At 50.3% G+C, this 144,179-nt stretch overlaps 1 protein-coding gene across 3 annotated transcripts; it reads right to left on the bottom strand.

Annotated features, from left to right (window-relative positions):
- Positions 1 to 27,789: 27,789 nt before the first annotated feature.
- On the bottom strand, positions 27,790 to 84,270 carry LOC149350542 (protein TMEPAI-like). 3 transcript variants are annotated; one of them, XM_089579595.1, is made up of 3 exons: positions 84,035 to 84,270; positions 30,085 to 30,257; positions 27,790 to 29,777 (listed from the first exon to the last, which is right to left on the bottom strand). In XM_089579595.1, exons 1-3 carry the CDS (start codon positions 84,045 to 84,047, stop codon positions 29,415 to 29,417), a joined length of 549 nt encoding a protein of 182 aa, XP_089435721.1. In that variant the 5' UTR covers positions 84,048 to 84,270; the 3' UTR covers positions 27,790 to 29,414. The 3 variants fall into 3 exon arrangements, with proteins under 3 accessions (XP_089435721.1, XP_089435720.1, XP_089435719.1); XM_089579594.1 differs by having other exon boundaries at positions 30,085 to 30,260; positions 84,035 to 84,269; XM_089579593.1 differs by lacking the exon at positions 84,035 to 84,270 and adding an exon at positions 43,213 to 43,506.
- Positions 84,271 to 144,179: the final 59,909 nt, after the last annotated feature.

Raw genomic sequence — 144,179 nt, 5'->3', positions numbered from 1 at the left:
CCGTCCGAAAATTTCCCGATCGTCTGCGGAGCGCGACCACGTGAAGCAAAGGTTTTGTCAGTGTTTAGTGACAGCTCACTGCAGCGGCTGTGGGTACTGCCGCTGACGAGTTTTCAAGCGAAAGCTTTACTGGGCTAACAGAAGCCAATGTCACACCGATTCAATTCAACACCGAAATTCAACGAAGTTGTATACCGTTGAGATAACCCGCCACCTTGGTTTAGTGGTTCTGGTGTTCGGCTGATGTGCCCATGGTCGCGGGGTCGAACCCTGGACGCTGCGACCGCATTTAAATATAGGTGAACTGTAAAAACAGTGGTGATTAGTCGAGTAATGATCAGAACTGCAGTTCTCTTCACGTGTTCGTCGTCATGCAGGCAAGTTACATGAGTAAATACAGCTCTGCGAAGGCCGGATATTTTACATCTTAATGTAAAAAAAAAAAGACAAGCCTAATTTGCCAGTGGCCATCCCTTATAGTCCTTTCTTCACAATGACAACGATTCTGGATGTGGTTTACGTGTACAGATTAAAAATTTCACAATGACGGCGTCCAGAGATGGTTACGCGCCGCTACAGCGTCTTCGAGGCGTCTCATTTAATTATGCGCTCAAGGTGCAGCCTAAACGGGCTGTCAGAGAAATTATACAAACTGCGCTATATACTGCTCATAGTATGCCTGCGTTTGGTCTTTGCATGTGGGCAGCTGTTCGCATACCACTGTTGCTGCGTCATCATATACATATCCAGGAGCTTCACCTAAATAAAATCCTACACAAGGTTTTTTCCAACGTTTTTTTTTTTTGTTCTGGCAACACTGCGATTTAGCCCCAGAACACTTTCTGTTTGAAGAGGGCGTGTTTTTCGAGCTAGCAATAACCCCTGAGAAAAAAAGAAGCATGGAATAAAGCTGGCCCGTCACCTGCACCGGCGCCTTATCAAACACTGCGCGGAATGCTTCGCATGCCGCGCTGCCTTATCAAGACCGGTGCGACACGCGTCGTGTGCACCAGAGCAACCCTTTCAAACGCCGCGCAATTGCTACCGGGAGCGCTTTGGGGCTAGTATCATCATCAGCACCCATGTTTTTTTGTGAACGACAAAACAAAACTGCGTATACGGATCAGAGTGCGCAAGATCGCTGCTTTCGTTGTGTCATGCGGGGTTTTGTAAATGAGCAGCATAACTGGTCTGAATGGGGCGTTTGCCATGTTGGAAAGACACCAGAAACTAGATTTCAGCGCAGCCAACGCATGCATGTGTGCGCAACGCCATCGAGGAACAAACTATGTATAGTCGTTTTCAACGCAATCAGAGCACCCAAGATCACTGCCTCCGTAATGTGTTGCAGAGTTTTTTACGGGTAGCTTAAATGATTTACGCCGTGCATTGCTGCAACGCTCGACTGTTGCAAATAAGAAACAACATGAATACTGGTTGCGCGAGAAACTGCAGGGCGTCCACCAGGTGCTCTGCCTGTAAGGTTCTTTTTTATCTTCGTCCCCGGTACTAGCAACCGCACTGCTAATCGTGCAGAGGGAGTAATTACGCCTGACTGGTTATTAACCGCATTTCGTTCAATCAGAAACATCGTGGTCATCTGATTCAGCGGCGACGCTGTATTAACCTGAAGACAGGATAGTAAAAGGACCCCCCTTGTGCCCAGGGGCAAATAAAAAAGCACTTACGTTGGTGGCGGCCCGCCAGCACAGCAAAACATATTTTCGCCTTCTGCTCCAGGTGAGATGTGAACGATAAGGTCAACGCCCGTATGGTGGCGCCAACGCCTACAAACGCCCCGCGGATCAGCACTTCGCCGACGCGTCAACCGCCTGTCATGGCGCTCGGCTGCTGACATAAAAGACGCGAGTTCGATCCCGGTCGCGGCGGTCGCATTTTGATGGAGGCGAAATGTAGCTAGACACCCGTTTACTGTTCGATGTCGGTGCACGTTAAAAAACCCCACGTGGTCAAATTATGCGAAGCCGTCCACTATGGCGTCCCTTCAGAGCATGAATCGCTTTGGGACGTTAAACCCCATAAAAAAGAAATCTTCCCCGACGCATTTGCACAGATCACAACGTGCTTCGGACGGTCCTATTCTGAAAGCACGGCTGTTCAGTGCAGTTCGTACTGAAAACAGCGTCTGTTGCGCCGATTAGTATAGCCAGGTTACGGCGCTGAAACGGAGGCTTAGCACTCAAATGCGCTTGTTCATTCGCGCAGGGTGGCTCAGAGAACAGTTAACGAGACTATCCTCGTAATGAAGTGCGTGCATCCTTCACAGCCGATAAAGAGCCCTTTTAGTTAGCGGTGTGCGAGAATTCAATATTTGCGAAAAAGTAATGGACTATCGAGACACTCGATAGCGCAATATTACGCGAATACACAATGTTTGGAGTTTCCGTGTGCATGCCCAATTATACAGCCTAAGAAATCTCAGTGCTACTGCGTGCTCTGAGCTCCAAGGCCGCCCGTTATGCCCCAACATAGGCATATGCGTGTATAGCGGATTATACAATCGCAGTCATATGGCAGAGTACAATTCGATGCGGCCGCGGACCGTAATCCATGGACACAGCTTGAAAGAGTTTTCTTTCAACTGTGTCGTACTAGAAAAATAGGAGTTGCTTCTGGTCATCATGCTGACTCGAGGTACAGATTTTTAGGCTTATCGTGATGGCAGTGGTATTTATACTGTGGGGGACTAGCCATACAGTGCGGCATTTGCTCCGCCTGAGACACTGAATGGAATGAACGTAACTCTACGTCAGTATAAGACACCCTTTTTCGCTATATCCTACAGTTAAGTATCCTGTGCATGTGTGAATCAAAGTAAGCTTCTTTCACTAAGGTATTTGTTTGGGCTAGTCGGTACATTGTTAAAACTGAAGGCACAGCGCACGAAAGACAGGACAGGTAGGGACAAACACAGCGCTGACTTTCGACTGAAATGCTTTATTGCTCGCACACAATAAATAGGCGAAAAAGGAGCACAATCAACAGATACAGCCGCATCAGTGATGATTGTCAAAAAACACAACAAACAAAAGCACACAATCGCATCCTACACTAGCGTACTTAACTGCTAAGATAGTCAATTTCTTTTTGTGTTAGCGTGACGGAAGGCTTGCTGGTTAGGCTCGGGCCTCGCTCCGTTCCTCAGTGACTGTCTACTAGCTACCTTGGACCAAAAGTTACACCAAGCCTTACTGGGATCTTCAGTGGTACGTGTGTTCCGATACGCTGATGACTTTCTGGTGATTTTCCGATTAAGAAGTGGCCACAGCGTTGCAAAGCAAGCCAGTGATATACTCATTTTATTCAGGTCTAATCTAAGACCATTTCAACTAACGATGGAAGTTCCGGATCATGACGGCATTCGCTTTCTAGACCTACAGATAATGATGTGCGACGATGGGGTATGCTGGCGCTACGCACCCCGAGCACAAAAAGTGATTTTATCATACTGCCGCCAGGTGTCCCCGGGCGGCGCCGAAAGGACGAAGAAGTGTGGAACTCGCGTGCTCTCGGAGCTGAGACTCTGTTTCTCTCTTTGCGGCCTGTGCCTAGCCTGTGTGATTAAGGACCCATCTGTGACATTTGTGGTGGAGTGCGCTGGGTACATCGCCCTGGAATATGTCGCACACCCCTCCTAACACCGAGGACCCCAGACCTCTCCCTATCGACACGCCAGTGCATCGGGTCAGTCGCGGCAATCTAGGACTGCCCCCTGAGCATGGGCTGTTGGAGACTACCTCGACACCTGGCCGGCTGCCTCCTGAGCTCAGGCCATTTGACACTACCTCGGCGCCTGCCCCTCAACCAGTCATGCAAGGCGCCGCGTACTACACCCTCCACAACCCACGGCTACCAAAATCTTTTCATGGGACTCAGCTGGAGGACGTGGAAGATTGGCTCCTCCAGTTTTAACGTGTCGCCACATTTAACCAGTGGGATGACGCCGCCAAACTGAGGAACGTTTTCTTCAGCTTGGAGGACGGTGCTCGGACGTGGTACGAAAACCGTGAGGACGCTCTTTTGTCATGGCATGAGTTCCGACGTCAATTGCTCGCCGCGTATGTCAGCGCTGATCGTCGGGAGCGAGCTGAACGCGCCCTGCAGTCCCGCATGCAGATGCCCAATGAAACGGTTACCATGTACGTCGAAGACATGACGCGTCTCTTCCGACGGGCTGACCCAGCCATGTCGGAAGCCAAAAAGCTGCGCCACCTAATGCGTGGTGTGAAAGAACAGCTTTTCGCCGGCCTCGTGCGCAGCCCCCCAAGCACTGTTGCCGAGTTTCTAGCAGAGGCTATCACGATGGAGCAGGTTCTCCGGCAGCGTTCCACCGCGTACGACCGGCCAGTCCTTGCTGCTTCTGTTACGGAGCCTCCCCCGGCGTTCAACACCAATACCGACTTCCTCCGTGACATGATCCGCACTGTCGTCCGCGAGGAGCTGCAGAAGATCTCTGGTACGTCGCAGACCACGGCCAGCTCCTTTATGGGCGTTATCCGCGACGAGGTGCAGCAGGCTATCAGGCCACAGTTGCTACGCGGCGAACCACAGCCAGTACAGCCAGATTACTACCGCCCGACGTACGCTGAAGCTCTGCGACGCCCTGCCCCGAATCCAGCGGCATTTACACAGCCTATCGAGACGGACTACTGCCGCCCGACGTATGCTGACGCTTTACGACGCCCTGCACCAAATGCAACGGCGTTTGTTCAAGCCAATCACGACGTCCCGCTACCCTCGGTGCAGCCAGTGCAGCACATCCCGAGTGACCGACGATCACTGCGCAGAGCGGACGTCTGGCGTGGCCCAGACCGACGACGTTTGTGTTTCCATTGTGGGGAGCCCAGACACCTGTTCCGGCGGTGCCCATATCGTGAACCTGGCCTGCAGGGTTTTTCCCCCGATGCGCCAAGACCCCGATTTGGTCAACGGCCCCCTGCGATTGAAGCGTACGTGACGCAGCAACCTATGTGGTCCATGGCGCGCCGTCAGTCCCGATCACCGTCCCCTCGCCGGTCATCATTTTCACCGAATCCGCAGAACTTTTCGCAAGCGACAGCGGACCGCTCGCCCAGTCCTCGCCGGGAAAACTGAAGACAGCGACCTCCGCGGGCGTGGTCGCTGGATATCGATGCTGTAAGGACCCCCTGACGACGCCGACATCCGATGATAGAGCTTTGTCGACGTCGACGACAGCAGGTGATCTAAAGGAGCGATTCTCACTCGACATACCCGTGCTTCTCGACGGTCACAGCATTAGCGCGTTGGTGGACACAGGAGCAGAGTTTTCAATTATTAGTGTCAAATTGGCAGCGCTTCTCAAGAAAGTCACGACTCCCTGCTCTGGCCTGCAGATCCGGACGGCGGGGGGCCATATCATTACTCCGCTTGGACAGTGCACGGCTAGGGTCCAGATCATCGATTCGACGTTCGTAGTGAGCTGCCTGGTGCTCCGCGACTGTTCTCGGGACCTGATTTTGGGCGTAGATTTTCTCCGTGAGAATGGGGCCGTTATCGACCTGCGGAACAGAACCGTTACGTTTTCTACACCGAAAGCCGACGACACCTCCGCTGTTCGTCAACGCAGCTCCGCCCTTCGTATTTCCACTGAGAGTGTTTTGATCCCGCCGCGCGCCAGCGTTTTTGCAAGAGTTGAATGCGATGATAGGCTACGTGATGGACCTGCAGTCGCCGAGGGTAACCTTTCCTTGCTACTGACACACGGCATTTGCTCGGCCCGAAGCCTTGTCCACCTCCATAACGGTCGGTCGGAGCTCCTGATTACTAATTTTACCAACGAACCTCGTCGCCTTTTCCGAGCTACTGCCATTGCGTGGGCCGACCAATTGGCAGATGTTACTGAGTGTTTTGCGTCCGAGGGCATGGTACAACCGGACACGTCCCTGGATCGCATCGATATTAGCTCCGGGCTATCAGCGACTCAACAGTGCGACCTACGCGCCCTACTGCTTCAATACCAAACCTGCTTCGCATCCTCCTCGAAAGTGCGGCAAACGGCGGTCACAAAGCATCGAATCATCACTTCCGATGATGCTCGCCCCATACGACAGCAGCCGTACCGCATTTCCCCGAAGGAACGCGACGCCATCCAAACGCAGGTGAAGGAGATGCTTACAGACGGCATAATTCAGCCTTCTAAGAGCCCGTGGTCGTCGCCTGTTGTTCTGGTAAAGAAGAAGGATGGGACTTTGCGCTTTTGCGTTGATTACCGTAAGCTGAACGCCATAACGAAAAAGGACGTCTACCCGCTGCCTCGCATCGACGACTCACTCGACAGACTTCGCCGCGCCAAGTATTTTTCATCGATCGACCTCAAGAGAGGATATTGGCAGATTGAGGTTGATGAACGTGACCGCGAAAAAACTGCCTTCATCACACCCGACGGCCTATATGAATTTAAGGTGTTGCCCTTCGGCCTTTGTTCAGCGCCTGCGACGTTTCAGCGCATGATGGACACTGTCCTGGCTGGCCTCAAATGGCAAACCTGTTTAGTTTATCTAGATGACATGGTGGTGTTCTCAGAAACCTTCGACCAACACCTTGAACGCCTGCGGACCGTGCTGGATGCCCTGCGATTGGCCGACTTAACACTTAAACCCGAGAAGTGCCACTTTGGCTACAAAGAGCTCAAGTTTCTTGGACATGTTGTGAGTGCCGACGGTGTAAAACCCGACCCCGAGAAAACAGCCGCCGTAGCCGAGTTTCCCCGTCCTACTACAAAGAAAGCGCTCAAGCGCTTCTTGGGTTTGTGCGCCTACTACCGCCGTTTTATCGCAGACTTCTCCAGCATTGCTGAACCCTTAAACCGCTTAACGCGTGAAGATACACCGTTCGTCTGGACTGCCGCGCAAGAGGCTGCTTTCACAGAGCTGCGACGACGGCTGCACACTACCCCTGTGCTTGCTCACTTTGATGAGGAGGCTGCTACCGAGATACACACCGACGCTAGCAATATTGGGCTTGGTGCCGTCCTCGTTCAGCATCAAGAAGGCGTGGAACGTGTGATCGCGTATGCGAGTCGCACACTCTCGCGCACCGAAATCAACTATTCCACCTCAGAAAAGGAGTGCCTCGCCGTCATCTGGGCCACGATGAAATTTCGGCCTTATATCTACGGTCGCCCTTTCAAAGTCGTCACAGACCACCATTCCTTGTGCTGGCTGACCAATCTCCGGGACCCATCAGGCCGCCTGGCACGCTGGAGCCTTCGCCTTCAGGAATTTGATTATACAATTGTCTATAAGTCCGGACGTAAACACGAAGATGCCGAAACGCTCTCGCGCGCACCCGTCGAGCAAGCTGATGACAGCACAGAGGACGACAATCGTTTCCTAGGTGTGGTCAGCAGTTCGGACTTGGTGGCAAGGCAGCGTGCTGACGCTGACCTGCGGTCTGTCATGGATCACCTAGAGGGCCATGCTCCCAACGTACCTCGACCCTTTTCCCGCCACCTGTCCTCTTTTTCTATTCGCAATGGCGTACTCTACAAGAAAAACTCACGTAACGGTGACCGGACCTACCTCCTAGTCGTGCCATCAGACCTCCGCGACGACATCCTTTCAGCGTGTCATGATGAGCCCACATCTGGCCACTTGGGATTTGCCCGCACGCTCGCCCGAGTGCGTCAGGCCTATTATTGGCCTAAACTTGCAGCGACCATCCATCGCTACGTCAGAGGTTGCCGTGAGTGCCAGCGTCGTAAGTCGCCACCGCTAAAGCCTGCAGGTTTGCTCCATCCAATTGAACCACCTCGCACACCTTTTGACCAAGTCGGCATTGATCTTCTGGGCCCATTTCCTGTATCAGCATCAGTTGCGACTGATTATTTGACGCGCTATGCGGAAACCAAGGCGGTGCCGCGCAGTACATCCTCGGAAATCGCGCATTTCTTCATACACCACATCGTTTTACGACACGGCGCCCCGTCTTCCGTAATCACCGACAGGGGCACTGCGTTTACTGCACAGCTCATGCACGAGGTGTTCCAGCTGAGTCACACGACCCACCGCAAGACTACTGCATACCACCCGCAGTCAAACGGGCTCACGGAGCGCCTCAACAAAACCTTAGCGGGACATGCTCGCCATGTACGTCGATGTACAGCACAAGACCTGGGACGAGATCCTCCCATACGTGACGTTTGCCTATAACACGGCGCTTCAGGAAACGACTCGCTTTACGCCGTTTCGCCTCGTCTACGGGCGTGACGTACAGACAATGCTCGACGTCATGCTTCCGTGCGCCCCTGACGACCAGGAGCTCACGTCGGACGCCGAGGAGTTTACCCGGCACGCAGAGGAAGCCCGGCAACTGGCCCGTATGCACATCCGACGGCAGCAGGTCACGGATGCACAACGCTACAACCAACGACATCGACACGTAGAGTACCACCCCGACGACAAAGTGTGGGTATGGACCCCAGTACGTCGCCCAGGCCTGTCGGAGAAGCTCCTGAGCCGCTACTTTGGACCGTACACAGTGTTGCGCCGTATCACGGATGTGACGTATGAAGTCCTCCCTGATGGCACTCTACCGAGTTCGCGCCGTCGACCTCAGCCTGAGGTCGTGCACGTACTGCGCATGAAGCCTTACTGTACGCAGTAAGGGGCGTAGCCTCTTCCGCGTGTTCTTTTTATTTGTACCTGCAGCCGTTGAGCGGCATGTGACCGTTCACTTGCTTACTTCCTCCCGTTCACTCAATGTGCGCCCACGTTTTTGCTTTCTTTTTTGGGGGAGGGGGAATAATGCCGCCAGGTGTCCCCGGGCGGCGCCGAAAGGACGAAGAAGTGTGGAACTCGCGTGCTCTCGGAGCTGAGACTCTGCTTCTCTGTTTGCGGCCTGTGCCTAGCCTGTGTGATTAAGGACCCATATGTGACAATACTCATCCTCTCATTCAAAAATAGTAAAACGAGGCGTCGTGACAGCCGCCCTAAAAAATGCCATTTCCAGGTCATGTTCTCATCAAATGTAATCCAGCTTCAGATGCCAGATCATGAGGCTGAAGAAGGCCGGCTTTCCAGACCACATCCTGCGCGCTGTAGCGGAGTTGATTCTTGCCGAATTCAGGACGAAAACAACGAGTTCCCTTGTTGCAGAAAACCGAAACTTCGCGCTGATACCTTATGTGCACAACGTGTCACATAGCCTGAAAAGAATTGCCGGAAAAGCCGGGGTCAGAGTCCTCTTTTCTGCCCCTAACAAGCTGCAGCGCTTGTGTAAGACCGTCAACCGCGAAGGACCTCCACCTGCCGAATGTGAAAAAAATCACGAATCACCATATGTGCAGTGCCGTAAAAATGTTGTGTATAAGATTGAGCTATCCTGTGGGCGGTGTTATATTGGCCAGACAGGGCGCTGCCTAAATGATCGTTTAAGTGAGCATAAACGCTCCCTAAAACCACCCCCCCAAAAGCAATTTGGCTCTACATTGGCTTTCTTGTAAATGCACCCCTTTTTTCAAACGTACTACAATAGTGTATAAACATAAGGACCAACGTACGCGGGAAATAGTTGAAGCTCTTTTAATTCACCGGGGTCTTGACAATTGCGGCAGCAAGCCTTCCGTCACGCTAACACAAAAAGAAATTGACTATCTTAGCAGGTGTAGGATGCGATTGTGTGCTTTTGTTTGTTGTGTTTCTTGACAATCATCACTGATGCTCTATCTGTTGATTGTGCTCCTTTTTCGCCTACCGTATTTTCCGGTGTATAAGACGCACCCTTGTATAAGACGCACCTGCCATATATGCAAGCTGTCACTGAAAAAGTTCCTATATAAGACGCACCCGTGTATAAGACGCACCCCAGTTTACACAGTTAGGCTAGTGAGGCTTAATTAAACACGCTTGCGCGACTATCGCGAAATGCACCGTACCTGTGAGCAATTCTTAAGCAACGCTAAGTGATCGAAAAAGGCAACACTCACGCCATACCCGTCCACGTTTTAGCAAAAAAGAAAGAAAAAACGATACAGCTCCCCATATGTCCATAAAAACATTTTATTTCTACTTGAAACCTTCGAAGTCTTCATCTTCAGATGCGCTATCAAAAGGTTCACCCATTTCTGGAAGCAACTCGGCTGAAACATGCACTACGTACACGGAGCAAAAAAAGTTGCAAAGGGTGACTAAAAAAGAACGCCGGCTTGTCTTGACAATGGCGAGAAGCGCGATTGTCACCATCTTTTGGGGCTTCTCATTACTTTTGCTTGGGGCCTCCGAAACAGCCACGCGTTTGCGATCCCGGAAGTTGTCATCCCCGCCGTTTCATGATAAAGATCACCTAGAATGTCGCGCACGGCGGTCCCGGTATTGAAGTATTAACCGTGTTACAACGGCGTTATTGGTAGTGATATTTTTTAGGTGAAAAAAGCTTGAGCATGAACCGGAGTAATCGATGAACTCGCAAAAAAAAGATGAAAAATTCGCATATAAGACGCACCCGTGTATAGGACGCACCAGCAAGATTTTCGAAAAAAAGCCGCGTGTTATACACCGGAAAATACGATATTTATTGCGTGCGAGCAATAAAGCATTTCAGTCGCAATTCAGCGCTGTGTTTGTCCCTACCTTAGTCCTGTCTTTCGTGCGCTGTGCCTTCAGTAAGCTTCTTTGTTTTGAAAAAAAAAAAAAAAAAGGAACTCGGGTTGAAGCGCTTTCAGCAATTATGTCGTCTGCTTCGGACAGCCAGTGCAACTAAAATAAAATCTCTAAAATTGACGAGTTGAGTGCAATGTGCTGATTAACTTTTCTATTCACTTAGAGAATTCGTGGCGTTGGTGTACATTGAAATAGAAATGCGGCCTACCCATATACCTGCCGCTTCACGGGCGTGTCATGTGATGCAGAAGGGCAAGATGGTATAGCATCTTATGGAATACACAGCCTGAAAAACAAATACTCTCCCTGTTCTATGCAGGAAGCGACAGGAAAAGCACCGACTCACAAATAACCTTTATTTGCACTGGAACAGGTCATATACCTTTTCCAAGCACTAACAAAACAAAACAAAACTCAACCGCAAAGGAAAGAAAAACACGCAAGTTGCCCGTGCTGACACTTCTGCCAACCACAAGGATGCATAAGATATCTAACCTCACCATAAGTCAAGGCGATATAAGTCTGGCTGACCCCTCCGCGGTGGCTCAGTGGTTACGGCGCTCGGCTGCTGACCCGAAAGACGCGGGTTCGATCCCGGCCGCGGCGGCCGAATTTCGATGGAGGCGAAATTCTAGAGGCCCGTGTACTGTGCGATGTCAGTGCACGTTAAAGAACCCCAGGTGGTCGAAATTTCCGGAGCCCTTCTCTACGGCGTCCCTCATAGCCTGAGTCGCTTTGGGATGTTAAACCTTAATAAACCAAACCAGAAGTCTGGCTGAAGCATTTTCCCGCATGACGTATAACGATACTAATCGTGCGCCACAGTAACCAACCCTTATACCTCAATCGCTTCTACTTTTGCATGCAAAATGTTTAACTCGTCAATGTGCGGCACCAGGACGTTTAGGTACAGTCTTTGCCGAAAGTAACCAGGCTGCACGGTTTTGCTTCTCAGTCATATATTAAAGCTATTATGCCAGCCCTCAAGCTCTAAATCTCTGTATCGTAAGAAGAACCCCTGCTGCCCTCACCTTCAAAGAACTTTCCGATCTTAAGGAAAGCCGAAAAGGCTCTACTACACTAATGAGAAGCAAACCATGCAGCCTGGTTACTTTTGGCAAAGACTGTACTTACGGATGGATGTTGGCGTGGTGAGGGCCCGCAGTCATGAATTACTGATGGGCCAAATCGGTCCCAAGAACCTCCGGTATGTTTTGGGGGGGTCAGGTTTTTTTTTTTAAAGAAAAGTCAGAAAGTTAGACATCTTGAAGCATGTGGCAGTAATGGGAGTTTATATAAATAATAAAGTGTTGCCGCTGCAATTCAACTCTGTGCTACGAACGCACATCATAAAGTTCATGTAAGAATTAAGACTTACTATGTCATTTGAGCCAATCAATAGTCAAATTCGACACATATCTGATTGAATCCCGCCTGTGTGCTGTGCGATTTCAGCGCAGGTTAAAGAACCCCTTGTGGCGATCTAAATTAATCCGCAGCCCTCCAATGCATGGCGTCCCTCATAGCCCCATGTGAAACTTCGGGACATTAACCCCCACAAACCACCGTGAGAAGCGCATAAACAAACTAGCATATTTCTTTTTTTTTCGTAATGAGCCTAATTCAGGAACAGACACTAAGTCATATTTTGCTGTAATGGATAGCCCATCCATATATCTTACTTTTGCGAAAGCTCTGAGCACGAAAGGTGCAAATCCTATGTCGAATAAAAAATGAACAACATCCTGGTGATGTAAGTACAGGTCAAAATGGGCCAGATTCACTCGTGAGAGCCTTCTTAGCTTCAGCCTCATAGGTTGGACTGTTTCTAGAGCGGTCTCATTTATTCATTTCCCAGCGTTACCTTCTCATCGACTGCGACGGATAATACCGCAAAGCTTTGTAATGTTGATTTGTTCATGCTCAGTGCCGCCGGCACACGGCTTTATCACTTTGTGACGCAAGATGCGACCAGATTCGTCTCGAGTGGTCGCAGAGGCGGAACAGATTCTACGTTATTCGAGACTGCTGTGGCTACTTTGCACGCCTTATACCGGAAGTCCCTTGTCAGCTTTAGATTGAGTGACGGCCGAGAGAGGCAGGCATTCTGTTCGACAACCGCCGAGCCCACTTGTTGGTATACGCCGTCGCCAAGTCATTGGGTACGTTGTGGGCGCGAGTCAAAGCCTTTACGCTCTCTTCTTGCTCGCCGGACTGTCGTCATCACTACGTGACAATATGAAGAGATCGGCGAGAGATCTGAATTCAGAAGACGAGGATAACGATGGGGTCATTTGCCCCGTCGCCGATGATGCAAGATTTCACCTCTGGTACAGTGAACGTTGAAGCGCTCAGAGATGGCAGCGGCTTTCTCAATCCATTGTTACAAGCGAATTAACAGAAGACAAGAAACGACGATATCAGCCGTTGTCGTGTCGCACGCGTCTATGACGTCGCTATACTCATGAATGTAGAATGCTACGGTGAAGTAAAGTATACTCTAGTTCCCATACATCCTAGATAGTTTACTTTTTTTGCCGCCGAACGGTGGACAACAGATAAGAAAGTTGTCACGCCAGTCCTTGCGACAGACGCCTGCTATTCGCATTTACTTGCTCGTGTTGAAGCACAGCAGTGCCCCTGATTGCACGCAATGAATTTTCTAATTGTTTCGCTACTGTATTAACAGCATAATAATTTTAAAGTACTATTAAATACAGCTTGAAAACAACTATACAAAATGAAGTTTACTGAACAAATCTAGGTCAGATCCGGAGTTTCACATCGAAAAGAGCCAAATTCAAAGTTTACATACTGATATTCACTAAATTATTTGCATAATTTCTCACTGAATCGTGCTGTGGACTGTTTTAACTAACATGCACAGCTGATGATATAACAGTTATGGATAGCGCTTAACCAACTTTCGCGTTTTTCTCATTTTGCGTTTTGGTAGATTCGGATCACTTCGAAAAAAAAAAAAAACTCTTCAAATACTTCAGTCTAGAAATGTACGTTCTTGCTCCATTTTTTTGTAAAGCCAACTATCCCCACAACGGTAAGGTTAAGGTGCTCTCCATGCGAGAGACAGTGGCTGCGTCTTTTCTTGTTTCCCCTTGGAGCCCCTTTATTCATACTTATGCCTTTGTTCTTCTAAAATCATTTTGGCTCACACTATTATACGAAAAGCGGTAGAGGGAAAATAGTGACTTTTTTTTTCTTTCCGTTTCAGGGTAGTACGGTACGATGCAGTATGGTGGTATGGTATGGTACGGTACGGTACGGTATGGTACGGTATGGTATGGTGTGGTATGGTGTGGTGTGGTGTGGTATGGTATGGTATGGTATGGTGTGGTGTAGTATGGTGTGGTATGGTATGGTATGGTATGGTATGGTATGGTATGGTATGGTATGGTATGGTATGGTATGGTATGGTATGGTATGGTATGGTATAGATGAGGGCTTATACGTCCCAAAGCTGCATTTTTGTATTTCGCCTCCATCGAAATGCGGCCTCCGCGGTCGGAATCGATCTCGCGCTAGGCTCAGCAGCCGAACGCAGTAGCCACTGGGCCACCGCGGCGGGTAGTTCGAGGGTGGGGTTCGTTTTATTTCAAACACATCCCATAAGTAATACAGCCGATACTCGAATGCTATTCGAAAATTATTCTTAAAATACTCCGTTTGCAGTCGGATTTGAAAATTTCTATTCTCATATATCCCTACCTTCAAAGCGAAAAAAATGTAATTTATAAACAGGTATGAGTCAGCCCGAGTCACTTGCATGCCTTGATGTTATGCTTGCGTTTTACACGTTCACGTCTTTTTAATTAACATCAGTCGGTACACTGTGTTTCATGACGCACTTCTGCGACGGCAACATTCTTATACGATATACTCGAAGTGAAATTTGTGAGTTCGTATTTTATTTGCCTTTCGAACTACACAACAGTTTTTCAAGAGTTACCGATCGACAAAAAGCGGAGGAAGAGGAAAGGCAGGGAGGTTAACCGGAAGAATAAACCGGTTCGCTACCCTGCACTCGGGGACAAGGGGATGTAAAGATGAAGGAGAAAAGAGAGTAGCAGGAAAACTAAGATAGAATCTAAAGTCAGCAAGCGTTCGTTAAAGTCACGGCCTATCGTGCAGGCCAGCGCAAAAAGCGCAAGCTGTATAAAAATATCTGCACGCGTGAATACGGTAAAAATAAAACGGCTCGGCTTCAAGAATAGGCAGGCTCACAGTTTAAAATTGTATTACGTCCACATCTAGCCTATCATTTTCATTCATAATCTGATCCGTTGTGTGACGCAATTCAATACGTTCCAGCCTGAAAAAAAAAGAATGTGTCTTGGTTCTTTTGTGGGAACGCACGCGGTCAATATTTCGGTCCGCTGTGGCGGAGGCATTGTTCGCTGAAAAGCGTTCATCTATTGTTATGCCGCGCACAGGCCTTTTTGTGCAGTGGCGAGTTTTAACAATTTAAGCAACACCTACATTTTCACCCGGGCCGATCGTACTATTAGACTTCCGTCTTCCATACATGAAATGAAAACAATCAAGGTGTGCAAGCTTCAGAATGACTTTTTTTTTATAAAGAGCTATTAACGCTTTAGGCTGTTGAAGCGCCTGCACAGAAAATCGATTCATAACGACGTTAACCCTTTCCTCGGCAGCTTTTTCTTTTAGTTTAAATTAGAGCCATTGTCTCCAAAGCGTGTTGAAGGCACTTCATTCAATTAAGTCAGGCGTATCTCGGTTCCCAAGGGAGACCAAAACCATGATATTGTGTATTCTTCAGAATGTGGTATTGACACGCTTATTTATACATACATACATACATACATACATACATACATACATACATACATACATGCATACATACATGCATACATACATACATACATACATACATACATACATACATACATACATACATACATACATACATACATACATACATACATACATACATACATACATACATACATACATACATATACATACATGCATTCATACATGCATGCATACATCCATACATGCATACATACATACTGCAACTCTTGCTGTGGCTATTGCACAAATGCGGTTAAAAGTTCATTCATGCATTCACGCTTTTTCTGGCAGGAATCAATACGAGCGCCTCTTACCGGCGTTACATGCAAGATTTCGCGCATGCACACGCTTGCGTGCCTCGTGTGCATGCGCGTCAGTGCGCGACAAGCGGCACCCGTCCACGCTGGGGCATAAGTACAGCTACCAGAATGCTTAGCGTTGCCACGCGACTTATAGGAGTGGCTCGTTGGCCATACAAATACCTTGTGATTTACTGAGAATGCATCTGGGTGATTTTATTCGCTGGTCAGCCGCTCGTACTGCTGTCACGCGTCGCCCGCTCCCCGAGATGGCGCTAACGGCAACGATGACGTAGAGTCACTACGATGACGAGCCCAATGGAGGGACGAGCAGCGGCGGCGCATTCCTTAGCGCGCTGCATGCATAAGTACCTCGCCGGCGCTTAAGCCGGTTTGCGTCCTTGATCAGGCTGGACGTGGGGACCTGAAGCACGAATTACACGACGCACAGCTCCCGTGAAAGTAATTAACGAAAATACACAACACTACGAGTGAATCTTGGCGTAGCATGCGTCGCTGCCGCAGCGAAAACTGCCATACGATGCTCGGGACTAGACGGAGTGGCTGAGGTGCACAGATCCCGGTAACTTGGTGGTTGTGACGGCGTGCAGGTGTCTACACGATTCTGCACCTTGCATAACTGCGCAAACTCGCCCGTGCGGTTGCAAGCAGCATTCCGTTGATGCAACATTCTAAAGGGAAACCTGGCGCTGCGGTGTGCAGGAGATTACATACATAGGTTTTCAGCGACCGCGGGATTCATGGGAAGTATATGCCATGGCTCTTAATTAAGTAGCCTTCGAAGGTCCGTGCGGATTCCTGTATTGAGCTTCTGAATGCCGATTAGTGTGCGCAACGTGTACTATCGGGGACACAAGTGACCAGGACGCGAGACCGGGAGCCAAAGACAATCGCTCCGTTATTAGGCGGTGAGCCAAACTTGTGGAATAAGGTAGCTGGACTCACGCCCTCGAACGTGAAGCAGCGAAACAAGATGTTCGTTAGCAGGCATGACTCTTGTGTCGCGTTTCCCGCGTCCTGGAGACTTCTGTCCCCGACAAAGCATTTGGCAATAATTCACTTATTTTCTCCGCAGTGCACTACATCATTTCTTGCCTTGAAAGCTTGAGGGAGGAGGAGGAGAACGTTATGAAGGAAAAGCGCAGTAACTGTCTCACTCTGGGTGGACACCTGAACCACGCCATGAAGGGGAGAGAGAGAGAGAAAGAAGAACAGGTCCACACCACGCACGATGGGTCCATCCAGAGCCTGGTCCAACCCACTCGCGTCCGCGAACGCAGAGCCGACCGCGCGGACCGTATACGTCTGCGTACTGCAGACGTCCCTGCCAAGCTTGAAGGAGGGCTCATAGCTCAAAGAATGGATAGTGGCACTGTCAAAGCAATGCATAAACACAGCTCCATACGGAGATTAGCAGTTGGCTGGCATACGGTTATAGCGCAGTAAAGTGGTGTGTACAAGAGGATCGGGCTGGACCCCTGCATCTCCTGGAGAGTCCATCGCCCATCACAGCGTACCAGTCTGGGCCCCCGAAGAGGAATACAAAAATCCCGGACATATCGAACTCGAACAAAGATTCTTGTCTGGGCTAGTTGGTTCATTGCTTAAAAATGTTGACCCTGCGCTACGAGACGAGGAGACAAAGATTTGTTGTAATGCCACTCGAGGTTTTCAACGAGAAGGCACTGAGCGCCGTAGAAAAGAACTTCAAAACTGTGAAGTCACGACAGACAAGGAAGGAGTCGGCAGCGCTTCGCTTATTGAAGGAATGCAATCTGGCAGCCTTAATAAAAAAGGTGGACAAATCTAAGTCAAGGTCAGCGCACGTCCTGTGGACTGTAGTATGTGTTTTCTTTGTGTCTTCGTCTCGTAGCACTGGGTCAACATTTCTAAATGAACTCGAATAGGATCTCAAAATAGTTAGATATATCGATAATTCGATATACAAAATATGGCAGTAGATAAATTTATCTATCTGCAGCGACCTGCCGCCCGCCGGCGTACTGGTAGCGCGCCGCTCGCTGGGTGTCACTAGGCCTGGCGCCCTCCCCCCTGAAGTCGCAGTGGACGGTGCTGTGTAACCAGACACTGCCTATGGTGACAGATCTGATCCTATTACCGCTGCACAATAAACAAAATAATCTCGCTTAAAATTTAAGGTGCAGTTGATTTCCGCAGCGCCTTCAGTAGCTTAGAGAGCGAAGAAGCAACGAAAGAGATGCCGCAAGCTTTCGGTCGACTAGGTTGGCTTCACCGCATGACAACTAGTGCACCAAACACCGGCTTCCCTGCATGGCAGCGGTGTTGCATTGAAAATAAGTACCCCACACCGAAGGCTATCGCCGCCGCGGTGGCTCAGTGGCTATGGTGCTCGGCTGCTGTCCCAAAAGACGCGGGTTCGATCCCGGCCGCGGCGGCTGGAATTTCTTTGGAGGAGAAATTCTAGAGGCCCGTGTGCTGTGCGATGTCAGTGCACGTTAAAGAACCCCAGGTGGTCGAAATTTCCGGAGCCCTTCACTACGGCGTCTCTCATAGTCTCAGTCGCTTTGGGACGTTAAACCACATAAACCAAACCAAACCGAAGGCTATCCCCAACCGGGGAGCAAGAGCCATACTTTTTCCTGTAAATAAAGTTTGTGTCTCCTCCTCCATAACCACACCAGACGTTCCCTGAATAGGAGTTCGATAAGCGCAGGCAATAATGCTGTACTTTGGCATGGAATTTCAGATGGCATGTTTTGGCTGTTCGATTAAGCAATCATTTGATATATCCGTTCGAGGTTCAAGAATTATTTTGAAAGACCGAACCACATTGGGAATGCACAAGGCGAGTATTCATGGATTTCAAGTCCGAGCTCTCCCTGTACATACGAGTGTGCCAAGGCCAGTGGCATGGATTCCATAAGAGATCGGCGCTGGTATGCTGAATATATGAAACTGGTATCACAGTACACAGAGTTCCTATAGCACAGATTATAAGGATGACGCCTCCAAGTGATCATACTTGAAGGCGACAGCTTGACGGAATTGCAAGCTATTCCATACAGAAGGCGCCTCGACATCAGCTACTAGGTATTTTCGGACGGGGCTGACTGAGCCGGCGCGAAAATGAAGACCTCGCTGTGAGAGGCTGAGTTGACTGCTTATCTCGGAACGTGAGCGCGCGTGCTGAAATGAAACATACCATCCAGAAAGTAGTCAAGAGCCTAGAAAGACAATGGGCTGACTCTGTTGCAGGATAAAAAGGTTTGGAGACATAGGGCAGGGAATCTTCGGGGGCAAAGCCTGAGCTGCTACTGAAAAAAAAAAAATGAAAAGAATAAGTCGACAAATTTTGTTCCAAAGACATAAGAACAAGCATGTGAAAAACATAAGGAAATCGGTAGAAAAGGCAAGAGAGGATATCTTGGACGGCTTTTTTTTTTTCTCCTAAGACACATAAACCTTCATGCCCTCTAAAAACTATCGTATCTGAGAAGCACACCTGGGAAAGTCATGTAGCTGGTTAATCGCAACGTCGTATCAGCTGGTTGGCCAGAGACGATCCTTTCGCTGTCAGAAGTTCGAATGTGCTCACGGCCGTGGTGGAATAGAGAAGGCAACCATGGCATTCTCCATTGACGTACAAGTTCTATTATATGTCTCTCGTGGAGAAGCTGAAGCTAAGCGGATGCAGCTTTAGGCGAGTCCCCACACACTGAGCTTTGCCTGTAATCGACAGCAATCAACTTCGTTGACCGCGTATCTGTATGGAATTCTCCGTCGCCAGGTGTTCGAAGATCTCTTAGCGATGGATACACGGATTCAAAATAACCCAAATGGCCTATAAGTAGCGAAGGTCCATCGGTACGTGGACGATCACCAGATCATCAAGAGGACATGCAGCTTGAAAATATACGATTGCCAGCGAAATCATATTCATCTACAGCACATTGTCAGGTAGACTGAAGTGTGCGTGCCAGTTTCCCTTTGCTATAAAGATAGTTTTTACATCTTGTCCTTTTGTTTTCTTCAGCCGCAAGCGCGCTGGATGCAACGCTCTTGGTCCAATGAAAGATTCGCACCTTTTTACAGAGCGAACATTGTTTGTCAAGCGGAAGTAGTCAGCACTAATCTTCAGTGCGCACTCACAAAATATGGCTCATATTTTTTTTTAGTTACGGCTTCGAAGACGAAGTGGGTCGCTAATAAGAGCTGGTTTATCCTCGATACTTGATCTCCAGCGTTTACGAGTGTGCTAAGAGGTAAAAAAAGTACTGCAAGAAAAATTAACGCTGTAAGGCACCTTTCCAAATCTTACCGTATTTTCCTGAGGCGTCAGAAAACGTCAAGGAGGTGGTCAATAGATATAAAAGTTGTTTTCTATGTTCTGCGCAAGCTCGGTAAATTGAGCGCGATGCCTGGCGAACGAAATCGGAAACCTTCCACAGAGAAGCAAGCCGTCCAACGTACAGAATGCAGAAGGCGCGACCACGACTGGAAACTACGTGAAATAAAATGCCGTACTAACGTGTTCAAACGCTCTTTCTTTTCGCACGCCATAAATGAATGGAATAAGCTGCCTCATAGTATTGTTCAATGCCAGTCCGAAGAAAAGTTCCGAGCACTGTTGTCGGAACTGTGATGTAAACCCATGTTCATCTGCTGTTTTCCTGCTTTTCCTCTTCCTGTCCTTTCCCGACCAATTGACTGATGTGAACGCTCTGTTTAAACCTCTTTTTCATCCTCTGCCTGCCATCCATTCTTTCCTATCCTGTACAAAAAGTTGGCACATGCTGTACGAATGAATGTTTGTATGTATTCCCCCCTGCAATTATGCCTTCATGGCGCTGCAGAAATGTAAATAAAAATAAAAATAAAGTAGACTTCTCTACGAGATCTCCCTCACTTGCAATAATCTTTATATAGGACAAACAGCCGTCGTTTTAATGGTCGAGCAAAATAACACAACTTCAGCAGGAACAAATCTGGCAGTCTGGCGAACCGGTCTAAGAGAAAACAAGGTGCCTAGCGTGTACCAACGATAAAATTGAGAGGCCACTGAAGCACTTCGTTCCGATAAAGCAGAGGATAGACCCTCGGCCTCTTGATCCTTGAAGAGCTACGGCATCTCGACGGACACATGAAAGAAGGACCTGTTCATTGATAGATCTCATTTTAGATGGTTCTCGCTTCCTTTTTGGCTTTCGACTCTGCCTTTGCTATGAATGTTGACTTTGCTACTATTTGTTTCCAATGGTATAAAGAGGTTTCAATTTTTGTATTCTTGACTTTTACCGTGGTTTCCTTGTAGTACGCGGTAAACTGTTCTTGCACACGCGGTGATGGCTTTAGCTATGCGCTCTCCGGACCTGAATAAACAGAATTGGTTTAATCAACACCCATATTTTGGTTTGTCCTGCATTTTCACACTATTTCAGCAGCACCTGAGATAGACGGACGCTGTGACGTTAAAGGCAACGAAATTGATCAGAAGTAAATAAAATCCACAGGTACGTACCAAGCCGAGTCACGCCAGATCCATCTATTTCCCACCAGTCCCCCGGTTACAGTGAACTAGAATCGACAGTGCAGCAGGCGGGGTTCTCCGCGTGACCCCAGCGGCGACGCCAGTAGTGGCCCGCCTGCTTTCAAGAGTTTTCGACCGCAGCGTCGCCAATACCGCCACGGCGTTCGTGTGCCCAATTCGAGAGCGGACGCATTTTCCCGCATAAATCACTGTCGGCCCATTCGCTGTTTGCGTAACCAAGAAGAGATATTTTGTCTTTTATTAACCAGGCACGCGGTTCAAGGGCCGTAACCAATTCTTAATTAGTTTCGGCCACTCCAGCGCCGCCGCTTCGTTCGCTAGTGGCGGTGACAGACCCCAATGCTAAGCATCTGCCACGCGCATAACTGTCTCTTGTAGTACACTGTCACCTGGTGCTGAACGATTTTAGCGCCGGATTCCCCTCTGGCGTAGTGTATGAGCAAGAGACGATGCCTGGCGTGCATCGATAGCCACGCGTGAGCCTGGATCCTCAGCGCCGCGTTCATAGTGGTTACAATGCCGCCATTTTCTTGCGCAAAAGTCACTACTACACTTACTGACTGAAAAATGCGGCGTCTTTGACACGTGGCAACAAGCTTGTCCCTCACACTCACACTTTTTGTTTCAGGTGGGAAACTTCGAAACTTATTTGCAACACAGGTCCATGCAGCCAACGTTTGAACTCGCATCGAGCACTCTTAATTACCGTGTTACAACTAACGTCGGAAGGAAAACGGATACAATGAAGGTTCTCCATGACTGCTACGTAGTGAGGATACAGACAACTGTTATTTTGGCCGCCAGGAGTTCTGCAATTAACTGTTAATACCTCGTATGAAGCTGAACCGATTCGTACGTTACTCCAGCAACGGCTTTTTTGCTGTAGTGGTGACAGTCCATTCACTGGTCTTTTATTGATCTGTAATGAAACCATGCACGAACATACGCTGCCTTGTGTTCATTGTCTTGGCCTAAATGCCATGTGTCAACGCACCAGGCTATTCCACTTCTCAGTGAACGTTAAGCGTGTAGCCTTCGACAACTCCTCAGAAATTAGTTAATGATGACGGTGTTTTGCAGAGTCCGCAGTTCAGGCTCGCGTAGCTCTTGCCACGGGCACCGCGCTTGGCATTATACTGCTGCGTGTTGATACGGCAATGGATATTTGCGCAACACAACGCGCCCGTTCAGCAGCAAAACGGTCAGCGTATACCTGCATACGATTCCCAGCGTGCACCGGCAGCTCCAGGAGAAACATGGAAGGATGCCAAGAATATCCCGCTCTGGACACGAAGATTTACAGCTCGGTATCCTGTGTAGAGCGCTTTGTATACGAAGCCTTCCGTGTTTCATGTGCACAGCTGCAAAACAAACACACGCGCAAGCACGCACCCGCCTACACGATGCCTTAGATTCCTTATGTATTCCCTTTTTCAGTATACAAATAGCATTTTGCAGCTTTAAAGTGGCGCCACTGTTCGAATAAATAACTAGTGCCGTTCTGCCGGTTTTCGTGCCACAAGCATACTTCCTGTTTACCAATCGATTTCCTCCTCAACCTTCCGATTACGTGAAAACCTTACAGCAGCTAAAATGAAATACAGAGATGAGGTCTCGGGACACAGCTTTGTATTACATGGCTTTGCGAGCTGCACGGAAAATTCCTGCACTCTAAACCGTCCGCAAAACGCATAGTTTCATTATCTCACACTTGGCGACTAGCCGACGTTGCGCGCTGGAGCCGCCGCATCCGCACCAGCGCTCACGATGGAGCGCTCCGTTTAATGTCGGCGTCTTCCGAAGACCACGCATTGAACTTCAAAACGACAAAAATTTAGCCACATGTTTACTTTTGGAATCGATGTTTATTTTGAGGGTGGTTTCAGCACTTTTTTTTTTTTTCCTTAACGAAACATGCCAAATAAGCGACGACGTGGCGTTCCGAGACGATCCTGTCGTTTTGCACGTCCCTCGACAAGCTCCCGCTCCAGCCGTCAATTAACTTTGAGCACATCAAATCATTAAGTTCATCAGCTACTTCGAAACGTGCCCATGTAGGTTCAATATCGCCGTATTATTATCAAAGTGCCCCTTATTCCGACATTAAGGATTCAACCGAAATTACTGTTGCACTGCCTCATATCCTGGCTCTACGAACTGGGTCAACATAACCGCAATCATCTCCGTTCCCATACGCAAGACACGCACTGCTCAGGAGACTTTCTAAAGCGACATATTGCCGCAGATATATAAATAAAGCCCTTCGGTTTCCGGTTTCAGGAATTCGTGGAGTAAAAATCTTTTTTTTTTTTTTTTTTTCAGCTGAAATGCGGGTATAAATCAGGTTATGCGGAAAAGTTTCTTTTCAAAGGTTTTCTGTACCAAACCGACATTTTAATGCCCTCGCTTTTGTTTGAGACGTAAAATGTCCCCTTTTGCTCATTAATTCACACAATACATAGAAATGTGATTGGTTTGGTTTGGTTTATGGGGTTTAACGTCCCAAAGCGACTGAGGCTATGAGAGACGCCGTAGTGAAGGGCTCCGGAAATTTCGACCACCTGGGGTTCTTTAACGTGCACTGACATCGCACAGTACACGGGCCTGTAGAATTTCTCCTCCAAAGAAATTCCAGCCGCCGCGGCCGGGATCGAACCCGCGTCTTTCGGGTCAGCAGCCGAGCACCATAACCGCTGAGCCACCGCGGCGGCACATAGAAATGTGAGGTTGAACTAAACACTGCTAGAAAAATGAAGTGTCTTTCCATTTTAGTTCATGCTACAATTATTTCGACGCATTCATTAACATATCCTGTGGAGCCCTTCGGCGTCAGTGCATGAACTGGCTACCCTCACAGAGACCATTTTAAACGTACCAGAGCGCTACATAGAATGATATCGTTTAGAGGTTTCTCCAGTACCCGCTTTGGCCTCTAACTTTTGAAATATACTTTTCCGACTTGCCCTCACATTGAGCCGCATCATGAATAGAAAGCGTTAAATGAGGTTTAAAATCATCAGTTGACTGAGAACGCATGTAAAAAGCGCAAGATAAGTAATTTTAGTGCAGATCTTCCGCTCTGTGCACTGGAAAGCTATAAATAGAAGGTGCACTTCCGGGTAGAAATCTGGTTTAACCCGGTTTTCATGAAATCTGTTCAGGGAGGGGAGGGGGGGGGGGGGGGGGGGTAATGGCGACTCAAATCTGATAAAACATTTGTACCCGACAACGAAAGTCTCAATGGATAGAAAGGGGGTGCCACTAATTTTCTGTTGGCACAGGGCATCACTGGCAGCTGTACAACGAACTACCGATTTTCAGAGAGCGAACTTATAATCCGTTCACGAACGCCGAGTTAGCAGGCTAAGCGTGTTCGACAGAGAAGCACATGCATGCAGCCTGTGGGAAGCGACCAGCGCTCTGAAGGGCTTTTTTCAGGTTTCATTCAAGCAGAGTGCGCAGGAACGCGCGCAGCTAACGGCAGGCTGAAAAGAGACTCTCTCATCATATAAACCACCTGGATTTGGCTCCTCTGCACGATGCCAAACCATGGCGCCTACGCGCAACTTGCGCCTGATATATCCTACATGGCCGATACGTTCGGTTCCCGACACGCTGTTAACGTAGTGCTCGTTTGGAAGCGACAGACAAACCTTCCAAGAGAAAGGCGAAATGCGCAGCCACGCCTTGCTCTTGGATGTGGCTGGCCCGAGCGAACAGCGTCTGCAGTATGTCGGAAGCTACGCATCGACTACCCGTGTAGGATGACGTGTTTCCCGCAGTTACACAGTATGTTGGATCACTGGATTACACAGTCGAGAACCCATTTCAATGCGGCACACTGGTGGGAGATCCACTGTTTCTCAGTATTATGTCCCTCTAAGCTCGTGTAATAATTTCAAAAACGCTAACCGAACTGGCGCAGTGAGAAAAAAAAATGGCACTGCACGTGGAACGGAGCGTGGGAGTCATGCCGACGGACTACCGTACAATGCGCACGACAGACGGTCGATGCAAGTATATGTGAGCGGGGCGCCACGTTTTGCCCAAGTGGCACGTATACATGTCGAACTGTTTCCGCGAAGAAGTGTGCGTGCAATCTACTAGCACTGCGCACGCCATTTCTCCAAACGTCGGCTAAAGTGCGCGCCGTATGGCGTCATCGCGACACGGCGAGCGCCGCAGTCTGGAACAACCGCGCGCCCACTTCGCGCCATTTTCACACACCAGGCTCGGCACTGGGGCGATACCGGCACTGTTTTCGATGCCTTCGTCGGAAGCTTCTGCAACACTGGCGCCGCTTTTCGGAAAAAAAAGCCGTACGTTTATCCGTTTATTTGTAACCAACCGCAGGCCCCTTGTGCAGGGGATACATCAGTCACACAGTTGTACAAGCACCTTTCCGAACGTGCCGCCCGGAGCACGCTCGCCACAGAATCTAGCGCCCACAAGCGTCCCGAGTGCATGCGTGCGCCTGCAACCTTGCTTTTCACAGCCTCGCACAGCAGGACAGCGAGGGCACAGCCTCAGACGCCACACTGCGCCCTTGCTCGCTCGGCTGGAGCAGCAGGCGCAGTTTGGCCAGCACCCTGGGCTAAAAGCATCGAAAACGACCGCTTCTGGCAGCTTACAAAGGTTCTATTAACATTCCCTGCCCGCAGAAACCTGTTCGCAGGACAAGGTGGTGCATCATACACGGAGAGTTCTGTCGCTCGAGCGACGAATTCGGCGGACCGCACACCGGCAAACTCAGCTTTGCTCGCGCGGATGAAGTGACGCTCCTGAGAGAAACCCAGGAGAATGCAGCATGATCGCGCTTACCAAGCTGGCCTCGCCTCACACACGTGGGCGACGAGATATAATGCCCGTCGGGGAGCTCGAAAAAAAAAAAAATGTTCCGGCGCTATCAGCGCAGTCTCCCACGAACACGTTATGCACACACGCACACACATACACACGCAGTTAGAAAACGTACGGATACTTTTAACAGTCGTCCCGGTTACGGCTCACGAATATAGCCATTACTGTTCGCATCAAAAACTATACAGCCCTACTGAATTCTGTTACGCAGACAGATTTCCTTCGTGATCGGACGCGTTCAAGCAGTCCAGGCTGAAGAAGTCGCAAACGTAACACAAGGTCTGAGATTAGACATTTGCAGATTCATAAAAAAACTTGGGGGCTGCTTAACCATAGTCTTAAAAAAAAATGCGATAGCATTTAGTTTAATGCTCTCTAAGTCCAGCGAGTGTCCAATGTTTTTGCGATTTTCCCACCAAAACTCCAGTTAGAACCGGTTTCATTGCCCTTATGTGGTATGAATGAATCATTCTAGAACGTTTGAGTACCTTCCACTGGATTAATGGAATTATACTAATCCGACCCACTAATCCACTTTAGTCCATTTTGTGGTGGTGGGACTACTTTCAGAATTCTGGGCGTCCTCACATTTTCAACTTTGACGGTGACCAATTGTAAGTCCACTTGGGGTCACGCGGTGTGCTGACTTCATGACCCTTTTAATAGCATTCATAGATGGCAGGGAGTCCTCATATCCTATTGGCAAAGTGGCTCAGCGGTTAAGCGATACGCCACTGCACAGGCAGGTGGCCGTTTCAAAGACAGCCACCGGTGGGGCTTGCGAGACCCCGGTTGCACTTCCCGAGCTCCCGTAAGGCTCACGCGCCGCACCACGGTTGGCAGGTGGAAACTGCCTTGAATTTGGCACCGGTGGGCAGGCTGCGATGACGTCACAAGGTCGCTCGACCTCTACCAATCAGAGAATTTCATGGGGAATTTAAAATTTCGCGGTGCTCCGATGGGTCAATTGGAGTCACGTGACCCTGATGACTTCCGGGAATTTCGTTAGGGAGAAGCAGGTAAAACTTCACGACGGCAGCCTAAATGCTATCGCAGCAATAACCTACAAACCTAAAAGGTGGTTAGTCTGGAATTCAAAGAGAAAACAATAAACAAGCTGCCTTGTCAAATAATCGGTGGCGTGGCGCAAGCGCGCAGCACTGGCGACAGGGCAGTGCTGGAGAACGGTGATGCTTACTCCCGTGCCCCGTTTTATTGTGCCACGACACCACAGTATACACCTAAGTTAACACGCATGACTAGTGAGGTATGAAAAGCAAAGTCCATGTTTTGCATTTCCAAAACTGTGTCAGCACAACGAAACACAGCTGCCACCCTAATCTGAACACATAGTGGCGTCAACAAGGAAAACAAAACGTTGCATAGCAGCCACTGCACCAGCAGCATCAATTCGTCGCGCAGAAGTCCTTGGTGTGCTGTCACTCACGCTTTGTTTGGCTACGCCACAAGAGGAGCCATCGTAACTGATGGATGCGGGCATAATCTGTAGACTACACACACATACGCTACAGAGAATTCCGCGCTCGGGTCTTTAGAAGAAGCAGGGTCTGCGTCGTTCCCTTCTTGGCACAACTCGTGTGGGTGCACTGCGAGAAGTCCCTTTATTTCTCGGTTTTTGCATCATCGGCTTCCAGGCAGAGAGCAGCGCTATACTGCAGTTCCGCATACAGGAAACGAAGGCTTCGCAGGCTGGGAGCGACTTGCATAGAAGAGCCCCAACTGACCGCCACAGTCGCCGCGCTGGTTTGATGCGACCCAAACATCGGCGTTTCTGCAGTCTTTTATTCCGCCTTTGCAACGACTACGACAACTTCTCTCCGGACAGAGCGTTATGCGAGACCTCCAAGAGGAGCAGCAAGCCACAGCAGCTGCGGGGGTCACGGTTCACGGGGGGCGCGAACCGCGGCCCCGCGAGGCCAGGGATTGCATGTCTGTACAACTCAGCATGGGAACCATAAATGAGAAATATATCTGTAACCAAGATGGTAGCACAGACTGCTTAAATGAGGGAATACTTTGCAGCCACTCAGTAATGTGCCTGAAGTTGTGAATTTCATGAACAAGTACAGCAGTAGTTATTTTAATGATGAATATAGACAGTCATGATGACATTGGTGAACTCTACAAGTAATAGGCATTGGACAATATATACACATCTGTTGCGTGTGCAACAACTGCCCCTCAGTCTGTCCACTCTTTTTCCTACTGAGCTTTGCAGGAACCAAGCGCGAATGATCATGGAAAAATATCTTCACAAATGCTCTATCGCAGGGGAGGCCATCACCCTAGTGACTAACAGTTTTCCTTCAACGAGTCAGTTGCGGCTGCCGGCACACTCAACTGGTAGCGCGTCAGCAAACAGCATCGTAATTCATGCTGAACTTCAAGGCTGTTTCAAAACGAAGACAATTAGCATAGGTCGCTCAGGACAAAGCGCAACACAAGGAACGAAAAATTAAATACAAAAGAAGTGCAACGGTTCAAGCCACTGCCCGAGCGTCCAATGACCACATCTGAGATACTTTCTGAGAGTTCAAAAAAAAAAAAAAAAGCTTGCTTTGACTACGCTATCTTTCAAATCAAGAGCAGTCGTTAACAGTTTGTGGGGGAAATAAAGAAAAAAATTAGCCAATTCCGAAAACAATACTTAACCCCATGAGTATATGAGTGTCTATCAAAAAAAAAAGATTTGTACACTACTGAGTTTATTGTTTTTGTCCCTAACGTAGTTACACGTGTGAGAGAGAAGAAAAAAGGGGGGCGTGGGAGTGTTGTTTTGTTTCAGAGCAGCTGGTGCATATCCAATTTAGCAGAGAATGAGTGGGCCTTTGTACACAGGCTTCTTGAATGCGCAAGTAAGACACGGGCTTGGCTCTGGCGGCGGAAACCTGCACACGTCGTCCTCCGGTCCTCAAGCACTCTCTTGCCCATTTGGTAGTTTCTACTCGCAGCAACAACATGACTAGGAATGCTTGAGAGTTAATTGTGAAGACATTTGTACCATGGACCCCAGGGAGGGTGGTCCCCCGGGCAGCAGCAGCAGCAGCGGCAGCAGCAGCAGCAGGCGGCGCTGGCAATGCCTTCGTTACTTTGTTCTTCTTCTTCCCTCTGGCGGCGGCGTGTTTGTACAAAGAGAGGGAGGGGGGCGGGCAGGCACTGAAGCGTATCACATGGCCCATTGAAAGACAGATAGCGCGGGGCGCGGGGTCAAACGCCCCCGGGCCGCTGGCAGTCCGGGCTGTGCCAGCGCGCAGTCCGGTTGCAGGGGGTCACCGAGTTGGAGCGAACGACGACGCGCCGCAGCCGGCCGCCGCCGCCGCACGGCGGGCTCCCGTCGCGCACCGTCCGGTTGGGCGGCGCGCGCACGCACGCGCCGTACAGCTCCTGCTCCTGGTCGGCGTCGCGCAGCCGCACGCTGCCGGCCAGCGGGTGCTCCTCGGGCAGCGCCACCGTGGGCGGAAGCTCGAGCGCCAGGTCGGTGCGCACGGAGGCCGCGCGGACCTGGGCGTCGCGAGCCGCGGCCAGGGCGGCGCGCTGCCGCTCCGCCGCGCTCGCCGACGAGTACAGCGCCTGCGCACCACCACACACACACACACCGTGAACGGCCTCCCAAAGACCCTCCTACGACGGCCGACGCCAGCGCTGGCCGACAGACGACCACAGCCCAGCATGGCGCCGGCCGTCGAGCTGTCTGCGAAACGGTCTACACTGGGCAGGCGGAAACTGTGGTTCTGAAGTACACAGGCTACGAGCGCAAGGCGGCGGCTGGGAACATTTGTGCGCTGTCCTCTCGAGAAAGGGCAGGAAGCTTGCGGCTCGTAGCCTCTGCTGCAGAGGCACAGAAAGCACAGCCTTTTCTACGAGAAGAGGGACGCACCGACTGCACGGGCGGCAGGAGCACGTGCTGGTAGGGCTGCGGGTCGTGGGGCGCCGGCCGACTGCGCCGCTCACTCCACGACCGGGCGCCCATCTTGTAGTGGCTCACGATGCAGGCGACCAGCCCCAGGCTGAACACCGAGCTGAACAGGCTGCTCACCACCTGGCTCCAGGCTGCTGCACCACAGACACAGATACTCGATTAGCCCACGGCCGGCCCCTTCGCTAGAAACACAGCACTCACTCCATTGTCAATGTCTACAGATGTTTACTCAAAAACGACCAGAGGTGGCCAGTGGGGTCTCAGCAGGCGGACAGTATATCAAGGCGAACGCCAAATACGCGATAGAGCGCAATAATTAGACGATTAATTAACTAAACAACTTTGTATTGCGAAACGGAAGGCTGTCAACATCGGAAGGGAGCCCAGTTTTTAAATTCTAATCGACGATTAATGTTCGGAATATCGAACACCAAAAGTGCGCACTTGAAAGCTCGCTGAATTGGCTTTCCCGCATTGCGAATTTATAAAATGCCGTCGCTCACATTTCTTATGCACTAAATACAGACGCAGTTCATGTATTTGACGATGCAGAAGTTAACTTGATTTCGGCAAGGATACCACGCGTAGCGACGCCATTTTATAAACAGAAGATGCGGAAAAGCCAACTAACTGAACGAACTTTCAAATGCGTAATTTTGACGTTCGATATTTCGAACCACATTGCCGATTAGGAAAATTTAAAACTAGGCTCACCTTCGGTGTGGACGGCCTTTACTATCGATATATAAAATTGCCCCATAAAATCAAAAATGGAATAAACTGGAGGAGACACTCAAGGGCACAACACGCAAGGGCGCCTTAAGGGCACGAGGCGATAACGTTAATGAGATAACACCCACATATGCGGAATTGGTAAATCTCTACTTTACACTCAGATTCCTCGAAGCCCTCATACCACTCCTGACGGAGTGGTGCAGCGGTTAAGCGATGCGCCCCTGCCTTGCAATGGCAGGTGCTGCCACCGGTGGGGCTTGTGCGACACAGTCGATGCTATGAAACCGGGCTGTAACTTTCGAAGCATCAGTTAACTTTTTTTCTTATCACAGCCGACTCCAGCAGTCCCCCAACAGTTAGGCAAGACGTCCACCACGTTGTATTCACAACGTTCAAGGATACACGAATATTTCGCGCATCTAGCTTTCAGACGCCATCTTACACTTCAGCCCAGAACAGAAAACACGCGGACCAAATGTACACACGAAGACTTATAACTTCACCTAGAGCGCTCTAGCAGCGCGCAACACACAATAAGCGAAATTAGCAGCTGACGGTTTTCAGCTGACGTGCTCGTGCCCACCTGGCTTGCAGGTTTACGCGATCTCTGATGAACCAGCGCAAAAAGACAACGGCCAAGTAGAAGAAGGACGACGTGGACGAAGACCAACTAGCCCAACAGCAAGTGTACAGCTCTACTTTCGCGCAAGTGCTGCCTCTAGAACCTAGCAGCTCCGACACGGCGCCGCTTAGCAGGCAGGGAAGTGCGTCACTCTACAGAAACTTGACGCCGACTGTACAGGATGGAGATAACACTGCACGGGGACGATTGATAGCAGGGAAGCGGTGTAGTAAGAGCATCATCCAGTCACTCGAAAGCCAGGGCCGAGTTGCCCACTTTAATAGCCCCGTCAAACACAAAGAAAGAACGAGTCGTGCGCTGCAGATTGCGACGGTTTCCGAAGACAGACGCAAATTGAATTCGCCCACGGATCTCGAGCACATCTGGCTTGGCCAAGCTGTATTCCCTCTGGCAGCACTGCATATACACGCACGCGGTGTGACAATGTCCCCGGGTCCCAGATACGAGGAACAAGAGACACGACTCCAAGTAGCCAAACGCGATTTGTATATACTCCTCCAGACAAACGCGTGAACACCCCTGGGGTGCAGCGAAATTTACTGCAGCAAAAAGAGAAAAACGAGCTTTCTCTTATAGAAACACACACACACGCTTTATGGTTTAGAAAAGATGTTGAATATGTTTTGTCATATTCTATAATAACAACAAACAATGTCACGTGACAACGAACACCGGAAAGCAGCGCCGCATCGGTCTTTTCATCCCTCGTCACTGTCTGCGCAGCTGTGTTTTCACAAGTTACAAGGACAAGTCAAAACCCGGCTGGCTTGTAACGCTCGATATTGCAATGCTCAGCCACATTCGGATATTTCTAACCCTGCTGGATGACAAATGAAACGCAGCTCATCGTTTGCTCGTGCTTGCTCCTTCGTCAAAACACGAGTAATAATTTCGGATTCAGGAACAGACCACACGCACGGGCGCTCCATGAAGAGCACATGTAGGTGGTCTCGATTCCCAGCGGCCGCCTTGTTGTTTCTGCGCGCCCTCCGCTCGGCTCTGCACATCATTATCAGCTGCCACTTCGTCAGCTGCAGCCACCACCGCAGAAAGCGATCTCGAGAGCGCTCTCCGCGGGTAAAGTTCCGCGGGCACGCGCAAGCATGCCCCGAGAAAGAGGCCGCCGCCTGCAAGCGCGGGAAATTTTACGAAGGGTACCGTTATACTTTCCAACACGGGCAGCGGGATGGCCTTCTCGCCGATGGCAAGGCTGATCTTTACATGTGCTCGGACTAAAAGCGTCCGCCAGTGTCGGCACTGGCATGACGTCGCGCGCCTCGGAATCAGTGTTGCCAATCCGCTGAGATAGCAGTCAACACTCACGAAAACCCGCTGGTTAAGATTGTGATGTTTAGCACAGCTTTATCAAATTAAAAGCCCTTTATATCAACCTCCCCTCTTTTATAAACGCACACACTTTTTATAGCGTCTTCGGGACGTACGGCTGGCGCCTTGGTTGCAGTTGCCGAAGAAAGCTACGCCCTTTTTCTTAACAGCCCAAAAATAAACCGAAACGGTTGCATAACACGGTGTATCCACGCGGCCGAAAACCAGTTTATAATCCGCCAGATCAGGCCGAAAATAAGCTAACGTAGCCACGCACAACGGAGCCCCGTATGCATCCAAGCGAGCCGGCAGAGCGTTCGGCGTCCGTGACGCGTGAAGAAGGCCCGCCGCGCCAGACGGCTGGCGCGTCGGCTTCCTGTGACACGGGACGGCGCGAATCGGGCTCGGCGTTCAAGCACACTAACCCGGGTGCCCCCCGACCGGCGAATGCGCCGACGTCCGCTCAGCGTCACGCTCCCTGGGCGTCAAAAGCCGCGCCAGTTAAGACACTTTCGGTTCGCTCGTCCTTGTCGCGTGGCAGCTAATACGGGACCCGACGTCACACCAGTCGGCAATCAACGCTACTCGACGGCTGCGCACAATAGCTAACAAGCGCCCAGGACGCGGAACCCGCAGTATAGCCGATCGTGTCAAGGTGCAAGGCAGACTGCGCACAGCACGACAATTCCGCGCATGAAGTCCACTGACTGCGGCGCGTACGGAACAAATAAGTGGCGAACGTCGAGAGATTTGTAATGCCAAATTTTAAAACAAAAACAAAACATCCACCCTTGGGGGATACGAAGCGATCCACTGTAGCATACGTTCCGAAAGGGCTTTTGATGGAACCACGCAGGACAGGATACCAAGAAAGAGGATCACAGTCTTCATTCATATTCATGCAACACAACGACAATGGATTAGTGACCATTCCAAACTTGTTAAATTGACGTGAAAACTAATGTCAGATTCAAGCGCCGACAGATGCCAGCAGCCACCAAGCACCCTAACCCCCCCCCCCCCCCCCCACCCCTCCTCTGAGCAAAGCCTTGAGCGTTCCCTTTTTTACACCCGCCTCCCTTAAAAGCCAGCGGTCTACGTTTCCGCGTCCCTTATTTGCAGCCTGTTTTTGCTTCGCCGTGAAGACAGTGCATCGCAACCCCGGCAGCTATGCCAAGGCGTCCGCGTAGACGGGCAGCGCTCAGAACAGCGCGGTTGACCTCACACGCACCGACACCTCGCATAGAAACGCTGCAACGGGGCTACAAAATTAATAGGTAAATGTACAGATTAATCGCTCAACGTATTAATAGGTTAACTGGTAGAAAACCGCCTCCCCCCCCCCTCCAGAAACTTTCGTCGTGCACAACACGATGCTGAGTACGCAAAAAGACCGCACACGCTCGTTTGTGCAACTCTGCGAGTTGGAAGAATAATTGCAGTTACGGTCACTGGTTACGTACACGCCTTGTCATAAAGAGGCGGCGCAAGCTAGGAGGCCTGCGCGGCAAGCGATTAAAAGCAAATTTCGCTTCCCATAAGCGCGCCATGCTATTATCACGCACAATTACGAACAAGTGCACGTTTCCTGCCCTTTTTTTTTTTTTGCTTGCCGTTTAAATGGGGGAACCGCTTGCTCAGCTAGGTTCAATTACTTCGAGACACAAAACACTGCGCGTTAGGCAGTCGTTTTTTTCTTTCTTTCAAACTCGCGTTTAGGAGGAGTGAAAAGCAGGAAATATTAGAAGGTCTAAAGTATTACATGTACCGAGCCGTTTTTTTTTTCTTTTCAATGCAGTGTTACGCAGCCTCCTTTATAACACGGACAAAGGCGGCACAAAGAGAAACTATTCTTGAAAAAAAGAAAAAAGCAGGACGAAAAATTAAGCATTACCACTCCGCTATACCAAAGAGCGAAAAAAAAAATTAGTTTCACGACCACGTTTCGTTGCTTATTTTGTTCTGCGTCATTTGACGTTACTGTATTCGCCGAGGAAAAGAGAAAGAAACAGGCAATTTCATGCGATACGCTTTGTTTAGTGTAATGGGCGGTCTCGAGAACAGCCTCGCGTGATGGTCGGAACCAAGAGCGAAAAGAATAGGACGCATGGACACAGCCGGTACACTGCGACTACTAAAAAATACCTAAAAATAGAGTGGTCAATACAGAAAGAAAATCTTTTCGGCCACGACGAGCGTAATTTGTTTGGAAAAATATGCTTTGTAATTAACTGACATTCACTAATTAACTTTTGAATTGTCACAGTTTGGGGGTTCAAGCCAATGGAGAATTGGCAGCCACGGAGAGGACGATGCCATGACAGTTTTTAAAATGAAGAAAAAATTCTCTCCAAAGTCCTGCGGCGTGAGGAAACGCAGCCCGTTTTTTTTTTTTTTTTTTTTTCGCATACGGTGCACAGGTAGTTCATAGCGGATATTAGTTTGGTTTATGGGGGTTTAACGTCCCAAAGCGACTCAGGCTATGAGGGACGCCGTAGTGAAGGGCTCTGGAAATTTAGAGCACCTGAAATTCTTCCCGTGAACATCGCATGGGCCCGTGTACATCGCACAGTACACGAGCCCCTAGAATTTCGCCTGCATCGAAATTCGACTGCCGCGGCCGGGTTCAGACCCGCGTTTTTCGGGACGGTAGCCGAGCGCCTTAACCACTGAGCCACCGCGGCGGCCAGAGCGGATATTGCGTTTACGATGTTGTGAAACATGTTCGGTCAATAAACATTTTCAACAACATTAACAACAACAACACTGCATACGCAACATCCGAGAGTGGCGTGTTGCAAATGCGCTGTCGTATCGCGGCGAGCACTTCCTTTCGCTTTGTCGCTCTAAAAAATAAACGATGGCCAGGCCTAGCTGATGATGAATTATCATTCTCCTCGCACTCAGCGACGACGCAAAAGAACCTGCAGGCCGCGGTACACGAGCGCAAGCATCAGCGCCATCCGTTTTGTGCGGAAAAAAAGCAGCGGGTAATTCTCCAATCCCACGTTTTCCCCGTTGCAAAAACTGATATGGCACCGTCTTAATACGGGACTAAGAACTCGCCATTGACTAACCACCAGACTGCCGAAATTAAAATATTAAATAGTAAGCTATAAACTATTTGGCACGGTTTTCAATACCAGTTTGTCCCTGGAAATATTTTTTCTACTTCGACTTCTCTCTCTCTCGTTTTTTAATCCTAGAAAGTGTTCACTCAGAGACCCGGTATATAGATTTTGCAGTGTAGTAAATTCCCCTCACCCAGAGGACACAGGGCTGAGCTAAAAGGCCGGCCGAAGCACGGAAAAAACAAAACAACACCAAAATCATTCACGGTGGATAGAAATGACAAGCGTTTCGCGACCCCTTTAAACGTTAAAGGTGCGCACATCTTTCGGCCACATGCATTCAGATTTTGCTCGTGTGACAACGCACAGCAAAGCATATACTACTATAAACCCTTTATATATTCGTATTTTGGCAGGAAAGTTCGGCAGACGATCATAGAGGAACACCCCAATACATAGGGAGAAAGAAGGCCACGACGATTATGCACAGCACGAAAAAAAAAGTACCCAGATGCCTAGAAACACGCTTCGTGAGCATGCATTTCGGCCCATTCATCTTCATGCTCTTTACTTCGCGCACGCGTTAACGTACACACAGCCCAATTTGAAAATGTTCAACGGCACGTAAACAACAAAGGCCCCAAAGCGTGAAACACGCGTTGAAATGAGTATGCCTGCCTCCCTCCCCCCATTTTTACATAAAGCTAAAGCATGATGCTCTGTTGGAAATAATCGTTTCAAATATTCGAGTCTTCAAGCAAGCTAAAGAGAGAACACGCAAGCGGAACCTCCAACCCTGTAATGTTCAGTAGGGTAAGAGTGCGGGCTAGTTGGTGATCCATTGCATGTAAATACCAGCGCAAACCAGCAAGACACAAGACGAAGAACGAAGACACACAAGCGCTGCGCTTGTGTGTCCTCGTTCTTCGTCATGTGTCTTGCTAGTTTGCGCTGGTATTTATACGTAATGTTCAGGCACTGAAAACCTCGGATAAAAGTTACGAACTTCTAGAATTTCGTTACTAATGGTCCCTTCACAGTAGAAACTAAAAAGAAATGGGAGATTTTCTTTTTTTATGAATACAGCATAATTAAATTTTACCAATTTTAAATATCTCCGAATCTCTAAGCATGATAAAACTGCGCGAAATACGAAGGCGGATGCAGTAAATCAAGAGTAATATTCAAATAGGCCGTTTTGCCTGTAGGGTTAGGCTTAGGTTTATTTGGTTTATGGGGGTTTAACGCCCCAAAGCGACTTAGGCTACGAGGGACGCTGTAGTGAAGGGAATCCGGATAATTTCGACCCCCTTGGGGTTCTTTAACGTGCACTGACATCGCATAGCTTTTGGATAAATTTCTCTCTCAGCAGGTCGTCCGCATCTCTTCCAGCGGACCCTTCGACCTTCGCGGACCTTAATGAATACGTTGTAAAAGGCCGTTCCGGCTGCTGTATTAGCAATTCACGTCTGCAGGCAGAAATGAACATTACTAATACTTTTATACACTGTATCACGGGTGATACGGCGGTCATTGCAGGTTTAAGAAGCAAGCTGAGGTGGAAATGTGTACGTTGTCTTCACACAGCCAGAAGAGCTTGTTCCTTCTTAGCACTGGTGAGGTTTCTGCAAGAAACCAAAATACGACCTAAATCTGATCTGCACAACTCACATGTGGATTCTACTTTCTGGAGCATTAGGTTAAGGCCAATACCAAGATAACACGAAAAAAAAAGGCCCGTGTACTGCGCGATGTCAGTGCACGTTAAATAACCCCAGGTGGTCGAAATTTCCGGAGCCCTTCACTACGGCGTCCCTCATAGCCTGAGTCGCTTTGGGACGTTAAACCACCATAAACTAAACTAACAAAAAAAATCAACCCTCTTCTTTCCACAAAGAAAAACCTACGTTTTCCTGATTTCCACTCTTCCAATGTCAGTTTTGCTACGAGAAGTCGTTTATGCGTCGTTATCGAAATTTGCCCGCCGTTTTTCTCTCGATTATTTGCAAATGTTTGTTCTGCGAGCAAACCCATGCACTTCGCACAACCATAACCTTGTTGTTAGAAGCAAAAGCTCCAGAACTGGCAGAGTGTGGAAAGCACAGGCACCGGTTCGTCTGGACGTGAGTGCGGGCGCCTTTTGCTTACGATGCAGACTCCCCGGAAGTTTACGCTGCAGAAACGGGACGGTACGTGGGAGCCCACGAAGTTACTAGAGACGCTGTTCACACAGCCAGTTGGCTCTGGAAAATGCACACCGGAAATGCAAGCGAATGAAACAGGACTCGCGGAAAACGTGAACAAGTGTGACCCGCCTTAACCGATCTTTGTGCCGCAATGGCTCGAGAAGGCGCTTCACACAGAGCTCCAAACCCTACAGGACATCCCTGCGGAGAAGGCACGGTGCACGAGCAGCGGCCATAACGTGCTGCATCCCCGCCGTTCCATGTCGAGGAGGCGCTCATGCTCGCTGCGTCAAACAAATCCCGAGAGCGCGATACGCGAGTGAAACTCCGCAGATGTCGGCGGTAGTGAAGCGGAAGATCGGTGCAGCGTGCGCACCTTTCCCCAAGAGCGCTCTCCGTCAGCGGTGAAACCCGGAAGCTTGGTCGCGCCAGAAGGACGCGCATGAAGAGGTGCGAGTGCGCCACCGCACAGGGTTTGCTCTCTCGCGCCTTCCTTCGCAGCGAAGTGGCTGCGCATGGGTAGCCAGGGCCAATGCGGGCGATAACGCACGCCGCCAAAATGATCGGCTCGTGGTTGAAATTGGTTCCCGCTCCTCGCCTTCTCTGGCCCACGGGATCGGAGGGCGTGCGGTTGCAACGAGGGGGTCTCTAACGAGAGCACCGACGAAGCAGGAACCCTCGGTCGCCGAAACGAATCAGGCGGCGTCGACCGGGCGACAAACCGAGCGGGGCGCCACCGGTGCCCACATGGAGACGCGGCCGAGCGTGGCCCAGAAGCCGGCAGACGCCTTCTTCCGTATTCCGCCGCTTCCTCGTCGGGGAATCTGTGCCAGGGACAGGCGGACAAATATTGAACGCCCACGCCTGCCAGAGGAGGGGCGCAGACGGTCGGGCCTCCGGCGGCTTACGTCACGTCGGCTTAGTGACAGCCAGTGAGCACGCACGCGAAACACGGAAGTGCTCGCTCATGCACGCAGACACGCGTTTTCCACAGGTGAGCCGACCTGTCGGCGAGAAAGCGGCGCGTCCCGGCGGCGGCAGCAGCTGGCCCGCTTGTCTGCGCGCGTGCCTGCAGCGTTCGGACGCAAGGTCACCACCGAAGCGGATATGTTACTAAGTGGCCGGTTTCGCGTGGCGGAAGGCTCCCCGCTGCCAGACAGCGCCGTCCGCCGACGCTTCTCGAAAGAACAAGAGGCCGACGCAGTGGAGCCAGCAATGGCCGCCTTCAAATTCAAATCACGCAGGGCCGACGACGCTACCGGACGAGACGATGGAAGATCGCGAGAAAACAAACGCAAGCGGTGGCCAGCGAAGCCCGGCGGCAGTCAAACGAGCACGATTTATTACGCGCCGGCGAAGAAGACTTCCCGCAGTACGTGCGCGGAACACAGCGTACAAGCGAAGCGCGTCCCCGGACGGGTGGCGAGCAGGGAGCGTTCTACATGAGCAACGGCCAGCCACGCGCCCCGCCAGGAAAGAGCCGATAAGATAGTGGCGTCAATACGCTTGTCAACATCCCCTGCCACATGCAAGTCACGCGACGGCCTTTTTATTTCGCCAGCCTCCGGCGGCGAGGAGAACCCTGCGGCTGGGGGGTTTTACTGCCGGCGGAGAGCGCGAGGGGTCAGGACGGGGCGCGCGTCGCCGGCCGCTGTTGACCCACCCGGGAGGTTCCTGCACGTCTGCCGCCGCCGGCCGTGCAGTGTGCTCTCGGCGCGTCGCGGGGTAAATATTACCTCCCAGGCCACCGGTTCGCGTCGCCCGCGGAGGAGAGGCCTGGCGGCGAATGGGATGGCCTTCTCACGGCACTTATCCGCGAGGTAAATCGCTCGAGCCATTCTCCAGATAGCGCTCGATGCTGCTGTCGTACTCTTTAAAAAGGGCTCCGGGTGAAAAGTGAAGAATTCAACTGTCAGTGAACCCGTGCGTGCGTAAAGGCTTTATGCGTGCGCACTGTCGCCTATACGTAATACAGGATGATTGTCAGGTAGCCGGTGAGACAGGCGTTGATGACGCGCGTTGGCGAGCAGAAACTGTCCGGGTAGCCTAAATGGAATTGTCGAACCCGCCTTCACAAGAAATTCGTTCCCGGTCCAAATGTACCGGCAGAGAAAAGGCACAGAGTCTGCCTGCGAGTGGTAGGCCGATAACCAAAGCCTCTCGGTATCCGCCTCAACCGCCGAGACAGATTTGATTTAACACAGTGCAAAAAGAAATTAAAGAAATAAGTTGGTTAAATCATGGCCTCCTTAGCCTTAATTCTTCATCACGTCATCACCTTGCATATTTGCTTATATGGCGACACTGGGGGGCACTTCCCACCACCGCCTGTTGCGGCGGAATAAGCGAGTTAAGTTCCTCGCAGCTCCAGGCTTTTACGTCCGCAAGACTATACACTTTCCTATAGCCAAAAGTTAAAAATTTCACCTCTTGGTTTTCTTTTCTTCTGAATACTGTTCGCCAGGTTTTGGCAATGCCTACAGAGGCAGACATCTCTTCAGGCACATCGCATAACGAGACGAGAACACGAGAACCAGCACATGCAGCTGTTACTAACACTGGCTAACACCAGCACCACTGGCATTCTGAGAGCGCTCTTCCACGCTGCAGCGACGTGAGAACCCAATCAAGATCTCCACTGAGGGGCCCCTGTTCATCGCGAAGGTTTCGCGTTTGCCCTTCGACGCTAAGCCCACGTCACTGTTCTACTAGTCCGTTCATGCATACCTAATGGTGAAAAACAGCCTTCTGACAAAAGACACCGCAGCGCGTGTGGCGTCTTGCGCACTGAATGAATTCCGGAATGAATTCGCAGCAACTAGCCCAAACTTCTACTTTCAGCTTTCTCATAACGCGTGCATAAGGACTGCTAAGTATCCTTTAGCGACACGGTTTATGGGGTTTTAACGTCCCAAGGAGACTCAGGCCATGAGGGACGCCGTAGTGGAGGGCTCCGGATAATTTCGACCATCCGGGGTTCTTTAACGTACTATCGGCCGGAAAAGTAAATGGACCACCACTCAGGGCAGCGGAGCTGCGGGGTCGCACCGCGGCGCTGTTATCTCGCGCCGCTTAGCGCCGCTCGCTTGCAGCCAGAGTGCCCCGAGTGACGACAAACTTCGCACTCGCGCGGGGGCTTGTATGCGTTCAGCTGCTCTGCTCTTGACGGTCTCGACGAAGGGGAGCGCGCATCGCCTATTAATCGAGCACATCGGGCTGTGGCAGACCAATCGGACAGCCGCAGTCCGTCAAACCGCGGCAGCGTGAAGAGTCGCAGTTTTGTTTCGGGTTGTCCTTTTATATTGCCCTCATGTTAGATATTACTGACTATCCCCTGCCTCCACCACTGCCGGATTTTAGGCAACGCGGTCCAAGATCTAAAATCCGTTGCCCGTTGAGGTGTCCTTACGTCCTGAAGCGCGGCTGATTACGTGCTGCTGATCCTTCCTCTCGTTCCACTGCAAAAAATACGCCAAACTGTTTTGCCAAAGGGCGAAACTCAGTTTTCACCCAACCCATTTTGTTGAACGATTCCCATCGACGGGGTCAGCTACACAAGGCACCACAGCAGCTGTCTTTTTCACTGTACTCGCAATAGAGGCGCCGACCGATTGCGTCGAGCTTGGAAATACTGCCCGCAGTCAACCCGAGAGAGAGAGAGAGGGGGGGGGGGGAGAAAGATGCCGCCGAGACAACGCTCCCCTTCAGCGCGCACCTCCATTTGTCTGCGGCCAAAATTGGGCGACAGGCGCGCCGCGCAAGCCTGGAAGATGCGCGACCCAGTGTAGGCAAAACGTGGATCGATACCAGAAGGCTCGAAGCGAGGCGAACCCCGGAGTGACAACGCACTGGTAATTCGTTTCGACCAAAGAAGACAGTTAAGCTATATTGGGGGAGGCGGAGAATGTTTATTATGTCGTCCTCGGAGGTCCAGGACCAGGGCGTCGATAGCATCCAGTGGGGAGGGGCGGGTGCTACACCTTGCGCTGCTGGACTTTATTCGATGGTGAGTCATCGCTATGCACTGGAGAGCCCGGGGCACTTGTTCTAAAGTCATCTAAAAGGGTGCCTCTCTCACAGAACGACGTGTCAACTTGTCCTAGACGGGTTAATTCTGAGGTTAATAATCTACCCCTCCAGGCTGTACATTTTTCGTAGCCAATAATTACGTTGACTGGAAGCAAAACTTGCGGTGTACGTGCGGTAAGAAACAGCAAATCACTACACAGCGAGATTTTTTTTTTCTTCTGCCACTAAAAAGTGAGGGAGTACCGTAATTCACACTGCAATGCGGGGATGGGAGGCGATAACGGTCACAAAAGGAAGCGAAACTATCTTAGAAGCGCGGTCAACGAATGATGAACCTCGGCAGATGAGGCCGGAGCGGCCGAAAGCGACGCATCAGAAGTGGAGGGAAGGAGGAAGAGGGGTCATTAGACCGAAACTATTCGGCGCAGCAGAGGAAAAACAAAAACAAAGCCGAGCACGCGACCTCATCAACGGACTCCATTGATTGGCCGATGGGGACGCGGGAGCTCAACGCTGCACCGGAACGACGCGCGGTAATTAATGTTCCTCCGCGTCTCCCCGATCGATCACTCGCACGCCAGACAGGCGGCGGCGGACGTCTTGTCATTTGCGACTGAGCCAGGAAAGACACGATCGTTGGGGCAACAAGGGCAATCGCGCGCAATACCAGCACACGCCCGACTTGCAGCAGTGGAACGACGTGCCGGTGCGCACGTCCATGGTCCGCCAGAACAAAAGAAAAGAGAAGGCTCAAATGCCAAGAGCGGCGGGAGGAGGAATTCGCGGCAAAGGACACACACTGCACCTTCTCTTTTTCTTCGCGGGTCAACAATGTCTGGCCACTCCCGCCGCCGTTGTTGCGCTTCTAATCAGGGAAGGGGCCCTCACCGAGAAATAGCCGCGGATACGGAGCGCAGCTCCCCTATAGTGAGACAACTTACCTACTTATCCCCAGATAAGATAGCGCCGCCGAGAGCGTTTATGACTGCATTCGCGCGTCTCGGCGGCCGATTTCCGCAGCGTAAGCCACCGCGGCGAAAGTGGCGGCACAGAGACGAGCCGCGGACGTGCGAGAACAGGCGTACCGAAGGCATACCTGCGGGCTGTCGCGTCGACTTCTCGCAGGCGGCTCCGCCGGGAGCAGGGAGCGCGCAGACCGCGGCGGCAGCATGCATTAAAGATGTGTGCCGCCGACGAGTGCAGAAACCAATAACGGACCGGAGAAAGGGGAGAGAAGAAGCTCATGCAAATACTCGCGCCGCCGCGGGCCAAGGGGCGCCGCAGCAACGCTGGCGCTGCTCCACGGGCCGTTGCAACATAAATTAGCTGATGCGGAACCCTTATCGCGCGCGGCCGAATATGCGCCGACAACAAAAACACGAGGAAAGGCGCGCGGATAACCTGGCAGCGCGCGGTCTGCCAAGGCGCCGCCCACGGTTCGCGACCAAGGTCAGCGCCGCAGACGGCGTCTCTCACCATAACCAGCCGGACACGTTGCGTCACCAATCCCAGGGACGCGATAAGCGCGAGCCTCTTTAGGGCCAAACTGGCGCGCCGCGACCGCGCCGAGCGCCAAGTGCTTTTGGGCGCCAGAGAGTCTGGGAGATGCTCGCAGCAGCAGAGCTGGTCTCGCAGTTCCCTGGCACGACAGCGCCGATCCAGCTTTTCTTTCTTCGGGGACAAGGGGAGAACCCAAGGCTTTGCGCCGCCGCCGAAGAGAGACTCTGGCACGCCCGCCATACGGAGATGCCGATTCTCAGCACACAGCTGTTGCCAGCAGCGCGGCTCTGTGGGCAGACGCGTCTACTGCGTCCGCCGAAAACCAGAACAAAAAAAGGAGCAGGGAGCCGCGCCGAGCAGCAACGGTAAAGGAAACCTAACCCACCGAGTCAGGTAACCAGTATATGCTATAGTGGAGGAAGAACAGACGGCTGTATAGGTTGCATAACGGGCAGGCGCAGTCCGCCTCGTTCTCAGACTAGCCAAGTGCATATATATTGCGCACTCAGGTTGGGCCTTTTCAGAGGTAAAGCTGGAGTAGAACAAAGCGCCTGCTCTTTGTTTTTTTTTTTTTTTTTGTGAAAATGCTGTTCGTTCTCTTCTTGGTGGCCAAGGACGCAAAGTTTAGGCGGGAGCTAGCACAAAAACGGCAGTTCTGCAGCCCGCGCTGGGAGGCTTCAAAGTATAGAGCAGACATGCGGAAGAGCAATTTTACAGCCCCTCTGTTCTGTGGAAGACGCGACGGCGGGAAAATTTACTCGTTGCCCCCTCGGCAGGGCAAGCGCCGCCACGGCCCAGACCGTGAATGAGCCCCAAATACACCGCTCTCCCCTGAGCACACAGTGTGGAGAAAAAAGCTGCTGAATCAGGATTAGGGCCCATAAAGAGGAAACGATCGAGGCGCCTAAAGATAGCCTGATTTGCCTGCAGGGTTCAGCAGCGGGCCGAGTGAACCGTGCAGCGGCGGCGGCGGCACGCAGATCGCTTGGCAGGCGGCCAGTGCGCGCGGAAAACAAACGTCATGGCTCGGGAGCCGCGCAAAAGTGCGTGGTCAGACCAGGAAGCGAAGGTTGGCGGCCATATGGGCCGGCGAGCACGTCCGCGCGCACGTGCGGGCCTGTTTACTCGGCGGACGACGAGGAAGCCGGCTCAGCACTTCCGCGTTCGAAGAGGGAAGGCACCTGCTGCGGCGCGTATCCATTTCCTCCTGCTCGATCAGTCCAAAAGTGCGCACCGCCGCCGCGAGCGCTTATTGCGGCACGCGACAACAAAGGCCACTCGGCTCGGCGCCGTGCGGATTCGCCAGACACGGCGATCGATCGTGCGTCAGAAGGGACCGGCCGTCTGGCCGCCGCCGAGGGGGCATCCAAGATGGAATCCCCGGCGGCGAAGCCAGACAGACGGCCGGCACGCGACCGTTCTCACGGGCCGCCCTTCCGAGCGGACGACGATGATGGCCGGCTGACCTTGAAAGTCTGCGCCGCCGACTGTCTGCCTCCGCACAGGCCCCACACGCTTCCCCACACGTCGGCCGGCCAAACTCGCGGTAGGGCAAGACGCAAAAAGTTCTCGTCGCGCTTTTGAAGAAGACATCCATCAGTGAAACTTCGCTCCGCAGCGTTTCCGGGCCCGGAGACGTAAGAACGCCTCTCGGGAAACGCACGTAACGTGTTCACCGGCGCCAGATGGACAGCGAGACGAGGTGGCCCGACAGCGGCGGGGAGAGAGCTGATACGAGGAGAACGTCGAGACGAGTCTGCGGCAGCCCCCCCACCCCACCCGTCTGCGGGGACTACGGCGGCGGCGCTCAGTTACGTGCGTCGCAACACGTCGCACCGGTCGCACTGGCCGAGCGTCGACGCGCAGAAGGGTCCAGACGGCGCTGCCCCCTCCTCCGTGCGTCGCGTAATCGGAGAGCGCACCGAAGGACAGCGCCGCCCACGAGGCGTCCCAAACAATGCGGCGCGGCTGCTGCCCGCAACGGTACTGCAGCGGCCGGAACGCGCGCCATGCACCAGTCTTGGTTCGTTGACATGGCGGACGGTCCCTTTTGTCTGAGTTCCCAGCGATTTTTCGCGCCACCCGTCTCCCCTTTCGCTCGTCTCGCAGGATGACAATAGCTGGCCTAACCAACTTCGGACGTCTGGTTACGGTGGTCACGCTGGTCAAACGAAGGAAACAGCCGCGAATAATACAAGCGCCTCTCTCTACCGCCTCCGCCTCCCCCCCATCATTCGTTTTGAAACAGCTAAAGGCTGCTTCCATCGACTCCCTTTACACACGGGCGCAGGACTACAGCCGACGACTTTAGTTTTGCGCATTACAGGTATTTGTTGTACGCTAAAAACTCGGGCGGTACATTTAACACTACAGGATATCTTCCCCTGTCCTATGCCAGATGACCGATTCTCGGTGTCCTATAAAACTGTCCGACTGATTTGGTTCGCTGAAAATGCTGCCCGTCATCCGAGTCAGACGACGCGAAGACGAAAACGTAGGCGACCCAAGTGCCACTCAAACTCGCGCAAACGCCACCAGTCCGCCAACTCGCAGCGAAAAGGAACACGGGTGGTGCGTTTCGGGCCCGAAGGACGCAACGGCAAGAAGGGTCGTTTTTCATTTTTTCTTCAGGCGCCCACACGCATGCCCCGGGAATGTGAATCAATCACTTAGCGACGTTCTTCGCGCAAGAGAAAACTGCCCAGCTGACAAGAACCGACAGCTGCTATAGGCGAGGCGCTTCACTTGTATGCTTGTACGACAAAGCTTATTTGTGCGGCCGTATAAAGAAACCAACTATTCTATAGTTTCGTGGTAAAAGGACAGCGCACAACTGCGGCCGATTGCAACAAAAATGTTAGACGTCAAGGCGCGTGAAATCGAAACCGAGCTATCTTGCCCCGTCGGCGTTGCGTCACCGATAACGTGCGAGGAGCAGTAGTGATAAAACGACAGAGCCGCGGACAAGGGTCGCACCAGCGACCGATGGAATGGAAGCAGCGGCAATCCGTAGCGTAGGCGTGAGAGGAGCGAAAATGTGCTCAGGCAAGAGAAGTGACAATTTCATCAGACCGCAGTCACCGAGCGAACGCTTCTTCACATGCTACACACTGCCCGAACCACACCTTCTTTCCCCCATTTCCCGCCCACAACTTGCAATGCTTGGGCAAACTGGGCGGAGCTGGATAAACAGAGCGTTCTAACTTCTAGGTGAACGGGGGTCTTAAAGCGAGTCCGGAATAAAGTTCTGCGCGGACCTCATTCCGAGGCCGGAGTCTGGCCCCAGCACGAGGCTATTAGCCCGGTCCAGGCCTGCTTAATAATCACTCTGCTGAGCCTGGGTCTGGCCCGCCAAGCTCGGCGTAAGGCCCGCGGCCTGGGCCCATTCCCGCAGCAGCGCAAGAGGTAAATTGGTCAGTGTGTGCAAGCAGAACAAGTGGCCGTCAAAGGCGCTCAAATCGCAATAACGCTCGAAGACACCGGTTCCATAATCCCAAAAAGAGGACATGAGGCGGGTTCACCCGCCCAGTATTTTGAACAGTGATTTCGTCTCTGAATACCTCCCAAGTTCCGACAGCGAAAAGGGTTGCATACACGCGTTATAAGCTAGATGTTTAATCAGGGTGATTTTTTACGGTCCGCGATGTGTAAATATTAAAACGTCCGAGCAGCCGTAGCAATGGCATTTTATTTTGTTTCCATCGACACGATTTCTCGGGTTGAATTCATGGCAGCACAATGGCCGTGTTTCAACTGAGACGAAAAGCAAAAGCGCCTGCTTATTGCGTAGTATGTGTTAAAAGACCCGAAGCGGCTTAAAACAGCATACTCTTTCCCAGTGGAATTTCTGATACCGTACAGATGTATTTTTTGGGAGGTTAAGATACAAACCAGAAGACGAAATTAGCACAAACGGCTGCCCGCCGAGCAATCCAATGAAAGTCCTTATCCAGCGGTTTCTACGAGACTTCAAACGTGCAAGAGGTAACAGAAAACCGAGCAGATCCGGAGCGCCTTTTGGGAAGCGACGCCATCTGCTCGCTGAAACAGCCCAAGTCAGTGACGCTCTGTACTTTAACGCACTCGTGCAAGTGAACCGTGATTCAGGCTTTGAAATGCCGCAGTAGTTTAGCCCGCTGCTAGATTTTGCGGTTTAGAATGCGAGAGCGGTCTTCAGTGACTTATGAGTGCCATTTAACTTCTTCCCTATAGTATCTTCAAACGTGGCTGGGCGTGCACGTGCGAAGTTACTTGGACACTTGCACTGTCAGTGACGCTGACTAAAACCGGTCTGTAATACGGACGTAGTTAAGCTCGCGCTCATCCCGCGTTCACGAAAAACTCTCCGATTAGATTTTTGCGTCGGGATTCTTACATTTTCTAGACGTTCCGAGCAACAGTGCAAAAAAAAAGTACTGCTGCAATTTTTTTTCTCTTGAGCAAAATGCAACAACAGCAAACACCAAATAATAATAATAATAATAATAATAATAATAATAATAATAATAATAATAATAATAATAATAATAATAATAATAATAATAATAATAACTTTATCTCTATGAAAAAAAAAGAGTACATATATTCAGGCCTGAAACGCCATTGATGGCTCGAGCGGCAAGTCCTGGCAGGCAGCAATACCATAAACGGTAATTAACATAAATATAAAGCAGAGAAACGCGAGTGCAGGAAACGAAAAGAAAGTAAAAAGATGATTAAAATTATACAATGTCTATGAAGTGAAACTACCAATGAGCCTAATGTAACACGGAACAGAGGAAATGTGTGCCAGCAAAATGACCGTGATACAGGCAATCGTACACTAACCAGGCTTTCCTGGCACAATAAACGTTTAATAATCTTCGCAGCCCATATCATAACCCTATTCCAACCATGTCGCTGCTAGAACGCCCCATGCAAGCTGCAATAACAAATAAAAAGCCGGACACATGTCCTCTATGCACGGGCCTGAGCCCAACCCAGGCCCGGCGAAAGATCGTATTTAAATGGCTAAGCAATGCCGCTACAACTTGCAAGCTCTGAATTGAGGAAGCGACATCGCTTTTGGCAGGGAACGGATACTTTTTCGCAATACAGCGTGGAGCGTTGAACTTATGATCCGCGTTGTAGTCAATGATTATTAGCCAAATTCTTAATGATTAACATTTTTCGTTAACTCTTTAACAGAGGGACTACAGGGCAATGCTTACAATTTATTACTTTGGGGCAATTCCAAACGAACCTCACACTAGGGTTTATGCATGAACTTTAGACATGCACAAGAAAACAACCGACAAGTATAAATCCAGTCATTCAGTAACGCAGACAGACTCAATGTGGGCACACCTAAGAAAAAAAAAAGTGCTTTTCAGTGTTTTTTTCTCGCAGAACTCAAAGCAAGAGTTGGCAGCGAAAAGAATCTCCTCAGTTGCGAGTTTTTAGAAATGCTTTCCCCGAGACGCCACGGCCAGCACCTCAGCGAACTACATGAATAGTATATACGCGGCTTTGCGGGGGGTCGTTCAATAAATATGTCCCTTGACCCACTTCCAATGCGCCGAAGGGCATGAAAGTGTGCACAGTTATTAGCCTTTCTCTACAGAGCTAACACAGAGTGAGACACGACTGTCGCTCTCTATGCAGCTGCCGGTTTCGCTTTTCTATCGAAGTCCTCAAGGTTGACCCGGAAGGCAGGATTTTACTTCCTTATTCTGAGTGTGATCATCGACAAGACGTTTGCCTTTCAAAAATATTTTCGCGGACGGCAACACGCTGAAACGGCACGACGCAAGATCGACGAAGCATGGAGGATGAGCGAAGGATTTCGTAGCCGCAGCAGCGCGTTCGCATTTGCGCCATGCACACGAGTTGCGAGTCAGGGGCCGTATTTTGTAACGATTCCTTTCGTTTGCATTTCATCTGGGTGTGACATCAATCGTGACGAAAGCAACGGGGAAGCAAGCGGCCAATCACAGGCGCGGCCAGTCTGGTCACGGCGCAACGTTCAGCCACGCTGCTGCTGCCGGGCCACGCCACAGGGACTCATTACCAAGAATTCGGGGCAGCGTCTATAACGTTGTTCTGCAGCCACTCGGTCATTCTATTTCTTCCGTCACGGATGATGTCAAAGCACTATATCTGAACGTCCAAAGCTACGCGCCACGTGTTGGCAGCCAAGGAAACTAGAAGCGCTTGTTCCGATTTTCTCGTACAGCGCACAACCCCTTTGTAGAGACATGATATAAGGGGATAAAGTTATCTCGGGCGCTCCAAACGCGTCATCCAGCTCCGTCATTCGTCCGCGTCGGCACCGGTCCGCCACAGTGGGATGGGCGAGCTCCTGCAACGACCAGTCATCTCTCACAGCTTACGTCACCAGGAGCAGCGACCAATGCTGAAGGTGGTCAGATGAAACCAAATAGATATGAACAGTCGGAAAATTCGACCCCTGCATGGCCTCGCAAAAGACGGACACCTTTGGACTGCTCGACCAGCGTATTTTTAGTGGCTTTTCGTGGTTTCGCTCAAGGAAGCGTCACACGTATACAGATCGGAGCAGTATGAATGGGAACTTGGCAAGCATGCATTAAACGACTGCTCCCTAAGTATGAGTGAAGATATGTACTCTGAAGGGAAGTTTTCCAATATACACGTGCCCATGATCTCAAAAGTTGCACGTGGGCCTGTGAGCAGGCCATTCACTTAGCCAGCGGTTGCGATAATTAAGCGCCTAAACACTGCACAAGCACAGGTGAGCATCGCGCAGGTGCAGTCAACGGCCGCGTTCGTCCCTATCCCGCTGAGATGCGCCAGGCGGGGAAGAGCCCAACTCGCAGCCCGCTGAGCGGCCGCGCTTCGAGAACTGCGTGGCTTCTGCATTCTGTGCAGCCGGCCGAGGGTCTCCCCTTCGCGGTTCGAACGCACGAGCGGTCCCCCCACACAACAAGAAAGGTCACGAACCCTTCCCGCTTGTACGGGGCGTGTCTGCTGTAATGCTGCAGTGCAGCGCGCTCACCACCGCGGCACGCGCAAGAAGAGCGGCCTCATTACGGCGGGATTAGAATCCGGCGGCCTCACTCGGGACGTCACGAACCCGCGGCGACGAGGACAGGGCGGCGCACGCCTCGGCCCCCAGAGCTCGGCACGACAGGGGTTCGGGGAGAGCCACACACAATCCGGCGCATTCACGTGCGACAGCCGCCCGCGGATTTTCGGCGTCCAAAAAGTGCGCGCAGTCGGCTTTCCACAAGGGGAAATGCTCGCTCGCGTTTTCTATATTTATGCGACCGCCGCGCTGGCGTGTTCGCTGACCTACGAGCCAGTCAAGCCGCTTACACAGAGGCATCTAGTCCCGGATGCCATCCGGCGGTATTTCGGGGACCGGCGCCTCGGTGGCCGCTATACCGCGCATGCACGCTGCGTCCAGCTTCGTAGCGACCGGCTCGGGATGGAATGGAAGGAATAATAATTTGTTCTTACGTGCACTCTTCTCAACCGCGCGAGACATGCTGGACCTGCTTTCCAGATTTCGCAAAATTTGACTGGAACCCGAACCTTATATGCCAGCGAAAAAAAAATGAATTGGAAACAAATGCAGCACACGAAAACTTTTCCGCTACCCGGTGTCCCCTCCACGCAAATACATCGGTCATTACGCTTACTAAAAAAAACTCCCTGTATTGCTTTAATTCAAAAACCTATAGCACTGAACGGCTATTAACTAATAGTGTTCGCGTTCTGTCGGACTCTCCATACGCAACAGACTGCTTTCAAAGCTATAACACGCAGCGGAAATGCCCTATTTACGCGCACGCCATCACTGTTTCGCGGAGAAATGCAGCAAGCATTTTGCTGTCCCGATAACTTATAACTTCATAGCTATGGCGGGGCAAATTTAAGAAAGAGTATGGAAGCACCACGTCTACCCGACGCTCGTCCTGATATATATGAGAGGAAGCGAGTGCTCAAGTTTCTTCCTCTTTGTTGCTTCTCCGTCATTGCTTTTTTTTTTTCTATGGTAGCAAAAAAAAAAAAATCGCTTATTTTTAGGTCTCGAACGCAATGAAGAGCTCAACTTCTTTCTAATCAAACGGGGCTGTTCTGCGGAAAGACCGCAAGGGGAATTTAAGGTCTTACGTATATATGCGCCCAAATCCTCGCAGAATGCTGCGTCCAGCGCGATAGCCCTGAGACTTCAAAATCTCCACATTTGTGCATACGATAATGCGTGGGTTACGTTGGTTACTTTACACCGCGCATTCAGAGGTGACCGGATATATGTAAATCCAGCTCTTCGCAGCGAGCTCGACAATCAAAACGAACAGTAACGATTCCAACCCGTCGGAGAATGCAATGCTTTTGTGAAGTAACGCAAGATCGAATGCCGCGATACAAAAAAGAAAAAAGAAACAGTTTGCATTGCAGGCAGATGAGAGAAAAAAAAAAAGACCCGTTCACTCCGACACAGAACGGCGTTTCTCTGTAGGAAAGATGCAGCTGCACGCGGCTCATCAGCTCTGCAGCACAGACGACGAGCCATATCAGAGCTGCAGCCCTGACTTGTCACTCACATGGCCAGTTAAAGGACAATTCCAATTTTTGTTCTCAGTAAAAGTCGATTCCACGCCTCTTTCTGGGTATGTACACGTTATACCGGCGGCAAGAGACGCATTAATTAGTGAGAAAATTGTGTGTAAAACATTTTCCCGCCACTCGATTGAAACTTACGACGCCCACACAGAAAATGACCCCGTGATCATCGTTTTCAAGTGAATGGTGGTGTAGCCTAGCCGCTGGGATCCGTGATGGTAAGCGTTGTCGACGCATGCCGCTGATTAGTTGCAAAATCGGCCGGTGATGGCGACACCTGTACTTCGCTTTTTGGCCATTCCTCTCTTATAAAAACTGCGTTTTCGGTGAGAGTGGTAACCTCTGTCGTTAGAAGGCGGTAATCTATCGACACAGTCCAACTTCAATTTGCCTTCAGAGTCCTTTTAAGACCCGATAGCTGGGGCAGTTGGTAGGGGTTCATGTCAGATTAAACAACGCGAAGACGGAAACACAGAAATAATGAAGCCACATACGAAGCGCTGTGGAATTAACACAGCCGTTGGCATAACAGACGAATGAAAGTAGTGGCAAAATGCTGGGCGCAATCGAACCCGTGTAATTAGTCACAACTATTCAACGACAAAAAAAACTAAGCTTAGGTAACACCCTTCTTTTCGAATTCGTGCTGATTGCGCCCAAAACAAACGACCTGATCAATGGTAAGTCGCTACCGCGCGGGTAGGGGTTGATTTTTGAGGAAGACCTTGGTTTCCATATGTGTGCTCCCGATATGCCAGGGGATGCTTCTGTAGTCCGCCCCAGCCAAAACTGCCTACTGCACTCTAAGCCCGAATACGCCTATATGGGTGCAAAAAGGGAGCAACCAGTCCTCTAGCGCAGTCCTCTATGTATAGTGTGCGGGTAGCAGCCCCTGTGCGCAGCTACTGCTTTGTCGCGTAAATGTAAGACGTCTGGAAGGATACGACGTGCACATATTCCGGAAGGCATTTTTTGTTTTTCTTTTGAGCACACTGTGCTCCTTCCGTCAGGCTGTCAACTAACCGAACGTCAAGTGCGGGGCCATACCAACGACGGCTACACTCTGAACAAGCTGCCCCCGGCGCGCGCTTCACCGAACAGCTGGCTGGCCGAACCAGGCCGGCGGGCGGGTGGCTTCCATGCCCGCCGTGTCATCGACCACGAGGCGCGCAGCTGGCTCCGTGAGCAGCGGGATAAATCGGAGCACGCGGCGGCGGCGGAAGGCCGCGAGACGGCGGGCGACAGGTGAGAGCGGGAGGTCGTCCGGCTTCGATCTGGCCGTGACCCCGGCGGCGTGGCTTCCGAAGGCCGTTAGTCATGCGCCACCCGCCGCCGGGGCACAGCGGTGACGTTCACCCCCGTGGCACGCGCACAAAAGCCGCCCCCGCCCCGGCGGAAAGAGCAGAAAAACAAAAGTCCCCCTCCCCTCCCGACGGAGACGGCGCCCTTGCGCAACGCCGGGGCGGCCGTCGGCGGCTCAGCCGCGCGCGCCGGTGTCGTCATGGTCGCACTTGTTGCTAGCGCCCGCACTAAAGTCACGCAAGGTCAGGCGCGCGCCTCTTCGCACCTCGAACCGCGCAGTCTGTGGACGACGGGCCGGCCGCCGCAGTGACCGCGGAACGCGACACACGCCCATAATAGCCTTGGCAGATGTTCCGCGTGCCTCGGCCGCCCCGCGCCGCCGCTCCGCACGGCGCCTCAGCCGCTTACGTAACCTCACAGTTCGATTAACTTCGGGGGACAATTAGGGCTTCCGTGTAATCCGCGACGGGCACCCAAAGCCTCGCGCCGCGGCTGTAATCCGACGACTCCTGAGCCGGCCAGCGCGCGCGCGCCCCGCAGTTCTCGCGTCCCGTTACGAAATGGACGGAGACGATAGAAATGCGCGCATCTCATATTTCCCGCCGACAGGCCGCTCCTGAAAGGCCTTCGTGTAAATGAACGCACTCTCAAGCATCTCCGAGAGCCGAATCGGCCGAGTCCAAGGCGTGCCCAAGTGTACAGACCTTCGAGCTGGGACGGTGGGCGCGCAATCATGAGAGGATTCGCAGTTCTCCACTGTGGTGTCGCGTGCTTCCGTCCCTCCACAAAGAATTCTGAGCGGACCGTTTTCTACGTGTGTAAAACGTGCAGATCATTCCGGAGAGGAATGCTTATCCGCGGGCTATTCTCAGACGGACATGTCACATGAGCGGGCAGTTTATACGTTCATACGCTATATCTAAAAAAGAAAAAAGAATGTCAGTCCTCAGAACTATTTTTGACACCAGTGCGCTCATGATTTCCCCACCGTAACACGAGCCCTTTCTTGCACTGGCCACTGCATGCACTTGGAACAAGCTCGCATAAGCTCCCGAGAACGGATATATGCTGCCTCACCTTTTCCATTCCTTGCATGCGCGGAATTTATTGAAATGCGCCCCAAGATTTCAGATTTGCCAGCGCCTAATTTGGCCTATATTCTCGAACGGAAACAATATGACCAAAAATATCAGGCTAACAGTGAGCGTAAACTATGTTTATGAGAGACTTTAATTAGCTGCTGCCTATAAATGTCTGAGAACGTGGTGCTAGAACTAGAATGACGCGCGAATCTTTACAGTAACTGCAAAACCGCAACGAGGAACAACAAAAATAGAAGAATTCTGCCGTCGTTATTTACAGACCCTAATCATGGTTAACCTTATTTGCCACAGATTACCTAACACGAACAAGTCACAAACGCAGGCAGTAACCTCCTCGTGGGCTCAAGCATGCCCCCTTTTTCTTGGCCCTTTAGCGTGCCTTAATAATAGTCTCTACAGGACTGGCCTGCTCGCCTTCTTACATTCTCTATCCATTAGTCACAAAACGTTTATGTTTGCTCATATCTAAAACCTACCAACGAATATATGAGTTCATTAGGATGGACGCACTCCCCAACGTAACCGAACCCAGTGTCGCATTTCAGTGGCAGCGGTTCCGCGAAGGAACTCGCGCAACAAACCAGATCTGCACCGCGGCTGCTGCCAAAGACGGATATCGCCGGTTTCCCCGTCCTTAAATTTCGTATGCGATCTGGAACGAAGCCATCAATCGCATGCTAACACGTGTCCGATTTCACTACGCCGATATAGCTTCAAGTCGCGCCGCAGAGGAAGATTAGCAATCGGCAGAAGGGGAAAAAAGAAACAGACGGATGGAACGAAAACAGAGACGGAGAGAGAAAACGAGAGGCATTCGACGAGGGATTGTGTGCGAGCACGCAATTTACTTTTAATGGGCGCTCGGAATAAAATAACAGGACGCAGCCGCGCAGTGCCACGCACGGCTCGCCGAAACGATCTCCCCTCGCGATGCATACACGCAGCGCCACAAGCGGAGACAAACGTGGCAGTGGTCCAGAGAGCCAACCCCGATCGCGCGCGCGCTCCGCAAAGAACCTGGCGCCGGCCACGCGGCATTGACGGAGCTCGGCTTTATGCGCGCACAACGCTCGTTGGCGAGGCGCGCAAGAAGCAAAAAAGAGCGACGCACGCAAGGACGCAACCAAAACGGTGCCCGCTGGCAGCCAGAGAGAGATACGGGGCCCACCGCCGATCAGCGCCGCGCAACAAAGTTACGTCCGGGCTGGCCACCTTGTTTTCCAAGAAGGTCACCCGAGCGGGCCGACAAATGCGGGCGCGTCTGCCCTCGGATTACGAGCAAACGCCGCCGCCACCGCGCTCAGGTTGCAAGCGGCCGGGCGGGGGGAGGGGGGTGTCTGCACGCACCTGTGTGCGCGCGCCGGGCACTTTCGCGCTTCCCACTGCCGGCAATTAGCCGCGCCCGAAATAGAAAGAGGCCCGAGATCCCGCCGGGGCGCCAGACGCGAAGAAAGCTACGCTGACCAACCTCCGAATGATGGCGCCTCTTTCTGTTTTTATGTAACGTGGTGTACTTAAATTACTACAGCCGCCCATTAAGCAAAGCAGCAAAGAAGCCCTGCGTCAGTCGAAGACGCGAAACTGCCGTCCTTGGATATATCAGCCCGAAAAGCAATAAGCAGCCGACGCTTGATTACGAAAGAAAGGAGAGACTCAACCTAACACGTTGCTGTACAAAAAGCTCAGTAAAGCGCAAAAGTTCACGAAGAGGGATTAAACCTAAGAAGGCGGTGGGTTAAAAGTTCAGTGCTGTTTAATGTTCACTTCGGCGGAATGGATGGATGGCATGGATGCCCGCATAGCACCATTCCGTGGTGCTGAGCAGCAGGCACTAACATTCCTGGGTATTTAAGACGTATACAACGTCAGCAGGTGGCGCGGTCTGTTGAAGCACGAGTGCTCTGTAAGGAAAGACATCGCGAGGACTGAGTATGAGAGGAATTCATCCGCCAATGTCAGGTGGGCGCCACGCGTGAAGGTCACGTAAATGAATGACGAGTCTAGTGCATATTCCGCAATAAAAAAAAATCATTTTTTGACCCCGGTGAAATAAAAGTCGACTGCTCAGCCTCGTTAAATGAATGTATATTTTGTAGTGAAGCTCCAGTACAATCTTTTTTTTACACGCAATCCACCATAACCGGGGCCCATAGGAAAGGTACGAGTGAAGAGCAGCCGAAAGGGGGTCTAAACCATGGACAAGTCAGCTACTAACACTAAACAAAGAACAAAGAAGGTTACCAACGAAGTTTAAACTTTCGCAACCCAAATGGAGGGATTAACGGGACGATGTCAGCAAGTCCTTCGACACCGCAAGGCAGGCAGAGGGGTCTTATGCATCCAGTCGTAGACGCGTCACATATGCGGGCCCTGTAACTCCTTGACTTCATCACAGCTCATGAGCGAGACAATAAGGCGAAAACTTAACTCTCGGCGTTCACTAAATATTTCACAAACGGAGGATAGCAGCACTGCATGTACCCTTCCCGCACATCGATCTATCGAAAACACTCGAGCAGCCCGAACGTTACTAAATGTTGCCAAGCCCCGTCGGTACGAGCTGCAAACGTACGCTTTACACAGGCAAGTCCTCCAGAGGGACTGTGTAGTCAGGTAGCACCGAGAGACGCCTAGGGCACTCCTGTGGTCACAGGACAGCCACGCAGCTAAGAAAAAAAACGGACCACAAATATCAGGAATACACACAGTCGTCAACGAACGAAACGCGAGGCCTATGAGCGCGAGGCCTAAGAGCGCGAGGCCTAAGAGCGCGAGGCCTTAGGCACAGGGAGAGATTTTACAGAGGGTTGCTGAATGCGGATTGAATGCTGGGACAGCTGTCCTTTTGCTTTCCGAAGCATGCAGAGGTGACGAGTGCATTCTTGCCTAAAGCATGTACTCTTCACCAGGGCAACACATTCACCGAAGGCCAACGCAGATGCGCGCTTCATTCGTTCGAGACTGTGCAGACCTTATTACACGAGACACGAAACCTTGTAACTGCGCCTTAATTTGAAGTACGCTGTGATTAACTGATGGGTTGCAAACACAGCGGGCCACGCATACGCGACGTAGTGGAGAGGTTGGTTGGTTTATGGGGTTTAACGTCCCAAAGCGACTAAGGCTATGAGAGACGCCGTAGTGGAGGGCTCCGGAAATTTCGACCACCGGGGGTTTTTTCAACGTGCACTGACATCGCACAGTACACTGGCCTGTAGAATTTCTCCTCCAAAGAAATTCAACCGCCGCGGCCGGGATCGAACCCACGTCTTTCGGGTCAGCAGCCGAGCACCATAACCACTGAGCCACCGCGGCGGGTCCGACGTAGTGGAGAGCCTCAGCTTTATCACTCTTGGCTAAAAAGAATAAAAGAGGTATGCCATTTGCTTTTTGCCGGGCTAACCGCCCTGCCACAACCATTTGTCCCATTAAGAATACGTAGTACTCGACGAACAGCCGCACCAACTGTGATATAACGTGTCGATCACAGAAAAACAAAAAGGGATACAACCACATCTGAAAACTGTACGCCTGAGAAACGCCTGGACGCTTGTGGCACTGTTCATACAAGGCTTTAGGACGCGGGAAACGTCCCTCCACATGTTCACGTTCGAAATGCCAACACGTTATTTTCTTGCCGACCATGTCGTCGACACAGTGGGCGCAGCTCTTGAATTTCCGAATATTGAGACTTCCGCCACGCACGCGCGACGTCTAGCCAAAGGCCACGCCCACACCAGTATTCCGCGCCGTGGCGTGTCTGTCGCCGGCACGGTCTGACACGCGAGAACCTGCTCGACGGCGCTACCAAGTGAAAAAGAAGCAGAGCGCGCTACGCTAGCGCCGCCGACACAGAAGAAAGAAAACCCGGCGGATACATTTAAATAGTCGCTGCTGCTGCGGCGGCGCATTGCACTCCTATACGTGAACAGTGAGGCCCGAGAGTGTAGCGCCACGTCCGACTTGTGTTTGCTTAGTTGCTAGCAGCCGCCGCAGACCGTCACGTGGGAGCAGAGACGTTCAACGACCGAGAACTAGACGGCATGTGCGGCCGCAAAGGCCGAATTGCACCAGACCAGTGGAGGGAGGAATAAATACCGAACATTTAAAATTACAGCCCGCAGCTGCAGACGGACGCATCCGTGGGCCCCGGTGAGTTATGACGAAGAGACGGCGTTGAAATAATTAAAAAGAAAAAAAGACGTCTGCCTAATACATATACATCTGCAATCGGGATTGACGAACAGGGGCGATGTTCTTTTATTACTTATACATGCCCGCAACACTATGCAAATGTTTCCAGACAATAAATCTCTCACGATAAAGCTATACGGCTCGCCACGTATGCGCGATACTCTCTTGAGCAGGATCATTAAAAAAAAGAAAGGTCGGTGCATTCACCCAAGCTTTCGCGCTTTCCTAAAAAGGAAAAGCTGCGTTTTTGTTTTGTTGTTTGTCAAACATCCGCGACAAAATACGTGGCAGTGAACGTGTTTCGCGCATGTACTATACAACCATTTCGGCTTTTAACTTGAGCATGAAGTTACGACACCACTGAACTCCCACAGCATCACTGTGTGTGTGTGTGTGTGTGTGTGTGTGTGTGTGTGTGTGTGTGTGTGTGTGTGTGTGTGTGTGTGTGTGTGTGTGTGTGTGTGTGTGTGTGTGTGTGTGTGTGTGTGTGTGTGTGTGTGTGTGTGTGTGTGTGTGTGTGTGTGTGTGTGTGTGTGTGTGTGTGTGTGTGTGTGTGTGTGTGTGTGTGTGTGTGTGTGTGTGTGTGTGTGTGTGTGTGTGTGTGTGTGTGTGTGTGTGTGTGTGTGTGTGTGTGTGTGTGTGTGTGTGTGTGTGTGTGTGTGTGTGTGTGTGTGTGTGTGTGTGTGTGTGTGTGTGTGTGTGTGTGTGTGTGTGTGTGTGTGTGTGTGTGTGTGTGTGTGTGTGTGTGTGTGTGTGTGTGTGTGTGTGTGTGTGTGTGTGTGTGTGTGTGTGTGTGTGTGTGTGTGTGTGTGTGTGTGTGTGTGTGTGTGTGTGTGTGTGTGTGTGTGTGTGTGTGTGTGTGTGTGTGTGTGTGTGTGTGTGTGTGTGTGTGTGTGTGTGTGTGTGTGTGTGTGTGTGTGTGTGTGTGTGTGTGTGTGTGTGTGTGTGTGTGTGTGTGTGTGTGTGTGTGTGTGTGTGTGTGTGTGTGTGTGTGTGTGTGTGTGTGTGTGTGTGTGTGTGTGTGTGTGTGTGTGTGTGTGTGTGTGTGTGTGTGTGTGTGTGTGTGTGTGTGTGTGTGTGTGTGTGTGTGTGTGTGTGTGTGTGTGTGTGTGTGTGTGTGTGTGTGTGTGTGTGTGTGTGTGTGTGTGTGTGTGTGTGTTTGTGCGTGCGTGCGTGTGTGTGTGCGCGTGCGTGCGTGCGTGCGTGCGTGCGCGCGCGCGTGTGCGTGCGCTTTTCAAAAAGCGGTCGCACCACGTCTCTTCCCTAGAGCAGATTTACCGCAAAAGCCCAAGAATATGGCGAAAATAAAGCGCATTCCCGCAGCAGAGAACCGCATTTTCCGAGGTAAAATTTCCCATCCACGAGTTGGACAGAAGGCACAGCTCACGATTAAACACTATGTCAACGAAGCGTTTACGTGCACCGCAATAAGGCTTCCCTGTGAGCAGCGGCTAAAAATTTTGGCCAAAAAACGGCACGGAACAGAAGCCTTTTGCGGGTACGAAAACGGGCCACAATTTTTCACCATTAAAAAGCTTTAGTCCGTGCATTAGACGAAAACGGCGCGCGCAGCTACAGCTATAGGACACTTTACGCCCAGACAGTCTCGTCCGCATTGAGCGCCAACATCTCGGGTTGGGGGAGAGGCGGACAAAAAGAAAACAAAAGAGTGAAGAAACGCGATCTGCGAGTGGCAGAAATAGAGCAATCCCGACTGCCACGCCGGCCGATTTCAAAACACAGGCGGCGACGGCGGCGGCTGGAGCCGCCGGCAACACGCATCAACGATGAAATACCATTGCGTCTTTCCACACTGTCGCGACACAGCTGCCTTTGTTGACTGCTTCTTTATCGCGGCTCTTGCAGTGCGAACGCCTCATGTCACCAGTGACGCAACGCCTGAGAGGAGGTTGCAAGTATACGTCGCGACCCCACCCCCACCGACCGAGAGTTTCGAAATCACGCGGTCAGACAGCGGCTCGGCTGAGCTCGTGTTCGGTCGTGTCGTCTCGCGACAGACTTCTTCCCCGAAATCGAGCGAGAGGACCAGTAAAGAAGAAAAAGAAAGCCAGAGACAGAAACTTTCGGATGCCCGGGAAGGCTTCGGAGGCGACGCGAAAGATTGATGTTCGACCTAACAGCTCAGCGCGATCGCAGAGGACGACCCAAGCTCCCCGCCGCGTCGCTAAAAAAGAGGAAAATAACGAAACAACCCAGAATTAAGCTGCAGAACACACGAAGCAATCATGAGCGTTAGCGCGTTCGCTGAGGCAGATCAATTTCGTTAAATATATACGCCGCTGGTTAAAGTTACCGGAGACAGATGGGTCGTTACAGTCGTAGTACAGTCCCTCTTTGTTTCTAGCCCGACGCGACGCAGCACAGTGACACATCCGTTCGTCGCGAGGCAACTAAGTGGCAGAGCGTAGGACTTCACGGTTCCATTACTTGTTACCCTGAGCGAGGCGACGCAACGCCGCGCTGGTGGTGTCCCACTTCTTGACAGCATGAAAAACCGAGTTTATTTCGGCCACCCTTGGCTTCCTCCGCTCGAGACAGAATTGGGGAGTGACAGAACGGTGCTTAACGAAGCAGGCAAACGTCAAGTGTCAAACATGGTGATGCTGCCTGGATTGTACCTTGAGTGCTCGAAAGAATATTTGTTCCGATTTCCTACCTGCGCCTTCGCCATATACTGCAGCTTTAGGCCCAGCTCCTGCAACAATGTCCCCTCTCCACTGTCTGGCTTTCTCTCCTTCCTTCGCTTTTCCTCGGCGCATTTTAACGGGCAAATGCGACTTGAAAGCCCCGTTACGTCCGCGAAAGAATCACGAGCACCGCAAGTGCGGCAGCGCGTCGACGCTCGGCGGGCCGCGCGGAAGCGCTCGGGTGTCCTTATACGCGAGCCGGCGATAAGGCAGCCTCGCGATGACTTATGCACGCCAGGCGACTGGCGCAGCCGCCACGGCGCTCCGTCTTCCCAAACTGTATATTCTCACAGATGCACGGAAGAAGATGGAACGCTCGGCCGACGACAAGCCCCTGCGCGGGGGCCTTAAAGGGAACAATGACCGTGCCATCACTGCGACGGGGTCGCCGCCGAAGTGAAAGGCTTCCCGGACTGCAGCTGCGCGCTCAGGGTCGATGCACGGCGTCGCCAGCCGCGCAGGTGTGACACGCACACGCCGCCGAGGAAATAACGAGGGGAGGAATCTCCGGTTCGGCGTACGCCTCCCTTTGTTGGGAGCGGCGATGATAAATGAGACACACTGGCGCCGGGCGAACGCCCGTATTGACAGACGGCCGTCCCGGCAGCAGACAACAAACGACAGCGCCACCGCGTGCATCGCGGGCAGGACTCGCCTGAGAGCCCACCGCCGGATCCCGACCCGGCGACAACTCGCTCGGAGCGTCCCCGATCACTGCCGCTTCCCACCTCGAGCCCGGCTGAGACGCCGCCTCTGCGCAAGCGGCAGACGCGATTTTTCTGTACTGCGCGCAGCGGAGGCTGACAGAGGCTTCGGGAACCCGGCGAAAACGGTTTTACTTGCTTGCGCTGCGCCAAAAATAAGCCGACAAAAAAAAGTTATAGTAGGCTCATGACAGTTATGTTCACTACATAATGCTAAGAATTAAGAAAAAAAAGAGCAGAGCTGACGACGAACTAGGGAGATCCTATCGTGATTTGGATTAGGTGATTACGGCCTTGAAGCGAATACTCCCAAGCTTTCTGTGGCCCTGACCCAGAAGCAGCTGCTATCCGAAGCTGGTGCCAGGGGAGAAACAAGTGTACAGGCGCACAAGGAAAGATGCGAATCTGGTGAGATGAGGTAGGATTCAGCAAAATCATAAGCATTCAAAATCGTAATTACGCGGGGGGAGGGGGGGGGGGGGGGGGAGCCAGGGGAACAAAGCGTGGAAGAACGCAGCTTCACGCTCAATACAAGAAGACAAAGTAGCCAGCATTGCCCACCAGATTGGAGAGATAGGCAGAAAAGAGACGAGGACTAATATAGCTGTCCAAGGTCAACAAGACGCTATCTCGCTTCCCCGGTCATGACGCACATTTTGTTCCGACGACAGGTACTTGCAGGAATAGGGCATATTGCCGAAGACAAAAGAAAAGCAGCTGGATCGCCACTTAACAAAGCAGAGAACGACCGCGGCTTCAGCTGCCCACTATCACTGCAGCCCGTCCTAGAGAGCTTAGGGACACAAATACACACTCCTTTGATGACCGATGAGTGCACTTGCGAGTCGGTTGAATAACGTTATCAAAGAAAAACCAAAAAGAAAAGCTTGAAGCCACAAAAGACGATAAAATACAAGCATAGTTCGCAGTTATATCCCGGGCATCGGCGATGCACTTGAAAAGCGCGGAAGGCATGTGACCTTGTCTAAAGTGATCGGAGCTGAGCATTTTGACATAGCAGTAGTACTTTTCATACTGTCATCAAGCGCGGATTTAAGGGCGGGAGCGGTGACCGCTGCTGTGAGAGACTATGCTTCGCTTTAGATTGCGAGAGCGCAATCTTGTGCCTGACACCGCGTTATACGCAAGTTTGCGTGATTCAGGGAGAGTTTGGTAGCGTTTTCCTTCCCCTATTTTTTCAAATCTTATGAAGATTGACTAAGCCCGTCTCTCTCTCTCTCTCTCTCTCTCACACACACACACACACACGCACACACACACACACACACACACACACACACACACACACACACACACACACACACTCTCTCTCTCTCTCTCTCTCTCTCTCTCTCTCTCTCACATACTCACACACTGACATACTCACACACTCATACTCACAATCAGCCTTTTCTCGTTCTCGTAATGGGACTAGTAATGTTTTCGCATTAAAAATGGACAAAAAGAAATAAACTGAGCTCTTAGGAGGACCTAGAGGCCGCAAGCCCAGCTAGCTACTCTTCGAGGGTAACATCACTACGCCCGCGTTCCTCTTAGGTGTACTTCGAAAACACCTTTACATAAGTACCCGGGAAAAGTTGGGACGCGCAAGCCGTGAGACAGGAAGGAAGCAAGAAGTGCTGTGCGAGTTTTGAAACAGCAGACAAAATTGTGCTTTTTCCTCGAAAGGCTTACACCTGCAACGAATTGCGTCAGCGCGTGAACGGAGCCTTGCTTTTCTTGGAGAAACAGAAAGACCTTCCATTGTAGCTGTCCTTTACTTAAAGTCTAATCGGCTGCGTAACCACTCTGCATACTGTCAGTGGTTTTCGGATGAAGATTATGACCTTTTACTACTGTGCCGCGCTCTAAACCACATTTGTCCCTCAAACGCTGGGCGATGCCACGCACCTTTTAAGTGACGCAGTCGACACACGGAGAGGAAGCCCTCAAAAGCGCGCTTGAGCGAGTTGGATGAGCGCTGGCCTTAATGCGTGGCACCTCAACGCGGCAGCTCACAGAAAATTACGGGGCAGCTCACGTGAGAAATGCGCAGAAATGCCGAGTCACGTGAACCACTGCGCGGAAGCAGCCGGAGTTTACAGCGGCGGGATGGATCGATGCTGAAGACAGGTGTGCTAAAGCCACGTATCGACTGAATTAGGTAACCGGTATAGTCAGGCTGCAACCGGATTCTTTGGCACCAATGCAATAGTTATTTGGCTGGACTTCGCCTTCAGAGACGGCGCCACTCCCACAAAGGCGGCTTAAGGCAAGACGGGACAAGAGCCAAATCACGAGCCAAAGCGCGAGTACAAAATACAGAAGGCTTACCCTACAATGCCGACGAGTGCGCGGAAACAAATTACGCTATCTATGACCGCATCCTGCTATTAGGTAAACTAACTTTCAAATGACTGTCTGCAGAAAATCAAGAAATTGCAAGGACATTTCTTTTTTTTTTTTTGCATGAGATTAGGCGCTGCGACACTGACGTTTGTCGTTTGCTTGCACGCACATATTCTTCGTACTCCAGTTGGTCGCGTGCGTCACAGTGCTGACGGCTTTGCACTCTCTCCGCAGCTTGAGGCAATCAACCCCACTGCTCCGTACCGTAGACTGAACGAAGCAGGCACTCCAGGGAAGGTGCGAGTAAACATCTGGGCACCATCCGGCAGAACCGACCCAAAACCATGTTTTGCTTTGATCTAGATTCCCTTCTATGTCATGAAGCATGCCGCGAATAACACGGGCATGTATTGCAATGGGGCCGATGACACTTTCGCATCCGGAAACTTACGCTTACATTCGCCGCAAGACGACGTATATGCAAACGGTGAGTACTGACGTAAAGGCGCGGACACAAGTAAACGGAGCATTCGACTCTGCTCCAAGTGAAACCATGCTTGTTCCGGCAGAAAGCAAGAAACTCCGCGTGTCCGTAAGAAACTGCATCAGCGAACACTATACCGGTGTGCACAAGCCATATCATCTCCTAATTCTCATCACACAACGCTGTAAATTGGCTTACCGTGCCTCGAGTACTACGGCCTCACCTGTGCTTCGTGGCAGTGTAAATTACAGCGCAAAGCAACTATAATTTGAGGCTACATGTCTATTCAGGATAAGAAAAAGGCCGCCTGTGTGTTGACCTCGTTAATCAGCTACGAAACCTCACGGCAGTTCAGCGCTATACTGATCTGGCATGAAAATACGGAGCGCATTTCCCCCACAAGAGAGTAATAGTCAACGCAGCCCACCCCTACTGGAGTTTCACCTCGAATGAGCCCCGCGTATCTGTTAGCGCTAACAAAGAATACGGCTCTCTCCCATGAAGCGAGAGCAACGCCATGTCCGTCCAGGCACAGTACACCGTACGCGCAGACGCCGTAGGCATCCGCTGCGAGTCACGTTGCGCAGTGCAGCCGCCGTGCAGATGCAGTGCAGTTCGTTCCCAAACGACTCATGTGCGAGCCAGAGATTCAAACTGCAATTAACGTAATGCCTATAGCAGCTCCTCCTCGTCCGTGTAAGTTGCGACAGCGGTGGATGGCGGCGTAGAACGAGAAGAGCTGGGCGCGTTACGCAACGTAACGTGTCGGATTTGTGGCGCACATTATCGGGGCTGCACTCGCTGGCTTTAACAATGGGCTCCTTCTATGGCTCCGCGTATACGTAGCCTGCTAAAGAAAAGCTTGACCTCTAGGCCCCTGTCTCACATTAGGGAGACAGAAGAAATAGTTTTATGCATACGGTTCACTACGCATGCGTCAAGCGCTGAAGAAAAGAAAAAAATTGACGCGGAAACTTGGATCGCTCAGTACTGAGCGCTCAGTATCCGGTTCTACGAAACGGGCTAAAGCAGGAGGGGGCTGCCACTTGAATATGTCGTCTTTTGCGTCGTCTGTCTCTCCCGGTTTGCACACACTGACGAAAACAAGCGAACAGGACAGGCATCAGCCTAAAATAACATTACAGTCGCTTAACTTTCACATCTTCGGACATTTAGCTTTCCTCCATTTTGCCGGCCACATAACTGCACATTTGTACACAGAAGCCTAGTAGCGCGTAGAGAATGGCAAGGGTGCTCACACTTTTCTTATGCAGCACTGAAAACGGCAGGAAATAAACTTTCGATGCATGTTGACAAAGAATGCGGTGAGCAACCTTCGTCATCCTGGGACTCGAAAATAAGAAAAGCTTCGGTTTTGCCTGCGTCCCTTACAAAATTTTTTATACAGTCTATAGACAACTGTCTATAAAGTGACAAATCCTAGAGAACAGTCTATAGGCAATACAAATGCTATAAACAGTCCACAGATAATCTATAGATTTATGGCCATACACTTTTCGTACAGATTTGTCTATAGACTATGAACAGACAAAAATAAATATCGATAGGAAGGCAATTGAGTCTATAGACCATTTTTTTAAGGGTGTGGTTTCGCAGCGGTTGGTACACCCGCGGCCCCGGTTCCGCAGCGAAATGTGATGGCCCGCCGACACCCCAACACCAGGAAGCCCTGCGAGTCGAAACACTTCCTGGCGCGATAAGGTTTCCAGGCGTGGAAACGAGGCACGTACGGATCGCAGGCGAAGAAGCGCAGGAAAATTGATGGCATAAACAACGGCCCACGCTGCGGTCAGCGTGGGCGCCCGCTTGTTTTGCCTAATATCCGCGTCAGCTTTTGATAGCAGCGCCGCGTTTGTTAACAAACACAGCTTTCCACTAGAAAACCAGCGCATAAATCGTTCCGGCCGCGTGAAAGCCGCACCACAGAGAACACAGACTCGCGAATAAGTTGCAGCCACGAAGGTGAAACAAAAGCCAGACTGACTACTATGAACAGGGAGCCTTTTCTAAAAAAAAAAACATCGATACGGACGTTATCGCAACTACTCCGATTCTCTCCAGCACAACTTTTCAAGTAGATGTACCTTACAAACAAGCATTATGTTAGAGGAAGACTTAACCAAATGCACGAATCAACGTCTAATTGGAGACTTCCCGACGCTGATACCGCGGCGAGGAACCTACTCTATCACGGAACAACAGATGATTTCTAGAAAATACCTGCACGAAGCCCGTGCTTCAAGGAGTCCACTGCCAGAGCTGCCGGTGAGCCCACAACAAGCACCCGCCTCGCCGAGACGTCAGGGCAACATATGCTGGCAGGAACGAGGTCGGAAGCTTACTGCCGTCATTCAGCGAAACCCGATAAATCTTATTCGATCCCGGTAGTTGCATCACGCTATTCTGGCGTATTCTTCCGACCGGGCGGCCAATGGGAGCGCTTTCCCGGTTACCCTGCACCTATACCTTACCTCCTCTCCCCCCTTTTTCTTCCCATGTAGAGGTACTCGCCGCAGAAGCACGGACTGTCAATTCTCAGCGCATTAGTCAGTCGCGTTAGCGAGCACGTACGCAGCAGCCTTGGGCGCGAAAGAAAACTGCGTGCCGAGCACGTGCGCGCAGCCCAGCCTCGGTCCGAGCACGCGCGTTCTCCACCCGAAACTCCTCTGGCGCGCACGAGCCGTAGCGAAAGCCCCCAGCAACGAGGTGCGCGAAATTTCTCGGCGCAAACAGCAGATATATGATCTGAGAATTCAGCGCTTCAATATCGGTGCAAGCTGAATGCGCCTCTTATGCCACTAAATACACTGTGGCCGAGTTCCGCTCCAACGTTTATTTGTGCGTTGTTCGCGGAGGAAAAAAAAAAAGCACGTAGAGTCGGCAGCGAAAGCGGTGTATAACACTAGCGCTTCGGTTAGACTTAACTGCCGCTCCACTTTGCAGCAGCGCCTACTGCCCAGGTAGACGGGGAGGTGACCGTTTCATCCGAAGGCGCGTCATTTCGCTCGTTTCGGTGCGTGGCGCTCCAGCTTGGCGTGAACGCCGAGCACAGAGCCATGCAACCGCGAGTGCTATACACCACTCTTGTACCAGACAGTGCATGCACGGTCGCCTTATGTGCTGGAAAGAAAAAGACGACCCATGAGATCGGGTCCCACAAGCAACACCTGCAGAGTGATCAGAGCAAACTTCGCAGGGCCCCGAAAGCTGCGGCAACGTCATTCAAAAGTCAGGAGCCGAGACAAGGAAGTCGCGTTTGTCCAAAAAAATAGATATATAGAAAAGCTGCAACCAATTCAACTGATCTCGACTGAGCCAAACTGCCGCCCTCCGTCTGTCCTATCGCCCTTCCCTCCCCTTGCCGTTAAGAAGGCGGTAAATGTGAGCACATTTCGGAAGATGGCCACTGAAGAGTGATAACCGGCCATCAGCCGGTGCACCCTGCGCTTCGACGCGCGGAAACAGACCAGCTGTTTCGCTGCGAGTTCGAAGACGCCAGCAGGAATGCGCTGCAGGAAGCCCCCGAGGAAGTCGGGCTGTCTCGCGGCATGCAGGAAAAGTCGGACGGGGAAAGCAAGACACGAAAGCAAGACACCTCAGCGCTTACGTCACGACGAAAGGGGATGTGCCCCAACTCCACGTCGCACAACGTCGAGACGGCAGTTGCGAGTGCGGCCAAACAAGCTCTCCGCGGTGAAAGTGCCCGCTGAAGAATGAGTCGGGACAAAACCTTGACGTTCCTTGAACTGCTAGGAGAGGCTTTCGGATGGCTGGATAAACAGTATGCTTGCAAAAAACCGCTGCCATACTTTCGTTCGCGCCTGAGCAGAAGCGTCGCAGCTCGCCCCCTACGTACGATTCAGCGCTGGCTTATCTAACGCCCCTGTCACACGGGCAATTTCAACTGCCGTCCAGTTAGACGGAAGTTCAGTTGAGCTTTACAAATGACGTTGAACTGAACGACAGTCGTCTGCAATAGGGGGTATTCAAAATTCGGCAAGTGCGCTTTCCCACATAACTATGTTGCCCCAAACAAGATGGCCGACTTCGCTATAAAGAAACTACATGGGCTACAGGAAAGGCGCTAAAGGTGTGGATAGAATGCAAGAAACGTATTTTGCAGGAATAAAACAAAAAACTAGTATTTCTTGCTTTATTTCAGCTGGAAACGCATGATCAGCCATCGTGTTTTGGGCAACATTGTTATGCGGGAAAGCGCACTTGCGGAATATTGAATATCCCTTATTGCGCGGCACATTCTGCGAAACTCAGTTCACCCTCTAAATAGAGTGATCACGCCACGCGCCGGCAATTTATAAACAAAGGTTCCTTTTTTGTTAATTTTTAACTTTTGGCATTCATTCCATACTTTATTGTATTGAACTGCAATTTCTTTGCAAGTAAAGTGCTTTAAGTACGCCACAACGGAACACAACACACAGCCAAGGCAATCCAGTACAGGCACGTCTGGCTTCACCGGTTAGCCGTTGTTATTCGGCTGCCGCCTCGCGGGTTTGCGCGTTCCCACTGAGTAGATCAGTGAAATCTGTAGATTGAGACTTATAAGAGCCAGGTCAGAAACCTTTCGCGTGACTGGAGTATACACATGGCAATGAATAGGTTGGGGCAACCGAAAAGGAAATAAAAAAATATCCAGTACAGGCACGTCTGGCTTCACCGGTTAGCCGTTGTTATTAGGATGCCGCCTCGCGAGTTTGCGCGTTCCCACTGAATAGATCGGTGAAATCTGTAGATTGAGACTTATAAGAGCCAGGTCAGAAACCTTTCGCGTGACTGGAGTATACACATGGCAATGAATAGGTTTGGTTTGGTTTATGGGGTTTAACGTCCCAAAGCGACTAAGGCTATGAGAGACGCCGCAGTGGAGGGCTCCGGAAATTTCGACCACCTGGGGTTCTTTAACGTGCACTGACATCGCACAGTACACGGGCCTCTAGAATTTCTCCTCCAAAGAAATTCTAGCCGCCGCGGCCGGGATCGAACCCGCGTCTTTTGGGTCAGCAGCCGAGCACCATAACCGCTGAGCCACCGCGGCGGCACATATGGCAATGAATAGGTTGGGGCAACCGAAAAGGAAATAAAAATAATAAGCCCCTGCCTGCACCACGTACGTACAACAGGCTTAATCCAATTGTAAAATAAAAGAATAGGCCCGTAGGCAAGTTGTAATTTCACCACCCGTGGGTGGAAAAGTAAAATAAAAGGGAAAAGCTACTGTAGCGACCCACAGCCGAGAGAGCGGCCCCGGGGAGGCTCCCCTGACCTCCCCTGGGAAGTAGCGGAAAGGAAAATGGGACGTGGGACGGGAATGGGAACAGCGAGTTTTTTGCTCTGATCCTTCAATTATCTCGACTCCATTACTGGCCTGCCTGGCCAGGGCAGGGAGAGCATCGAGATTGTATACACATGGCAGTGGGAAATGCGCCCTCAGTCGAACTGATCACCGCCGTTGACACCTCAACGGCAGTTGCGGCGTTGCCGCTGAACACCGATAACTGCTGTTCAGTTCAACTGACGGTCAGCTTAACTTTAACTGCCTTTGAGAACACCCGTGTAAAAAGGGAGCTACAACAGGAATTCCTTCACCAGACTGCTCCTTCCTGTGGTCACGTATTTCCGTTACAAGAGGTTTTCTTCTGGCGCAGACGTCGGGTTCGAAGGCGCAGGTGATACACAGGTCAATCAAGAATGAATAGAAACTGCTTATAATTACACAAGTTCGCATAATTTGAACACCTGACCACTCATTTTCAGGAGACGAAGTAGTTTTTACGTGCCTTCAGATATTTTACTACTAGACATGGTGACGCCAAAGAATTGAGCACAGTTTCTTACGCCTGGAAAGGTGTCCCTAGTATAAGACGTTTATCTGCACAACTGTGTTCTTGTTAAAGCTGCACGTGGGCTATGAGAGGCGTACGGGTTAATTTCGAACGCTTAGGGCAACCAACAGAAATGCGTTCTACGCCAGCTGTTACAATTCTCACAAAGGTTAAGTTCATCTCGTGAAACATTAACAGTTGTCAATTTTTTTTTTCTGTCTTCAGCACCGAGGAAGACTAAGGCATAAGCCCTTTGAAATGAAAATTCATCTTAACCAGAACCTTACGTCCACGGGCAGAACATTCTTGTAGGCAGGAAAGGCCAGGCATATATGGTAGTTGCGACTGCGGCCAGCAGTTTATAGGCTATCAACGTCGAATGGAATAACGGTAAGAAATAGGCAAGGTGCAATAACACTCCATGCAGCCGTCTTCGCGCAATCGAAGTGGAAATCCAGTGCACTAATAATCATTCTCCCTATTCTCGTTCCGTTGTTCCCGTTTCAACTGTCTTGTTCGCGCTTCATTTGAAGCAGGAAAGCAGAAGACGCTTCGTTCCGAGTTGCGCGCTCTCATGCCGATTATTACTTTGTACACTTGAAAACAAATTTACAGCGCACTAAGGTGCTACCTGCGCAAGTTCAGTGAACACCGCGCCCCCGCGAGTGCAAAGCGAAGTAATCGGCGTTGCACAGCTCCGACACTGGCTGAGAAGCATTACAATGGCGTCCATTTCGCCCTTCCGTCAGAGCAGCACACGTCTCGCGCTGACGGGCGAACACGGCTGCAGCGCAGTACAGCACTTTTCGAGGCGCCACCGGAGGGGAGCGCAAAGCCGCGGCGGCCTCGAGCGCAGCACTGCCGAGAAAGCGAGCAGACGCGGCGCGTTAAACAATCCTGATGCAAGACCGGCGCCCGCCGGCAGACGCAGTCGAGACGGGCAAGATTCGCCGGCTGCCTAGACAGAGGAGGGCGTTACGTCACGGGGTCGTGTCAGCGCTAGCGTTGTAGCGCCTTCCAGCGAGAAGGGTACAAAAGAACGCGCCGCTGCAAATAGAGTGAACGCGATGATGCAAAACCCTTTTTGTCTCTCTGGCGGCTCGAGCGGCGTACGACCACTCAGCTGCTCACTCGCTTCCCTCCCCCGCACAGCGTCTGCCGCTCGCAAAGCCCCGTCATTATCCTCGGGGGTCTCGGAATCCGATCTTGTCGCACAAAGCGCGCTGCGAAAGAGCTTCGCGACACAGACGAACTAACTGTTCGCGCTGATCGCGTGGGTGAGCTTCGCTCCCAATGCAGCTTATATAGGTACTATACCGCCCGCCTTCTGCTAATGGCGCCGCCACTGCACGGCTCAAGTAACGCGTCTCCCTCATTAATGTAACTATACTCCGTTGAGAGTTGCACACTGTTGCCTAAAGGCTTCGCATTAATAACGGCACGGCGACGGTGTCCGCACATGATTGCAGACTCCGCGTTATCCTATAAAGCTTCGTACAAGATGCACAGCACGACATCCCCACACATTCAAGCTGCACGCGTTGTCCCCGTTCAGGGTTCGATCCATTGTAGAGTCCCTGGACGTCCGCGGAGAAAATGGCTTGCACTGATAACTTCGTTTCGAATGCAAGCTGACGATTAAGCTAGTACTTATCTTTCGCCACAACAATGGCCATTTGTTGTAACGGACGCACGCACTGCCAAGTACGTCGGAGTTATATTCACGCGGCTGTTCTTTTAGGAAAGCTTCATGCATAATTGCGATAAGGGCGCCTAACCGTCTTGGCGACTTGTCAACGGCCGTAAAGCAAAACAAAAAACGATCGTATTTTTTTCTCTTTCTCATGGTGCTGTACAATAAAAATGCACGAACTGCACTGCTGAACTTCTACGAACAGTGGAAATTCAATGCCGCCGACTTTGACATAGTGCTGAAGGCGATGGAGGTACACCCGGCCAAATCTTTAACTGGCTAGAGGGTGGCATTGATAAATGCACCTTGTGAAAGGTTGCTTTTGGCTAAGCCACTAGCATATTCATGCTGTAATTTGACGCGTGAGGTAGCATTTATAGACTTTTTTTTTTTCTTTCACGTGATATTCGAGTGGAGTACTTGCCTGCTTGGATAAAATTATTACAAATCCGAATCGTCCGCATCTACGAAGGGCCAAACAAGCGGCATACGCAGCAATGGTACTGGTCCATATGGCCTCCTCCTCTGAGTAAACTACCACTCGTTTCATGGCGGACAAGTCGTTTACCCAGAGTAAGCGCAAATGCGCCACCAGAACCACTGCTGCGTATTCCGCTTGTTTTGGCTCTTCGTAGTGGCAGACGATTAATATTTCTGATAACTGACCTAAACACGCAAGTACTCCACTCAAACATTATATGAACAAAAAGGAACCACGAAATCCCATCTCACGCGTCAAATTACAGCATGAATATGCCAGCGGTGTAGCCGAAAAGAACCTTTTACAAGGTGCATTTAGCGATGCAACACTCGAACAAGATTTGGTCGGGTCTACTTTCGCTGTTGAAGAGTCGGAAATTAATTCTCATTACATTGTTTAAAGCTGCCAGAAGCAGTTTAGAGGCAAGAACGCCGGACACGGCCCCTGTCATCGCAAAATAACCGCATCTTTCAGTAAGATCCTTCGACGCTGTCTGCATCAGGCGGACCCATAGAAATCGATAGCAACGCCAGATCGGCAAAGCGCGCCGTATGGAACGCCCAGACATAACGAGTGCCAGAGGCAACGTCATGGCGAACGTGAAGCACACGCCAAGGATTATTAAAACGGATACGGATTAATTTTGGCCACCTCGGATCCCACACAGCGTGAACACTGAAATATCTGCGCAGGCAGGCAGGCGATTCACGGAAATGCACGCAGCCGCCGCCGCCGCGCAGCCGCGGTTAGACCCGCGACCTTGGAGCTCCGCAGATGGCGTGCGCAAGCCGGGACTGCGGCGCGCAGAACGCGCACATGCGACTCGCACAATGCAGCCCCCACAATGTTTGCACAGTCTACTATCAGCGGCGCACTATCGGCACAGCATGTCATCAAACATGTATACATCTCGGTGTCACTGCAGGCAGAGCCGACCCCTCTTCAAACCTGTTTTGTTTTTTGTTTCTTTTTGGTGCCGGTGAACACGAAATCGCTCGAAAATACCGGCTTGTCCAATCTGTCACAAAGGTTACCGCGCGTCTCATGTATACCCTATACCCCCGTTGTGCTTCTTTCCCTTACTGCTCGAGCGATGGCGGTATTGCACAACACTTTTCACGCGGCTACAATCCATTCTCACCGTCCGTCCGCCGGTGCGGTAGCGCTCCGCCAAATGGAAAGGAAGAAAATAATGAAATTAGAATGTACCGGCGACAGATTCCTAACGTTACCCGACTTTTACCAGTACCAAGAAGCGCAGACCGCGACGGCTCGTGCGTACTGTCAACGCGCACTAAGTAAGGGAGTGTTAGACGCAATAAGTGCTCAGAGCAGAAATAACGATTCTGCCATCACGTCAGCCCACGCCACAGTTCCGAAACCATGGGCTCCGGTTACTCGCGCAGCGTAATTTGGCTGGCGGCCACGGCGCGCCTGAATATTATACGCGCTGATTATGTGCGGTAAGTAGCACACAGTCCTCCCTGTGTACACAGAGCACATGCTAGATAGACAGCACGCGATGTTATACAGCTATTCAAGGCTACAGAAGGGTCTCAAAGCTTCGTTTAGCCAGCAGTTTCTCGTGGCCCCTGCACTACCCGTGATAATTACCCGTTTATACGAATGATTCGGCGTCTCATATGAACGGCCTATAATTTAATGACCAAAGTCTGAAGTTTCGCGCCAGTCTGAAGATATCCTCCACGAAAATGCAAGTCGTCTGAACAAGACGTCGATAAACCCGTCAAACTCAACTGACGCGTCGAGCCGGTCCTTCGCAGCTGCTGCGGTCCCTCCGTCATGGCACTCGCGGTTAGGGACCGGCGGATATCAATGAATGCGAGATAAGCTGTGTGGCAGAGTGTTAGCGAGACCTTCGAGTCACAATTCTAGAGGTCTGCAGCACTTGCACATCTCGACATGAGAGGGCCCGACGGGACAGCAGAGCAGGTAGGTGGATTCGGCGAGCACGAAGGACTCGTTGTGCAGTTTGTCATGGACGGTGGACACGAACCGAAACCTGATGAGGCTGCTTTTTGTGGCAGCAGAACCGCCAAGCTGCCACTGCTAAAGATGACTTCTAGTCCAGCCCAGGAACTAAACGAAGAGCACGGGCAGTAGCCAGATTTCTGGTAAGAAACTCGAAAGGACAACTGACATACTTTTCGACGCTCGTGCGAGAAAATGATGCGACTCTCGTACGCCGCAAAGGGGTGCGCACTATAAAGTACATATGCACACGTTTGCGGCCGGCTGAAGCTGAACTGCAGATATGTAGCGTAGCAAAATATACTGAACACCCCTGAGAACACTGCAGCCGAGTCATATAAGCTAAAAGCATATACTCTGTGCGCAGTGCCTCCTGCAAGACTATGCGGGCCAGATGAATGGTAGAATGCATACGCGGCGCTAAATGTCTACTTTTAAAAGGAGCTTGGAACTACCAGTCAGGAAAGGGAATCGAACTACCTACGCTACTGTTAATTTTCAAGTGCTTCCGGTCACCGGTTAACCTGAACTAAACTAAAACTAAACTAAAACGAAAACTAAAGCTAAACTAAAGCTAAACTAAAACTAAACTAAAACTAAATTAAAACTAAATTAAAACTAAACTAAAAAAGTTCATGTATGTTCTTGCTATAAACAAGGCTGCGCATGAATGATGACCTCCCTGAGATGATGCATACGAAGATACCAATGCAGGTTGTGCATTTGAAAGGTATGCATTCGAACTGTGGTTACAGGCCGTCGAAGTGAGCAGTCAGCTGCGATCAATCAACTTTCGGCAATGCTGCTACTAAAGTATCTTACGCTTTTTCAACGACGGAACGGTGGCAGGCAGCTTACGCATCTAACCGCGAGTACGTTTCCAAGCAAAAATACTCTGCGGTTCTGGCTGCATCGGTAGGCCACGCCTTTTCGGCTCCTAACTCCAACGCGCATCTCAGTAGCAGCATCGCAGTGAAGCGGCGGTGGTATAGGTATACATTAAGCGAAGTGAACTTTATGTTAGCTTTCGCCAATAAAATGGCGACGCAACGAGCGTCTTCATGACATCTGTGCTTATCTACACTTTGTTACAGAGTACCCTGGGCGATGACCGCCCACAATGCGCCGACGACAAAAAATAAACTGTGCAAAAGTTGACGCAGATTTTCACGAAGAGGCGAGAACACACGAGCCGAAACCTCTTCAGCCAGTCTGCCCGAGGTGTGAAACCGAACGAGTTGTACACAAAAGACCGTTCCCGCTCTACGTGCGCAAGCTGCAGAGAGGGGCTTGCAGCGAAGGCCGCAATGCGGCAGGCTTGTATTGACTCCCGATAACGGAGATAAGCCTGGTTACAGTTCCTCTCATCGGTCAGTACTCTTTTTGGGCAGAAAACGTCGCTTTCATTTCACGCTGCGGGCGGTGCAGAACAGAGTTAAAGCCTATTTTAGCGCCCAAAAAGTGAGGGAGAAAAAAAAAAGATGATTTACGTGTCAGACGATGCGTCTTTACTGTTATGAATGCATAACAGACACGCTGGTTGCATTATTATTCCAGCACGAAGCGGTTGACTTAATACTCATGAAACAGCATTAATAATGGTCACAAGGCAACAAACGTCACTCGTTTTTAAAACATTGGGCTTACATTTCTGAAGAAAAAAAAAACGCACCCGCAAACCAACGGCTGCATTTTAAAATTTAAATTTTTACGAGCTGAAGCCTACAGATCCGATATGTGGCACACCACACACAGAGGCGCCCCGGATTAACTCCAACCTTCTGTGGGTTCTTTAAAGTGCACCGACAACGCACAGCACACGGTCTTTTCTTATTTGTCCTCCATAAATATGCGGCCGCCGCAGTTGAGAATCGGACCCGTGACCTCGAGCTGAGTATGCATCAAAACTCTTTATCCACTGAGCCGCCGCGGCGGGTACATCGAAGCCCCTTGTGCTGACGGCGGCGGAGGCAAGGCGCTGTTATATCTGGCATATGTGCATCTTTATGAATGTGAAGCCAACAAGAGGTGGTTATTGATAGCAATATTATTCCGCCACTAGAGCTGCGCAAAACAATTTCGCACGAAGAAAAAGCTGAATGCGCTGCTTCGAACAAGAAGCACCCGAAAGAGAGCCTGCAAACAGTTTCCAGAAGGCAATAAGGCGGCGACGACGGGTCAGAAGTATCCACTTCTGCGGCAGGCGAAAGCGCGCTCGCGTGAGGCGTGAATAGGAGCCCCGTTTTGTTATCGGGCATACGGCAGATTTCAGAATTCCCGACAGGGTCCGCAAAACACTGGCAACCGCAGTGAATAACTAGTCATATTTCACGTGGTATTTCGGGCGTTAGCGCTTATTCGAACGGCTCTGCTTTTAGGCTTGCGGTAGCGTGTGCTCACGATGTCATTCTAAGCTGAGATTCCATCCCACTGACAGAGGACAACGGCCGACGTGTTTTCTGCACCGTGATGTGGCAGCCACGCATTTGAAAGGTCACAGAGGGAAAATCGCCACGCCTCAAAATAAGAAAGCCCACCACCATCGTTTGAAAGCAGCTGGAGCTCAGTGGAAACGCGTCGTGCATCAAAATGCAAAGCCTGTAGAGAGAAAGGAGATAAAAAAAGAACACAGGCCGTTGATAAACAACCGTGAAGGCTGCCGGCCCTCTTCAACAACACGCCTTTTTGTGTGCGTGTGTTTGTGGGATTAGATAAAACCGTTGCTTCGCGCTCCGCGAGGCACTGAAACCCGCTCTGCGGGCAAAGCTGACAAAGGCATTCCTTTAGAAGATGCAGGCTGCTGTTCGTAGCATGTGGCAGCCAAATGGCTCGCCGCTGCCTCCTCGCTGCATTTTGGTTCTTTTTGGGTGCCTAAGGCCACCGCTGCCTTCAAGCCCGGCGTTGTCTTGGTGCTCGAATGCAACAGCTCAAGAGAGACAGATCTGCGTGCTACTGTCGCCGGCGAAGGAGGCCTCTCGTGTGAAGTGCGGAAATTGATAACGGCGCTGCAGCCGCGCCGGCAAGTCAGAGGAGACGACGTCGAAAGGCGTCAGAGGAAACGAAAGCGCGCAGCGAGACAGAGGAACCGGCAGGGGAAGGGAAGGGACCGTCTCGCTACCCTTCCGGCGTCGCGAGCGCGAACGAACGCCCAAGGCATATCGAGCGACGAAGCTCCGTTTCGCTTCGCGAGCAAAGCTGGGCGCTGCTCTGCTGCTGGAATTCGTGGTGGGAACGGGAGGCGCGTTGCATAGTTTTACAACTGCGGGACGAAGGGTCGGGTCGCACGCGTCGTTGGCGCTTGTCCCTTAATTGTCTGCCGCTCTGAAGCCGTCCGGCGCTGCACCTTCGCTCCCAAGGAAGCTGACCGCACGCGCCGTCAGCTAGACGGGGTCAGCTAGAGCATTCTTCGCAGCTTCTCCAAAAACGACAGCGCAGAGGTGACGTTCGCTAAACGCGCTTGTCGCACAGAGACGCAGATAGTCTGGTCGATAACACTCGGCCCTTCTCACCCTTCCGTTTTCACTAGCGTCGCCGGTAACTGCAGGTCTGTTTACGTACCGCGTTCACCCATTCTAAACTTCTCATAACATATCGGAGGGCTTCAAGGAAGTAAAAAAATTACCTGACGACCGCGGAACATTCCCCGATTTTTCGGCACTATAGGTGATCGCTCAACCCCGTTTCACAGTGATGTTACCGACTAATAAGGCGGTTAAGCGTACAGCTATGCCACCGAAATTCGCAGCGACTCGGAGTGTCTCGCTGGCAGAACAAGCAAAGCCGAACGGGTTGCCACTGAACCGACGTTCAAACACCCGAGTATACCCATCGTGGTTCGGCTAGGGTCCCTAGAATACTTGCAAGTATTTCTAGGGACCCTAGTTCGGCTCTCTCTCTCGCTTCGCGGGCGCGCACTTCTTGACCCCGGCGCCGTTGTCTCCCCTCCTTGGTCGCATGTCACCGCTGACACTTTCGCTCCGCTTCACGGGCGTGTATCTTCGCGCCTGCGCTTGCGTTCACTGCGACGTATGTAGTACATTTGTGAAGTTCTTTGCCAGTATTGTTCCGGGTGGCCCATCTCGGCCCCGGTAGCCAACAACAAGGTGACGCCGCGCTCACGAGCCATGCGATGGTGCTCCTCTCCGTCGCAGCTGCAAGGATGATCACGTGCTCGTTGACAAGCGAAACAGAGAAACTGACCCCCTAACAGCTAGCGCTGTAGTACATGTCGCGTCAATATGCATTAGCAGAGTAATTCGCGCTACAATTACAGCACAGTTTCCCCACACTAGGAGACCACGCGAGAGTGATCATCCAGTGCCTCCCCAGTAAACACAACGACATGGATATGGCCCAAGAAGAAAACGCTAGACGGCAAACTTTCAAATAAATTCCGAAATACGGCTCCTTCGTGCTCGGGCGATTGCTTGTATAAAACCTTAAAGAATCGGGTTCCGAAGTGGGCGCGAAAAGCGAACGAAACGCGCACATATAACAGCCCCGAAACAGTATTCCAAAACGGAGCAACTGGTACACCACGCTCGCATACACACATTAGTTTCGGCCACGTATGCACATGCCCACTTACTCCGCACCGGAACACGCTAGTCACGGTCGTGAATCAAATTCTTGTCGGCGCAGATACAGCGGGAACGGCGCCGACGCGGGGCACAACATGCAGCTGAAAACAACGGCGAGTTCAACTGAGAGGGGCAAATAGCAGAGCGCGCATACTTTGCCGCTGTCCGCTCATTTACAGCCGCCTGCACCGAGGTCTCAATCGGCGCCCTCGCTTAGCCCGGATTCCCGCGACTGTTCTCAAGCATGGTCGATTAGTAGCTCGCCCGTGGACTGGAAAATCACCAAAGCCAGTGGCGTTACATTCCAGGCAGCGCCCAATAACCTGCCCGTACGTCTAACGCGTACAGACGGCTCTTACGAAACCGGCATCTTGCTCGGAACCGTCGCAATGACCACCGGATCGCCCATAGTATCACACCACGTACTACGAGTCGCTAATCTGCAGAAGCTAACGTTGCCTTCTTGACAATGTTGCAGAGGATATTGAAGCGGCGCGTTAGCGGTGTTTACCGATGTCAACGACCGTCCAAATCGAAGATACAAAGTGAGCTCGCTGGGGCGCGAAAAGGTCATCGGTTTTCCGAGCGTGACTTTCCCAGCGAAGAAAGCATCTTTCGACTTAGAATTAACGTTGACAGCGCCACGGAACATTTCTATGGTGGGATTGGTAACAAATCTGAGTCTGGTGGTGTCCTTATACAGTACCTCTATGCACACTGTTAGAGAAATCTGGCGTTTTCATGCGCGATACGTTCATGCCAGCATTACTCCGCTGCATTCCTTTCGCTCGAGTAAAACACCCCGTAAATCATGGCACCAGCTATCGAAGCAATAGAACTTTGCCAACCTAGGAATGCAGGCAAGCTTATAAGCCTCCACTATGGAGAATGGACAGTAGCTCTCCTCCTTGAATGGATGGCTCCACCAAAACTCTCGGTACCAAATATCAAGGTTCAGATAGATAATCAGTAGCATCCCCTTTGCGAGGGGGTGGTGGTAATTGTCACCTAGCCATTAATTCCTAGCGTGCTAAAATTTACAACTTTCAACAACCCATAAGGTCAAAGAGTGAAGTGACATTTTATGTTTTGTTTTGCTGTAATGTGAAACTCCACAGTTTTGCCTTTCTGCATCAAGTTCTGACAGCAAAGTACCGGTTTGAACAAAAGACGTGCAGTTACCTAAAAAACGTTTGGAGGCTCATGTTTTTTATAGTTTTATGGGGTTTAACGTCCCAAAGCAACTCAGGCTAGAGGGACGCCGTAGTGAAGGGCTCCGGAAATTTCGACCACCTGGGGTTCTTTGGCGTGCACTGACATCGCACAGTACATGGGCCTGTAGCATTTCGCCTCCATCGAAATTCAACCGCGGCGGCCGGGATCGAATCCGCGTCTTTCGGGCCAGCAGCCGAACACCATAACCAGTGAGCCACCGCGGCGGCCCCGTTTGGAGGTTTAATTCGCATAAAACAGACGCACTACGCTTGTTCAACTAAGCGTGCTGATTTTTGCTCGGTTTTCGTTCGATACTGGCGCCTGAACTCGCATACTTGACTACTACAGCACTGCCTCTTGCATCACAAATGCGGCACCCGGAGCCACGCCGCGGGGCGTAACCTCCCAACCGAGGTCGTCGTTGACTTTCGGCATTTAGCGTGTTTTAGACAGCATACTTCAGACCGATACTTCTGCACAGAATCAAAGAAAGCGAAACCAGGCTTCAGTCTTCCTTCATATCTTAGCACAATTAACTTACTAAAGTTCTTTTTTCTGCGAACCAGAAACAGGAAAAGAAAAACAAAAGAACAAACTGCCACGGACACTTCATCAATCACCGAGAAAAAGAAAACGAAACAGTGAGCAGAAACACGTTATGGACACTACAGCATGCAATGACCGAACGAACACCGTTTGTCGGGGAAATGCGCTGCGTTTTTAAAGGCGTTTACTTCAGCCGCTAAAACAACGTCGTTATTGCATGCGAATCTTCAGTTTATGCGATTCCTCGCCTTTGTTCCAGCACAGTCGGGCCTGGCTCTTACATCGACGGGGCCGTTACTACGAATAGAGACAGTCACCTCAATATTCTCAGCTACTATGCTTGCGACATGCCACCATGTAGCAAATAAACATCCTTCCTAAAACGTAGTTAAAGTCGGCACATCCGCGCGCTACCGAACGGCAAACTATAATATTGTCCCCTGACACTCGAGAAAAAAAAAAAAAGCGACACTAACTGTAACTTGAGGCTGTGCACTAACGATTAGTCAACTTACTCCGAAAGCCTGAACTCTCTTCCACCGGCCGCAAAGATGATCCCTGTACCCTCACTCACTGAAGCGCACATGGAGCTTTTAGTTTCCGTCCTTTTGAGCGAGAGCGCATCAGTTTGAATACGAGCGAAAGGCGCTCAGTGGTGGTCACCGTGTTTACGGAAGCGAGACCGCGGCAGGGACATTTTGTTGACCGCCTGCCGGCTAGCAACTTCCTCTAAAACTGGAATCGATGACACAACGTCAAGAAAGGGAGGGGGGTGAGAGAGCGAACACAGGGAATGTGAAGGCCGACCCGCACGCTCGATCTGGGCACATGCCGTGAAAGGAACCAAGGGGCGCAAGCACGCAAGCAAGAAAAACGGAAATGCGACGTCTCGTGGCGGAGAGACGCCCCGAGATGCTAAGCGAGCCTGCCGGCGGCAGCAGCAGCAGCGCTCGAAAAAGCTACGCGCGAAGAAGCAACAGCAGCAGACGACGGCGACGACTCGTCGGCGTAGCGGCGGCGGCGGTGGCGCAGCGCTTTCACTCGGCTGCGAAGGAGGAAGCCGAATCCAGTTTTCTCCGGACGAGTCCAGGAAAGGAGGGGAGGGGCTACACGCCAGCCAGAGGCGCAGAAAATGTTTCCACGGGCGGATGCGGCAGGCGAAAAGAAGGTTAAACTTACGCCCGGGAAAAGTAGGCTACCCGTGTTCAGGCGCATGCTGAACGAAACGCAGTGTGAGTGTGTTTGTGTGTGACAGTGTGTGAACTACCTCGTCGACCGTGCCACCCGAATAAGGCCGCTGGCACCGACGACCCGGCGCAGGCAACAGGGCAATTTCAGTTGGCAACAGCGAACGCCGCCGCCGTCTTCGAGGCTTCGTTTCGTAGCCCGTTCAGAATGAGTTCCGAGAACACGCCGGTTAATTCTACAACCAGTGCTATCAAATACCAACTGCCATGCTTCGCCGAAGAGTATCGTACGTCATACGGCCAGCACGTAAGGCCTGATAACTGACAAAGGCCTGGTTAAACACTCCTGTGCAACCGCTTTATTGAGGTCGAAAGTGTCAAACGCCGGCACTTCATAGCCTGTGTGCAAAAGAAGGCAGTGCATATTGTGTGGATCTCTTGTCTCTACATAACAACGCATACATATTTACCTCTTCCTCTGTTCATGCACACAAATACAGCATGGCATTGTTAGCATTCCCTGTACGCACATTTTGTGCGGTTTAACTCACAACGCATGCTAGATTTACTTCCAAACAAAAAAAAGTAAAGCACAGCATGCAAAGTATGCAAACGATCTACTCGTCAGTGGTAGTCATTACGACCTTCTCCAAGATAGTCTACTAACCATGAGCACAAAGCTTTCGTGGAGCACGCTACTGCAAGGAGTTGTGTACAAAAAGCTTCCAAGCAAACTATGATCTAACACTGTACTTTACTCAGGCTTGCACGAAGATGTTGACGGGCTGGAGCCAACTGTGATGATCGCTAACTATTCGGGGCTCAGCCGAATTTCTGGCGCCGTTCTGCAGTTCTGGAAAGCAAGCTCCCCTCGCGAGAAGTGTGAGGTAGACGCGATCGCGAGAAGAGCGAAAAAGCGGAGCTGCATCTTTCTTTTTTTCTTCTCATCCTCGCGAGTCGGTGCTGCGCCTGCACAACCTCGCGAGAAGGCCGGGGAACGGCGACACAAAAGGCCTATCCGAGTGTGCAGCAGCACCCGGGAGAGGCCCCATTTGGGCTGCGGGGCCGCTTTCGCGAAGCGGATGCCGGCGCACGGGGGCCGGCGAAGCTGCCCGGAGCGCTTAGGCGCCTAGGCCTCGACCCTGCGAGCCCCGGGCTGCCCAATGCAGCACGCGGAGGCGCCGACTCAATCGGCCGGCTGTGCAGGCGTCCCAGAGCGCTTCGATCGGGCTCGAACGAGGGCTCGGGCCGAGGGAGCTCTCGGGGAGACCGCGGGAGCGTGCAGCAGTGCTAGTGGGCCGAAAGGATCGCGACTCGACCCCGTGCGGGTGGCCAAGTCGCAAGCCCTTGGGCGCTTTACACAGCTGGGCTGGCGCGGAGCAGAACGCACGCCCCCACCGACCGTTTAAAAGCAAGATCCTACTCACAGCTCGCCAGCATATCGGCCGCAACGCAGAGGGGCCGGCGGCGCCGGCCGTTGTGGGCATTATCCGGGTGGGCCTAGTGCAGAGCGGCCAGGCTAAGCCGAGCTCGGCGCTCGGCAGGCCATCCAGCAGGGCTAGCACTCGACACGCAAATGCAGCAGCAGCAGCGCAGCCGCCAAGCCGCTGCCCGCTGCTGCCAGGGCGGCGCGTGACGCCCTCTGAGCGCCGGCGACGTCACTGGCCACGTGACCCGGCGCCGACGTCACAGACGGGCGCGCAGACGCAAGGTCGCCAGACGAACGCAATTTCGCTGGCCCAATGTTTACCGCTGCCGCTGCGGCCTCCTCCTCGCGCTTACGTGGGGCCCGCTGCCGGCCCACGCCCTCCCCTCCCCCCGATAACTGGCGCTTCTCGGAAAGAGCTTTGCTTTTTCGGCCGCCTGGCCCCTGCGTGAGGCAACGCTGGCGCGTCTACGGCCTCGCTCTGAGCACGAGGGCACGCGGCGCCGGTCGTGACCGCTGCCCGAATGCACCGGGCTACGATCCGAGCAGAGAGCGAAATCCAACCTCGGAACGCTGCTCACGCAACACAAGAGGAGCGAAGCGCAAGCTCGGGGGCCGTGCGCAATGAAAAATTAATCCACTACAGCCGTCTGCTGCACCACGAGCAGCTTCACTCGCTCTGTGACGTAACGTATCTCCATGCTATCAGAAGCTCCGAACGACTGTTCTCGTTCCCACCCCGATTAAAAATTAATATCGCCGTGCGTTGCGCGCTGGCTTCTCTCTGCTTCTTGCCGGTGTCGGGCCACAACCTGACAATTTCAAGCACTGTTACGGCACCTGGCGGCACTGTGTCTAACTGAGCTTAGGAGGCGACGAGGAGAAGCTTGTCACCACACACCCATTCCAGGAGAAAGATGCATCTATTTGTATTTTCGATTGCAGCAAGTGGCGTCAATAGTGTTCAAGGTTTCCGTTCATAATCCACAGGTCCATGGCGATACTGTGGCGCGAAACGCTTGTTATCATACAGATCGAGAATTAGGAATACGCCGAACACGCTTGCGCTGCGCTTATGAACGGTCCTGCAATTATTAGCAATTTTTACAACGTTCCAAATGCAACACAGCATGTTTTTTTTTTCTTTTTCCTTGCGAACGTTGACGCATTCTAGCGGCCACCTGGGGAAAATGGGATGCGAATAACAGACGGGAAAATACGTGCAGGGATAATAAATTCTGTTCAAACTCCTCTCTGGCTTCCAGGAGCTGACAATATTTGGTACGTGCGCGTCGCAAACGATTGCTGCCGCTGCTCGGCGGAAGGTGTTACGTGCGGTGAAACCTACATATGGTCAGACTCGGGGGCCGTAAGTCGAGGCAGTCTCTTTCGGGAATCGATCCTCTCCTTTTTTTCCTTTTCGCATTCCCCTGTCTGGCGCCCGCGCTTTCGCGCCTTGTGCAGCGCGAGTGCGTCGACTGGCCCCGAGGCGTCTCGAAACGCCTCGGAGTCAATCGATACGCGGTGCGCGCTCTGGCGCGAAGAGACTGACAGAAGACCGGAGGACAAAATGGGATCAATTCTTTGAGAGAGATTGACTCCGAACGTAGCCCCGTGGCGGTTCCATTCAAAACTGACCAAGTTAGGAACGCCCGAGACTAGGAAAAAAGCGGTTGAAGTGAAGCGGGCAGATCATGCTAATGACAACGGGTGGCAACCGATTGTTTTTATTTATTTATTTATTTATTTATTTATTTAAGAAAACATCCACACCGCAGCTGGGCAATGAATTTCGGTGCGGAGGTAGTGTTTCTTGGAGCACTAACCGCGCCAGAGGCGTCATCTGCGCGAGATTTACAATGCGGCATTTAAGCGTTGCGGTTTCTACACGGCTTTGTGCACCTGTGCACACCGTGACAGTGGCGTAAGATCTTCGTACAAGTAGCGTTACACGGCCGACTGAACCTTGTGCTGCTCTAAAACTGAATATACAAGACGCAAACAACTATTCTTGAATACAAAAGCTCTAGAATCGTATATTTATCTGCTTTCTTTCATTTGGCGCAGCCTGTCTTACGTGGAATTGGCATGCGGGATAAAACAAGGATGATTCGCTCTTTGACTCTTGAAAAAACCATGCTGAACGCCGTCTTTGGGGCGAAAGAAGTCCCAGGTATGCATGGTTAAAATGACCCCCCCCCCCCCCCCCCCCCCCCCCCCCGATCCGCCCCTCCAATAGTGCCCCATAAATCCGCCCGTGTGAGTGAACTGAAGTATTCAGAAGTGCAGAATCATGTGTTCCACGTCCAGCTGATGTGCCTCGTCTAGAAAACATCAGAAAACTATGTACTCGTACCACATTAAAGTGCATGCTACTTACTGTGTAGGCAATTAGCCTATGTTTAGTTTCGATCATGTCTTATCCTTTCCATTCCGTGAAATTCTTCGTATTTAGTGTTCTCCTGTTAACACCGTTGATCACTTTTTCATCCACACATAACGCGCTGCCATTAACATCCCTGTGTCCCTCGGGACTGAGCGCATGGCTGAGCCTCCGTCCCCTAGCGTAAGGCATGTGCAGCGAGACTGCTGGGCCAACAACTGGACACCATCTTGAAATTTCAATAATTATTTACCTTTTGATAGTTGTAAGCGGTTTACGTATATACACCATTTCAGTTTTTAAGTCATATTGCAGTGCCCACCCTCCCAAAACATTGCATAAATAATGCGCAAGCTTTAGTAGATCCAACTCACTTCTTTTTATAGAAGGTTTAGTGCAAATTCGCCCTAATAGGGCACCTTAATCTCCTGTGTGGACGATTAACCTTGTTCTTGGCGTTCTTTTGCTACAGTTGCCCTTGCGCCATGCTTGGGCACCTTCGCTGTGCTTACTGGCTATGCAAAACCACGGTTCGAGTGTGCAGCTTGCAGTGCGCTGGATATGAAAAGGTTGGAAAGCCATGCAGCACTGGTATTATCATACATTATCATGACTGATTAGCGCTCTTGTTGAGTACGGCGTGATGGAGGGGAAGGGGGGGGGGGGGGGAATGTCATGTCAGCGTTTTAAATGAATTCAGTTCGTCAGCCATTTCCTGAAAGGTGCCAAGCCATTACCCAGAGCATTTTGTAGCTTCAAGAAAAAGGCGTTTCCGAAGCCTTTTAACAAAAGTTGGCCTTCTTGGCGGAAGATGCTCAATTCTGAAAGACAAGCAGACAGCGCTCATCTTGAAAAAAGAAGCATACAGGCCAGCCTGAATTGATGCATTAGGCCCTAGCCTCGTACTTAGCGCAGAAAGAAATGAAGACTCCCAAGGTAGAGAAGGAGGACCGTGGCGATGGAAGTTATTACGATGATGAAGACAGCACAGGGCGCGACACACACACAGAGTGAATGCCCAATTAAGTTGGAATTCAGGTGTAGAGAACTTCCAGATTTCAAACCTCTTCTTGAATAAGTGTGGACGACACGACGCTTTAAACTGGTACCTAATACGTAAAAACTGTTCTGGTTGTCCTCGCGTCTAACGTTGGCTATAATCAGGTTCATTACTACTTCAGGTATTTTATTTATTTGTGCCATAACCTTGCCCAACCACACACTGCTTGAAGGGATACTGACGAAAAACTGAGATTGGCCTGCATCTTTGTCCTGAAGACAAAAAGGCTATTCTCACGGAAAACGGGGATTTTATAAGTTAGCACAGGCCAAGAAATTGTATGCAGTATTAAAGATCAGGTGGTAGCAGCATCAACCGCTGCCACCAGTTATTGCGGGCCGGGTAGGAGCATCCTTGGGGCTCGTACACGATGACGGAGTTACGGGAACGACAAGAAGAACTTTATACAAGTGAATTTATATATATACAAACAGCAACTGAGAGAACCTCTCAGTAAGAGAGTCTCAATAACAAGGAGCTTGATGACGAGAAGCTACATGACGATGAGCTCAGATGGTCAGGAGCTACTCGGCCGTCCAAGGCGCCGAGTTTTATAGCGTTTCCTTTCGCTGGGCTCCCTAGATGGGGGCCGGGCCCGCCGAGGAAAGAGTGTCCTGAAAGTTCACTGTGGCACCCATCACACACTCTCTCAATAGGGAACACGTCCCCGTCACGTGTTGGGAGAGAGAGAAAGATGCCATCTGCGTCGCGCAGATTCTTGAAGGTTCTCGAACAGCGTTCCCGCGCTTTTCATGTGGTGGCACGTGCAGGGTCGCACGTGTGGTTGCACGCGCAAGTCCGCGCGGTGTAGGGGAAACGGTCGCTGACCACTACTTCCTGGAAGACGGACGCTGCTGTCAAAGTTGATGACTGGACCCGGCTGACACCCGGGCCCCTTGGAATGTCTAGTACTGCCGAACGTGGCAGCTAACTTCTTTCTGTATTGAAGGGTACACTGCAGAGCCGGCTGGCTAGATGCGGGGTGGATGATTGACGCCGCTTCCGTGGCTAATTCAGGCGTTGACCCCTCGTGCCTTTCGTGACGTATCGGCGTTCCGCTGCAACCGCGCCGATTTTTCCTCACGGCGAAGGCGAAACGTAACAGCAGGCGTCGCCATCACCTGCCGATTTCGCAAGTAAACTGCGGTGCGTGGACGCAGTACTTTAGTCGCAGATCCTAGAGGCCAGGCTACATCGCCATCCACTTGAAAACGCTGATCACGGAGTCCTTTTGGGTATAGATGTCACGAGCTTAAATCAAGCGACAGGACAGTTTTCAACTTGAGCAGTAAATGCCTCTTTTGCTGCCGGTTAAACATCAACATTGACAGAAAGACCCCGAGAATCATCTAGTAAGTACCGACGGAGTTGTCCTCGGTGTCCCTTTAAGGTCTGCAGTCGAGACTTCCTGTTCAGTGCATGTATAGCGCACATCCATCATCGGTCCATACACTCCAAACACGAATACGCCTATATTGGAGTAAAAAGGCTGTCCTCTAAGGGAGTGCTCTAGAGGACAGCTTACTCCCTTTTCATTCCTTCCTGTTTAGAGTGTACTCGCTTCACGGCCAATATGTGCTTGCAGCGCCGAATCAAGGTAACACTGAGTTTAATGACTTCTCTGTACGGTGGACGACCTAACCTTGTTGCAAACTTTTGTCAAAAGTATACGATGATTGCCCTGCCAAGACCGCTAATTCGCCTGGGAGCCGCGACTAATATCGACGAGCGTGCAGTCGACGCCTGGACTGCAGATTAGAACGTGGATGCCGCCTGCAACGTTGAGGTCCATCTTTTCCAGCTCATTCCCATCCAGAACGCTGTGCACGGGCGTAACTGAAACCTAACAGAGAGTGAGGCTGTGCGTTTGGCACGGTCCACGATATGGGTTTACCGGTAACGTGGCTCTGACGTAGCTTTGGGTAACTTGTGGAATACCAAAGATAAGTCTATGTCGAAAATTTCTAGGTACGCGAGAGGGAGCGAGCAACCGCTAGGGAGCGCTGCGATCTGCGGCACTTGTTTTCTTGCGCGTGTTGAGAGAATGAGAAGCGGTTCCTCTCAACCTGCGGCCGATACCGAAGCTGAGCAACTTTTGACAGAAACCTACTAACTCGGATGCGACAAGCGTTCGTGCTTCTACGAGGTCATGAATACCTAGACCATGAAGTACCCACTGTACAGATGGCGCCAGACGTACCTCAAACGGTGCACTGCAGTGCGTGGGAGCGAAAACTGTCGGTAGCTCCTGGACTCGAGATGCGGGGCTCCGGTCTCTGCGGCTTGCCCGTCTGTTCTGCTCCATCTGGGAGAAGGGGTAGGGGCGTGCACAAGGACTGTCCTCGAAACCCAAAAGCCGCGGACATGTGGAGCTTTCCTGTGTACTTTAGAATAGCGCTTTCCAGCTAGCTGGTGCCGCTGCCGCGCCCAAAGTACAACGACGGCGAGCGCGTGACAAAAACTCGTACGCGAGCAAGCCGGCGCGTCGGCGTTATAGCCTGCAGACTGCGCTGGCCCAGTACGTGGTTCGCTTCGCTAAGCGAGCTGCGCGCGCGCCGCCCGCGTAAATTTAAACACAGGCAGAACAGCCACGTGTGCGCTTTCACATTCCAAAGCAACACCTGGGCCGCGAAGGGCGCCGTATAGGGGAGGACGTCGTTTAGTCTACAGCATAAACGCATTCCTCAACGTGCGTCACAATTTCAGGACGGGGCTATACATGCACGTGGCGTATACCTCATCACAATACGGCCCCTGTATACGTCTTGTGTAGTCCGCTCCCAAGCGTTACGCTCAACACAAACCTTATGCACCACGACACCGCGTAGATAAATAATGGGATGGTTGCGTGACAAAACCGCTCACCATAATTCAGTTAAACAGTTCGTGCTAAAAAAAACACTCCTCATTATCTAAGCACGGAGCAAGTGTGTTTAATCAGATGAAGAAAAAATTGAAAAAAAAATTGGTTTTTGAGGAAAAGACACCTGAAACGCGCCGTAAGGGAAGGGATAAACGAGGGAGTGAGAGAAGAAAGGGAGAAAGTGGTGCCGTAGTGGAGGTATCGGGAATAACTTCCACCACCTGGGGATCTTGAACGTGCACTGACATCGCGCAGCACACGGGCGCCTTTTGCGTTTCGCCTCCATCGAAACGCGGCCGCCGCAGTAGGGTTTTCATCAGCTGATCGATCACGTCTTTTTCAAAAGTAAGCTATGCCTTCAATACGTTTAATGGACTGAAGCGGTGATCCGGCCTGAGCAACCCGCACGTTCCTCGACGAATGGGAAGCAGTGAAAGGATGGCGTGAGAGCGTGCTCCGCAGGCCGCTTTATTCTCTCCTCACCAGCAGCGCACAACTTCATGTATACAGAGTGCGTGCGCTATAACGCGTCCGACACGCCTGCTTGAAAAGCTTGCATGGGACAAGCCGCATGTCACCGGCGCACATTTCCGCATGTGCCGTGTTCCCAATGCTCAGTGAGCGTGGGGTCCCAGACAGAATATCCGGTGATGGCTCAAGATTCCAGTGGCGCCCTGCACGCGATTGATGCGCGACGTATAGCTCGTGGTAACTTTCCTTCCGTGAATATATATGCGGTGCTGGTGCAAGAAGCCGCAAAGATGAATTCGCGAGGTTGTGTGCTTCAAGTTTTAAATTGCGTAAATGCACCTCATCGCGTCGGCCAGCAGCTCCCCGAGCGTTGCCAGGAGACGCGGGCCCGTCCAGCGGCAGCCGAACGCGGCGTTTTTCTTCGTTTCCAGCGAAACAAACCCGGGCGCCCATCTGCACCAGACAGATCCTCTGTCGAAATATTTTGCCGCCGTCTGAGAAACTTTCCCTTGCTTCGGCTGCGAATTGTTCGCGTCGATTGCGTCATTTTCATCGGCGGGGGCTTTGCTCGTGTTGTGTCTCCAGATGGAGAATGTTGATCGTTGCGAATACTTTTTATCTGAGATTAACTTAATGCAACTGGCGAATGGTCGATTGAGAAATGGTCACTACCATTTACGTTACGTCGGAAACCACTTTTAGTTTGTTTTTTTCTCCCTTCATTCTTGAACCTGGACTTCGCGCAGAATTCTGATTGCAGTTGTGAGCAGCAGCCATCTCCTTAATCATGCGTTGTGCACCGCCTTCGCGAATTCTCTTTACCGTGTGGCTCGATATCAGTCACGAGTGTTGCACAAGTCTCGAGGTGTTATATAGCTTCTGTGAATGCGAAATCATTTCTTGGTATGCCTCCGCGCGTTTTCATGGCATTTTTGCACCGTGTTTGCGTCGCACGGTGTATGTGACAGTGCCAGCCTCTGCGTGTCCGCTGAACAATTGTGGACTAAGGGTGAGTGGGTAATTGTTGCGCGCTGGTAATACGCAATATTGTCCGCGTTTCTTGCGCGCTGTTTCTTTTATTTTATCCTTAATGATGAAGCTGATGAAGGCCTGGGGTTTGATGATGATGATGATTCGCGAGCAACGTCACCTCGCGGCGCGCCTCTGGTACTGATGAAACTGCTCTGGCTGCTCGAAGCACGTGACTGCTCTCCCAGTGTTTAGTGCCGCTAGAATTTCCATTTAGGAACGAAACAAACGCAAAACCAACCTCGAGGTGGCTAATGTGCACTCGATCTCCTGATGAGATTCGAGTGCGAAGAAGCTGGTGGGTTCGAGCCTCTCGAGCCCCTCGCTTTCCTCATCCTTCGCGCCAGACGCGCCCGCAAAGTTCAGAACGAAGTCAGAGCAAGAACCACATTGGGAGGAAAACACACGAACACTGTGTAGGGGTGCGAGAAGCATCCGAGTGGTCGCAAGATAGCTGCGGCGTCTGCCTGCATGACGCATTTCGCACGTGTTCGTATCGGCTTTAGTAAGCCAGCGGTGACGTCGCAGTCGATCCACGCCCACGGATGTGGAGTGCCATTCCTTTTCGGGAACGACCGCCTACAGCCTTTTCAAGTAGAAGGGCGCACCCGTGAACATCAGTCGTTGCAGTGATAGACACTAATAATGAGTGAGAGGCCCGGTAGGTCCCCGATAGCTTTCGGAAGCAACCGCCAGGGGCCATTCACTGACGGCTCTCTAGGCTGCGCAGATACGTGTTCATCATTCCAGATTCTCCACTCTGCAGAAACATGCGCTAGATTACTTGGGAAAGAAAGCAGCGCGGCGCCTAAATGGACCATCAGGGAGCACCAACCTGAAATCCAGTGTCATTAAAGAATGCCCATTTGTAGAAACTCTATCTTCGACGCATTTCCTTACATTCCTTGGCTACACACTCTCAGCGAGGTCGTGGATTCCCGGCGAAGTATTGTGATATGGCCAGGTCATATATCCAAGAACGGTGACTCTATAAGGGCTATAGCTGGTCACACACGTTGGTCAACGCAAGGCGCGATCAAAGCACAGGATCTGCAGGCAGTCACATCTGCGAAACGATTGACTACCACGGCCTTTTGAATAAGGTATGCTAATCTACTCAATGTAGGCACAGAGAAGCCTCTGTCGTGCAAATGCTGAGTCTTCAGTTGTACGTCCCGTTGAACGCGTAATGGCGGAGTGAGATTATGCACGCTGGCCTGTGAGTAAGACGAATGTTTGCATGAACGAAAGGCGCCCGAAGAAAAAGGCCAGTTTTGAACTATTCGTTAAAAAAGTTAGCACCGATTGAACTGCTTATTAATATTAATCAAGAAGATAATCGATCCATTTTATAGCGCTTATTGCGCGCTCTAGGAGAAAAATTAAAGAACTTTTTCAATCGAATTAGTTACAAGGACGAAAAAGCTAGAAGCGCGGAAGGAAAAAAAAGTGCACTGGGAAACTGCTCTTTGAAGAACGTTTTAAAGGAAATTAAAAAAATAATAATAAAGAGGGTAACGCGAACTTTCAAAATAAGCTGAGTAAAAATTTGAAGAAAAATTACGCGTGCCGAATACACTGATTCGCTAGCCACGTTAGTCATGTATACTCGAACATGAAATTTTAGGCGAATATGCAACCAGTCTGTTGTTCTCTATCAAACTAATAGTTGATTGAATAATGGATTTTCACGTGCAAAATTAACAACAAGGGCTATGAAGGCTGAGTTATCGTCGGCAACATGGGCATCTTTAACGAGGGCGTTTTTGCTCGTCTCCATCTAAATGCGGCCGCTGCTTTCGGGATCGAACCCATAAACTTGGTGCTCACGCCGTGGCCATTAGCCACCTCTGCAGGTAGACTAATAAACCATCTGACCACTCTGACCATTAAGTCGCGTTCTTATGATGCTGGTATCCAAATAGAAAATAATACAACCTTATGTAAGGATGATTGTTGCTCCAACATGGTGTTTCACACCACAGGCAACTTGGGCTTGGCGAACGGCTTGTGTCACAATGAACATCACGCAAAATACACATCAGGGTTTTTATAATAGCATCAAAATGAGGTCGCTAACCGGGACGGCAAGCTTATGGTAGGGCGAGAGTGAATTGATCAATAACTCGAAGTGGGAACCGTGTTGGTCAAATCTACCATAAGCTCAAATCTACCATAAATCTACCATAAGGTCTACCGTAAGCTTGCCGTCCCGGTTAGCTCAATTGGTAGAGTGACTGCTCCGGTGAAGCGGTGGTCTTGGGTTCGAACCCCGGACCAGGACGAATTTTTCTTTAACTACGAAGTTTCTGTGAAAGCTGTATAGCTTTCCTTTGTAGCCGTATGGCTGCGCTCGGGTGGATGTCAATGAGTAATTACTCCCTTATTACAAATCTACTCCACCTTGGGGGATTCCCATAAACATTTGACAAAGTCATAGTATACTGCGCAGATGAGAATTATCATGAGTGACGCTCGCAGAAAATTGTCGCCTCTCCACTGACTGGCTAAGATGCGTGAAAAGTAAGGAGCGCCACAATCTTAACGGCGGCTGTCAGCCTTAACACTGCACTGGACATCGTTGAGGACATCGGAGGACACCCATATTCTCCCAGCAGTGGACGGAGTCAAAACAACGCTTATCCTGTGCAGTCGCGGGGCCTCGTCTAGGTGTGTGAAACTGGCCTACAGCCGCCTAAGAGCTTGAACATGCTCAGATACACGTCAGTAAAGGTTCAACGTGTCGGCCGTTCCTTTCCGTACGTGTCCCCGTAGATGCAGAAAGTATGCAGCTATATGTTTTTTTTTATCCAGCCTTCAAGAAAAAGTGTTATTAGGGCTGCATGTAATCAAGAATACTTATGAGCACAAAGGCTCCTAGTGCTTCATTTTTTTGTTTTCTTTTCTCGTTATGTTAACCTATGTACTATCAGCAAGAAATGAAACGCGACCAAGACAACTCAGCCACGAACAGCAAAGTAAGAAGCGCTTGGCCAGCGGTAATTTCACTTCGAAAGCGCGAGGACTATTCTTGAGAAGTGTTTATCAACCTCGCTTCTATTTGCTCTCCAGGAGCTCATATGTTTGTGTTGGCCCCTCAGTTTCCTTGCTCGCGTTCCATTCGTTGCTGATAGTACAGTCATGGACAAAAGTTGATAGGACGCGGGCTCGCAGAAAAAAATAAATTTATATCTGCGGTCCCTCGCCACTCGGTCGGCTGTTATTCGTTGGTGCGGGTGGAACATGCATGCCGCCAAACGCTAACAAGCACTTCGGAGAACTCTTTTGTCTGACCATGCATAAACAATTTCTTTTCCGTGAATCCGCATTCCATAACTTTCGACCACGACTGTCTTCTTTGCGATCCGCACATGACGCGTATTTGTCACGGGAACTGCGGTGACCTGTACAGCACTCCTGCTCCACAGAGTGAAATGAATATTTCCTCAAATGTCACACTTTCTTTTTCCCCAAATGCTGCGCATTCAAGGTGATTAAAGAAAATAGAAAGCTTCAAGGACAGAGGGCAACATGGGAAAGCGCCTCCCAGACCACTTGCTTGAAGTGGGGCCTCTATCGAAGGGCCTTCAAGCTTTTAGCACAAGTAGAAGAAGGTTCACGCTCTCGCTTGCTCTGTCCTGAGCTCGACTGTTAAAGCGATGGCTTTAAGCCCCGCTCTCAGCGGAAAATGCGGCGTCCGGCTTTGAGTCGCGAAACTCAGGATTGGTCGAAGAGGTTTTACGTCACACATGGGGCGGCGGAATTGGAAATTATTAAACCTCACAAATTGTGAATACAAGGTCGCAGCATGACTTCATTAGGACATGTAAGTATATAAAGTAAATAAACTGCGCTGAGGTGGAAATTGAGACAATCAGTGGGGAATCGAACTCCGAACCTTGGATCGAAAGTCAGACTAGCTACCCTACCCCTACGCCGCGCGAGCAAGTTCGTACGGATCGGTTAAAGCGGGGTTTTATATGCATGTCGTGTGGTCATTCACATAATGAGGTAGCTTACGACTCTATGCTTATGAGCAGGTCCGGGATTGGAGAGGCACTAATTAAGGGAGTAGTGATCAAGTGAGTAGCAAACTGCATGTCGGTGAGGGGTGAGTGTACGAGAACGACTATATGATTGCGTCAAGTGACATTGGTGTGTCATGTGATCTGGTAATATTAGTAGAACACGTGATCGGGTAATAAGCCTGAGCTGGAGTCACTGACGGGACTGAAGTAACGGAACGTAGCCGGTGGGTGGAACAAAGAATGGACGTTTATTGCTTGGTGTTACTGGCTTTATAACGACACAGCAAAGGTCACATGACTGGTCCTGATAAGCAAGAGTGCGACACATGTGAATCATCCTGCTCATGCTACACATCAGCACGCGTGCTTGATAACACTGCATCAAGCGTGCTTGATAATGCTACAGGGACCCATTAACTCGATCTCTTCATACCCTTAAAGGCGGAGCCTAAGTGTCCTGCAAACATTTTCCCAGCAATCCAGTTACAGTTACGCCCCCCTCCCTCTGCCGTCACCATTCTCACCAATAGCATACACTGAGGCATATGCTCGCTGTCTAGCCCGCGTAAAAACGCAGCGCAGCATCCAGATGTCATGTGAGTGTAACTTTTCAAAATTACATCAACCGAACAACATTGTTGAGCAACACTTGCATTTTATGTGCCGCCGCTGCGCCTTAAATTCCTGTAACAGCTAGCCTTACGCCTGATATTCTTGGATTGCGTTTTAGCCTGTGCAGTGTCATCATCGTCTCATCGGACCAAACTATCTACCTTCGAGTTGTACCTCTTCTTACGTGCCGAGTCGTTGTTATAGAACAAATATTACGGCAGCAGTAGTGTGGCATCACAAATCACAGAGGTCTCTAGCGTCCGCAGTAATTGATATTGTTACGGTGCACAGCCGCGAGGCGAAGAGGACGTTGTTCTATCGCTGGGTAGTTGACGAGGACGCTGCAGCTGCAGCTAGTGCTTGGGTGACTTGGTTTTGGTGTGCCTTCTGACTGCGGCCCGTCGCGCGTGCTGCTGAGCTAACCGCCGTAATAATATGATGGGGCATAAGCGACCGAAAGTAAAATGATAAACAGAGAAAGTGTCTGGTACAAGCCCCTCAAACATAATTCTGCACCAGCGGTTGCAGAAGTGGCTCCACACCTGCAACTGCGCTCTTGACTTTGTACAGGACAGCACAGTTTCACTCATACGCAAAATACGTGCGGACGTCGATGAAGTACAAGGAGCACACTGTCCTATCACGATGATTCCATCTACGTTCAATAGGAAACAGTGAAAAAAATGGCTGAGGCTTAGCTAAGGTTAAGCCTAGTCAGATGCGAAGCATATTGATGGCTAGGCTTGGTAATACATGGCTTTCCTTGGTTGAATACTTGGTCATTTTAATACAACCACTAGAAGCCTTCGTCGTGGGGGAAGACAACGGCATGGCTACAGCGGAACGCCGACTAACCCCGAGACGCGCGTTGGGTGAGCGCCTGGATTGCCACGGAAGCCGCGTCCGCCTGCCCGGTGGAGCGAGCGTTTCACCTACACCGAGTGTGAACGCGCGTTCGAAATGCGCGGGAGTGTGACGTCACCATACCACGTGGTCTGCACGGCGTGCAACCGCAGCGACGGCACAAGTTGGAGCCCGTCTCTCATCTGTCGTGACGTCATTGTGTCACGTGGTGTGACGTCACCATACCACGTGGTCTGCACGGCGTGCAACCGCAGCGACGGCACGAGTTGGAGCCCCGTCTCTCATCTGTCGCGACGTCATTGTGTCACGTGGTGTGCACAGCGTGTAACCGTCACGAAGGGCTTGGGTTACCTATTGTAATATGCTTCGCATGAAAAAAAAAAAAACACGGCACGAAGCAAGGAGATGAGACTAGCGGCGAGTTGTAGCTGCGCAACTGCGTTGATGCTTGTAGGGTCTGCTCCCGGTAGCAGCTCAAATCCCGCGCCGCTCACCGCGGGTAGCCTCCACCCCTTCTTCCCGAGTGGTGGGGGAGTTCAGAATTGCCTGCAGTTTGTCATCATTCGGTCTCAGTGTGCCATCATCCACGACAAAGCCCAAGAGGTTCACTCTCTTCGATGCCAACTGCACTTTCTTTGGATTGATGGTTAGACCGGCACGTCTCATTCTATCGAGAACGGAATTCAGGTGAATGAGGTGCTCCTCGAACAACTGTGAGAATATCACAACGTCGTCGAGGTACGCCATGGCGTAGTTGAACCTTGCATCGCCCAGCACTATGTCCATCAGTCGCATGAACGTGCTCGGGGCGTTAGACAAACCAAACGGGAGTCGAGTAAATTCGAAGAGCCCGCGGTGGCAGGTGATAGCGGTTTTCTCAATGTCACCTTCGGCCACCTCAATCTGCAGGTACCCTCTGCTTGCATCTAGGACTGTGAAGAACCTCGCGTTCCCTAACGCGTACATCACAGCCTCGATTGACTGAAAAGGGTACGCAACTGTAGGCGTCAGTGAGTTGAGCTTACGATAATCAACACACAGCCTGACCGATCCATCTTTCTTCGGCGCTAGAACCACTGGTGACGCCCAGGGACTTTGTGAGGGTCTCACCGCACCGGTATCAATCATCTCGTCAAGGGCACAGTCGAGAAGCTGCCTCTTATGCGCACTTAACGGCCTCGGGTTACACCTGAAAGGGCGCGTATTACCCGCCTGAATCTCGTGCTGAAGCAGGTCGGTTCTGCCCGGTTTCTTCGTGAAGCAATCCGAAAACGGGAGTAAAGTTTCCGCGAGCCTTCGGCGCTGACTACTGGGTCCTGAGAAAGACGCAATGATTGCTTCTAACGGGCCAGCGTCTCTCAGCATCTCGAGGGAGCTCCCTTGCCTTTCTGTCGCACAGGTGTGGACACCCACCTTTTGTGCAGGACAGCCGGGCAAGGGTGCGCTTTCGAAGGGAATGAGGGGGGCGAGCGGGCTGTACCGATAGCCATTCTCCCCCATGTCGAGCACAATGCCTTCGCTCCAGAGGAAATCCCTTCCCAGAATTACTGGTATCGACAAGCCAGGCAGATAGACGAAGCGTTGTCTCCGCTTTCTGCCGTCAAAGCGCATCGTAAGACGCACTGCTCCCTTTGCCTTTGCCGCCCCAGCTGCTAAGCTTAACGGGGTTTCGGCCGGTCTGACACGGATGTTACCTATCCGGCAGGCCTCGTACACCTCGTCACCGACCAATGGCAGCGTTGAGCCCGTGTCTACGAGTGCGGAGTAGCATCGACCCGCTAACTGCACCAGCATAAATGGGCTTGAGCGCGGAACGACTCCCTGAGCTCTACAGGCGAGCGGGACAAAGGCCTCCCCGTCGCCGGCGCAGGAGTTCTTTTTCTGACTAGCGCCTTGACAACCATGAAATTCTCCCGCTGACGGTGAAAGGCCGGTGCCACCAGACATCACCGCCAGCGTCTGGCGTTTCCCTGCATACGCCTAGCTTGGCACTCGCGTGCCATGTGGCCGGGCTGGTTGCAATTCCAGCAAAGCCGGTCGTTCGCCCGCCGCGTGGACGGAGGACCCCTCGTTCCACGAAGCGGTTGGGGACGACTCTCCCTGTTCTCCGCGCCTTCCTGACGCTCGCTCGGCGCGCGGCCTGTGAGGCCGGCACGACGCCGCTGCTCGAACGCGTACGGGTCCAGCGCGCGAGGGACAACAGGGGTTTCCGCCTGCCTTTCCACGGCCATTACCTCGGCGCGCCGAGCCCTCATCGCGTATTATCGGCCTCCATCCCATGCGCATCCCGGTTCTAGCGATTCGGCTGGCCTGGGGGGCGGCCGGTAGCGCAGTTCGGCCAGTAAATCCGCCTGCACGGTCTTGGCCGCCTGCGCTAGGGCCTCGAGGTTTGTAAAACTGCGGCCCCGCAGATACGGCTTGAAGCGTGGATGGCACTGCCTGATCACACGCGCAACCTGATCTCGGTCGGTTGCCGTCGGATCTGCCCTCTTGTACAGCTCTTGCATTGCGCGTACGTACTCGAGGAGGCTTTCCTCTGGGTGTTGGGTGCGCAACGCGAGCTCCTCTAGCATCCGGCGCTCATAATCAGGCGGCAAGAACTCGGCGCGGAAACGATCTTTGAAGTCCGCCATCGACTGGAAAGTCGGCTGGCAGCGCCTCCATCGCGCCGCGCTCTCGACGAGTGCTACAGGCAGGACCTGCCCTAGCATCACGTCATCTGGGGCGCCCAGAGCCGTCTGGTAGTCGTCGAGTTGTAGTAAAAACTCGTTGACTGATTTCGCGTCCGTGTACCCGGAAAAGGAGGGGACCTCCATATTTATCCGCGGGCGCGATGTTGTCGCCGATGCTACCGATGCTGCGGCCTGGCTGGCGCCAGCCACCGAACCGAGCTGACGGGCTAATGCGGCAAACATCTCAGTCACCTGCCCTATTACGGCCGCCGCGTCGGCCGTCTCACTACCGGCTGCCCCGCCATCCAAAGCCGTGGCTGAAACATCCTTTTTGGGAGGCATAGTTCGCGCTAACTGTCCGGCCGCACCGGCTAACTGCTCATGGCAACAAGAACATTCATATACACAACAATCTATCTACAAACACACGGAAATACACAACAGAAAACGCCCGAAAACTACATAAATAACACAAAACCCCTAACAAATTTACAACACTACACAAGTCGCTACCCCGCGAACATTCCGCCTGACCCGCTCCTTAGCCCTAGCGGTCCGGCGTGGCCCCGAACAAAGAGGGCCTGCCACGAGTCTGGCTGCACGTCCCAAAATCGGCAGAGAAATCGTCCACAAAGTGTTAATTAAAGCCGCACGCTGGGCGCCATTATTTGTGGGCGATTCCTCTGCGCGGGGACGCACAGGCAGTGACTCGAGGCAGGTCTTTGTACAAAAAGGTTTATTCTCCCATGGCAGAGGGTTGGGCGTCGTTGGGCAGCGGGGGTCAGGTGTCGGGAGAGCTCGTCCAAAAGAGAGAGAGCCAGCCTTCGCGGTCGCGCCTTAAGAAGGCTTCCCCCTAGCCTCGCTCCCCCCGCCCCACCACTCGGGAAGAAGGGGTCGAGGCTACCCGCGGTGAGCGGCGCGGGATTTGAGCTGCTACCGGGAGCAGACCCTACATGCTCTAATCATTTCGACTAACAAGAACAAAAAAAATTGGTGTGGTTTTGCTCTGGTTAAACCTGGTTGGTTTGCGAAAGCAATAGAAGCAGCAGAGCAGCTTCGCAGGGGGGCGCTGCGGACGCCACTGAAAAGCGCCCTCTCCGGTCGACTCCCCACTTTTGACCGGGCAAACCGGTCTCCCCTCCCATTGAGTAGCTGCGCTTTCTCCTGAAAGCCAGTTCTGCACGTACTTTGCACGTGTTGGCCAGCCTGCAAATCTCTTTGTGCAGTCGCGAGCTTTTTCCCTCGTGCTTGAAGGCTACAGGGGCGCTAGAAAAAAATGCGGACAGCACGGTGCCCACGCGCTGCGCAGTCGGAATTTATCTTCAATGCGTTTTTATCTCGGTAGAAACAAAAAGACGCTAGAGTGGTACATTATTGTATCACGGATGTCTCTAGCGTATTTGTGTTGCGAGCCAAGTATAAACGTGACGAAAATAATTCCCACTGCGCTGTTCGCATTTCTTTCTGTCGCGGCAGTACGGTCTGAGATGTAGGTTAAAAGAAATAGTGGACAGTGAATTTTTTTTTCGCTGCGCAAACTTTAAAAAAGAACTGCTAGTGGATCAGGCCCACTATACGTGAAGCAGATTGTTGACGAAAAAGCCGGTACCTTAACGGCGAAATGTGTATCGCAAGTAAATGACGAGGTCATTTAAGACGTGGAATTCGAGGTAAATACCATTTTTTCTTGGCGCGGCCATCTTCGCAAGACGCCTAATTTCGTTGGGTGGCTGAGCAGTTCGGTGCATGCAGGTTTGTTGGCCAAATAATAAAGATTTTGTTACGTGTTTCGCTGAATAATAATGGAAATAATTTTTATTTTAACTTAAAATAAAGTGGCCTTAAGGCGACACGCGAGGCTGAGGAGAAAAACGAAAACACGCACGAAATGCGCCTACCAGCTTCTTGCTATATACGGCTAAGAGAAAAAATGATCTAGTTTGGTCAATCGCTACAACGGAGATAAGCGGTTGGTATATTTATTTTACTGCCGATTACAGCGCACGCGCATCCCCAAAAAAATTTATTTCCAGAGCCATCGCTCATATGCAAACGCTCATTCATGTGCAAGCAAACATTTTGATTATTTTTATTTTTAGAAATTTTTTACATGTAAAGCAACTTTGAAAATTCAGCCAGGCGTCACAAGTCGGAACATTGAGGCGATCACTGACCTTGCTTCACACGCGTCTGCATCATGCCGCTAGCTGCTGTCAGTCTCCAAAATAAAAAAAATGGCAAAAGAAATGAGTTTCGTTAGCGCGAGCTTTACTAAACACTGCATGCTTAGTGAATTACAGCAAAAACTGCTCAGAAATAATATTACGCGTGCAACATACCAAACGTGTCTAGCAACAGGAAAAAGCTTACTTCACCCTGCCCATAGCAGTTATCGAGGCCTGCCGTTTCCCGTTCTCATCCATTTCATACTCAACAATTCTGGACGAAAACATTTTTGAATAGGAATAAGTGTATGAACGCATTTTTTTTCCTATACTGGAAGATTTCACTATAGCAATCTCCCATCGATAGGCTTGCATTTTTTTTCGTATTAATCGATACGAGCGATGAAAAATATTTAGGATTTTGCTGCATATAGAAAGGGTCGACCATTACCTTCAATATTTCCCTTACTGTACGTTACAATTTTCTAATATTAAATTTTTTTTCCTCAAGAATATAGGACATCTCCAGGAAATCTGTAGAATTCCACGGGCAGTCCTTGGCCTGTCGATGTTCAGAGAACTATTGTGACAGCCCCTGACACAACAAGTTGCTCCACTCTTAGAACGTCGCGGAATTCACAGCGAGCGGCAACACCACTTTTGTGCGCCCGCGAGAAGGACCGCACGTGCTCACAATGAAAGAGAGAGTGCCAGCTGCGCGAGCAGCACGCGCGTACCAGTCGACAGGCTGCTGGCTCAATGCGCTCCGCCGGCGACGTGCCCGGACGGAAACGCCAAAATGACCGGCAGGGGAGAAGTGGCGCTGGTGCAGTGGGAGCAAACTTCAGGTGCGCTTCCCTCGAGGAGCGCGGCACGACCGGCTCCTCGAGGAGCCGGCTCCTGGCTGCGATGGAGAGAGCAAGCTGACGTCACGCGTCGCCATAGCAACGGAGAGGCTGACGTCACGCGTCGCCATAGCAACGGAGAGGCTGACGTCACACCATCTGTTAGGCGCGGCGGCGGCTCCTCGAGGAGCAGGGTGGTCCACGGACCACGCGACGAGCGGTTAGACCTGGCGTAGTATTGCTTTCGCAATAAAAATGGCATCCAGTTTTTCCTGCAACGCGATAGCGGAGTTCGAAAGCCACAGTGTTTTGCGTTTTCTTCTGTCCGTGCCTGCACTAAGTGTTGTCGTTCTTACAGCATAATATATCTGTTTCATTCTCGATACGCGCTGACGAATGATGGCTCAAGCTTAGATAGAGCAGTAGCCTTCACAATGTCGGCCGCAGAGATTTTACTGGCCATCTCCCCCATCGTAGAAAGCGATGCCAACTGGCCGCGCCGTGCAGTCATCGCCAGTGCAGCGTTATGGCTCGCTCTATGGTGCGATGCGTAGTGCGCAGAGTAGGCGGCACAGCGCTTACGCACAGCTACCTATGACGAGCACCTGCACACAGGCAGCACCGCGTCCCCCCCCCCCCCCCTCCCTCCTTCGAAAAGCGCAACCCAGGACCGGAAACAGCGGCTGCTATCGCTTTCTAAAGTCGTCACCGCAGTTAGTCTCGCCGGTCCTTCAAGAAACATCGACCTGAATGGAGGCTGTGTGTGTGTGTGTGTGTGTGTGTGTGTGTGTGTGTGTGTGTGTGTGTGTGTGTGTGTGTGTGTGTGTGTGTGTGTGTGTGTGTGTGCGTGTGTGTGTGTGCGTTGGGCGAGGAGGGGAGGAGAGAGAGGCAGTGCATGGGGGGGAGTGGGAGGGGGTGCGGTAAATAACGCCGGTACGTAGCGAACTGTGTAGTCCAAGGTTCGACGGAACACCGTCTGGTCAGGGCGAAGCATGATTTATTCACAAATGAATTTGTGAATAAATCAAGCGAACTCTGTGTTTTGCACGGGGCTGATGCGAGCCTCGCTTCATGTCGGCGTACGTAAAGAAACTCTCTTTCGGTTCGTATGAAAGGTTACCTTTATGGCATCAAATATTTACGCACTGCCCGATCATATCGGAGCTTGCCTTCGGAACGGTACACACAGAGCAGCTATTCACACAATTTATTTTCATACTCTCGAAGCTTGAAAGCGTTGTCTGTGTAGTGGTTATCAATACAGCTCAATGGCGGCTTCCTTTAAGGCGCCGGTGTCAGGGAAAATCAATGGTGTATTAAGCAAGAGTAACGTAAAATGAAATCCCTTTGGCGCGAAATATTTACTCTCATGACTTGATACAGCAAGAGATATCCAGGTTTTTCTGCTAAACTTGCACGAACTGCAACTAGAAAGTCGGTTTGCACGCAGCCGTGGTCTTTCACTTCTTGAAGGAGGTTTTAATCAAGTCCGACGAGTGGCGACCGGTGCGTCGCGATAACGTTTAAAATAACGGCCTGCTCAAAGAACGAACATTGTTTTTCCCGCGTGTGTCATCGATTTCAGCACGGGCCAGTCTGCGCCGGAATAGCCGTGACTGCGGGTTCGGTCATGCACGAAGCGTGAAGAACACGAAGTTCAAGCACCGGGACCGGACACACCGTGTAGCGCTGCTTTTGAGTGTTTGATGTGACCGATAGCTCTGGTCTATGTCAGCTGTTTCTAAGATTTTTTTTCCTTCTAGCACTCTGCCAATGGAAACGAAAAAGAGACAATTAAATTGGTTTCTTGATGTATCCGCGAATGCTGGTTGGCACTGAGAGATGCATAGGAAATGACAGTTCCTTTATTCATTAAAGGGGCTGCGAAACACTGCCTGGGGGAATACCGGCTATACTTCAGGTGGGTTCTTTATGTCACACAGATGCTGACTTAAAAAGAATTACAGGAATCGATGCACAGGAACGGGAGTTATTCAGTGAAGAAATTTCAAAATACAAGCAAACAGAACGCTGCCCTCAACTCGATTTTGGCGGGGCTTCCCACTCCTATTTCGCTCTCCCAATGACGGCACGTGGCGCAACCAATCAAAACAGCCAGCCAGAGCACGTCGCGGAAGTTTGTACTCCATGGTTGCCTGCTCTCTAACAGACTGGCAGCGTTGTTTCCATGCCAGAGCGCCCCTGGTGGTGTATTTTTATTTTACTTGCCTTGCAGGGCTTCTATCTAAGACAAACAAATTGTCTTTGTTGATATAATATAAAACGCAGACAGGTGACAAAATGTTTCTCTATTTATTCACACAATTTGCAGTATATTTACTGTTTGTCCGGTCATCAAGCTCGCGCCAGGTGATGTCATATCCGCTGCTAAAAACCCGACACCATCAGAGCCATGAAGTTGTTTTTGGGGGGACATTAAAATATTAAAAAACGGAATATACGCGGTGTTACCGACGCTAATAGCACCATTATAACTCACTGTATGCAATCAACAGGCAAAACAGTTAACTAAGATTGTGTTTCTGGGCCCCTTTAAGCTATGCTCGGAACATGCAGTGGTTCTGTTTTTTTTGTCTGTTTTTCTCCGTAAATCAGTGAAGGAGGCCAAGTATCGGACAACGCAAGTAAAGTATTCTTAAACTAGTTTCAATTTCATTTTCTCATTATTTTTTATCATGTTCTCATCCTGAAAACCTGTTGTTTGATTGGTTTCTGATTGCTGTTAACACAAGAAAATTAATAAAAGCTATTTTTATAGAACCTTTCCCTCAACAGGTGCAGCAATTAACAGATCCAGGCTTCTGAAATGCGCAGTAATTATCTGAATAGGCGCACCGCCACAAAATATGAGGAAACAGCGGAGAGCGATGGGCGAGCCTGCCGAGTCTGCCAAGTCTGTGGTGTTAAGATCGGCGTTAGCAAGAAGTCAGCACCCACGTTTCACCTGGATGGTTCCGAGAAACCCCTGTCTACCCAACGACGTGTTTGCCTCAAGGCGTGCCGAATGGACCTTGGAGGCAAGGGCAATGTCCATTGCACCGTCTCAGTGCGGGACCCCACAGGAACAAGAGGACACAAGCGACTATGGCGGATGTCAAGGGCCGTCGTCTTTGGTGGCTCTTCTGAGTATCGAGCATCGCGGCGGGCTGGCGGGGGACTTCCACAACATTCAAGAACGTCCCCAAGGGACAAAGGCCCACTTCCGCCCTTTTCATGGTCTCGCATTCCGACCCTTCGTGAGTGATGTCTTCGGACGGACAGGTGTTGGCAGCCCGGGGAACCTTCGGCGCGTCCGAGAACCTTGTATCCTGGAATCAACTTTACCTCGAAGGCATCCTTGTTTCCCCGGCTCAACGCGTGACGTGACGTGCGTGACGAGTGTCCACAGGTGCGGGGGTGGAGGTTTGTGGGCGCGAGTGAAAGTTTCCGGCCTCTCCTAGCCTGGAGTTGACGTCATCATCCTGGGGAAGCTAGGGAAGACGGATCGCATAAAACTCGGCGACGAAAGCAGTCGCAGACACACTTCCTGTTCCGGACTCTAGTAAATATCAATGTTACTAGACCAGGTTACTTTTCAAACTTCCCATTCGAGCCATGCATTGCAGATGGCACATTTTTCTTCTCCGTCGCCAGGTGGCAGTGACGTCGTCAAGGGAGTGACACTCTCATAGAGCCAATGGGGACGTTTTTTTTTAGAAGGCGATGGTGGCGGCACCTGGGAGAGGCGGTAAACGCATCAAAAATCCAATATGGCGGCGAGTGTTTAGGCGGCTGGTTGTGGCCGGATGCTCGCGCTACAGTGCACTGTACCCGCGCGTTCCTGGTGCTGGCGGCCGCTAGCTCGATCCAAGCTTTGTAAATAGTGGTGATTAACTGATCCCGCGCTGCATTCACGCTTGATTTCCTAAGTACTTACGGAATCTGCTCACTCGCTTTTGTATTTCGATATGTGTCTGTTGATATAGCATGGTGTATGGTGGCGAGCGGCGCGACTGCTTAGCAGCTGCGCTCGATCGAGAACGAAAAACGTAAATCGTTTTTGTACAAACAACAATTTATTAAAAGAACATCAGCAGTGACAATCGATGTCCAAAAAGTGATTTTAAGTACGAGTGACATTGCAGTATCAGTAACAGGCATCCCAAAAATCAAAATAACAAAAAAACGCCATTATGTAAACCTAGCAGACATGAGCGCACAGAGAATATATAGGGGATAAAAAAAGGTATCAAGGTACAGTATACATAATAAGATGCTACATGACTGAATATACGTTTGTACGCGACTTCGTAAGAGATTCAGGTAAATAGCAGGGAAGTAAAACATCTGACATGTATTGAAACGCATCAGTCTGTGGCTATGAATAAACACACGCAGAGAAAGGCAGAGAAAATTTTCAACCTTTGACTCGTGTAGAAGAAATCACGGTGCGTTGGGCTATAGGAACAACATATTATGCTGCAGTGCTAGTTCTTAGTATAAAGACTCCAAGAAAAGCTCACTGTGTGACTCGACATGACGCCAATGACGCTGCTGCAGTGCGAATGTCGCCGACGTCGCCGTTTTCGCTTGCGCGGCTGACCGTGCGTCGTCTGCTTGTCGTCTGCTGCCGCGTTACCCGCGTCGTCATCTTCGCAACTAATTTCTTTGATGTCTTATTTTTAATACCTATGGCTGGTTATAATTTAGTTCATAAGCATGTTTTTATTATTGATAGTGGTCGAAAAATTTCACTTTTATTAGGCTTAACTGCAGCCCCGTTTACCGCCGATACCAGGATCGCTGCAATCGTTTCGACCGGGGCGCCACCCTCGGCGCGGACGCGCAACTTGCAACATGCCACAGCCCTGACGTCGTATCAGGCTGCAAGTCCCTCGCGTCGTCTGCTCGCGGAGGCGTAGTTTCGCTGCGCGTGAGCCTTATTTTCCGCTCCGTTTCATAGAATAGATGCTATGAAACTCAACATTTTGGGCTAAAAAATTAACTACACAGGTGAAGAGAAAATCTAGTGACACTCAATTATCTCCCTGAGTAATTCCGCGAATATGGTGTGCTGGACTCGCGTATCACACGCGCGTGCTTTGCATGCCACTTTCTCGAAATGCGGCCAGCAACGAAGCCCACCCGCGATTTCGGGTCTAGCAGCGCGACAGCAGTGGGTTGCGCATTATGTAGAGCTTTGAGTACCTTTAATGTGATTCAAGTTGTTTGCAGCCACCAATAATTAAACAAGCTCAACAGTGTTTGAAGCCTTCAGCGAAGTTTCTAGAAATCTTTATAGAAAACTTTTTAGTGATAAATCTGCAAGGTATTTTCTGCTAGATGGGCCGATGCAGTTAGTATATCAGACGTATAGAAATGATAAAATCCAGGAGAAAGTAACGATGAGGGGCTCAGCGGCTCGCAGCATCCCCCCCGTTTTTTTTTTTTTTTTGTGCGCTCAAGCGTTCTAGGGCGATATAGGACTACAGACGATGGTTGCACATAATACGCATTTGCCATAAATGAAATCATGCATAACATGTTGTCCAGACCCCGACAGCATAAGCTTTTGAAAATTCATCCTTTTATTATGCAAAGCCTTGTACAGTGTGCATGACTTCACGGCACTGAAGTTTTCCTGGCTGCAGCTCTCATAAGCTTTTTCTGCAGATTCTTTACTTTGTTATTCCTTCGGGCAGCTACAATTTTTTTTCGGATTCCTTCTCTGAGCAGTTTCTTTTTGTGAACCCTGCAGGAGGTACAAACCTCTTGTGGTGAAAGCACTTTGCACTTTTTTGAATTCCAGTGGAGAGAATGGCCTTGACTTTCTTGGCAAGCATGAAGCTTGTCAACTTTTTTCAAGAAATCGGACAGGCCATCCGGCGTGGGGACGGGCACATTCAGGAAAGCAGTCACTCTACGACCGTAAGCGCTTGCTGTCACCAGCCTGTCACAGCCTACAACTACACATTTTTCAATTGTCAGATTTTTGTCAGAAAGCCTCAAAGAGAAAAATGCAACCTGCTCGTTGTCACCGCTGTGGAGCACTACCACGCGCCAGCGGGGAGGCAACTGCACCTGTTTCAGTTCATCAATAGCAGGTGGTTTAACGCCCGAAGATTCTGAAAAAAAAAAAATACTCATATCCACCTGGAAATTCTTGTCCTTCAGTGCATTCGACGTAGTGCTCTTCATACACTTTAGGCGCAAGTTTTCCCGCCTTTCTTCTGGCGGCTTAGATAAATATGACGGGAGATATGGAAAAGTTCTTGGTACCGCATTTTTCGTGATGCTCCACTTCCCTCGCGGAATTTCCACGGTTTTGCCCTCAATTACGTTTGTGAACGTTTTCAGCACGTTTTGCTCGTGAAAATGCAGGTCGCACACTCTCGACTTTGCTGAGAGGTCCTTGTCCGCACGTGGAATGGCTCTATTCCACGCAGCCAGAAGTCCTTCGTCGCTCGGAGGTGAAAAGTAATGCCGGCCTGAATTGTTCTTGTCTTTTCGATAGCCACTCCTGCAGCCGGGCACACAGCACATCGGCATGGTTCCTCTCAACAGCACAGCCCACAAATCATCACACTTGCACCGAACACACACGACACTTTCACAATGTGACGCCGCGGCCACGATGTCGGGAGCTCGGTCTGCTTGGACGGCGGCAACGGCGACTTGTTTTGCCTGGATTCCTGGAGCCTGGTACGACTGCAGCGCCACTGACTCGCACGTGCGGTGGCAGTTCCGCGCATCACAACGTAGTTTGAAAACTAACCTGGTTCTAGTAACATTGAGTAAATATGTAGTCACAGTCGCATTTTCTGTTTCTAACTGTTGTAAATATGTAAATAAATTCAAGTCTTCTTTCGCCACCTTCTAACTCCGTCGCTCAGCGGCATTCCTGTCCTTGGCCTGGAGGTGGGATCGGGCGTCGTGCTGACCGTGGATCCGTCGAGCCGCGACCCCGAACCTCGTCCTCAACAGTGGACAAGTCTGCGGCAGCCATACAAAGGGCACAATTTTTGACGCTATAAGGATGAAACCCGGGCGTTCGAATGCGATAGTAACGACGGCCAGCATACGCCTCTCACTGCAATAACATAAACAAAAATACACCACGGGTCGGCATTAGAACGGGCCCGTGACCGCTGTTGTCTACGTCGGAAAGCGAAAGTCTATGGCTCCACAAACCCGTGTCGCGATCCTGCAGCTAAGCGGCCCATACGATTCCTCGCAACACATATACCTGTCCTTTGAATAGAAAGAACATCCAGTGTACTTTTTATTTCCGAGTCTATAAAAAAATTTTATTAGATTCTGCAACCGGCTTTTGCTGAGGACAGCTGCTTTGGAAACCACTTCCATTTGACCTAAGTCATGCGGTTATTCATTCATTACGGTGATTAGCCCATTAGCAAACCATTTCAGCAATTTAGCGCACTATTGGTACTTCAGGTTGACGGCTGCGTGGCTGACACGGCGAGTGATTCAGCTCTGAAGAAGGAACCAGCCAATTAAGAGCAGTTCTTTACTACTACAGTGCTGAAAAAGAAGAGGACGTCGTGCTGAAGCTTACTGTCGCGAGCTCTTCGAATCTGCGAGAGAGAGAGAGAGAGAAAAAATTTTTATTCTAAAAGCTCGGTCCGGGCAGTCCAGCGGTACGTCTACTCTGCTCTCCTAGCGAGTCGTGGAATACCAGCAGCAGTCAAACATATAGCAGTTGCTTTGCTGATGGAGCCACTCAGCCCTCTCAAGGGACAGGGCAAGGTAGTGTGAGACGTTGAACAAATTTGGTGGCCTTTTGGGGGGATTGAGGGGGAAGCATTATCACAGCTTGCGCGTATTGGACAGGTGGTCTCCGTAGTACGCAGGGTGGATATCCGGCCAGATTCTGTGCGTAGTGTGTGTCCGGAAGGGCCAACTTTTTGTGTATGCGTGATGTAACCGTTCATGTAGTACCACAACTGTGCGTCGCAAGATTGATTGCCTCTGCACGCTAACTGTCCTGGTAAACCCGCTCCCCTTCCTCCTTTTTTTTTCTTCTCCGTGGAGGCACATTTATTTCAGACGTGTAACGAAGTTCTCACAAACTGCATGACTTTATGACAAGAAGGTCTTCAAGAAAGAAAATAATTAATAGCGAACAAAAATGAAGACAGGACGAGAGGCGACAGGACGCGAGATCCGCGCTAAAGGATTCCATACCGCCAAAATTTTAAGCCAAAATTTCACTCGGAGGCTGTACTGCCGAAGCTTGCGTCCAGCGAGCAAACTGAGTCAACTGATATTCCGGCTCGGATGTATTGCCGAGCTTACACGTTCCGTGTTTGATCTATGGCGAGACATGTTATTTCTGGCTTGTTAGATATGTACTAATCATGATATGCTTTTATTTATTTATTTATTCATTCGGAACCCCCTTAAGGGCTCTCATAACTGAGGGTATTACATAAAGGGGGAGGGAGGGGGGCGGCAACACAGCAAAATAAAATACAATATAACAACACATTCAACGAAAAGCAGAAAAACGTTGGAGCAAGGTCAACAGGAAATACATCACGTGACTTTGGTAATATTAAACGCTAGCAAGTTACAATTCATCAGTAAAACGTTGAAACGATATTAAAAAAAAACAAGAAAAAGCACGAGCAGAACGGCATATGAACAGAAATTGTGTTAAAAATTGAGATTAAAATTAACAGCAGTCACTTGAAACCATGTATAAAAATAATCATAAAAGAGGAAACACAATGGGTTAATCAAACAATAAAAGTACGCGAGGAACTTAAGCGGTAGAGGTGATACGCATGAGGTTATGAAATTTTTCCGGATCAGTGACGTTGCGACACGTGAAGGTAGGGCGTTCCGGTCGACTATTGTGCGTGGTATGAATGAATGCGCGTAGTTAAGTGCACTACACGTCAAACGCCCAACTCTAAAGGGATGATCGCGTCGCTCAGAAACGGCAGCAGGCAAACAAAAAAAAAGTCGTCATGAAAGCTGATTAATGGTACAGTGAATGAAAAACTGACAATCGTGCAACCTTGCGGCGGTGGAATAATTCCTCAACTCCTGCTCGTTTTTTGAAGGCCATGATGCCGGTATGATGCGAACAATCGGAGAAAATGAAACGAGCTGCGCGGTGCTCCAGTGATTGTATGTTATTTATTAGGTATGCCTGTCGAGAGTCAAAAATAGCCGACGCGTATTCAATTATCAGTCGGATGAGAGTGATATAAGCGCGTTTACGGAGTTTGGGCCGAGCATGCTTTATATGCTGCTTTAAAAGACCTAATGATCGATTAGCGGATGCAAGATTAAGGATAAAATAGCAGTTCCGTGTTAGGGCTGAACGAAGTTGATGTCCGAAGCCCTTACATAAGGGTGGTTGCAAACTCGACTGGAGTATTATTTAATGAGTACGCTGTTTGAATTCGAGACGTGCGGATAGTGAGGGACGTAAACTTTGTTTTCGAATGATTGAGTTACATCACTCAGGTAGAACACCATGATGATACTGAGTCAAGGTCGGATTTGAAAGCTTGGCGATCACCGTCGGCGAAAATTTTGCGATCACTTACACTGTCGTCGTCGAAAAGTGTGATTTGAGAAGAGGTGAAGCTATTTAAACGGTTATTAAATGTCAAGAAAAGTAAAGGGTCAAGCACGCTTCATTGCCGGACGCCAGAATGTACTTGGCTGAAAGACGAATTGTGGTTATTGACGCTTTTAAATTGAATCCCAAAGAAAGGAATTTTTTTACTCATGCGACAATGGAAGGGTGGATATAAGCAGCGTTATTATGCTTAATAACCTGATGTGAGGTACCCGATCAAAAGATTGAGAAAAATCGAGAAATATGGAGCCAGCCTGAATACCAGCATTAACAGATGAATGCAGGTCATGCAAGAATCGAACGAATTTCGCGTAATTTTTGCGCAAGCCGAGTTGGCTCTTATTAAAGGTTATGTTATTTTCTTCTTAGCATTTAATTACCTGCGAATAGATCAGGTTTTCGGGCAGTTTTCAAATTGTGCTTGCAGTTCGATAATTAAGTGGGGATGAACGGATGCCGGACTTAAATTTTGGCACAACCTTGGCTATCCGCCGGTCACGTGGATTAAACTGGGTGACAGAGACAGTTAAAAAAAAAAAAAGTGGACAAGATGAGATGAATAGCTTCAAATAAATTCTGAGTATTTTGTTGTTGAAGCAAAGGTGATCAGACGTGGATGCGGTTTTAAGTTTCTTGAGTAAAGATAATATGTGAGCCCCACCGCGGTGGCTCGCGGTTACGGCGCTCGGCTGCTGTCCCGAAAGACGCGGGTTCGATCCCGGCCGCGGCGGCTGAATTTCGATGAAGGCGACGCGAACTTGATTACTTGTGTATTTTGTAAATAGTGTACAAAGCTCTCCCCTGTCCTTTCTTGCTGTCGCTCCCGTCTATACTTCTCCTCACTATCCTCTCCCTTTCCCTTTCATTTCCGCCGGCTGCAGCTCGGGTGCTTAAGATATTAGATAGCAATTGCCGCGGCCGGCAACACCCTTTTGCTTCACTTTTTATTTTTTTAAATAAACCACTACCACCACCACCAAATTCTAGAGGCCCGTGTGCTGTGCGATGTCAGCGCACGTTAAAGAACCCCAGGTGGTCGAAATTTCCGGAGCCCTTCACTACGGCGTCCCTCATAGACTGAGTTACTTTGGGATGTTAAACCCCAATCAACCAACCAACCAACCAAAGATAATATGTACCTGCCTAGTTAATAATTATTACGGACACTTAGGTACTAGAATTTGTGATCGTAATGGGGACTGAAGAGGCTTCTTCACAGGTATAAATTGATGAAAATAGGTTGTTCAGAACTTGGGCGCATTCAGCCATAGGAACAGTGCCTTCGTAATCATTATTAAGAGTTACATCGGGATGATTAGAGGGGTTTATGCTCCACCAGAACCTTCGAGGATTATTTCTCCACAATGATGGCAAGTGTGCGTTTCGTCCCGTCTTCCTCTCTTGTGTTCTGTCTTTTTTCGCGCCTGTAACCAAAGATGATGGCAAGTAAGTGGCGATGCGCAGATTTCAGCTCAGGCTCGTAAATTGTTTATAGCATGCTTTGTACCGATTCCAGTAATCGGAATGTCTGTTCTTGTCTGCCTGTTTGTCGAGTCGCTTTTTCCACATTTAAGGATTTTAGCTCCCTTTCTCGGCAAATTCAGGCGAACAACGTCCAGAAACCGCGGCTAACCTTATTGAAAGGTAAACAGCGCAAAGACGAAGACCGCAGTAGAAGAAACACAGGACGAGCGCTGTCCTGTGTTTCTTCTTCTTCTTCTTCACCATAAGAAAATGGCACTTCTACTGCGGTCTTCGTTTTTGCGCTGTTTACCTTTCAATATGTACCACCAATTCGCCCGTTTAGCTGTTTTGCGGGGCTAACCTCAGACCGCACATGAAGCCGAAATTATCCGAGAAGCTGCGAACTTTTCCGTCAGAACGGTAGCAAGCAGAAAAATACCCAGAAAAAAACATTAGCCCCGAGCAGTATTCGAACCAGCGCCGGTGGAAACAGAAAAGCTTTGTTTCACAATGCTTTAGACCATTACGCCATCACATTTTTTTTTTATTGTCGGTCTTGGACACACGAAAACACACCAAAGGAATAAGCCCTTCTAGAGGAAGCTTATATCATGGCTGTTCCCATAATATGTTTACACCGCAAGTGAGAAAGGCGCCACCAACCCGACTAGGTCTGACATTGCCTAGTTAAAATTCTCTTAACTCTGTTCTAACATCGACAGTTAGCCTGGGACCGCGTCTGTCCCTCCGCACACTTCAACAAACGCGCGTGTACTTCCACGAAAATAGTGCCTTGCGGAGCGAGCGTCGGGGACGAAATGGCTGTACGGCACCTCGAAAGGCTGTGCAGTGAAATTAACATGACGATGTCAAAAGGTGCCTTATCCCATGGGATTCGAATCGGAAGTATTTTCTGAGTGTCCTTTGTAGCACCTCCCAAAAGTGAACCCCTTCCTAACAGTGTAGATAAACGTGGCCAGTTGTTCACGATAAAAAAAAAATAACAATAATAATAACTGCGTCCTCCAAGTATCGTCTGACTAATAATGCCCCCGTATGCAAATTAAAGAAAAAAGGTCTTGACCCCAGTTGAAACTCGCATTCTCTTACCTCGCTTCAAAATAACACCGTAGCCTCTCGCGCGATGTGTCATAGCTGGTAGCCTCTCGCACTGTGTGTTGCAATTTCGCGCTCTGTATTGTAAACCGTCGTGTTTGTCACCTTTCATTCGTCCGTTCTGCACTTCCAAATGCTTGGAGTCAGTACAGCGCTGCCGCCGTGGCTGTGTAACTGAGGCGTTTGAGTTAACAGAGAAAAGCTCGACAGCATGTGACACGCCAATGGGAGCTTTATGTGGCCGCACACGAAGGTGAGAGGGCGGCCTAGGCAGCCGAATTCGTCGCAAGGGTGATGCAAAGCAGGACAGCGCTGTGGCGCGTCAAACAGCTAATGCAGCCAGACGCGCTGACCGCACTGCATATCTCGGAAAGCAGAAGCGGCTTAACGCGGCGCCACGTAAAACCTGAAAAGCAGTAAAGGAAGTTGAACACGCTGTGCTGTTAAGAAAAGCGGGTTGATAGCAGAGGTTGCTCGAGCTGCGAAAGCGGCCAGGGAGACTGCTGCTTATAACTCGAAGAACATACGTGCGCGAAGAGAGAGAGGAACGTTTAGCAACCAAAGGCCCGGCAAAAAAAAAAAAAATTGCTGTCAGGCTACCATCATCTATGTATGAGCCGTCTTAGGATGCGCTGCACCTTTCTAGCAATGCATTGCATGCTTGAGCCTACTCTCGACAACTACAATATTTTACTGGTTGATGCGTGGCCTCCCATTCACCGCCAACCGAAAGCAAAGCCAGGCATAACGTTGACATTTTTGTTTCTGCAAGTTATTTCATCGCCGTGATAATTCGAGCATGATAATATTTTCACGCTTTGCATAGCCTGCAAACATGTCACGAAATTATAAAGGTTTAGGCTAAAAGCAAAAATGCTTAGTATTTCATACGATGCTTAACGCTGCCGAATACCGATTTCTCACTCTTTACTAGTGAAACCGGGGCATATACGCGTCTGAGTGCCGAGAGCGTCTGCACACGCGTGCAGAGTTGTTCGTTCGCAGCGAGAGGTGAAGGAAACAATTAAGAAAATGACTTTCTTCCTCCAGGCGTAACATTGAAGAGAGCGGGAGAAAGGAAAGGAAAATAACTCGCTTTCACTTTTCGTGTAAACTTACACATACTCACGTAACTCACGAAGAAGGAAGACAACAAAAGCGTTCGTGTTGTGTTCCTCCTCCACTTGTGACCTCGTAAATTTCACCCCCCCCCCCCCCTTTTTTTTTCTTTTCAACGCGCTGGTTGCCTGAAGTAATAGTCATTACTACACAATACAACTGCAAATTTCATAATCGGCGTCTGCCTTCTTGCGCTCGATATGTGTTGCACGTTTAAGGTTGACTCCCAAGCTTCTGATTAGTTGTTTGAAATTAGGCTTTGGAGCTATATTTTTCATGACTCCTGCAGGCAACTGATGTTTTTCAGATTATGAAACATCTGACTCACATTGTCAATGAAGCGAGCGGCTCTGGCTCTAGGACATTTTGTCATCCTTGAGGTAATGTGAATATTCAGTAATGTGAACTTGCCATATATGCGACCACGTGCTGAAATTATGTGCGGAGCGTTAAATCAGGAAGCGAAATCTAATCTTGAATGGAACCTTTGAAGGTCAACACGTAAAAACTTCCAAATCGTATGAATCGGAGCCTCGTTCAAAAAAGCTGTTCGTAACGAAAGCCCCATTCATGACAGACAGTCGGCCACTCTCCGATCAATCGTGATAGCCGCAGCGAGACGCAAGTCAACGCGCTGTGCAATTACAAGCGGACTCTGAACTAAAAGCCTTGCCTGTGCAGCACTAATATATGTAAATCAATTCGTGAGCGGCCGTCACGTTGGACTGGGCAGCGTCAGGTCTTTCTGAATCCGGCGCTTACATCCAATTAATAAAATGTCGGGAAAAGCTTCTGCTAGTATTTTACCAGAAACCTTTGCGAAACTTCAGGACGAAAGCAAATGGCTTAACCCTAGCAGATAAAAGTGCTCGGCACAGCATACCCACTACGTACCTGGTCAAATTGAGCGAGGTTGGCCCAAGGTTGGCTGATGAGCTTGGACCAACCATGAGGAATGATACTGACATAAGGCAGTCGGACAGTAGGCTACCAACATAAGGCTGGCATCAACGGCCAACGTGGATATACATCAGCCAATAATGACCCACTGTGGGAAAGATCGAAATTTGCAACTTTCTAATGGGCCGTCCGCCCTATAAAAATAAAAATAATGCGTTGATCGCTAATTAAGCAAATTCTGTGCAGCAGTAGCAGCGCATGCAGGCTGAAGCCGTACCACATAGCCCATCAGTTTGGATCCAATTTCTAAAGTGACGCATGGAAAGTCACACGTAACACAAACCAGAACACGCCCCTCAAAAACTCCGTACCCCAAATATGCACCCATGAAACACACAATCCCAATCACTCATACTGCTCACATGTCTGACTTTCCTAATAAAGGCTCTTTTCCGCTGACCGAAAATATTTCCATCATATACATACTTGCAATGGATAAGCTGAACTACGTTCACCATGAAGCTGCACGCAACTTTTATTAAAAAGCCCTTTCAAAACTTCCGTTCTATTCGCGGCGAAAAAGTGACGATAACATGAACGATGAATCAGCCGCCGCCAGTTCCCAGCAGTTTCACTTGCCCGTAGCGTGATATGGGATGAATTAAGTTTCTGCGCCGAACCCGATCGATGGGGTGGATGTTACTTTCTATGATTCTGGATGACTTTATATGCATAAATTATCGAATTCAGAGAAATTGTTGAATTCAACCTATACGATACCTCATAATGCATAATGGCGTTCTTTTTGATGATTAACTTTCTCACGCATTGTTCCGAAGCGATCACGTTGATTTACCGTCTGCAGTCTCGCCTTCGAATTCAGAAAATGTCACTCGCACAGAGATCTCATTTCAAAGCCACTTTAAAAGCTTCTGCGGGCTGTCTACCTTCGAAGAAGTTTCACTGGACCTCGAGTTCCGAAGTACGAGACAAAGCACCGACAATTCTTCGCCGCAAGACCTCGGGCCAACCTTTCTGGCCAACTGTCCGCCGACAAGGTCAGCAGCCGAATACATGCCGACCTTCGCGAGCTTGTCTGGTCGAAAAAACTAACCGCCGACTGGTCGCCAACCTTTACCAACTGTCGGCCAGGTCTGCTTGGAGGACAACAGCATAACCCGCCTAAGACGAGCCGGACAGAAGCATTGCGACGAGGACACCGGCCTGATTAAGGTTTACGCATTTCTGTCACACTAATTATTTATCAAGGGCAGCCAATGTCTGTTTCATCGGACCACCATCCAGTCACTCTTGGCCCCGCATTCTTTCGTGGAACCGCCGAGGAAAGGAAACACAGCACAGTCCGAGAAAATGATGCCTTGCTCGTTTCCGCAAGACGGTGGGACCTGTGCAGAGCAAACGGCTGGCCGCGAGCCTTTAATTGTCAGCGCGACTAAAAGCAATCCCGCCGTGGAAAAATACCGTCGACGGAAAGGAGTGTCCAAAAACAGCTCATGTATTCACACGCACATGGGGGCCAAGGTCATACCCTTGCGAAAGCATGCTCCGAGGCCAGCTGCGGCAGCAGTCGGCGTTGTGGCTGACATCCGCTGGTGTCAACAACGTTCCCCATGCGTATGACTCGCAAATGAGGGTGTTTTCCCCGAAGTAGTTCATCGGAATTTCCCTGACAAACCGCCATATCTTCTACTCCCACTGGCCTCTGGTTGCTGCATCTAAACGACCTATAACAGTCTGCAACACGTCAGAGGCTGTCTCGTAAGGAAGGAAGAATAAGGAAAGAGACCATGTTCACTAAAGCAATGACTCGAAGGTTTCAGTCGTGAAGAGAGAAGCACAGGTAATTCTTATTCTCAACACAATACCAAGAGTGTGGTGTAAATCACGATATAATTCAGGCACAGACATAAATAGCCACGCAAACATCACAGCGGTGTCACTTTTGCTAATGGAGCTGCAAAAAAAAAAAGAAAGAAAAATTATGTTTGCTTCTAAATTTGGGACTACAGTGAACGGCATCAGTGTTTCTTTACAACAGAGGCTCGTTTTTGCTTCTGAGCAAATTTCGCTTGATCTCTTCGTCCTGCGCTCGTCACGCGCACTTGACCTCGTCGGCTGTGTGAATTAAGCCACGTTGTTGGGTCAGAGCCCGCTATGGGGCCACATGCGCAAAGCTCATCGCACTTCTACGAGTGGCCATTGGCGAGGGTGCCCCGCCTGGGATCAGCCGATCTCCAGCACGTAGGCGCACCAGCCTTGCTAATGAGGCCCGAGGATGGTAACCACGGGGTTTCGCCCCCTTCGCGGGACCGATACGCCGAGTGAGCCGCGCTTGCAGGGTGGGAGTGGCGTAACCACGTGACCGAAACCGTACCCGATTTCGAAATCGGTCTGGTTTCACAGTAAGTGATGTCATGGTTTCTGCCGCTTTCCCACAATGGTTGCGCTGCACCGGTCGATCAGTGGCGCAGCCAGAAAATTTGTGGAGAAGTCTGGTATACCTCTGACTCTTCTGGTGGAGAAGATGAGATGAAAAATATGATGTGCATAACGCAGCCGACCGCATCAAGCGACGAAGAGGAAGGAGAGATGGAGGAAGAGAGGGGGGGGGGGGGGGGGGCAGTAATCGGTATACGGCTAGGCTTCATTAGCTGCCCTCAGTCCCGACGCCGTCTTGCTTTACCCCCGGAATCGATCGTACAGCGACGGCGCGGCGGTCGGCCGTTCCCAATTATCAGCCTCTGCTGCGAGTGGTAGTCGGGGATAACTCGCCGGGGATAACTGCACCGAGAATGTTGGCCCCGGTCAGCGCATGCGAAACTCGGGGAGTGCGCTGCAGCCGTCCTCGCAGACAAGGCCTGCAAAGCAGCAGCGCAGCCGTGAGAACCACTTTACGGCTCAGACGACAAGAGCTCTCGATGGCGAGCGTTTTAAGTTTTCTTGCTGGCTTTCCTCTGCGCCAAACGCGAGAGGCCGAAAGCGAACAGCCGGCGCGGAAGCTTTCTTTTTCTTCTCCTGGGGTTCCTCTTTTTTTTTTCCTTTTAGAGAGAAAAATAAAGAACAGAACAGGAAACGTATGAGCTGGTAGGCCTTGTTTTTGGTGCCGAGGCAACCGCTCAAAGCATTTTACGCTGCCAGACGGGCGCGTTGCGAACTGGGACGCCGTGCGATCGGAGTGGCGGCCGAAGCTCGGTGGCCTATACCGTCACCTCGTCAAGCAAAGAAAGGATAACGGCGGCGCGCTCGTTACAGGCGTCGAAGGACTCTGGTTACCGCGCAAAGCGAGGTGAAGGCGGCAGAGACCTTCCTTGCATGCGCCGATGTTGCAGCTGCTGCAAGGAGGGATAAAAAATACCGCACTTTTTGACAAGCGGAGCTCAACAGATCGGCGTAATGCGGTAAATATACCGTCGTCGACGAGTTTCTATTCGCAAGGAGTGGCGAGGTTACACAGTGCTACAAAGCCCCGTTAGCATCCCTCCTACGTGGAAACGAAACTGACTTGTATGGTCAAGCGCGTCTGCTACGCTATAGTAAAAGGTTAGCCAAGGCTTTCTTGGGCTGCGAGCGTGGTTTCGATAGATCCGTATACTATAGTGGCCGCTTTTCAGCGGGAGCGACATTGCGAGAATGTTCACTCTGGAGAACATTTGCATTTCCACGCTCTACCTCTCCACCTTGTTTCTCATTAAAATTCCTTTCTCTCTCTCTTCGCAGAACTGTCTGCGGTTTAATTTCGTCAGAAGTCCTCACCTACATCGTTGCTTCCAAAGCTATTTAAGTTGCTGAGAGATGTAAGCACCCGCTGAAGAGTTTAAGTGGACGTCAAACCTACGACACCGTGCAGCTGTAGCACGGCAACGACTACACCGGAGCCTGGGAAAGTACTCGATAAGAAATATTTCGAAATTAGATTAGAGCGAGCTGTGCTGCGAATATGTTGCGATGCAATTACTTTGCCGGTCCTACTGTTCCAGTTTAAACACGATACGATCATAGAAGAGGAAAAAAAGAAACATTTGCTATTTACATATGCGTGCCAACCAGACTACACCATTTTCAGATCCACAAATTGTAGTACTGTTCAAATAAACACATCATACTTAAAGAGAGGGCAATGATAGGAAGCTTTCTCAACCTGAACACCAATAAATTTACGTGTCGGTGCTTAAAGACCCATATCCATTGGGATCTTATTCTATTTTCGCGCCGCATTTGAGATCGCAGCATACTGCTGCCTGTGCGCCCGAATATACATATACGCACGTCACTCACTCTAGCCCGCATGCTGCGGGAGGCCCAGAATCGCCAAGCTGCACAACAACGCTAAGGGCTGCTTTCGTGGTTTGCATCCAACGTTCCTTTCAACAGTTCTTTCAGCCTTCACTTCACGCTGCGAAAGAAATTACCTAATTACTTCCATGTCTACAGCGCTGTCTATCCCTTTACGAATACTGAGACGTTTTACAATCTTTCCTTTCTTCTGCGTTAGCGTGAGTAATCTATTCTCAGTTAAGCACAAATACGTCATTGTTTTTTTTTTTTACGACTGCGTTATGACTAAAGTCTGTTCCAAGATCGATTTAAACTTCGTACACCATGCCTGGACGATTCATTTTAGACTCCAGTATGACCTACGATCCTTCTCGGGCAGGCAGCCAAATAAACCCCGCAAAACTCCTTCGAGGCTACTATGAAAGCAACGCTTCTTGAAATCTGTTAACGCCAACTGGGAGGCATTGCGCTCGACTGTGACGGTCGCTGTGAACGATCTGTGAGAAAGAAAGAAAGAAAGAAAGTAAGAAAGAAAGAAGGAAAGAAAGAAAGAAAGAAAGAAAGAAAGAAAGAAAGAAAGAAAGAAAGAAAGAAAGAAAGAAAGAAAGAAGAAAGAAAGAAAGAAAGAAAGAAAGAAAGAAAGAAAGAAAGAAAGAAAGAAAGAAAGAAAGAAAGAAAGAAAGAAAGAAAGAAAGAAAGAAAGAAAGAAAGAAAGAAAGAAAGAAAGAAAGAAAGAAAGAAAGAAAGAAAGAAAGAACACCGAATTCAGTTCGTTAGGTAACCTCCGTTTTTCTTCGCATAGTGAAGTGGCTCCGACCGAACGCTGAGGAGTGCCAGAGTTTGTGTTCGTTCTACTAGCAAGGAACCAGCAATGGCGGGGACATCACGTGATATTTAAGTCGACATCAGTTCCAGGGAGGTATTCGATAGTTTGCAGCGCGTTGTTGTTCATTGTCGGTGTAGTGCGTCGTGACCCAAAACTCAGTCACGTCAGCCTTGAAGACTTAATGTTTTGTTCAAAGATAACGCTCAAAAATGAAATAAATATGTCCACATCTAAAACTAACCTCTCCACTCTCCCAGGCTTTGTTTCTTTTCGGTATACTCGAGACACCCACTGTAGCGGTTGTACAGCCCTTTTTGTTCCGAAAGCTTGGAGTGCGGAGCAGTTGGTGATTAATTTCTCCAGCGAAGTATATTTGGCACCATAGATTTAAAACCAGTTGGTTCGTATTTAGCTGTTAGTAAGGTTGGCGTTGTATCCTAACCTGTGTTTAGTTGGCGATTTTAACATAGATATTCTGAATCCCACAGGATATTCGCCATCAGATTACTTAGATATTCTCGCAATTCATGATCTTGAAAGACTCACTGCCATTCCAACTCGGTAAGAATTCCTTCAAGATAATTCGTGGCGACCTTGTATCGATCCGCCTGGACGTCGAGTCAGTTGATAATGCCGTGCTGTGTCAGAAAGTTGCTGACCACTACTTTATCGCCTGTCATTTGCGCTAGTTTTCTCTTTATTCATCGTGTTCTGAATTTCATATTACGTACCATTACTTATTATGTTGTGTTTGATAAGCTGATTGCCTTATTTGACTGGTAATGACTGCTTCATACAACCGATAGGTCCGAATTATATAATCAGTTTTTGCGCTGGATGAAAATTATTCAAGTCCAGTGAAAGGAAAATTAAGGAAGGAAAATCGAGTTTAGTGAAAGGAAGGTTTATGTCCGTCAACGTCGTTCGAATCAACCCTGGATGAGCAATGAGATACTGTCTGCAATCAAAGAAAAATATCTGCTGTGGCAGCACTAGTGATTGTATGCGACGTACTCACTTTAGAATTTCTCTAAAGAAAGTAAATGCTCTAATTCATGCGGCAAACGCTCCTACCGGGCACTGAAGACGTTTCCATTGGTCGCGAACTGATACCAAAAAATCTTGGTGTCTTATAAATGAGGTGCGTTTTCTGCCACCAAATCCGAACAACAATATTCAGAACAGTATTGGTTTAGGTGGTTTAACCTCCGCCGTTAATAACTTTAACCAATTCTTGGTTCCGTTTTCTGGAGTGCCTAAGCAATCCCACTGCACCTCTGTCACTACGACTAATTCGGTAACTGAGTCTGCTTTCCTTCCAACCATTACGGAACAAAAACTTTATGCTCTACTGGGCAACTTCAGTTGGCGACCATCACTGGGAATCTACGGAGTTCGCATGTTTGATCTTTACCGCTATTCTCGTATTCTGGATGAGGTCTCTTAAGCTATATAATTGCAATCGTCAGTGTTCCTACTGGGTTGAAAACAGCCGTAGTTCGTTCATAAATGTAAAACAGTGATGCTAAATGTGTACAAAATTATTGCACTATTTCGATCCTGCCCAGTTTTTCGAAAGTTCTTGAAAAACATACACTGTTAGTAATGAAAAGTTTTGTTCACAAATTTGAGGGATTTTCTGAATGCCAATGCGACTTTATTGAAGGTCTTACAAGTTTTATTACTAATGAAGAATGAAGTGATAATTTATTCACTTCGTTTTAAAGAAATTTGGTACGATGTGTTAGATGTCGCAGACATTTGACATGTTATGCAATGTTCTTTTGCTGGATAAATTTTATATCTTATGTTTCCGCAGTCCCTTCTTTCGACTGCTGCAAAGTTTTCTTGCAGTTCGTTTCCCACTCGTCTCAGTTTCAAATGGTCGTAGTTCACCTGTTTTCTCAAGGCTGTTGTCCCACAAGACTTCATGTTGTAACCCCTACTCTTTAATGTGTACGTAAGGGACATGTACAATGCGCTGTCCACTTAAGCTGTCCACTTGAGAACAGTTTTAATATCCAGATGATACTGCCCTTGTTGATACTCACGTGAATTTCTTGAACGCACTTTCAACGCTTCAAAATGACGCCATAAAGTTAATGAACTGGTTGGATGCGAACCTGATTAAGATTAGTCATTCTAAATCAAAGCTTGCTTGCTTTCGCAGCCCCCTGAAGAAGGTCACACCCTCTGGCCCATTTTATTTGCACACTTCTCAATGTGCAATTTGTTTTCAGGAAAGTAAAAACAACGCTAAATTCTGCACAAAACACACAGAAAGACGGACAGGACGGGCGCTCTCGTCCTGTCCTGTGTTCTTGCCCTCGTATTAGTTTTTCCGACTCGGTATTTAGTAGGGGTGTGCGATTGTTAGAGTTTTCGAATATTAATCGGATATGGATATGAAGCAAAAAATTCTTCAAATATCGAATGTCTCTTCAGTAAGAAAAAAAAACAGAAAAAGATAATTGGGCAAATGTTGCTGTCCATACTTTGGGAACGCGCCCTGGATACAGAAAAGAGACAATACTTCTAAAAAGAAAAGTAAATGTCCAGCGACGCGCCAGTCTGTGTCTGAAAGCGCCGCGCTGCTGGACTCAGTCGGCTGGCGAATGCGCGGCTGGCACCCGCCGCCGTCGCGGGCTGGCGGCGAAGCTCAGAAACCGAAACTACGTGACCAGGCCTTTCTTCGGCCTAGCGGCAAGGGCCTTCCAATCGTCGCCACGCCTGCCGTTACGCGCACGGCAGATATGCGGGGCTGCAGGGATTTTCACACGATGGCTTGACGTGACGGGGAGACCTCGACTCTGCCCCCCTTCGGGAGTCCCATGCGAAATTTCGCAAGTGGGCTTTCCCGCTTACCACAGTTGACCAAAACGAGATGGCGGAGCTGACGCTGGAAGAGTTTAGAAGGCTACAGGACGGGTACCTTGAGGGTGGGCGTTAGGAATGCAACACATTACGTAAGAATCAAACAAAGGAACAAAAAAAAAAAAACGCGCGCTTTCGCGTTGTGATTGTTCGAAGCGGGTGGTCGGCCATCTTGCTCTCATCCCATGTGGTTTGTGGGAAAGCCCACTTGCGGAATTTTGCACGAGGCCCATACTTATCTGCGTCCGAATGCGGTCGTTTCATGCGATTAACGACAGAGAAGAGAGCGAAGAGTACGCCTTTTTACTGTTTCCTTGACGCTACAAACTCGGTCTTCGGATTGTGTGCCCACATATTGGGGTTTTGACACGGGCGGATTCATGAAGTCGGCGCGGTATTCGGTAGTTGCCGAATATTCGGAACTTTAGAATATACGGAAATTCTCGAATATGAATATGAACCGAATAACAAACATATTAGATTCGCATTAGAACTTTCGAATATTCCCGCACCCCTAGATTTAGGCTCAGCAAGGCAGAAATTTGGGCGAGTTGGTAAGTATTCATGATATTGTTCACAGCGCACGATGTGCAAACAGATCAGCCAGAGGCTAGAAGGCAAGAGGGGTGCCTGCCAGGTGCGGCATTTGTCCCCGGCAGTACCCTGCGAAGTAGGGGTGGTGTACCAGGTTCCCTTTTCATGCGGGGCTATGTACATCGGCCAAACCGGCAGGTGTGTGAATAAGCGCCTGTTGGAGCATGAAAATACGAGAAAAAATGAACCCCTTTCCCACACAGGCGCCCATTGCAGGAACTGCCAATGCGAGCATATGAAAGATCGTGCTGAAAGGAGGGCAAGAGGTGACCCCCTTGCACAGTCTACGTTTCTGTGCAAGGAATGCAAATGCGTACCGGATTATAAGAACACGCGTATCCTGTTCCGACACGGCGATAAGGTCACACGAGAGATAATGGAGGCCTTTTATATTCATCAGAAAGGCAGTCTATGTATCAGCAGCCCTTCGATTGCCTTGTCCGATAGGGAGTTGAGGTATCTGAACTCCCACGTGCCTTCCAGAAAGCGTCTGTGTGCTTGATAAGTGTTTCTATATATACCCCTTCTGTTCTTCAATAAAAACTAGTTGATAGTCAGCGCTTGTTTGTGTTACTCTTTCGTCTTTCGTTTTTCCCGTTCTTGTCGCGCTGTGAACAATATCATAGATTTAGGCATATAATTTGATTCCAGCCTTCTTTGGACCACCTACTTATCCTACACCTGTGCCAAAATTCGCAAAATTGTTTGTTTGTTATACCGCGTCAAGATGACTTTATCGTCGTCTATTAAGAAGTTATTCATCCATTCCTTAGCATGCAGTATACTCCGATGCGGTTTTACAATTTTTGTGCACTGGTCTGGCGTCTGGCATCATCGTGTTAGTCATTTTTTGAAATATATGCCAAAAAGCGTTACTTATCATATAAATACTCCGCCAGAAGATGTGAACCTTCTTAGTACATAATAATGCCTAATTTCCGATCACTTTTTGTTAAAACAGTTGCACTCAAACATTTCCGGGGTGATGGATTTAAATTATCTTTAATGAATTGATGACCTTTACGTCATGCACCTACATTTTCCATTCCTCCTACACGTACTAAATTTGCCAGATGCGCCCGATCCTATTATGCTCAAGACGTTCGTCCAGCTTTTTCCTCGGAAATCAGTTCCTGTACATCGTTAAGTCATATGCACAAAAACCTAGAGCTTTTATAGATCGATTAATTATGGGTTGTATTTGATACCACTGCAAACTTTGCGTTGTGGTTATTATTAAAGTGGTTATTTTACTGTTCGTACTTTCAATTGCTCATCTTCATTTTATTTTTCGTTACACCGGTCTAGTTTTATGACACAGTCTTGCTGTTGGCTGTCGGGTATCGCGCGACAGGCCACTCTGATGGCGGAGGCGAACCTGTTTTGTGTTACTGTACTTGTGCAGATGAGTGAATAAACTATTATTATTTATACTGAGTCGACACTATGTTACTGGCAAAACGTATTGCTTACAAAACGGCCCTTGATATGTAACAGAATTACGTGTACAATGGAATGCATTGGTACGCTGACAATGGAATCGTTGTCAATGGCCAAAAGACACAGCTTTTCTGTTTTCGCCCTGTACTCAACACAGCTGTTATTATCATTCATCTTTACTTACATGAATCAGACTGTGTTTCGTGTAAATGTTCGCCTATTGAATATGGTTTCGTTTGGTTTATTGGGAATTGACGTCCCAGAGCGACTCAGGCTATGAGGGACGCCGTAGTGAAGGGATCCGGAAATTTCGACCACCTGGGGTTCTTTAACGTGCACTGACATCGCACAGCACACGGGCCTCCAGAATTTCGCCTCCATCGAAATTCGACCGCCGCGGCCGGGATCGAACCCGCGTCTTTCGGGTCAGCAGCCGAGCGCCATAACCACTGAGCCGCCGCGGCCGCCGGCCTATTGAATTTGCGGAATGTGTTAAATATCTGGGAGTGTCTTTCAGCTGTAACTTTTCCTGGCACTTCCACTTATAGCATGTTTGTTCAAAACTGAGATCAGTGGCGGATATAGTGACGGATAATGGGTGTTGTTCAACATCGAACATTTTGTGCCATTATCTGTAAAAAAATGTCTGTGTATGCTTTGATTTACTGTGTTCGGATCTTTGGAGATGCCGGATTGACAGTATCGTAAAAAATATACTTAAAAATGTTGCCTATGTTCGGATCGATGGACATACCGGATCAACAGTATCGTAAAAACTATCCTTAAAAATGTTGCCTATAAATCTCCTATATTGCCAGCTGCAAATACCTTCCGCGAACTTGGGCTCTCCAGCTTCAAACCTTTGTTCAATTAAACAATTGTCCTTAAAAATTAATGAAATTCTGGAGTTGAACAGGGAAGTACCACCACGTGGGAGCTTAGAAAACGCATTCGTTGCGTTGTTCCTCATTCGGCCACAATATATGTTCTGGCCCAAGCATGGGATAGAGTCGAAGGCGCATGTATCTTCGGTGCTGTCTTTCGATACATTTTGTATATCGGTATTAAGTATCGCTTGCCAAAAATGAAAGTACGAGAGTATTGGTATCGAAAATACATCTTTAATGTATCGTGTATGTTAACGATACCCGATATTAAAAAAAAAATGTGCTGCAGATTTTGAGGATGCTGCGAGTCAGAATTTTTGCCGGCAGCGATCGCTCAGGCATCGCACACTGGAAAAAAAAAGAAAAAGGACGGAGTATAATTACGCTGAGACGGTGCTATTTCCATTGGCCAGGTAAGCCTCTTTTCTTCCCTACTTCATTGTTTGGCACATAGACGGCGCATACCTTGCGCGTCCGTCTGCACACTCGATGACACAAGGGACGAGGAGACAAGTTCGTTAGCAACAACGCCCATTCACCCCTATTTGAAGTTGCGGTGGTTGCCAACAGAAATGGAAGACTTTCGCCATCGAGCTCAGAGCTTACAGAGCATTTGTTGTTGCCTTTGTCAGCACGGTAAGGGTCATGCACTCTTCCACATGCGGGCTAAGGGGGTCATCAGCGCAGATGCATCAGCTGCCGCATTCCTTTCCTTTCGAGGAGCAAGCGGTACAACAAACCGCCGTAGTTCTGAAGAGGCGCTGCTGTAGCTTGAGTTTCTTAACTTTGCGTCCAGGATCCTCGAGTCGACGTGGCTGTGCTTCACTCTTACCGATTAATAAAAGATTACTTCATAAAATATAACACGGCAACGCGCTCGTGTGGCTTCTGTAGAGAGGCTTTCTTCAACTGCTTCGCTTAAAGCACGGCCGCATCGTAGGGCTCTTTAATTGTGACCAGCGGTTTCAGTAAATGATGTTACTTGCTACCATTGGGTACAAAAACATCTGCCTAATAAAAACTTTGGCAATTTCGTTGCTTGTTGTTTTCCATCTAGGTTTAAACAAAGAATGTTCAGCTTCAAACGTCTGTTAAACATTGTGCTGGAGAAATAACTGTTCAGCTTTCCCAAGCGCACAAGGCCCGCTCTTCTTAGCGCAGGGCAAAGACAGAGCCAACCGGTAAATATTGTAGTAACAAACGAAGAGCATCATAAAGAGTTTCAAGTTTATTCGTACGTAGTCAAGTGCTCAGAGACCGGTTTGCATGAAGAACATTAGCTTTAAAAAAGATTTTGCGAGTATGCTTATGGAAGGGATCGTTTCAAAGTCCCCATGGCTTCGCTCCAATGTTAAAGTTTTAACGAAACCAGCTGCGCCGACAGTGGAGCTTAAAGAAAGCCGTGCGGCCGGATTCGTTTAAACCCTTTCAAATGCAGTGCGTGCGCTTATCATACACACAAAAAGTTCCAGAAACGGCGGAGAAATTTTTTACCTTAGCAAATCATATTACAAGCGTTATTATTATTGGCGATTTCAGTGATGTATCGAAGTATCCACAATACAGTATCGAGCAATAAAATACAGTATCGGAAATCAATTTCGGTTCGGTATCTTGTATCTGTATCGGAAATATTACTTTTGAGGGCGTCGTGTATCGGTATAGAAGATACTTTTTTCCAATAACGGGCCCAGCCCCGGTGCGGCCAGACGTTGTGCTTATGTTCAGGATGTTAGTGCGAAAGCACTGTTCCGATGGGTAAACCCCGAGCAATATCTTGCAGTGTTTGTGGGTTTGTGCCGAGCGAAATAAATAAATAAAAATAAATCAAATAAATATCCTAACTGGGATTCAAAACCTCGGCGATGCGAATAGATCAGCTTCGCTGGCCACTGCGCGAGAGCACCAGGCTATCGCCGCAGCCGAAGACGCCTCGTGTTGAACTGCAACACACTCTCGCGCTGTGCATTTCACATCGTCTTCTTCATCAACTAATACTACTATCAAGCTAATAATCGCACTTTGAGCTATGTGGCGGTGTTGGCAGAGAGATGTGCGCTGCATGCGCTGGCGTGGACAACGATGTGGCAGAAACACGGCACTAGAGCAATATGCGTTGACGTTAAGAACACTGCTGCAGAAACGCGGCACTGGAGCGTAGGCCACCGGCGTACATTGGGCAAACTGGCAGTGACGATGAAAAAGTTGAAGACGCGCATAACTGGCTCCCTGGGTCAGTGGACACCTCAACCGCGGTTTTAGATACATTGCGGGGGTGTAGACCTGCAAAAATCTGTGCTTTCACATAATATTTCGTGCTTGGCAATGCTTTTTTGGTGAACAGGCTGCCAGATGGGACTTTTAACGCGACTTCTACCGGCAATCCGAAGGGATTATTGCAGAATGAATGGAAAAGTTACAGTCAAGGTTAAGAGGAATTTTTCGCCTCATTAGATTTAGTACTTCTAAGTACTTTTTTGTTTTGCTTTGAATAGGCCTACCAACTTCCATATCGTGTTCTTACTCGTGATTTATTGTAATTTTTCAGCTCGTCCTTACGCTCATGGATCGCTATGTATTTCAGTCACCATGTACTCGTATACCTTTAGGCACGGTCATATAAGCCACCAAAAGGCTTAGAGCACCCTGTTTCTGTTGTATTGCACTTGATGGCGACAGCCCGCCGCGGTGGCTCAGTGGTTACGGCGCTCGGCTGCTGACCCGAAAGACGCGGGTTCCATCCTGGCCGCGGCGGCCGAATCCCGATGGAGGCGAAATTCTAGAGGCCGAGGCCCGTGTACTGTGCGATGTCAGTGCACGTTAAAGAACTCCAGGTGGTCGAAATTTCCGGAGCCCTTCACTACGGCGTCTCTCATAGCCTGAGTCGCTTTGGGACGTTAAACCCCAATAAACCAAACCAAACTTGATGGTGACAACGAAATTATTCTAAAAATAAAACTTATAAATTACTATTATTAACCTGCACTTGGGTTATCAAACCAGATAACAGTCACGCCAGTAAGAACACGCTGTCAAAACATCACGCGAAAATGTGCAGAATAATAGACCTTATACTCTAACACATTCATGGCGATGCCCAGAATAATGTAACGGCGTCCAGGTGAGATAAAACGCAATCGTAATCACGTTTCGGTTATGCAAGTGCCCTCAGTCATTAACTTCATATTTAGAAACCAATTATGGCTCTTCTTGACCGTCAGAATATCTTTGGTTTTAGGTTGATTTCGCCACTACGTGTAGCAAGCTAAGCACTGAAAAACGGGCCATTGCTTCACCGCGTTTGCTTTGTACGGCTCTCGTGCCCCGGAATCGTGTTTCAAAGCTGATGTCGAGCTGACGTTACTGCGTATCGCAAACGGAGGCTGCAAATGTTCAGTCAGATTACAGTTTCCCCACAGGAATTTGTGCGAAGATGGTGTAGGTTTAGAATCGACGTAGCGGAGTCCTGAGTGAGAACAGTTGTGAATGTAACGGCGAGTAACGACGACGTGTTGGGAGTTAGAAAACACTGGCAGATGGCAAGCACATTATGTGGGCTTTTTTTTTTTTTTCTTAGCGTGTACACGCCGCGTTTTCATGACTCTGTTCTGTGCACACCACAGTATCGGCACGTGGAGGTGAAGTTACTAGACGTCGCAATACTGCGCTATTTTTTTCACTCTTTAACAGCACTCTAACAACTCTACGCCGCCCAACTGATCAGTGGCGGTTATTGCTGATTCAAGCCATGTTTCATGATAATTCCCAGAAAATCCAGTTTAGCCCGAGACAACGCTGTGGAATGGCGTAAGATTTTATACGGACGCAGTTTTAGAAAGCTTAATTCCCGAAAACTGAGGTCTGCAGATGTGTACAAGGGCCCAGAATAGGCTGTAAATCAGACAGAGGAGTGCCACATAGACAGACATGAATATGAGGACACAGACTATCTGTGGCTGTCTATGTAGCTCTGTGGAATGGCGCATGGTTTTATGCAAACGCACTTTTAGAAATCTTAATCCCCAGGAACTGAGATATTGAGGTGTGTATAAAGTTCCAGAATAGGCTGTAAATGAAACAGAGCAGTGCTACATAGACGGACACGGATATGAGGACAGAGGCTATTTGTGTCCGTCTATCGCTCCTCCTCTGTCTGACCTACGACTATAAACAAACTCGCCTAACAGCAAGTTCTGTTAACGCGCTAGAATAGGTCACTTAGGTATTAAGAAAGGAAGAATGGGACGCTGGGAAAGAAAGAGGTTAAAAAGAGAGATCAGTAGGTAAGGGGGTAAAGTGCTGTAGCAAGGTGTGAAATAATGAAAGCTCGAACTGCGTTGCAGTTTCCATGGCGTGTCGTATATACGTATTGTATTGTGTTGATGGCTCTCGCGAAGACAACGTGTAGACGATAAGGAGAGCGCTTCTTGTTGACGGAGTGACGGGCAGTAGACTAAAGGCTGCCGAACGATGATGACCGTTGGCGATTTAGTGGTGGGCGTAGGCCGGAACAAAGAGTGGCGACGATGTCTCAAAAAGCGTATTTTGAACACACTCTTCGCTCTCGTTTTCAACAGCGGCAGTATTCCTCCCCGATTTTTCATCGATGTCAGTCGTCGGTTCTGGCACCAAAGGCGAGACTGGCCAGTTCCAAAGAGGAAAAAAAATTCGAAGACTCAGCCAAACGGAGACAGAGCACTCATAAGCAAGGCCTCGCCCTTCGGCAGTCGTCGTGCTTTGGATCATAAGGCGACAGCTGCAGCCTCCAGCAAAGGTCGTCTCAGCTATCTCGCCGACAGGCTGCATTTGCGTAAGAGGGGGCTCGGCCAGTGCCGGCAGATTCCCGCCGGAGAGCAGCCGCAGGCGCACAGCAACAGCAGTCGAGGGCAGGCGCGCTGCAGCTGCGGCGAGGGCCTAAGAGAAGCATCGGGAGCCGGACAGTGGGCGCCATTAGCAGCGCGTATGAGCGGCGGCTGGCGAGGATTACGCGAGAAGGGATAAAGCCCCTCTCGCCGAACCGAGGAGAACGGCCTCTCGCGGGTCTCTCCCCCGACGCCCTGGTCTTGAACTGACAGCGGCGCCATCTTTATTTGGATGATTTGGCCGCTAAGCCCCGCGCTCGCACTCTGGTGACAGGTATCAGATGCAGCGGCGGGCGTGAAACGCCAGAAAACACAACGCGCTGATCGCCGCCGTGGCGGCTAATCCCATTGCACTGTGCGCAGGGCTTCGATTATTGACTCGGCGCAGCGGGCAATAGAGAAAGAAAACGGAACGAGTATGAGGGACGAATTCGCGGCCGGAGCGCCGAAGGATATCTGTCCAGCGGCGCGTCGGGGTGAACGGGCGCAGCAGCGAGATTGAATCCGCTGCAGGCGCCGACGGAAGCGGCGCACCCTGTCTCGCGCCGGCGGCGACAGCGCGCCGAGCGGAACTGCGATACGAGCGGGGCCCGACAGAAGAAACAGCGGAAGGGGAACCACCGCGATTTATGCGCTTCGGCTAGGTGCAGCTCTGGCGGACTCCCCGCTCTGATTGCCTGGCCCAGGTGACGCCGCCCGGTGCCAGTGACACGCGGCAAGGCACCGAGTGGACGCCGCAGCTGCGCGCCTGCGTGAGCGCTTTGACCTACGGCTGTCCAGGATATATAAAACAGCGCACATCAGCGCCGTCGAACTGCCTTTTGATGCGCTGAGCTCCCGAAGAGTATTTTTCATGCTGGTAACAAACTACAGTCATCGGCCTAAACCGGACAGTAGTGTTGTGGCAAAACAGCCACAACGCCCTTGTCCAACACGCCCGGCTATCTATGTTATTGGACAAGAGTGCCAACGACGCTGAAGTGGACGCGAACAGCCGGCCATGTTCGCGCAACCTGTCTTCCGCTGCAGGCACATCGACCTTTTAATGAATGGTGTATCTCGGTGAGGATCCCAATGTTGGGCTTAGCTTTGTCATTAACTCCCCTTGGGCGGCAGTTTTAATGCGAAAGCATTACTAGACCCATTACGAGAAAAGCCAGCGGCGCATGCTAGTGTGTGTACTCGTGGATGGTACAGAAAATGCCAGCGCGATGGCATGAAAAATAGGGCGACGTCATCAAGCGCCCGTATGACGCACACAGCAAACCGAGCACCGCCATTTGAGACAATCCTATACATGTCGTTCATCTCTATATATTCGCCACTGGACGATATCAATGTGGCGCCGGTTTTCCCGACAACATTCGTACCAAAATTGTGACGCAACCGTTTGTCGTACAGCGTTCCGGGTGGTGTCATGCGATTTCTCGTTTCATATAACTGACATGTGCTAGTCAAGTTGGAGGCTAGCTTGCCACAGGGATTCGGACCGACGACATATGCCCCTTCAATGTATGCCTTCCCAGACTTTCGTATAAAATTGTGATGCAACTGTTGATCGTACAGCGCTCCGGGTGGAGTCGTACGCACGTATGTGTGTATGGGCGTCCCAAATAACTAAAAGTATACGTCCTGTGTCCACGACATGCAAACTCGACCAACCTCATCGCCGTGCAGCGAGAGGCCCCGCACGTCTGCGGTCTGGTGCGCAAGCAATACGCAGACACATAAACTCGTAGAAAAGAACTTTTATGCATGCACAAACATTACGCGTAAACAATGCACAGGGGCAGCAATGGTTTCGTATTCCCAAATGTAAGCAGTCTTAAATGTCTTTGCCGAATTTTTTTCTCAAGTGCTCCGCTTTTCGTCACAACTTGCTTCCAGATGCCTTCATGTGCAAGGTGTGCGCCGCCCCGATGTCCAGTTAGTCTCTTTCTGAACAGTCTTTTCTAAGGCAGCATGCCCAGATTGGTAATGAGCATGCAAGTAGTCTGTACTCGCAGGCGTGCGCGAAAACTTAAGAGCCTCGCCGCCTGACAACAATTAAGCCGCACTCTGAACGGGGCCTCGGTATCTGCGGATGGCCCGTCGAGGCACCGAGAGAAGAAGCCCGTATATTTGGAACAGGACTGGCACAGTCTCGAGGTGCGCCACGTCGGCGACAATTAGGCAAGCGGGCGTGCACTCCGCCGTTCGCCAAGGCCGCGGCATGGATGAACGAGCCGCTCTGCAACAAGCTCAAGAGCGGTCGCTGCTGCTGCGCAGGTAAGGCGAGCCAGCGGCGGCCGAGGAAGACGAGGACAATCGGCGCACTCCAGACGCATGCATTAAATCAGTGACAATTAGGCAAACGGCCGTACGCCGGCGCGCGCCAAGGCCGCAGATGGACAAGCCGCTAGTTCTGCAACATCCGCGGGGGCTGCCACGCGGCCGCGTTAAAAAACCAGCCGATGCAATTCTTGGATCGACGACGGCGCGCCGCGATGAAAGGAGCAGCCGAACAGACAGCGACGCGGGATCGAAGGCGGTGGGTGTCTGGCGCGATCGCCGCCGCAGTGCTTCTGCTTGCGAGGGCGTTCGCTCGAGCAGCGCTGGACGTGACCGCGACAAAGGATGCACAGGCGTCGCGCAGCCTGACGCGTATCGAGTGCCCCCCCCCGCCTCCTCAGACCCAGACGCCGCCGAGCCGATGAACTTGCACACTGTGGGCTGCCCGGCTTACGTAAGCAGCCCCCGACACGCTACCTTGAGCCCTCGCAGTACGAGCGAGCGCTCGGGACTCTTGGGTGACTCAGACGCCTGATCCGCCTAGTAAGCTCGGCCGCACTGCAGCTGACTTCAGAAAACATAGCTACGCGCGTGCGTTTTGCGTGGTAAGAAGGTGTACACCAATGAGCCGCGCAGCTCGGAACGAAGAATTTGGCCTTGTACTTTTTAAATGTGAAACGGTAACGTGGACCGCCGGCCAAATAAGCGGTTTGGTATGGTTTATGGGGTTTGACGTCTCAAAGCAACCCAGGTTATGACAGACGCCGTAGTGAAGGGATCACGAAATTTTGACCCCCTGGGGTTCTTTAACGTGCACTGACATCGCACGGTACACGGACCTCTAGAATTTCGCCTCCATCGAAATTCGACCGCCGGGGTCGGGATCGAACCCGCCTCTTTCGGGTCTGCAGCCGAGCACCATAACCGCCGAGCCACCTCGGCGGCCCGAAATAAGCAGTTGAAGCTGAAACCTTTCGCTGAAGAGATACGCCAGCCGGTCTCTCATGAAGTATACATCGCAGCCCTCAAGCCATTCCTTGACGTGGTCCCATAGCTGACCACATGAAGCCGAGGCAGTCCCATACTCCCCAACCGCTAGCTTCAGACATTTAATGCCTGTGGGAGGGGGGGGGGGGGGGGGGGTTCAGCGAAAGCGTTGCTCTCATCACGTTTCTGGCCACATTCATCCTTTTGTACTTGCCTGAGTGCCGTAACAGTTGAAATCCTGAAAGAACTTACATTAGTATAGGATCAAGACTTCAGCAGGCAGCAACCATAACTCCCTCCTATCTCCGAGAGCAAGGTCTGAGTGTACATCCGAGAAGTGCGCGTTAGTGGCATCGACAGCCATACCATTTCCTATTGTACTTCACATCATTCTTTTAGGGGTTATCATAGACAGGAATCTACAGGATGGGCAAAATTAGACAATCAGGATTTTTTTTTAAATGCAGAGAGCACTACACAAAAGTTGTATTTGTACTTTGATATGCGGCCAGGCGGGCGCAAACTGTGAAGATAATTGTCATCGTAATAACAGCAATGAACTAAATGTAATGACTAACTTTTTATTCACTGCAGTTAGCATGCATGTTTATATTTAAAACTTCGAGCTAGTGGCATTTGATGACTATTCTATTTTGTACAATTTTAGTAGCGCGCCTGTGTCCTGAGATATGCTTGTCTAAATTAAGCCCATTCCGTCTAATTACGCATGCGAGACCGCAGCACTCGGCATGAAGCTCCTCCTTGGTGTGACGCAGCTATGGAGTGGCAAGCGACGTGATTACTTTTCGCTCTTGGCCAGCAGTGCTCTATCGCTCCTCTTGACTGCATGCGAAGTCTAAAGCGGCACCACGCTTCATCACCCACTCAAGAAGCAATCGCTTAAAGAAGCAGTGCTCGCCTCACGTCGCCCGCACGTCTTCACGTCTTCGGTTTCGCTGGCAAAGGACGAAAAGAAACCACCGTGGCCTGTCGGCCCACATCAGACGGAGCACCATAGGTAACAGCTGCATCACAACAGGGAGGAGCTTCATGCTGTGCGCCGCGCTCTCGCATGCGTAATTAGACGGATTAGGCTAAAATTTTAGACGTGCATATTTCAGGACACAGGCGCGTTACTAAAATTGTACAAAATGGAATAGTCATCAAATGCCACTATGCCTAAATTTTCACTATGAACACGCATGCTAACTGCAGTGACTAAAAAGTTAATTACTGCATTTATTTAAAGCGAGCTGTTGGCTAGTTGGTTGGCGAAACAGGCCAGTATTAAGCAACAGATTTCGCAACGGACAACCTCCACCAGCCACTCTTCGTGTGATTGTGCAGTACATCGGACCACAAACACCCCATAAATGGGCTGTGTTCTGCGAATACAAAGCTGCTCTACAATGTCTCAATTCGGCCTTACGCCATGGCGACAACGAGCAACTAGTAGCGGAGATAAGACATCTACAACACCGGGCACTGTAAGAGGGTCATGGCATCATCTTCCAGTGGCTACCAGGACACAGTGGCATTGTAGGAAGTGGATTAGCTGACGTTGCAGATCGATCAGCCCACGGCAGTGCCAACATTGTCCGGAAACTACTGACAATGATGATGATGACGGATTTTTGTGGCGCAAGGGCATCTGTGGCCAAAGAGCGCCATGGCACAAGGTATTTTCTTCTACTCATCATCATCATCATCATCTGCCTGTCTACGTTCACTGCAGGGCAAAGGCCTCTCCCATGTCTCTCCAATTAACCCTGTCCCTCGCCAGTTGCGGCCACCGTATCCCCGCAAACTTCTTAATCTCAACTTTCTGCCGCCCCCTGCTACGTTTGCCTTCTCTTGGAATCCACTCCGCTACTTTTAAGGGCCACCGGTTATCTTGCGTTCGCATTACATGCCCTGCCGAAGCCCATTTCTTCCTCTTGATTTCGACTTGGATGTCATTAACCCGCGTTTGTTCCCTCACCCACTCAGCCCGCTTCCGATCTCTTAACGTTACGCCTATCATTGTTCTTTCATTGCTCGCTGCGTTGTCCTTAACTTAAGCTTAACCCTCTTTGTTAGCCTCCATGTTTCCGCCCCATAGGCGAGTGCCGGTAAGATACAGCTGTCGTAGACTTTTGAGGGAGATTGACAAACTGCTATTCATGATCTGAAAGAACCTGCCATATGCGCTACACTCCATTCTTATTCTTCTAGTTATTTCCCTCTCATGATCCTGATCAGCGGTCACATACTTACACTAAGTAGACATATTCTCTTACTACTTCCAGCACCTCACTACGAATTGCGAACTGCTGTTCCCTTGCTAGAGCGTTGAACATTACTTTGGTTTTCTGCATGTTAATTTTTAACCCCACCGTTCTGCTCTGCCTGCCTGCCTGCCTGTCGAACGGCGATGTTACATGACGTTTCCTCGTTTCTTGCCTTGTTTGCTTAATTGCTTAGCGAGGGCCTCGGTTCTGGCAGCCTTGATGCCATAGGAAGCACAAGAGGGTTCTCACACAGCTTTCACCCTCGCCGTTCGATGACGTTCTACGTCACATCAGCGGTAACTCAGGACGTGCTACATCCGCCGCTTTAGAACGTGGGTGGCGCTGATGAACACTCTCAAGGTTTGGTTATTTGTAAACATAAATACCTCCGAAAGTAGAAGATTTGACCGCCGTCGCCGTAGCTCAGCGGTAGAGCACCGGACGCGTAATTCGGAGGTCGTGGGTTCGGGTCCCACAGGCGGCATGTGGTTGTTTTTTCTTCTGTTTTTCTAATCAATTAGCTTTAAGCGATAACATATTCAGTAATATTCTAAATCGATCAACGGCACAAAACAAATAAATAAATTAAAATCACCTCTGTCCCTTGTTTTCTGTGGCTGTTAGCTTCTCTGATATATATATATATATGTAATCATTTTTCTGTGCATATGATTGTGGGATTGTTGAAACTGCATCCTCCGCAGTCCACATTGCTTCGGAAGCCGACGTAGATAAAACTTCGCAGCACAAGACGTCAGGAACGGAACTTCACCTTTCCAAGAGCAATAAACACGGATTTCCTTTTGCGCGTTTGTGTGTCTCCTGTGACTACTTTGTTAACGGTAGGTCCGTGGTGTCGATTACTACCACAAACTGCCTCAGCTTTAACATTTCCAATAGCGTTCACTGTGATGCCTTTGTCGCATAACAAGTGTCACTTCTCATACACTCAACTGTAACTGGGGCAAAATTATTTTCGTTATGCACGCTAACCTTTCGTTTCATGAAAGAGTAGTGAAATTCAAAGTGGTATGCGCGTCGCCAGTTTGGGGCAGACGTCTACTTGCTCTCTCTTAACATAGAAGGGATCCAGGTGGGAACACTCTTCAAAGGGACCCCAAGTAATTTTCTCTTATTGCTTTATGTCATAGAGCTCCATACATAAGTCATCATCTTTCCTATCATCCAAGCTCACGAGCCTTTATTTATTTACGAAAAGCGGGAATGGAGATACCGTAGTCGGGCATCGCGCAGCAGTAGCCACAACTGAAGCAGCTCAGAGGCATTGTTTTGACGTCTTCTGAGGTAAGCGTAGCTCAGAGTGAAACACTGCTTAGAAAAACGTATAAGAAATATGAACAAGAATAGGAACGCAGCTAAGGTTTCCAAGTATTATCAAACGAATAATGTCTTGATTCTTAGGGGAGTATACGCATTCTAAAGATAACCTACGAGTATTAGACAAGAAGGAAAACGCATTTAACAGAAAGTCAAGGATGTACAGTCTTTGTCAAAAGTAACCAGGCTCCATGGTTTGCTTCTCATTCAAATTACAGAGCCCTGACGGCTTCCCTAAAGATCAAAAACTTCTTTGAAGGTGAGAACAGGGGTTCTTCTCACCATACAGAGATTTAGAGCTTGAGGGCTATCATAATAGCTTTAATATACGACTGAGAAGAAAAACGTGCAGCCTGGTTACTTTTGATAAAGACTGTACATTCATTATTAGCATGAAGGAGATTCTTTCAGGCTTAATCTACTCGGATAAAGACCTCTTCCACAGTCCATATTTGTAAGAAGGACCAATAAAGTGCATCAGTGTAGCTGGCCCCTTGGTTCCACTTTCTCTATCCTCCATCGCTGCTTTATATATATATATATTTTTTTTTTTTGGGGGGGGGGGATAGAGTAAGTGATTGTTGCATTGGGAAAAAGTTGCTGGTCGGGGTAGCTCGCCAAAAAAGCGATCACCTTCGTACTGGCTCTGTCTGTACATGTGACTTTAAACAGGCAATAGGAATCTAGCCAGTTGCACAAACTTGTACTGAGGGAAGAATAAAGTAAGAAATGAAATGTTTTGTTGTAGCTGAGTTGGCAGTGTCCTGCTTTTTGAAGTTAAATTAGGTTGTCTTAGAACGCACAGTTATGAGAGGAAAATTTCCTAGAGGGATGATTCATACGCACCGTGTACACATGACATTAAACAATTGAAGGCGTTTTGTTGCAGTATCCAGCCAGATAAGATGCAACCATACTTTGCCTTCACTGGTCACTGTGTATTGTTAGAGATATCAAAGAAAACGGGCACATATTCGCGGTAGCCGTGAGAGAAAGCTGGATGATCGGCTGGGTAAAAGCAGAGAAGAGCGCCATGGAGTGTAACTTGGATGCCACCCTTATTTGAGCTTTATACTGGATAAGAATTAAAGAACTAGCAGTTAGTTTTCTGCAAACATCATTTTTAGAGTATGCACAAGTGGCCGGACGAAAATGGAGGCAAGATGGAACGCTCGGAACGCCGATCTATAAATCCTACAAAAAAATAATCGTGCTGCCTTATCCGTGGCTACGCACCATCGCCAAACGCCACGTTGACAAGAATGAAAAATGAGTGGGGACAGTTGGGTTTGATCCCAAGCTTATATAACTCCAGGCAAGACCGAAAGAACCCATAGCAAATCTACCACCTTTCAAAACAAACTGCCCACGTGGAGCGTCTCACATTGCCATTACCCTGTCTCTTAAAGCGCTCTTTACGTAAAGAGCGCCAAAGCATATCGCCCAAGACAGTTTCCCAGCACCCACACGGACGTATTCATACAGGCGCAAACCGTATACGTGGCTCTCTCTCTCCCAAAATTCGGCCCGCACCACATTAACCAGCTGCATGTGCGCTGCAGAGAAGTATGCCAGAGTCGTCGAAGGCGGACTTTATATGTGAGCCCCCAGCCCTTTTCTTTTCCGCACAGCCAGATTAGCGGCCGTATCAGCGCGCGAGGCGCGGCTGCCCCCGGGGCACACATCCGCGCAGCCGTCCGCTCCAGTGGCGGTGAGACAGCGCTCCCGGAGCCAGACAAGGCTCTTGTTTGTGCGCCGCCGGAACACGTGGCCGACCAGCGGACGTCGGCGCGCGGAGGAGTGCTTATGCAACTGCAGCGGGGAGCAATCTGCGAGGCGCGAGCCCGCGAAGCGCCGCCGCCGACGGCGAAGAATCGACCCGCCGTCGGGAAAAGAGCGGCCAGAACAAAGCGGCCAAACAATCGCCGTCTGCCGCGCCCGAGTGCGGCGTAAATCAGACGCGCCGCAGTTGCGAACGCGGCCGGCCGCCCAAACACACCGCGGGGGCCCGTCTGCCGGACTGCGCTGACGCATTCGCGGCGCCTGAATCAGCGCCGCAGCCGAGCGCAGTCCACCCCGTTCGCAGAAGCGGCGACAATTCGCGCGACCGAGGGGCCCGGCGTCGTTATCAAAGCCTCTTGTTATATTTGGTCGTCCGCGTATACGTCTGCGCACGCCCTGCGATGCTCTCCAAATGGGCGCGCGGGGCACAGGAAAAAGGCAATAAACGGGCCGCAGCCGGCCGGGTTCCGTGTCGCGACGCTTTCCGCCTCGCGCCTGTCTGCCGGGGAAGGGCCCCACGGCCGAAAACAAAGCGGCCAATTGGCGAAAGACGCGCCCCGTAAACATCCGCTCCTCGCCGCAGTCTTGGACGAGCGCGCTCAAATGGTGATTCAGGAACCGCGCAGAGCGGAGAGAAGCAAAAACTAATCTCCGCGAATTTCCTTTCGGCGTCGCCAATGCGAGCGAGACTTTTGCCCGCAGGTGTGCAAGCCAACTCCGGCCTCAGGCGGTTAGTTATACAGGTATACATGTATGCCGGCAAAGGTCGCCTGGTTAGCTACGAGCGAGAACTTCCTGCATTTGTTTCTTTCTTGGTTCCAACCGCGGTACTGCATCACAGCTCAGATAAGGCTACGGGAAAGGCGGGGGCACCAAGGACACTGACGTCAAGAAGCACAGCCGCAGCAACACTAAATTTGACTGCCCGCAGTGGTAGAGCCCATAGTTACACCTACATTCCCGAGATATGTCTGCAACGGTATATCGTACGCGGAGTTCGAGGCCGGGCCACTGCTCGTGCCACCGTATCTTTAAACGAACCGCCGAAAGTAATAGACCAGCCGGATAGAAAGAAAGTGACGACGGCCCCACGAAGTATGCTGGCGGCTCGAAGTAGCAGCAGCGATGACGCAAGAAGGCTCCGTGAGTGCGACTGCCCTGAGAGGACAAGCTCTGGCTCAGCAAAGAGGCACGCTCTTCTCGGTGACGTCACGTCTGCCGAGCATGCCGCGGGCCCTTTTGCAATGATAGACGACCAGTCTTCGCCAATCCGTCGCGGAATGCTCCTCTCAGCCGCTCTCGTTTTCAGCCGCCGGATTGTGTTTGCGCCACGACTGCTCCCGCCCGCAGCCGCCTGTGTTTAACGAAGCCCATGCCGGGCGGGCTTCAATTTTCTTTCTCTATCGACCGTCTCCTCTGCCCTTTAAAAGGAGGATATCATTGAACCCTGGCAGGTATTTCGACTTGTATACGTAAACCTGTTTTCATATAAGCAGCTTATGCTTATCAAAATAAGCATTGCGAATGCAAAGGGCGATATTCTTTTTTCGTGGCGTTTATATTTTATTCGTTAGTAACGGTTCCCTATGACAAGGGCCGAGAATATAAGCTTTGCGAAATGAGAAAGGAGCTTCACTGGAATCTTTGATTTGTTCCCTCGCATCACTCAGTGGCCTACACGCTTCACAGCAGCGTATTCTGCTGCGGTGGATTTTTTTCTTGGGGGACCACTTCGTTTTCCTGCGTAAGCGAGCGTTCGGCGTGCGGTGTGACCAGGGCGTCCCAGTAAGGGTACTGAGGCTCATCCTCTCGCGGCGCCTTCTCAATTCGCGTGCCTTGCTCGGCTCGTGCCAACGACCTCTCAGCGACAGCGGCGAGTGAGCGCCGGACGGACGACGGAGGCAGAGAAAGGAACGGCGCGTTACGTAAAGATAACACGCCTACATAGGCCGAAAGAAGCGACGCCAGTTCGAAAGACTCCAGCATTCTATAAGTAGATCGGATGTGCACGACAGGTAGCACTTCATACCGACACTGCATATAGCCACGCTATAGCGTCCAGGACTTTCGCAGAACCAGCGCTTTAAGGTCTTGGATGCAATACTTAGGGATTCGGGAGCTTCACTCGGAGAAATCGGAACATTCATTATCGACTCTGTTCTGGCTGCAGTTTATACCTAATGCATTTGTGCACAAGGAGGACATGCGACCTAACGAGTTGGTGGAACGATGGCCTCCGCTGGTTCCTAACCAGCCAAATTACTGATCTGGTAACGTTCTCTGGAAGAGGTAGTCGGTCGGAGGTGAAGTATTCTATATCGTGGGCATCTGTACGGTGTTCTCTGCGGCTGTGCTGACTCCTCAGCCATATTTTAACTCGGCGTCGTTTCTCGTTCATGGCGCTAGCAGGTCCAACGAAATAGTATACGGTTGCCTCTTCTTCAAAGGTTCAGCCTTCGTGTATGGTGCTCAGCGAAAAATGACCGTTGGTTGGCCCCGTCGAAAAGGTCGC

Source organism: Amblyomma mixtum, chromosome 3 (assembly GCF_055824585.1).
Source record: "Amblyomma mixtum isolate Tamu chromosome 3, ASM5582458v1, whole genome shotgun sequence".
NCBI classification, from domain to species: domain Eukaryota; kingdom Metazoa; phylum Arthropoda; class Arachnida; order Ixodida; family Ixodidae; genus Amblyomma; species Amblyomma mixtum.
Note: the sequence above shows the minus strand (reverse complement) of the source record. Positions and strands in the feature narration are given on the sequence as shown.

Excerpts from the sequence above, each read along its gene's own strand:
- LOC149350542 (XM_089579593.1), bottom strand. The coding sequence starts at position 43,291 with ATGCATGCTGCCGCCGCGGTCTGCGCGCTCCCTGCTCCCGGCGGAGCC. Across the intron at positions 30,258-43,212 it reads GTCGACGCGACAGCCCGCAG|CCTGGAGCCAGGTGGTGAGC; the intron begins GTATGCCTTCGG and ends GTGGTGCAGCAG. Across the intron at positions 29,778-30,084 it reads TCCTGCCGCCCGTGCAGTCG|GCGCTGTACTCGTCGGCGAG; the intron begins GTGCGTCCCTCT and ends GGTGGTGCGCAG.